Source organism: Callithrix jacchus, chromosome 15 (genome assembly GCF_049354715.1).
Source record: "Callithrix jacchus isolate 240 chromosome 15, calJac240_pri, whole genome shotgun sequence".
NCBI lineage: Eukaryota > Metazoa > Chordata > Mammalia > Primates > Cebidae > Callithrix > Callithrix jacchus.
The window spans coordinates 94,722,012-94,866,190 of NC_133516.1; the positions used below are offsets into that span (position 1 = coordinate 94,722,012).

General features: G+C 34.7%; 1 pseudogene; it reads left to right on the forward strand.

Annotated features, from left to right (window-relative positions):
- Nucleotides 1-18,734: 18,734 nt before the first annotated feature.
- LOC100410524 (enhancer of yellow 2 homolog (Drosophila) pseudogene) lies at nucleotides 18,735-90,295 on the forward strand (annotated as a pseudogene).
- Nucleotides 90,296-144,179: the final 53,884 nt, after the last annotated feature.

A 144,179-nucleotide genomic window follows, 5' to 3' on the forward strand; every position in this document is an offset into this window, starting at 1 on the left:
TATCCATGATTCTACAGAGAAATGGAAATGATAGAATATGTGTGTATATAGAAATGATTTATTATGAGGAATTGGGTCACAAGATATGGACATTAGGAAGCTCAAAACTTACAGGATAGGCCAGCAGGTTAGAGAGCCAGGAAAGCTGGTGTTCCAGCTTAAGTCTGAATGCCATCTGCTGTAGAACCTAGGAAAGTCAATGAAGTCCAAAGGCAATCTTATAGGTAATTTGTCCCTTGCTTGGGGGAGGACTTCTTTTTGTACCTATTCAGGCCTTCAACTGATTTCATCTACATTATTGATAGCAATCTGCTTTTTCCAAATTCCAATAATGTAAATATTAAACTTATCAAAAACATCCTCACGGAAATGCCCAGAATAATGTTTGACCAAAATCTGGGTACTCTATGGTGTAACCAAGTTAACATATAAAATTAACCCTCCCAGTAATTCATCGGAATGAATTTTCGCTTGACGTGAGCTCCAATAATTAAAACTTACTGGCTGTGCTCAACTATAAATCAATAAGATAACTATACATATGTATATATATGACTCATTTACATAGTGTTTAGCATGGGGATGATAACATACATAACTCACAGATTTACTGTGATGATTAAGAATGCTATTTATCATATTTATTTATTTATTTATTTTATTATTAGTTTCTTTCTTTTTTTTTTGAGACAGAACCTTACTCTGTTGCCTAGGCTAGAGTGCAGTGGTATGATCTTGGTTCACCGCAAACTCCATCTCCCGAAATCAAGGGATTCTTGTGTCTTAGCCTCCTAAGTAGCTGAGATTACAGGTGCATGCCACCATGCACAGCTAATTTTTGTGTTTTTAGTAGAGATGGGGTTTCACCATGTTGGCCAGGCTGATCTCAAACTCCTGACCTCAAGTGATCCACCCACCTCAACCTCCCAAAGTGTTGGGATTACAAGCATGAGCCACTGCTCCTGGCCAAGAGTGTTATTATATTTTTTAAAACTTAGGAACATATTCAGCACATATTAAATAACATAAGGGAATTAGCAAGGAACACAGAATATTCTATTAATGCCTCGTCTGAATATACCAATGGAATAGTTGAAAAATGAATGTGAAAAAAGCTAAATGATGATCCCTTTATTCCCAAAATATGAACTGCATTGACTATTTACAATTTTTTAAAAATTATGAATGAATGAGTAGAAAAATTAGTTTGTATATAGACATCAGTCCATTTATAAAATAAGTAGTTTTTGTGAAAATTTGCAGTTGAAGTCCACCCCTGTGGAGTTAAAATATATTTTAAGAAACTATAATTTACAAATAAACATTATAAAGTACATATTATCTTTAAAAATTAAACAATTAAATGTTTTAAAAATAAAATCATTTATGTTTTAACTACTTTTCAATTTTTTTAAGTTATTTTTTTAAAACCATGGAATAAATTTTTCTTTTACCTCAAAAAATTCCTGCTGCTAACTTCTGGACAATTTAGTCAATTTACAAATTAGTTTCTAAATGTAGGTTTTAAAATCAAAAGATACTGGCAAGAAACAGAGAAAATTATATAAATACATTGCTGATTATCATTTCTGTTTGTCATATTAATGATTAATTACTATACAATTGAGTGTATTCATTAGGCTGGAAGTCAAATTGGCAGCTAAGCCGTCAATAAAAGTGCTATTTTATGTTTAGACTTTTGTATCAGAAATATTTGGAGTAAGTCACCCAAAATTTCTATCTTTCACTTCTTCTAAGGTTCCTTTTCTTCAACTTTTCCACTGGGAAGTTCAGACAGAGGTGTTAATGCAACATTCTATGTTTCTTGCTAATTACTGTACATAGTTTACTATGTGCTGAACATACTGGGAATTTTTTTTCACTACAATACTCTTAGCTCTATCATATGATAACATATAATATATATTATTATATGAATTTTAAAGTCTAGGTTAATGAGGCACATATAGGTTAATTACTTTTCCAAGTTCATTGACATAGAAAGAATGGCAAACGTACTTCCTATCCAAGTAGTCTGTCTGCAGACTCTGTGGTCTTAAACACCTCTTTGCTACTTTTAAATTACAAGATAGCCATGCAGTTTTGCTGCTCACTGCTCATACAGTCTCTGAACAGATTGTTTTGTATGGCATACGATAAAAAGATACCTATATGTCTAAAAAGACAAAGTTTTGTGCATATATAACAGGGAAATACAAAATGGAGCCCAAGAGAGACACTATGTCAAACCTACCACAATTGGTAAAATTTACAATGTGTAATAACATCAATTGATAGCAAGAATGTGGTAAAATCTGAAAATTTATTTGCTGTTGACAGAGATTCAAATTAGTGCAAGCTTTATAATAAACAGGATAGAATTTTTACTAAAATTGAATTTACTAAACCCTCTGTGTATGCCTCTGATCTTTGATACAGCAATCCCTCTCCTAGCTATACAAACTAGAGAATACAATTGTTGAAATTATTATACAATTTTCTCCATCAAATTTAGGAGGACTGATTTTTGTCTTTTGGAAGACTTCCAGGAATATTCCTTTTCAAAGTTTCCAGGTGGTATTTTCTGGAAGACAGATTGTGATTTGCCTCCCTAGCATGTACAAGAAAACTGCTAACAGCTTTGTTATTTCCTGATGTTATGTTTGCATGTTTGACTTATTCTGTGGCAGAGAAGCTTCTAGATCCCAATATCAGGACATTTTCTCTAACACTGGCGTTCAACTTTACAGTGACAAAAATGCTGGCTTTCTAAACTCTGCTCTTGCTCTTTTAAAGCTGTCTTCTTTTAACTTTACATGTAAGATGGTCTGTATACAATATTCCAAAAAAAACCCAGCTTGCTCTGTGGGTAAAGGGTGATTTTTAAAAATGCTTAGCAGAAATATCTGATAAGTCCAAGAAACATGCTCATTAATGAAGCTACTTCACAGAATACTTAAAAAGTCACCCTTGTATGAGAAATTTCAAGCATTTTTTTTTAGTAAGCCCTATGAACCTATATAGTAGTAGTATGAACTGGGTGGCAAAATTAAGATGAAAAGTAAAAGCAATGAGGTTTTACACATAATAAATTAGAAAATAAACAGCACACTAGCTGAATTTTATTTTTAATTTACTTCAGAAAATATTGTGCAGAGAGTGCAGTATAGTACTCAGTTCTTATCCATGAGGAATAAATATGTTTTGAGATTTTTCAGTGGATGCCTGAAACCTCAAGTAGTTCCAAACCCTGTATGTACTATGCACAAATTACTTTTTCATTCGTCACAATTTCATGGACAGATTTGTTTTTACCATAGTAAATTTTGATAACATCAGCATAAAAATTTTTTTTCTTTTTTTATTGTATTGAGAACTTTCACTTTTTCACTTTTAGAGGATCCATGTTCTGTCTTCCCTTTGTTATATCCAAATTGCTGGCAACACTATTTTGGGGCATTCTTAAGTAAAGGAAAGGTGACTGAACACAAGCACTGCGATCTCATGACAGGTGATCTGATAACTGATAGTGCTGCTAAGTGACTAAGGGGCAGGCTGGCAGCATGAATGCTGAACGGAGCAATGACTGATGTTTGGCAGCTGGGGGGCAGAGACAGGGCATGAGATCTTATCATGCTACTCAAAACAGCACACAACTTAAAACTTAGAAGTTGCTTTCTTCTGAAAATTTTCCATTTAATATTTTCAGAAACCATAAAATGCAAAATCATGGATAAAAGGAAACTACTGTGTGACAAAAGAGCACAGAAATTCGAACCAGAAAGAAAAGGCCCTCAGTTTGTGTTTCTATAGCTTGGATATTCTGATCTGATGCCATAATAACATGGAGGTAAGAGAGCAATCACATAAATTGATTCAGAGATTGAGATAGTGCATACAACTTTTAAACTCATTGAGAATCCTTTAGTTTTCATGTCTAAGAATGAGCATACTTATAATATCTATTGCATAAGTTTATTTGAATTTATAAAAAGTAATAAATCAGATGATGCTTTGTAGACTGAATGAAAAGAAAAAAGAAAACACACATAACTTGCCGAGTCTGACCTGCAGACTCTGGCCAAGTGACAGATGAAAGAAGTTTGCAGACACAGGGACTTTGCCTGTGAGAGTGCATCTAGGGGACCCCACAGCTCACAGATGCCAAAGAGTGAGTCTGGCCATTTAGCCCTGATATGCTATAGAGGCTTATATTTATTTTAGAACAAATTTAATGACAAAGATCTTGAGCAAATACCATTTGTAGGTAATTAACATTGCCAACCCCCCAAGTAGAGAATAGTCTGCATGCAAATGATCTAAGGTCAGCTCCAGGACAACATGAGTAAACAAGCCATTTAGATAAACTCCTCTACATTCTCTTATTATCTTCTCTTTGCTATTAGCTCAAGGTAAGAGGATTAAGCTGCCTTCAGCCCTAATCCTTTACTGAAGCTTTTGCAAAACCTTTCAGTCTTCTAAGAAGGTTTGTGTCTTTTCTATAATTGTACCACCATTCTGATCAATCTCCTACAATAACTTAAAATGTACCTTGTCCTGTATTCTTTATTAAATAACACACCTTTATATTTTTTAGACAAAAGTGAAGTAATAGAGATGAGAGTGTGAGTGGGCTGAGAGTTAATACAAAAATAGGTAAGATAGAGTCTTTGTTCTTTGTCTACTTACAGTCAGTCATAGTGAAATAAGTACCCATACAAATAATTAAAGAAATAGTAAGACAATTATACAATGAGTTGTGGAAAGTGGTAGGGGAATTTCTTAGTACATTTGTGCTTCTATAACCAAAATGGAGCACAATAACAAAAATTCTATAACCAAATCATTTCCATAAAATGGGTAAAGTTATAAACAGCAGATGTTTATTTTCCTTTGTTCTGCCAACTGGAAAGTTTAAGTTCAAGGCACTAGAAAATTCAGTATCTGGTGAGGGAACACCTGTTAGTTCATAGAAGGCATAGTTTTCCTATGTCTTCAAGATGGAAAAAGAAACAACCTTCCCTAGGCCTCTTTGGTGAAGGCACTAATCATATTAGAGCCTTCATGACTTAATCACCTCTAAATGCCCCACCGCCTAATAGCAAAACCTTGGAGGTTAGGATTTCAACATATGAATTTTTGCAGGATACAAACACTCAAACTTTACAAGGGGATTGTATTAGTCCATTCTCATGTTGCTATAAAGGACGGACAATGAATACTTTATAAAGGAAAGAGGTTTATCTGACTCACAGTTCTGCAGAACTGTGGAGGCCTCAGGAAACTTACAATGACAGCAGAATAGGAAGCAAACACATCCTTCTCATGTGGTGTCAGAAGGAGCAGTGCTGAGAAAAAGGGAAAAAGCCTCTTAATAAACCATCAGCTCTAATAATAACTCACTACCATGAAAACAGCATGGAGGTAACCACCCCCATGATTCAATTACCTCCCACAGGGTCCCTCCAATGACATATGACATGGGGATTATGGATACCATAATTCAAGATGAGATTTGGGTGGGGTCACAGCCAAATCGTATCATTTTGCCCCTGGCTCCTCCCAAATCTTATATCCTCATACTTCAAATCATGCCTATCCAACAGTCCCCAAAAGTCTTATTCATTCCAGCATTAACCCAAAAGTCCAACTTCAAAGTCTCATCTGAGACAAGGAAAGTCTCTTTTGCCTAGGAGTCTGTAAAATAAAAAGCAAGTTAGTTACTTCCTAGATACAATGGAGGGTACAGGCATTGGGTAAATATAACCATTCCAAATGGGAGAAATTGACCAAAATGAAGGGGCTACAGGCCCCAAACAAGTCCAAAATCCAGCAGAGAAGTCAAATCTTAAAGCTCTAAATTAGTTCCTTTGATGCTATATCTTATATCTAGGTCACACAGATGCAAGTGGTGGGCTCCCACTACCTTGGGCAACTCCACCCCTGTGGCTTTGCAGGTTACAACTCTCCCTCCCAGCTGCTTTCACAGGCTGGCATTGAGTGTCTGTGTGGCTTTTCCAGGTGCACAGTGCAAGCTATAAGTGGATCTTCCATTCTGGGGTCCAGAGGATGGTGCCCACTTCCACAGCTCTACTAGGCAATGTCCCAGTAGGGAGATCTGTGTGGGTTCGCCAACTCCACATTTCACTTCTACACTACCCTATCAGAGATTCTCCATGAGGGCTCCATACCTGCAGCAAACTTCTGCCTGGATATCCAGGCATCTCCATACATCCTCTGAAATCTAAGTAGAGGTTCCCAAACCTCAATTCTTGACTTCCGTGCACCCACAGGCCTAATATGTGAAAGCTGCCATGGTCTGGGGCTTGCACCCTCTGAAGAAAGGGCCTGAGCTGCTCAGTGGCCCCTTTTAGCTGTGACTGGAACCAATGCAGCTGGGATGCAGGACACCATGTCTCAAGGTTGCACAGAATAGAAGGTGGGCCTTGGTCACAGCATATAAAACTACTTTTTCTTTCTAGGCCTCTGGGCCTTTGATGGGAGGGGCTGTTAGGAAGGTCTCTAACATGCCCTGGGGACAGTTTCCCAATTGTCTTTATGATTAACTTTCAGCTCCTAATTCTTTATGCAAATTTCTGCAACAGGCTTAAATTTCTTCTGAGAAAATGTTTTTTTGTTTTGTTTTGATTTGTTTTTTTGTTTTGTTTTGTTTTCTGTCACATCATCAGGTTGTAAACTTTTCAAACTTTTATGCTTGGCTTCTACTTGAATGCTTCATAATGCCATTTAGAAATTTCTTCTTCCAGATACCCTAGATCATCTCTCTCAAGTTCAAAAGTTCCACAGATCTCTAGGGCAGAGGCAATATGCCTCCAGTCTCTTTGCTAAAGCATACCAATAATCACCTCTATTCCAGCTTCTAACAAGTTCCTCAGCTTCATTTGAGACCACTTCAGCTTGGAATTCATTGTCCATAACGCTATCAGCATTTTGGTCAAAGCCATTCAACATGTCTCGAGGAATTTCCAAATATCACCCATTTTCCTTTTTCTAAGCCCTCCAAACTGTTGCAACTTCTGCCTGTTACCTAGTTTCAATGTTGATTTCACATATTCAGGTATCTGTAAGGTGCAGCAGCACCTTACCGTAAACATTTCTTTCTACATATGGTGGCAGTAAGAAGTGCTGAGCAAATGGGAAAAAGCTCCTTATACAAACATCATATCTCATGAGAACTCACTATCATGAGAACAGCATGGAGGTAACCACCCCCTTGATTCAATTACCTCCCACTGGGGTTCCTATCATGAGGGAACTACAAGTTGTGATGAGATTTGGATGGGGATACAGCCAAACCATAACAAGGATTAAACATAAAGAAGCATCACATTTCTGGGAATCAGAAAAAATCATCTGAGTGACATATTCTTTTAATGCAGTCTTTTACATGTAACAGATGTCCACAAACAAACAGTATATAGATGACATAAATGTAAGAAGGCACAGCACCTTTTAGAAACATACATTGAGTTCAAATTTAACATAAATATTTAATATAAACAGTGAATAGCAGAATGTAAAGTAGAAAGTTTGGATCATAGGCATATTATAACATAGTAAGAGTTTCATGTCAATTGGAAACTATATTTATACACATTATAAAGGTCAAAATTAATATTATGTTTTCTTGTAAGCTATAAAATTTATACTAAAGATATTCATAAAAATACAATATAATACTAAGAGAAGTACCGAGATTACATGTGAAGGAATGCACTAGAAAAATATTATGTAACTGACCTTTGTAGGAATGAAAGAAAACGATCTTAGTCTGTTTAGTGCTGCTGTAAAGGAACACCTGGGATTGGGCCAATTTACAGAGAAAAATGGTTTGGCTAGGCACAGTGGCTTATGTCTGTAAACCCAGCCCTCTGGGAGGCCAAGGTGGGCAGATCACCTGAGGTCAGGAGTTTGACACCAGCCTGACCAATATGATGAAATCCCATCTCTACTAAAAATACAAAAATTAGGCAGATGTGTTGTTATGTGCCTGTAATCCCAGCTACTTGGGAGACTGAGACAGGAGAATCACTTAAACCTGGGAGGCAGAAGTTGCAGTGAGCCAAGATTGCACAATTACACTCCAGCCTGGGTAACAGGACTTCACTTCAAAAAAAAAAAAAGAAAAAATAAAAAAAAAGTGGGGTGGGGTGTTATTTGGCTCACACTTCTGCTTGCTAGAAAATTGAGAAATGGTGAAAGCCTTAGTCTGCTTTCACTCATGGTGTAAGCCATAGGGGAGCCAATATATGCAGAGATCACATGGAAGGACAGGAAGCAAGAGAGAGGGAATGGAGGTGCCAAGATCTTTTTAACAACCGCCCTTCTGGGAACTCTCACAAGAACTAATGGAATGGAAACACACTCAGCTCCTCCCCTCTCAGGTAGGACATTAATCTATTCATGAGAGATCCACCCATATAATTCCAACATCTTCCATTAGGTTACATTCTCCAACATGGGGACCAAATTTCAACATGAGATTTGGAGCGGACAGATATCCAAACTGTAGCAGCAGCCTTCTTATCTCTCTAAGCTTTCTTTTTTCTGTTTTAATCTTCACATTGATGAAAATGCCCTGAATGCTATCTGATGGGGAGCAAAATGCTGACTGCTAAACTGGGTTAGATTTACTGTCTGGATCTACAGTTAAATTTTGTTAAATGTAATTTGCAAATTTCTAGGCTTATCCTATTCAGCAATAAGTATATTGGGACAAATACCTTAGCATTCATATATTGAGACAGATTAGACTCTGATTTCCTCTGAAACGCCTATAAAAATGGAAATAACATTTTAATTAACTCAGCATCTGAGGACTTTGAGGTCTACTCTCTCTTCTATGCTTTTCTCCCTCCTACTTTAATTTTTAACCTGCTCCCATCCCTCTTCGATCTCTCTTACCACCTTCCTCAAACATACAAATACCAACATGCATATGCATGCACATTTTGTCAGGAGATGATAAAACCATCATTTTCTATTTATTTGACAAATCTACAAATAAAATTTAGCATCACATGTGTAACATATTTTTTTAAATCAGGACTTTGCTTATTGAAAAGTAGCTACTGCCTTTCTCCAGGTTAGAACTCTCCTATAATGACTCATTGAAGATGTGCTACAGGCTTTCAACATTAGAAATAAAAATGGTGCTGCTGCAATTCAACTGTTTTTGAACAATTTCTGATGAGCATTTCTCAGCTTTATCTAAAAGCAATTACAGCAACTCATTTTATTCCTTACAGAAAGACTGACAAATATCACAGGAAACCTTGCAAAAGAGGGACTGAAAATGCTTTATTAACATGGAGGCAGAATAATACTATGGAAAAGTAGCATAAGTACTTGACAATGATGGCAACAATGTTTTTGTCAATTGTGCCTGTTGCTTTAATCTAAGCTGTAATGTTTCCATGGATAGATATAAGTTTTGTGAGCCTTGAAGCCTATAAAAGCTGTTGGGCTGTCTTTAAGAAGAGAACATTACAAATACTATAAAATTAGGCACCTTGGCACTAGAAAAAACAATGTAATGTATAAATCTTAAAGTTTAAATCTTGTTATCTTTAGGGCATATACTTTCAAACACTCCATCAAGAATGTGGATAATTAATTTCTGACTACACATAAAAGTGTGCTAAGTTTTTCTTAGATTTTCTCTGGTCAAAAACTTTCGAGGAAGTTCATAAGCTAAAAACACATTCCATTATTTAAAATAGAGATCTTCTGATAAATAAAAGAATTTGAATCCAATTTTTAAGCTACAATAGCACTTCTTCAAAGTGTATTTTTGCCTTACACACAGCAGTGCTTTTGCCCTTAATTTTTTTATTTAAAAAAACTCATTTTTTACATATTTTAATAAACACAGAAGCATATTTCTCTTCAGATGACTATTGATTTATTATTCTTAGCTGTATAAGAACATCATTTTCATTTTTATTGAAAAATATCTCACCTTTTGCTTCCTTAGAACATAACACATTCTATTCATTGTTCAATTTTCTGACATATGAACTCCTGACATTATATAACAATAAGATTCCTACAGTGATTATTTACCTTTACTACATGAGAGAGTTTGAGAAAAAAAATAACCACATCTAGTTGGTTTTGTTTGCTTTCTGGTCCATCTTTTTAATATTCAGAAATGTCTTCATTTTTGATCATATCAATCAATTCCAGGCAAAGGCTTTTTTCAAATTCGAACTGCTTTGAGTTTCTCTACTTGTCTATAATGAAATACTTCATTCAAAACTGTTCTAAAGAGAGAATTTAACTAGATTTCTTGGCCTTTTAGCTTTGTGTTGACAAGTAACACTTTTGTTTGTCTCTCAGTTTTCCCAACCATTATTCAGAAGATATTTACAAGGTCTCACAGTTTAAGTATACATAGTCCCTCACTTACGTGTCACCATGGAACTCTGTTCAGCTCATTATCATGAAAACCATTAAATTCCCACTGAAATAATGTTGATGATTGCAACAAGAGTAAAACAAAGTCCAAAAAATACATATCCTGAGATTCTGAATTGAAGGTCTTCACATGATTATATTTATTAAGCAGATGAATGAAAAACTTAGTGAAAAATAAGACCTTAGTATATTTGTCCTCTCTCCTGAGAATAAAACAAATTTTTTGCAATAGTTGAGTCTAGTTATCATACTTCTAATAAGAGAGAAGTGACATTAAAAAAAATGTTAAGGTGAATATGGTATTTTGTATTTCAAAAAATCTTGAACATCAATATTTAATAAAGTTTGAATATCTTGCTTTGGTAAATGGCAAATTATACTGTATTGGATGGTTGGCAAATCCTTATATGCAAGTTGTTTATCATTGAGGGAAATTACTGTATTTTGATGACATAACATAAAAATAAAACAAATTATAAACAACATTTTACTAAGGTCTGAAAAATGTTTTCAATCAAGTGCTGCTCAATGTTTAAGAATATCACATTTTGGCAAGACACAATGGCTCACGCCTGTAATCTCAGTACTTTGGGAGGCTGAGGCAGGCACATCCTTTGAGGTTGGGATATTGAGATCAGCATGCCCAGCATGGTGAAACAGCCACTCTACTAAAAATAGAAAAATTAGCCTCGGAATGGTGGTGCATGCCTGTAACCCCAGCTACTTGGGAGGCTGAGGCAGAAGAATTGCTTGAGCCTTGGAGTCAAAGTTTACAGTAAGCCGAGATTGTGCCACCCCACTTTAGCCTGGGTGACAGAGCGAGACTCTGTGTCAAGCAAAAAACAAAATCAAATTTTGAAAAAAAGTAATTATCCAAATATATCATTTTATGACAAAATTTCTACATTTATGAGCTAAAAGATTTAAGTCATATATTAAGAGAGATTTTGGATGAATGCATACAGCCTACTGATTTTAAAGTAAATGTTTACATTATTGTGTTTTTTCTATTCAGAAAAACCTCAGTTTTTAAGTAGATTTTTTTTTCCTCAGTTGCTAAAATAGTCTATTACATAAAATGCTGGGGGGAAAAAAACAATGTAGTAACAGCAAAGTAAACTGAGAGATGTGATATTTCAAAAATAAGCTGTAATTTTTGCAAATGGATTTATTATATTTTTTACTGAAATAGATGTACCTATTTCAGAATCCATGCAATTATTTGATACATTCATATAATCAAATCAGGGTAATTGAAATATCCTTCACCTAAAATATTTATCTTTTCTTTAAGCCAGAAACATTTTGCTTCCTCTTTTCTAGCTGCATTGAAATGCACAATTAATATTAACTGAGTCCCCCTACTATTCTATTAAATATCAGATCTTATTTCTTCTAAGTGTGTATTTTAACCCATTAATAAATCTCTCATTGTCTTCTTCCTCCTACCTTCCTTTTTCTTGTCTAATTTTTCTGGCCACAACCTCCCTTATTATGATGAATAAAAGTGGTGAAAGTGAGCATTCTTTTGTAGGATTCCAGATCTTAGAGGAAAGGCTTTCCATTTTTCTCCATTCAGTATGATGTTGGCTGTGGGTTTGTAATATATGGCCTGTACTATTTTGAGGTATAGTTCTGTATTCAGTTTGCTGAGGGACTTTATGATAAAGGAATGCTGAATTTTTTTTTAGCATCTATTGAAATGATCATATGGTTTTTATTCTTTGGTTCTGTTAATATGATCTATTGCATTTACTGGTTTGCATATGTTGAACCATCTTCATATTCCTGGGAAGAATACCACTTGATCATAGTGAATGATTTTATTAATATGCTATTGGATTTAATTTGCTAGAATTTTGTTGAAGATAGCTTTTTGCATTCATGTTCATCAGTGATACTGGCCTGTAGTTTAATTTCTTTGTTGTTTCTTTTTCTGGTTTGGTGCCTAGCTAATGCAGTAAAGCCATAAGGTCCTAGACTTTTTTTGATGAGATATTTTATTAGGGTTTCAATCCCCTTACTTGTTATTGCTTTGTTGAGGTTAACTATTTCTTCATGGGTCAATCTTCATAGGCTGTATGTGTTCAGGAATTTATCTATTTCTTCTAAGTTTTCCAATTTGTTGCTGTGTATTTGTTTGTAATAGTCTCTAATGATTATTTGTATTTTTGTAGTCTTAGTCATTATGTCCCTTTTTTGTGACTGTATTTATTTGGTCTTTCTCTCCTTTTTTATTATGTTAGCTAAAGTTTGTCAATTTTATCTTTAAAAAATATTTTTCATTTGGTTTGTCTTCTGTGTTCCTTTTTGGTCTCAAAATTACTTTTTCTGATCTTTTTATTATTATTTATTTTCTTGTACAAAATTTGAATTTTGTCTGTTCATGCTTTTCAAATTTCTTGACGTGCAGCATTAGGATGTTTATTTAAAGTCTTTCAACTTTTTTGATGTATGTATTTACTGATATAATCTTACCTCTTAATATTGCTTTTGCTGTGTCCAATAGATATTGTTACACATTGTATTTCCATTTTCATTTTCTCATAATTTTCTTCTTAATTTCTTCATTGATCAATCAGTTATTTCAGAGCATGTTGTCTGAACTCCTTGTGTTTGCATATTCTTTGAGATTTCTCTTGCAATTGTTTTCTAGTTTTATTCTATTGAGGTCAGAAATGATACTTGATATAATTTCTACTTCTTTAAATTTGCTAAGATTTGTTTTGTGCCCTAAAATATGGTATGTTCTGGAAAATGTTTTATGTGCTTATTAAAAGAGCATGTACTCTGTTGCAATTGGGTGAAATGTTCTGTATATATTAGGCCTATTTGGTTTTGTGTGTCATTTATCTCTGATGATCCTTTATCGATTTTCTGTCTACATGGTTCTGTCAATTACTGAGCATGGGGTGCTGCAGTCTTCTAGTACTATGGAAAGGCAATTGATTTCTCCCTTATATCCATTAATGTTTACTTTACATACTTGCTCCAGTGTTGGGGTCACAGATATTTATAATTATTTTATCCTAATCCTATAGGGACCCCTTTATCATTATACGGTGATGTTCTTTGTCTCTTTTTACCATCTTTAATTATAGTCTAATACTCCTGTTTTTTTTTTGTTTTCATTTACATGCAGTACATATTTCTGTCTCTTCCCTTTGAAAATATGTGTGTCTTTATAGGTGAGGTGGGTTTCTTATAGCATTGCTGGGTTTGTTTTCTTATTCATGCAGCCACTTTTACATTCAGTGCTCTTACTGATAAATAAGAACTTACTACTGCCAATTTGCTGCTTTCTTTATGCTTACATTGTAACTCTTCCTATCTTTTTTTATTACTGTAATTCTTTGTGATTCTATGAATTTCTCTAGTAGTATGTTTTAATTCTTTGCTTTTAATTTTCAGTGTATCTGTTATTGAGTTTTGCACTGTGGTTACTGTGAGCCTTTTAGAAATATCTTATTGCTCTAACCATTTATTTTAATAAGGTGACAATTTATCTTAGATCACAAAAAAAGGTTTTTTTAAAGAACTTTAAAAAAAAACCTCTACATTTTAACTCTGATTCCCTGTCTTTTCACTTTTGGTCATCTCAATTTACATACTTTTATATTGCCTGTCTCTTAACAAGTTGATGTACCTTTATTGTTCTGATATATTTGTATTTTACTTTTCATACTAAAAACTATTTTAAGCATGAAATGTACATTACGCTTATAGCGTTGGAGTATTCTGGGTTGTCTCTTTGCACATTATTTTACCAGTGGATTTTATAATTTCAACTGTTTTTGTACATTAGGTTTTTAGTCTCTTTTGCTTGTTTTGTTTTTTGTGTCTTTGTTCAGAGTGATGAACTCCCTTCAGCATTTCCTGTTAGATGGGTCTGGTGATGATGAATTATTTCAACTTTTGTTTGTATGGGAAAGACATCATTTCTCCTGCATTTTTGAAAAAATAGTTTGCTGAAAAATTATTCTTGGATTATTTTTTTTTTCTCTGTACTTGGGAAATATCACCCACTTTCTTCTAGGCTGTAGGTTTCTGTTGAGAAATCTGTTGTCATATTAATTCAAGTTCCTTCATATGTTATATGCTTTTTTAAACTTGCTGCTTTTTAATAATTATCTCTTTACCCTTGGGCTTTGATTATAACATGCCCCATACTAGACTTATTTGGGTCAAATTTGTTAGATGTTCTCTGACCTTCCTGTCTCTGGATATTTATGTTCTTCTCATGTTTTGGAAAGTATGCTGTTGTTAATTTTTTGAATCATCTTTCTGCCGCATATTCTTCCTCAACTTTCTCTTGAACACCAATAAGTTTTAAATTTAGTCTTTTTAATTATCTATTTCTTGTAAGTGATCTTTTTTCCTTTTTATACTTTTCCTATCTGTCTGTGTGATTTCAAATAGCCTGTTGGAGATTACTGAATTTTTCTAACTTTATTAATTACGCCGTGAAAATACTGCAATAAATTTTTAAGTTCAGCAAGTATACTTCTCAGTTCCAAGATTTATGTTGAATTTTTTTTTTTTTTTTTTTTTTGAGACAGAGTCTTGCTTTGTCACCAGGCTGGAGTGCTGTGGCACAGTCTTGGCTCACTGCAACCTTCACTCCTGGGTTCAAGCGATTCTTCCACCTCAGTCTCCCGAGTAGCTGGGACTACAGGCGCGCGCCACCACACCCTGCTAATTTTTTTGTGTTTTTAGCAGAGACAGGGTTTCACTGTGTTGGCCAGGATGGTCTCGATCTCTTGTCCTCATGATCCGCCCACCTTGGCCTCCCAAAGTGCTGGGATTACAGGCGTGAGCCACTGTGCCTGGCCAGTTGAATTTTTAAAAATTGTTTCAATTGCTTTGTTATATTTCTCAGATAAATTTTTAAATTGCCTTTCTGTAAAATTTTGGAGATTGCTCATATTTATTAGAACTGTGATTTTTGAATTCTTGGTTAGATAGCTCATGCATTGGCATCTATTCAGGGCCATTCGGTGGTTTCTTGCTTTGTTTGTTTGGGAAGTCATGGTTCCCTATTTGCTGTTGTGGCTGTGGATGCATGTTTATGACTTTACAATGAAGGATTAGTTATTTATTCCAGTCTGCTCTCTCTGACTTGATTTGGTTTTTATTGGTTATCTTTGCTTAGAGATTCTTTATAAATTATCTTTCAATTTTCTTTTATTTTATTCTTCTAGGTCACTTCCTCTATTCTGGGACTAGATGGTGCCTGAAGACCAGGTTTGTCTCAGGTCTAGCAATTGACTAGACTTTTGCCAAGATGGAATGGGCGAGGTACCAAAAGTGTGGTGGTGTTGGCAAGGGGCTTGTGCTCTGTGGCCCAAGGGGATTATATCTCCTAACGTGGCTTTGCTGAATAGCCACTCTAATTTGACATCTCCTTTGGCTGACTTACAGAGCAAACGTTTCAGTGGCTAGATAGGATAGCCCTGCCTCTCTCCTTTATCTCTAACTATTGCCAGATATATATTTCTGTTTAGGCCCTCTTGATGCTTCCTTTGGGTTGAGCCATCAACAGCTCTCTTGCCAAAGGGAACAAGCTCATCTTGGCCAAAGACACCAAGATGGTTGGGAAGCTAGTCATTCTCCTCAGTCTTGTGGGGATTCATTAGAGTGGTGGCAAAAATGTTAAAAGAAAAATATTATAGAAAGTAATAGAATATAGTCTCAAACCCTTTTGGAAGGGTGAAGGGTTTTCTCTATAGCTCTTGGATGAAGGCAGCCTTGTCCCCTTACTTAAATAAATTAGAATAGCAGTGGCTCACGCCTATAATCCCAGCACTTTGGGAGGCCGAGGAGGGTAGATCATGAGGTCAAGAGATTGAGACCAACCTGGTCAACAAGGTGAAGCCCCGTCTCTACTAAAAATAGAAAAATTAGCTGGGCGTGGTGGTGCGCGCCTGTAGTCCCAGCTACTTGGGAGGCTGAGGCAGGAGAATTGCTTGAACCCAGGAGGCGGAGGTTGTGGTGAGCCGAGATCGTGCCATTGCACTCCAGTCTGGGTAACAACAGCGAAACTCCATCTAAAAAAAAAAAGAAGAAGAAGAAATAAAGGAATGTGGGGGTTTACCTAACTAAATCATTTACTCATTAACTTTTGATCATTCTGGATGGCTCTCTGGGGGGGAGATCAACCAGGAACATTATTCATTAATGGTGCTTGCTTCAGGATGGAAAGCTGTTTTTTAATCTTTACTCTATTGGTTTTGACTCAGAGTTTTTGTCATTTAATATGTGCTGAATAAAGGCCAGAGAGACTAGCTTGTGGGGGCCAGCAATTGCAGCTGCTTACAGCAGTCCTCGGGGAGTCTGCAAGTGTCCATGAACACCCAGGCTGCTCCTTTCACTATTCTGTGTGTGAGTGAATTTATTCATCTGTTGCTGAGTCAGGGTCTACAGGACAGAGCCCTGCAAGTCGTACTATTTCCAGAGAAGAAACCATAAATTTGGGGAAATTTTCTTTCTGCTTGGTGCCAGGCAGGTTGGGGAAGGAGTGTCATTAATATAAAAATCCAATTCCCTTAACCTCTGCTTGAAGTATTTTTATTTCTCTGTTGTCCTGGGAACTGACTCAACCTCACATATGAGTTCTGGGATATTGCTGGTGTTAATAACGATGCTACATAATTTTCCTTTGTTTTTCTGTGGCAATGAGTGAAGCCAGCTACCATTTTAGAAATAAGTAGTTTTTGAAAATGTGTTTAAGCTATTTGCATTCACTGTCATTTAAACACTGAAGGGTTTTGCAAGATAAAGATATTTAAAATGTAAAATATTTTTACAAAACCTAAGACAATCTAAAAATTTAGACCAAACTTTTAACAAAATCTATTAGACAATCTGATAATCCACTTGTCAAAATCTTATACGTATGGCATTATAAGCACCTTCCAATCATCTCAAGAAAACATTAGAAAAGTTTTATAATTAAAAATAAATTATAAAATAGCCTAAAATAAAAATTTTACTTATATAAGCTCTATGTTCAAATTCTGAAAAAACCCATACTGATCACATAAATTAATCTTATTAACATGATATGAAAATTGTTCACTGGCAGGATTTTCAATAATTTTCAAAAAGGCATTTATATTACAATGGAATTTATTATTACATATGAAAATTTGTACTACATAATGTTTTATATTTAATATGAACTAAATTGGATTTGCTTCCTTCTTTCTTTTTGATTTGAATATCTTTATTTATTTATTTATTGTCTAATTGCCCTAGTTGGTATAGTACCATTTTATTAGTGATAAGAGTGGGCATACTTGCCATGTACCAGATATTAGAGAAAAAAAGCTTTCATTTTTTTTTCCTTTTAATTGTAGTATAAATTGTCAGCTTTACACTGTTAGTTTTTGCTACGTTGCAAAAGTCTGCCACATGTCCACCACCTTCATCAGCAGCAACACAGCCATCCATGAGCTCTTTAGGTGCATCTTGGGGCCATTCATGGCCATGTTCAGATGCAAGGACTTCTTTCACTGGAACTTGAGGGAGTTCACTGAGTTTGAGAGCAGCATGAACAACCTGGTGTCCAAGTATAAAGATTGCCAGGATGTGATGGCCAAGGAGGAGAAAAATTGGGGGAACTTGGGCTGAGGAGAAAGTAGTCTAGAGGCTTCTGTAACTGGGTAGAGAGTAGAAGCAATGTGAAATCTTTATTCATTAGCAATGTGTTGTATAATACCAATGTTTCACTATGTGTGCACTTGTTGCTTTTGGTTTGTGAAATTGCACTCAAATAAAAGCATTTTCATAGTGAATAAAATTATCTGATGTGGTTTGGCTGTGTCCCCACCCAAATCACATCTTGATTCATAGTTCCCATAATCCTCTCATGTCATGGGAGGGACCCCAGTGGGAGTGATTGAATCATGGGGTGGTTATCTCCATGTTGTTCATGTGATATTGAGTTCTCATGAGATCTGATGTTTATACAAGGGGCTTTTCCTGTTTTGCTCAGCACTTCTCCTTCCTCTCAGCATGGAAAGAAGGATATATTTGCTTCCCCTTCTGCCATAATTGTAAGTTTCCCGAGGCTCTGCAGAACTGAGTCAACTAAACCTCTTTCCTTCATTAATTATCCAGTCTTGGGCAGTTCTTTCTATAAAGAATGGATTAATGCAGTAAATTGGTACCACAAAGAATGGAATGCTGCTGTAACCATACCCAGAAATGTGGAAGCAACCTTGGAACTGCTTAACAGGCATTCCAAGAGGTTACCTTACAAGAGGTTACAGGGCTCAAAAGAAGACAGGAACATGTGGGAAAGTTTGGAACTTCGGGGAGACCTGGAGCGCTCAGAAGACAGAAAGACGTGGGAAGGTTTGGAACTTGCTAGAGACTCGTTGAATGGCTTTGATCAAAATGCTGATAGTGATATGGACTTAATTTCTGTGTGCTGCGGGAGGGAACTTGTGGGAGGTAATTAAATTATGGTGCAGTTACCTCCATGCTGCTGTTCTCATATTAGTGGGTGAGTTCTCATGAGATCTCATAGTTTTATAAGGTGATTTTCCCTCTTTGCTCAGCACTTCTTCTTCCTGCTGCCATATGAAGGAGGAAATATTTGCTTCCCCCTTCCACTATAATTGTAAGTTTCCTGAGGCTTCCCAGGCCATGTGGAACTGTGGGTCAGTTAAACATTTTTCCTTTATGAATTACCCAGTCTTAGGCAATTCTTTATAGCAATGTGGAAATGAACAAATGCAGTCTCCAAGGCCAAAATAAAAAATTCACAGTTTTTATCATTATTAATCAGAAAAATATAAAACATTTTTCTCTAAGATCTGGTACATGGCAAGGATATCCACTCTCATAACTACTATTTAACATGGTACTAGACCTATTAGGAACCCATTTCATTGAGCGCTTTTATTATGAACCAATGTTGAACTTTGTCAAACATGTTTTCTATGGGATTAATCATGTAGTATTTATCTTTCTTTATGTTACTATGGTATATCTCATTAATTGCTTTGCATATGTTAAACCAAGCTTGTACCCCAGGGATAAATTCTAGTTGTTCATGGTGTACAATCTTTCTGATGTGTTGTTGAATTTGATTTGCTAGTATTTAGGATTCTTGCCTTTAGATTTATTGCAGCTGTTTACCTGTAGCTTTCTTTTCTTCTCGTGTCTTTGGTTCTAGTATTAGTATGATGCCAGCCTCATAAGTGAGTTTAAAATTATTATTCCTACTTCTGTTGTTTGGAGGAGTTTGAGAAGGATTGGTATTATTGCTTATTTGAATATTTTTCAGATTTCATCTATAAAGATTTCTGGACCTGGGCTTTTCTTATTTGAGAGGTGTTTGATTGTTACATTTTCTCTTTATTTGTTAGTAATCTGTTCAGGATTTCTCTATCTACTTAATTCAGTCTGGTAAATTAGACTTTCCAAGTATGTATCAGTTTCTTCTAGATTATCCAATTTTTGGCATGGAATTATTAATAAGGGTTCTTTAGGGTTCATTTTATTCCTGTCTGCAAGTTCACATGATCCTATGTAAAAATACCTTAGAGATAACACTAAAGAACCATTAGAATTAAAAAACAAATTTAGTAAAGTTTCAGAATATAAAATCAACATACAAAAAATAGGTTTGATTTTTTACACCAATTAATGATCTGTTCAAAAGGAAGTCAAGATAACAGTTCCATTCACAATAGCATCTAGAAGAAGTAAATACTTAGGGATCTATTTAACCAAATAAGTGAAAGACCTGTAGACTGAAAACTATAAAACATTCATGAAAGCAATTGAAAAAGACACAGTAAATGAAAAAATATCTAGTCTTTGTGCAGCGGAAGAATTAATATAGTAAAATGTCCATATTACCTAAAGTGATACACAGATTCAATGCAATCTGTGTCAAAATTTTACTGGAAATTTTCACATGAATAGAAAAAACAATTTTTAAATTTGCATAGAACCACAAAAGACTCTAAGAGGCCAAAATAATGTTAATAAAGAAAATTAAAGTTGAAGCCATTGCACTTCCTGATTTCAAGTTATATTAAAATCAATGGTAATCAAAACAGTATAGTATTGACATGAAAATGGAAATACAGAGTAATACAACAGGACAGAAGCCCAGCAATAAAACCAAGTATACATGGTTAACTAATTTTTTACCACACCCTAACAAGGCACAGTAGATAAATGGTGGTCTCTTCAATAAATGGTGTTGAACAAACTTGATACTCACATGAAAAAAAAAAATGAAAGAAAGAATCTGGACCCTTTTATTACAGTATACACAAAAATATGCTCAAACTGAATATTAAAAAGCTAAACATTAGACCTGAACCTCCTGGAAAAAACCTTGGAGTAAAGTTCCTTAATATTGGCCTTAGTAATGATATTTGGGTTATCTTACCAAAAGCATGACAATAAAAGCAAAAGCAAACAAGTGGGACTACATCAAGCCAAAAAGTTTCTGCACAGCAAAGAATAAACAAAATGATAAGGCAGCCTGCTGATTGGAAGAAAGCATATGTGAGCCCTATATTAGATAAGGGGTTAATATTCAAGCTATATAAGGAACTCACATGACTCAATATCAAAAAACCAAACAATTTAACCAAATTGATCCAAGGACCTGAATAGGCATTTCTCTAAAGAAGGAAAAATGGCCAACGGGTACAGGAAAACCTGGTTAATATTAGGAATCATCAGGGAAATACAAATTAAAACCATAATGAAATATTACCTCACACCAGTTAGAATAGCTATTATCAAAAAGACAAGAAAGAACAGTGTTGGCAAGGGAGTACAGAATAGAGAACACTTCTTCTCTGTTGAGGGGAATGTAGATTGGTGTAGCCATTTTGGAAGACAATATAGAGATTTCAAAGAAATTAAAAATAGAACTAATGGATGGCCAAGTAATCACTTTGCTTGGTATATATGCAAAGGAAATGAAATCACCACCTCAAGAAATGTACACACTCCCACGTTCATCACAGTATTATTCACAATAGCCAAGATACAAAAAGAACTGAAGTGTCCACAAAGAGTGTCCATAAATAGTGTCCACTGAATTTGTGGACCCTTCACTTGAGCGTATAAAGAAAATGGATAAAGAAAAATATTTGCATTTGTGTGTGTGTGTGTGTGTACACATAATGGAATATTATTTATTCATTCTTTAAAAAGGAGATGCTGCTATTTTGACAACATAGATGAAGGACCTAGAGAACATTATGCTAAGTGAAATAAATCAAGCACAGAAAGAAAAATACTGCATGATCTCACTTATGCATGGAATGAAAACACACTTATACACATACTCAAATTTTTCCCCTAAATTCTCAAATATATAGAAACAGAGTAGAAAATTGGCTGGGAGCATGGGCAGATGGAGGTTGAAGGGTACCGTGTCAGGGAAGATAAATAATCCTTGAGATCTAATGTACACCATGAGAACTATAGTTAATAGTATTGTGTTATATTCTACTGGAAGTTTGCTAAGAGAGTAGATTATAGGTACTGTTGCCACACACTCAGCACTCACACAAAAGGTATAGGCAGATGTGACCACAGTAATGGATACCCATATGATCGATATGTTAATTCGCTTGGCAATAGCCATCATCTCACTATGTACATGTATAGCTATACATCACGTTATAAACCTTAAGTATATACAATAAAAATGAATTTTATCATTTTCTTATTACTTGCACACTTTTGATAATCTTACTTTCTTTTTTAAAGTGAGTATAATTTCTTAAAGCAAAAAAAGTATAAGATATTAAAGGTAGGGCAAATAGGCCATATTCTTATAGCAGACTAGGAGCTGAAAAGTACTCCAGTTTTAAGTCAGACTCCACGAATTCGTTCACTGAAGGTGAAGTTCCAGTGATTAGTTTTTGCATGAAATAAACTTAGACATAATTTTAGATTTGGGGTCCTAATAGTGTTAAGTTGTTCATCTTAAGCTTAAAGATGACAAAATTGTTTTGTGAACTAGTAAAAACCTATGCCAAAATCTGCCCAAATCAGAATTATACTCATATATGTTCTTTATAGAGTTTGAAAATATTAATTACTTAAAGCACTGTTCTAATATTTTAATCTCTAATTTCAACTTTAAATTTTATGTCAACACAACATTGGTCTTTAGTATCAGTAAAAGAGGCATCAAATTAAACCACACGTCTTGAAAATAAACTACTGAATTATTTAGGGTCTTTGACATCTCTGGAAACTGAGTTTGGGGACTAATTTAAAAATGTGAGCATAGAACATGAGTTTTGATCAATTTAAACCATTACTGATTTATTCCTGGTCCCAGTTGTGTGTGTGCAAAGCACTAACAGAAATGTGGTTCAATAAATGCCTTGTGCAACTAATACAAAGCAGCTGAGACAAATTTGCAAAGCACTTCCTGCCTCCAGTCCAGAGAAGCTAAGCCATTATTAGTTCTATTCTATCATACAGTATAGCGATTTCAATAATGCTAAAGCCTCACTGATGATTAGATAATGTGTGGAGGAAGCTTTATTATCCATTAACCCCACAAGGAATGGCATAGAAAACAGAGTAAAGCTCCTGGCAGCTTGTGGCATGTTTCTGAAAACAATCTGCTAGTTCAGAAGAAAACACATGCCTATGGGCTGAAATATGAGTGCCTTTTTGTTCTCTCTACATCCACCATGTCACAAATTTAGATCAAATTCTAATTCTAGGAACTTTCAAAGGACTTTTAGATTTTTTTTGTTTCTTTATTTTAAAAATCCTATAGAAAATGTCAAATTAATAATTATAGTTTGTTTTGTCTTTTTCTAGGAAAACTATATAATTTGTATTATATAAACAAAATATCCAAATACACAGAATAAAATATAGCTTTATCCCAATGAGGTAAACAGTGTATCAGCTTTATTTTAGAAAATCTTTTTAAAAATCATACATTATCATTGGGAAAGAGATGTGAACAGGAATGACACATGTTGAGGGTGTTTGGGGATCTGAATATTGGGTGCCTAGATAATAGAGACCAGAGTCCTCCTGTTTTGCTAGAAAGGCAGAAGAGTAAGTGCTGCCCAAGGAAAAAGGATTGCTTCGAGATAAATTGTCAACATAAAAATGTTGGTCTTCCTTCTCTTTTTTTAATTTTAGTGTTTTTTGTTTTGTTTTCCATAAAGTACCCAAATCTTACCTAATCTAACAGACGCAGAAGTATTCATAAATTTTTGTACTAATATGCTAGCGAAATAATATGTTATTTCTTTTTTTTTAATTGCATTTTAGGTTTTGGGGTACATGTGCAGAACATGCAAGATAGTTGCATAGGTACACACGTGGCAGTGTGTTTTGCTGCCTTCCAATAAGAGTACCTCCATTTAATTTTAGAAAAAAGTAAGGACAGGACTTAACAGAATGACAACATAAATTATTATGGAATTTCAGAATTTAGCAACAGAAGAATAGATTTGGATGGCAAACTTTCAGGCTAACATCAAGTCTCCCTGTGCAGACCCCTGTGTATCCTGTGCATGTTGCCTCAGTTTAAGAATATTTCATAACCTAGTCAAGAAATGTGGTACGAGATTATTGATGGATTGGCCAGCAGCATTTGATCCCATGTATTGGAGTACACAGAACCATTTTGGCACCTTGTGATTTTTGATTAGTTAGAGTAACTACATTAAGGTCAAGACTAAGTCATTTACTTCCAATAGTTAATTCCATTTTAGTATATTTCTGAAGAACTCTTTCAACCCGTAATCTGTCCTTCTTCCCTAGATATACTGCTCATTATTCTCATCTGGAAATTTCATTATAATGAAGTAGACTAAGCACTGGTATCACTGAATGTTAAGTGGAGCCTGGCCTCTTTCTCTAACATAAACCATTTCATACACAATTGTGAATATGCAAGAGATACCTGCAATGCCTCCTCTCTCTCTATTCATACTTGGTATGTATCTCCTTTTCACCCTACACTACATGTAACCCATTCTGCCACCCAAAAGGAACTGTTGGATAATAAACAATTTGATAAACTAATTCAAGATGAGATATTAAGGTCTCAAGATGGATAATTATAACATTTGAATACTGATTAATAACCAAAAGGAAGGTATCTTACATATCATTGCATTTTTTTCCCGAAAGTACATTTATGCAAGACAAATACGTTCACATCACTTACTCTGCGTTTTCCAATTCCACTATGCTTTATATCACTTAGAGAGCCTTATAAACTACAGATAATGAGACTCCTCAGATGACTTGGTACTTCTGAGAGGGAGCCTGAGAGTCTGCCTCTTGAAACACAAACAGGTTTGAAAACATCTGATTGTCACTTTTCTGAATTTTAGTTTATTCTGTATGAATTTAAGACTGGTGTGAGTGATTGGGTTTATAACTTATGAGAATATTTACTCTGAATTTGCTTTATTGAATATTTTGATAAATGCAGGAGATACTGAACATTGAATTAATAATGAATAAGATGAGGCAGAGAAGGATTAGCTCATGATCTATGATTACGATTTTACCTTGTACCAAAGTCAAACGATTCCATCTTTTAAAAAGTCATTATCACTCTGCTATAGCAAAAATGTAATCCCTCTAAATAGCTTAATATATACTTTAAAAAACCTTTTTTAAACATGAAAATATCCGATTCCCAGATGTGGGTTTAATGAGGAAAACATACCAGCAAAAATGGCTATAAATTTAACAGTGTTCAAAATAATGTTTTGATTGTATTCACTGGAAGGGCATTTGGATACATTTTCATATGTGACTACATATTTGAGAAATATTCAATCAATTTAAAGAAAAAGCTTGGGGTGCAGACACGTTCACTAGAGGTTAATAGGTATTTAAAAATCTGTCTCTTCCCCGACTTGCCACCTCAATTCAAGGTATTACAGAAATTTTAATTAATTAGATCACAGCAAGATTACCTAGATATAACATTTCCCATCAATATGCCTTAAAAAAAGGAAAAGTACATACTCCACGTAGCAGACGGCACCCTGTGCGGAAGGCAACGGCAGTAGTTCAGGAAGTGTTTCCTCTAACATTCAGTGTGCCTCTCCTACAAGATCCATGCGCTTTTTCTGTTTGTTTTAATTTTGCTTCACAGTTGAGTATCACTGTATTATTTTTTAAGCATTCAGTTTGTTCTTACTGCTCATCTGTATCATACTCAACTATTTTCTGTAACTAGAGAAATCTCAAAACAGGTGTTTAAAAATGCTGCTATTTTCCATTTGGCTCACAAAGAGAGAACAATACAAACAACCATTTCCCTTAGCTTTGGCTCTGCACCAGTAAGAAAGTGCTGTAACAGAAGCAATCACTCAGAGAGAAAGTAACACGCATTTCCTCTTTTGGGAAAGCTATGGGGCACTTGAGAGATGATTGGTTTGTGGGGCTGGCACTATGAAAATGGAATGCTCACATTCCAGCTGTGATGAGAATAGAAAATCAGGAACAGGTGGATGTACATATATGAGTGTATATGTAATATTAAAATATGTATGTTGAAATGACCCTATTTTCAGTGTTTTGTTATATCTTTTATCTTTTTTATATCAGTCAGCAAAAGAGGGCTCAGACATCTAGATTATGCATCATCTCATGCACCCAATCTCTGTATGATCTTCAAATATTCTGCTTCTCTGTATGAATCCCACCCTTACCAGCTCCTGTAACACTTTACCTTTCCTTCTATTTACACTTTTCAAACTCAACCTGATTTCTGATCATCCTCAAAATCTTTTTGCTCTAACAGAAACTTTGCCCTCTCTTGAAGTCATTTGTATTCCCTGCAGCTTTTACAAATTCTATCTGGTTTTGTTTTGTGTTTCCCATAACTCTTATAAAACTGAGACTAAAGGTAAGGTCTCCTTGCAATTTTTGTGTTTTTTTTGACGTTTAGTCTTCAACAATTTGCTAAAACCATTCTTGCAAGTGGCATTTAAAAAAATCTAACTATTTTTCTTCATCTTTATGAATCATTGTATTTATTGACCTTTAAGTGGTATTTGACCTCATTGATGATTCTCTCTTTTTGATGCACTTTCTTCCCATTGCATCTGAATGCCACTCTCATGATTTTCCTACTTAATCACTGGTTAATCGCTGTCATTATTTCGGGGATCTCTTCTCTTCTTTATGGCATCAGTTGACATTCTATGGGACATTAGAGTTATCCTTAAAGTGGTTCTTGGCATCGTTATTAAATCTGATGTTTAGGTCATCAATGAATCCTGTTGGGTCTATCCTCCAATATCTCCAGAATATGACTTTAGGTGCCACTTCCTATTACCAACCCCTTTTACCTGCATTAGTGCAACAGGCACAGAACCGGGCTATTTGCTTCCACTTCTATCCCTTAAATTAATTAGAGATTAAAGGGAGAAACAGTAAATTATGTGTTTATGAAACTCTTGAGGAAGAATAGTCTATGTTATTTTTTTTTAATTATACTTTAAGTTCTGGGGTACATGTGCAGATCGTGCAGGTTTGTTCCATAGGAATACACGTGTCATGGTGGTTTGCTGCATTCGTCACCCCATCATCTACATTAGGTATTTCTCCTAATACTACCCCTCCTCAATCCCCCAAAACCCTGCTATTCTTCCCCTAGCTCTCCCATCCCCCAGGCCCTGGCGTATGATTTCTCTCCCAGTGTCTGTGTGTTCTCATTGTTCAACACCCACTTATGAGTGTTTGGTTTTCTCTTCTTGTGTCAGTTTGCCGAGAATGATGGTTTCCAGTTTAATATGTCCCTGCAAAGGACATGAACTCATCCTTTTTTATGGCTGCATAGTATTCCAGGGTGTACATGTGTCACGTTTTCTTTATCCAGTCTATCATTGACAGGCATTTGGGTTGGTCCAAGTCTTTGCTATTATGAAGCAATATTAATATTAAAATAATAATAATAATAATTTTGAAAAAAGAATAATAATCTATGTGATTGGCTTAATTTTTAATTTTACTCTCACAAAAAGGCAGAACTGCTATCTTGGATTAAAAAACTGGAGAAAACAATAAATAACTTTAAAACATCTTTGCAACTCTAAGGTAGACAAAGTAGCAGGAAATCTCAGAATGTTAAATTTTACATCTGAGGAGCCCATGTATCTGCTCACAATTATCAACAAAGGAAGGAGAAAAAAAATTGCTCTGTCTCTCCTGCACTTGCTGACCATAGGTCTTAAAGTCACTTTACTTACACAGTAAATTTTTAGTTATTAGACACAATTTTCTTTACTGATTTTTATTCTACTGTTCCTGTAACTCATAGTAGACAGCATTACTTCCAAAATATTAGAAGTTGATATTCAAGTACAGAACATCTTGTATTTTAAAAGAATTAGATAATCATAGAACTTGACCTCAACAGAAGTATAATTTCACTGGAATTAATGCACTCAGAAAGGAAGTTATCTTTTATCTAATCAGTAATGACAGATATTTACTGTTTTGATACTGCAAAGATAACATGAATTGCTATCGTCACTTAAGATGGAGCAAGTAAATGTAATAATTTATAATTAAGCAGTGTACATTTGTATAGAAACTATAAACACTTGACTTGTCTGAAATACATTTTTCTTCTCCTTTTTCTTAATATTGTAAAAAGACAAATAAATGGGAATATTGTAAAAAGCAACAAATTAAACACTATGAGTTTTAAACAAGAAGTTGGTAATATGTCTTTCAAGTTCTAAATCCTTAAAAATTAAAACTGCTCATATTTAATATGCTTTTGATTACACAATTGCCCATCCTCAAGAATACTGAAATACATGAACATATACATACTATGCTTCCTTGCATGATAAAAATAGAATAGTATTAACACATTATTATAATGATTGATTTTTAAAATTGTGAAATAAGTCATGATTGTATCTGTGATAAATTCATAAAAATATAATTCACTCTTTAAAATCTACATTGTTTTCAATTCTGTATGCAGCATATATCATTTAATTACTTTTTATTGCAGAACATTCAGATTTTTGCACCTCTGAAAAATGTTGTTATAAACATCTAGAAATAGATATATAGATTTGAGATGACAGGTAGACATTGATACAGATATTTTCTTAGCTCCTTATCTATAACAGCTTCCATTTATTTGAACTCATTAAATATTTTATATATGTTAAAGTTTTTGTTTCCATTGCAATTTGAAAACAGGTAATAGTTTTAATTTCCTGTCATAATATAATTGATTTGTTTAATATGAAACCATCAACATTTATTCATAAACTTTATTTTGAATAAGTATAATACATTAATACAATATTTTTACATTTAAAAAACTAAGCAAAGAATGCTAACCTATTAACTCATCCCTAAAAATGCTGGACATTTTAATAAGTGAAATGCCTAGTTTTTATTATAGACATTGGTGTATGTAACCGACATGTTAAGTGGATACTCAGCTTGTCCAGTATCTAAATAATATAATTTCAAAGAAGCACAAATCAGCAAATAAATTGAGTTAAAACTCATTTTAATCATTAAATCATACTTTGAGGACATGGAAATCAAGATGAAAATATTCTTAATGCATGTAAAATATTCTTAATACTTTTCTCAAAGTCTCATCCACTCTCAATTTTCCCTACATGTTAGCAATTTTCCCTTAAATGTTAGCAGTCCTATAAAACTCTGTTATATCCAGTTAATTTTGCATTTCTTCTTAATGTCACAATTTCCTTAGAGCCCTGTTAAGTAATTTTGACTCTATTCTGAAAAAAAATTTCCCTCTTTGCTTTTTCTTATTATTATTCTTATTATTCAGTTTCATAAAATGCCAAAAAAATATGTTGGAGAGAAAGGCAGATGCCAAGAATATTTACACGTTATTAATTTTTGTCCCAGTCATATTGATCATTACAAGTTATACCTTTAGTAGTTTATTTCATTCTGCAAACCTTCCCATGGTGGCCAACTTATTAAAAATGTGATAACTTAGATATGATTCAGTTATTCTTCATTATTCAAATAATGCATCTGTTTACACTGCTCACCTTTATGGAAGCATTTAATCTTTTCATAAACTAAAGAAAGATAATATATATGTTTTTATAACATGGTAAAACAATATAGCATAAGGCATTATGGCAGAATGTTGCATCAAAAATATATACATATATATAAATGGGAAAACAACACATCAGTTAATTATATTTTTATTTTCTATTTCTATTGTAAAATATAAATCATCTTTTCAATCTTTTAAGTAAATCCTATTTAAAAAAATATATATACATATATATATATGTATATATATATAGTCCTAGATAGAAAGTCTTCTATTGAGGTAAAATAGTTTCACTCAGATATAAATGGACAAAACTCACTAGTCTATCTGGAAATTTTTGTTCCAATAAATAGATTAATTATTGTATAAATTCTGATAAAGTTTGGAGATAATAATCTTTAAATGAGGTAGTCTTTCTTACTATTATTAGATACAAATGCTCTCCTTGATATTCGATTTATGATAGATTATATTTCTTATATACCACTAATGCTCTCTAACTTAAAAAAAAATTTTAAATAGTGGCTGGATCAATTAAAATCTCAATATAAGGTTTTAAAATATATCCAACTTTTATACAATTCAGTTTAACAGAATCAATACTATTCTCTAGAATGTATACTTAAAAATAATTACTTAATATAATAAAAATACTTCATTCATTTTATTATTATTTAAGAAATTTAACTGGCAAATCAATTATTCAATTAATTAATATTGATTCTAGAACTTATTTGATAAATGAGACCATCATACAATAGTATCAATACTGGATGAAATAAAAGATAATTCAATTAGCCAGAATTGATGAGGGTTATCCTTTCTCAGAAATTCAATAGCTTTTTTCTCTTAGATAATTCACTTTATTCAAAAAGAAGTTCTAGTCCTTATAAGTAAATTGTTGAAGGTGAATACAGTCAATAAAACAAAAGCTTACAAAATATACTTTACAAAAACGTATTGAACACGTGTCACTAAGGCTCTCTCTGAGGCACATCACAGTCTTTTGACCAAATTCTGAGTGAGAAAATCCTAAACTGACAACTTCTAAAATTTGTACTAAAAGTCTAGAAAGCTCATGCGGTATTTTATCAACTGCATACACAATACACATAGGCACATATAGGCACACACAAACAATTTTCTAGTAATGACAAAGATAAAACCTGTATACACCAAAGATAGTGTTTCTCTCTTTGGATTCTATGTTCTTAATTTTTCTTGTTTCTGTTTTCCTAGGAAATAGATATGGTCCTTCCAATGTAATCTGATTTATCCTGTGACATTTGGTTGCTTTCCACAAGAGATTCTATGATAAGCCATTCACTCCATAATGTAATTTAGAAAACGATTGGAGGTGATGCGTGGTTGCTGCAGCCATTGTGGTCAAGCGGTATTAAGGAGAGTGAAAAAACTGTAACCACCAAACCCTCATTGTAGAGTATGGGAGGATAGTTTGTCTTTGGATTTTGTGCCACCTGTCATCACTGACTTTATTCATTGTAGCTTGTACTACCCATTAAAGCATCATTAAAATAAATTCTCTGAAAAAGCACACTCATCTTTGCCTCTCATTACAAAGACTGGAGATTGTATATTAACGCAGATTTTAAGCATTCGTATCGTAATTGGACACAAGCTGCTCTGAACATCTGCTTGTTATCAAGAATAAGAATGACATATCTCTTGTTATAGATTTGTTTAATTACCAAATTTGGAAATTATTCCCACAGTATACTAAGACTTTGAGCTGAGCTAGGAGCTGCAGGAAACTGATAAGTGAGAAAAACAATGCTGCCTTCAGCACATATACATAGTTTCGGTTCCAGAAAGGTATCATTTATGAAGGAATTTTGATTTGAAGTATGACAGTCTCAGTTTTACACAGTCATTAAAACTATGCTGACATCAATACCTAGGTACATAACCCCTCTGCCTATTTTCATTCTCAGAATTTATTAAACCTGCCATTAGTAATTACATGTTCTTGTTTTTAAAATCATTTTTAATCAGTTTTTCTAATGCCTGAAGTGTATGTATTTGTTTTCCATTACTTTAACAATTTATTGCTGGTTAGTTAAGATGCACACTAGTAGCAATCTTTCTTTAAAACTCTTACATGTAGATTATTTACAGATTTATCCCTGTTATCTACTCCTGTGATATTTGGGAATTTGTTATGTATAATCCTTTAAAGTATAAATTCATTCATTTATTTTACAAATACTTGCTGTGTGTGTGTATGTGTTTGACAGATATGTTCAGAATGATCGGGACAGTACTGAGCAAGACATGACCCTGATTTTAGAAGAGGAAGGGAAGAATTAATCAAGTAACCAGAAGTGATTTACGAATGCAAACTCCTACAGCTGTTGTAAAGGAAAGGGCCTCTGTCCTAAGAGGAGAGATATCAAACATTAGTGACTTAGACTCAGAGGTCAGGAAAGTCATTCCTGCATGATTAAAACTTAAGACGAGGTCTGAAGAATCTGGCCAAAAGGGACGGGAAAGGAACAGAGGCGATTTAACAATTGTTCAGTCTAGTACAACATGTGTACTACTCATGTGGCAGGAGGGAGCTCAACACATTACAGGAATAAGAAACAGGACTAGTGTGGCTGTGCTATGTGGAGCTAAGAGACATGGTGCGAGATAAGGATGGTTATGTAAAGATTTAGGTCTTTATCTCCAGATTAATAGGAGTTTAAGGATTTTTAAATAGGTATTTGTCTATACCGTATTTAAACTTTGAAAATATTACATGGGAAATGGCATGAGAAGTAAGGGTTGCAGTATAAACACAGCAAATACCTGAAGAGGAATTACAGTAATACTTCATGTGTGCCATAAAATATGATGGCAGATGAGAAAAATGTGCTCCATATTTAACTTTAAAAATAGCTGCTGGGCCCGTTTTTTGTCAAATTGCCTCATGTTCCCACTCATCATTTACATGAGAACCTCAGCTTTTTCAGTCACTCTATAATTATGGGAGGAAAGCAAGTGAAAATGTGAAGGAAAATAGCCTGATCCCTGCTTGTTAGACAATAGATGTCCTCTCTAGCCCACTGTTTTTTCATGCTTTATCTTTTCCATGCAAGTTATTTATTACATTAGCCTGGAATCATCATGATTTTGTCCTTGGAACTCTTTAAATAGATTAGAAAATTTCTATAATCCTTATTTTATTGATTGTTGAGTTTTTCAGAAACAGACTCACCATGGATGATTACATGTATTTGTTATACGATAGGTAATGATTTCTACCAAAGAGATAAAATGTTCCTTAAAAAATTCACTACCAAGACCCTGCCCCATGTACTTACTTTCTTTTCTATGATATTTTGCAATGAATTTGGACTGCAAAACACTTACAGAGTATGTACTCTGGTGCTTCGGTTGAACTTTGAGTGTTTAGTGGGCAACTATGTTGTATGATGAATTATATTCGGTAAATGGTATGGATAAAATAAAGTTTTTTTTTTTTTGAGACAGAGTTTCGCTCTTGTTACCCAGACTGGAGTGCAATGGGTAACAAGCACTCGCAATCTTGGCTCACTGCAACCTCTGCCTCCCGGGTTCAGGCAATTCTCCTGCCTCAGCCTCCTGAGTAGCTGGGATTACAGGCACACGCCACCATGCCCAGCTAATTTTTTTTTTTTTTTTTTTTTTGTATTTTTAGTAGAGACGGGGTTTCACCATGTTGACCAGGATGGTCTCGATCTCTTGACCTCGTGATCCACCAGCCTCGGCCTCCCAAAGTGCTGGGATTTCAGGAGTGAGCCACCATGCCCGGCCCAATAAAATAAAGTTTTAAGGAGACAAAAGTCTTAGGGAAATAAATATGACCAGAGTTAATCCATCCTGTCCCTGGCTATATTTGCAAAAGAGTGGACAAAGAAATACCAAGTGTCTTTGTTGAACAGTCACAAATAAAGAATAAATGAAAAGATTGAGGGCAGATTTAGCTTAAAATAACTTTATCTTTTGCTGATAATTTCTTATGTTTTTATACCAACCCAAGGGTTGAATTCACTAACTGTTAACTTTTTCCTATATTTAGAGTCAAGATCTAAGAATCAAAAGATTAAAGCTCTATGCATGTCTGGGCTGTAAGGATGCTGGAGTAAGCGTCTCTCCATCAACCAGTCCACAGATTAGAGGCCATATCCAACTTTAAAACGTTTTCAAGATGATAACTGTGGTGTGCTTTTATCTATACAGCATCTAGGCTTGGAACAACAACAAAAAAACCCTACAAATATCTGCTCTTGAGTCAACTGCTTAACACATCAAAGGGCTATGATATATGAAATTCTATCCAGAAACAGAAAACTATGCTTTAGTAAATGGGTTTGGTTTTGTGTTAGTTGAGATGAGCCAATCCAAACGAATGTCTGTTTAGCAATTTCGCTGTGTTCTATAGATGTAAGGTTGAATTGGGGTACTATGTCTGGCAAGTTTTGAAATCAAAATTTTCTGTCTGAACAGAATCCAGTAACAATCTGAGAAATCAGCATATCCAGAGATGGAGTATTTATTCATAAAGCTTCTTTACTGATAATAGCTATTGGAAAAACAATACAAGGAAATCTTTCTTGAGTGTCTCATGTGCCAATCTGGGATCACTCAACTGACAGATATTAACACCATAACTCGGGTTGACTTTTGTGCCTTCCTAACCCCAAATTCCTATATACTCTGTATTAGTGTCCTAAGACTACCATAACAGAATACCACAGACTGGCTCGTTAAAAAAATATAGGTTATTTCCTTACGGTTCTGGAGCCTGGAAGCCAAAGATCATAGTGCTGGCACGGCTAGCTTTGGGTGAGGCTTCTCCCCTTCATTTGCAGATGGTACCTTCCTGGTGTCCTCCCATGGCTTTTCCTCTGAGCACCCACACTCGTGGTATCTCTTCCTCCTTGTATAAGGATAAAACACTCCACTGTTAGAACATTCGTTTAACCTTACTTGCCTTTTTAAAAGCCTGTTTCCAAATACAGTGACACTGGGGATTAGAGCTACAATATATAAATTTGGAGGGGGGATACAATTAAGTTAATAAAATCCCGCAACCCTATACTAATTTTTAGATCCAAGTTGTAGTTAACCTTGAATATACTCTGTAGTGGCCTCAGAAGGGAAGTTTTTCCAGTGTCTCAGAATGATGTCTACATATTAAACCTATGTTGTGAGTTTCATTGTATCTTTCCTATTTCAGTCTTTAAAGCAATTTAAACAACAATTGAATGTCTGTGCCTTATGAAAAAGTGTAACTGATTTTCAACTTACATATATTCAACAAAATGATAAACCTAAGTAATATACTTCATCCCTATAAGTCTACCTTTAAGACCTGTACTTGTTCCATAGTTTTAGGAAGATTCAAAGTTGAGGATTCTATTGGATACATTTGTTTGTTTGTCTTTAAGGACACTACAAAGGTTGAAGCTAAGGTCTATTCCATCCATGGTCACAGGAATAGGATGTGCTATTTCTCCCAAGTGAGAACTTAATTATAAGCATATGATATTTTATTATCAATGATAGGTGACCACACTCAGTCACATTCTTCAGAAAACCAATGTATGATAAAGGAGTTTCAGTGACATAAAGATCAGTGTATATTTCATAGCCCATATGTGACAACTAAATTATTTGAATTGTTAATGCCCAGGATGAATGAATATAACAATACATTTATCCACAAAAATATTTGCAATCATCAAGTATATTTTTTATGATCCCTGTTGATACTTATTTTTATGACAGGAATGTTCTTATTTCACACACACACACACACACACACACACACACACTTATTTATTATCGGCTGATAGCTTGAATTTTTTTCTTTAATAGGATTGAACTATCTTGACTCTACCCAGAATCTGGGTTAAGGAATCTTCTTAAATTCTGGCCAGGGAGGGAATAGAGACAGATCTCTACTTTTTCACTGCATTGTTTTTCAAATATTAATATACTACTCACCATAAAGTAATATAGAAAGAGGAAATTGGCCATTTCTTCCACAATAGAATAAGTCACATTTGAATAGGGCCCAAAGCAAACGCCAGTTGTTACACAGTAAACTCACATTGAACACTTCAGACAGAACTTAGTCATATAGCCCTATTGGTAGCAAGGGCAAGCACATTACTTTGATGAACTTGTGCTTTTGGCATTTGTGACAACTACTGGGCTTGGCTGTGGACTCCCTGGAGCTCCACCAAGGAAGGAAACGGATCAAAGATTATAATCCTTGCTCCAGGCAAACTATGCTGCATAGACTTTATTCTAGGTCCTAGTTTTTCTTTCCTTCCTTTGAAGATAAATGCTCCAAGTCCTATTATTTGTCACTGTCACACACTTAAATATACCTTGACAAATAATGTTACTATTTTAGTAATTTTTGCTTCCCTCAATTTAAAGAGCAATTTTCAAGAATGATCAATCTAGGTTTTAAGAAAAGCTCTAATCTCAAAATTTTCATGCTTATTTCAATTATGGCTAGTCACATTATTGGGCTATCTACCAAAATATTAGTAATCTTAAGAAATTATATTTAAGTAATATTCTCATAGCTCTAAGATTTAACTAGGTTAAACTGATTTTTTTAATGGTCATAAAAGAAAGTATTGCCTGATTTATTTTTGAAGTATTTTAAAACACAAATAGGTCCTAAGTGATCATAATCAAATATTCTCTCACTTATAATTGAAGAAACTTATACTAGAGAATAACAGAGAAAATGGTTGGTCACACAACTAGTTGCCATGAAATCACTTCTATAGCCTACTTCACCAAATCACAAATTGAAAGCTATTTTCAAGTTTCAAGAATTTTTTTTTAAAGAAATTGCAATGGAATTGGGTTTTACAACAAAAAATAGTGTATTTTACATATTTTTTTCTGACAAGTTAGTTTTTCTTAGTAAGATGTGAGGATGAAAAAAGATCAGTAGATAATTAGAGTTTTATTTATAAATATTTACAGAATACTTTCAGAAAGCATCTATTTTAACTTAAAAGCAGTGAGATCACAAGAAAGTCAAGGAGATGACAGGATTAGAAGGAAAAACCTGTTGAATGCAGACTTCTAAGTGCTTTGCCTGCATACATCATTCCATCTGACATAATACTCTAAGATATATGCCATCATGTCTTATATACAGATAAACTAAATCATAGGGAATAGAGAGGTTAGTGAAATTGGTTAAGATTACAAAACAGTTGGCTGTGGATTTAATATTTGAATAAGGGCTTCTGATTTTTAAGTGAACTGTCTTAATTCCTGCTGTGTAGTAGAAATGAGGAAGGTTTTTTGATCTCTGTCCTTCAGTCCCCTTATAGAGACAGTTGGAGGAAGACAATACACTCATGTTCTGACATAATACTGTAATACATTCACTTAAAATTCATTAATATTCCCCATGGTACACATTATTTTTAAATGATGAAGAGAATGAAATGAGTATGTGAATGTATTAACTGGATATGTTTCTGTCCATGAGCTGTCAGTTACAAAGAAACACTTTGTATCTAGGTACAATTAGGCATTTGCCAGACTAATGTTTAAAAAAAAAAATTCTATCAGTGAGGTTCTTGTCATATTCTAGTTGTTTCTTAATAACACTATTTTTTCAGTAAAGATAAAAGAAAAACAATGAGAAATCAAAAACATAAACACAAAACAGAAATCACTTATACTACTGAAGCGTACAACTACCAAATATTAAAACATATTATATGGTTCTTTTTCTAGCAAGGATATAAATGAAAATGTAAGTTTTCTTGTCACCATATAAATTTTAAAAAATACACTCTTCTTTAAAATCATGAGAGGTCTGAAAATAAAGAAATATCAAAGTCCTGAATTCCATAAAGATGAGCTATCCCTAAATAACCAAGCAATGAAAGATGTTCCTGTATGTGACATCAGATGATGATGTGGGGGGGTAGACAGAGGAACAAGCCTACCGTAGAATGATAGTCTTTACTTAGACTGAAAACACCAGTCAATTGTTTGACAAATTGGTTTGCGTATTGGATTTGAATCTACGGTAACACCCAAAGCAACGACAATGCTCTCTACCAAATAATTATCCTAAATGGGAGTTTTGTTGAGAAAGTACAGACTAGAGACCGGAACCGAGGGTGGAAATAAATCATGTGGTCTAGAAATTTTGCAGTCTCCTGACATCAGTATCTGACAGTCCTGAACTATTAATGTCGAACGATCTCAAAGGCTCGTGCAGTACTGGAATCCCAGCGTGAAGTTACTCTTTCTCTGTGCATTCTCATAATCTCAAGCTGGGGTAATACAGTTCCTGATTTTTCTCAGCCTCAAAATCTCATGTTCTCATAGTCTAGAGGTCTATCAAATTCCCAGTGTGGCATCTTTGTGTTCTAAAAGTTTTGAAGTTCATCTTATTTCTATTCTGACTGTTTTGAGATCAATAAGTTTCACAGTATTTTAGTTAAATGGCTCTCCTGAAAAAAAAAAAAAAAAGGCCTAAACTTACCTTTAAAGTTTTGGAAAAGTGAAGTGATATCCAACCAAAATGGCATTGAAAAACAAATTTAACTCAATTTCTAATATAATCAAAGATATTAATCCAGTGGAGAAACAGGAAATTAGGTATTGGGCTGAAATTCAAGGAGAGACCCTCCTAGTTTCCTGGTGCTTGCTTAAAGTGATTAAACTGCAACTCTACGTCAGACAAGCTCAATTTATTATTGGGTCTCCCTAATCAGTTACTCATTCTTGAGGTTTACCAGGAAAATAAATGTTGATTCTTATTACAAAAAATAGAGAGAGAAAGAGAAAGAGGTAAAGGGCAAAAAAGGAAGGAAGGATATTCTGACCATATCTTAATCTGAGAATTCAAAACCCTAAAATTTTTATTTTTTAAAATGTTCAGTGCTGTTGTATTTTTCATTCCTGTGTTCATTAATTCCACTATAATAATCCCCTAATCATGAATCAATTCTACTAAATACTTGTCTACAATAGTTTCTTTTTTAAAATTTAAAATTTTTTAAAATTTGCGTGAACATACTTGCACATATTTATGCAGTATATGTGATATTACAATCATACAATGTGTAATAATTAGATTGGGATAGTTAAGGTATCCATGATGTCAAGCATTTATTTATTTGTGTTGGGAGCATTCCAAACCCCATAGTCACCCTATTGTGACCCTGAACACTAGGTCTTATTCTTTTTATTTAACTGTATGTTTTTACCCATTCCCAATCCCCCTTTATTCTTTCAACCCACCGCAATTCCCAGCCTTTGGTAACCATCATTTTACTTTCTATTTCAGTGAGATCAATAGTTTCTTTATTCCATATAACCCTAGGAGTCAATTTAAGTAAGTATATTGCCCCTATATACAATATATTAATACTATTGTGTTTTCAGGGATAAGGAAATGTTTCCTGCAGTCATATCTAATAAAACCAGAGTTAATTTCTTACAGGCTGACACTCACTTACCAATCACTGTTATCACTCAAAATACAGTGTAAGAAACAGGAGCCACATTAGGTATTTTAATAGAGACTAAATAGACCATTAGATGTTTACAAAATTATTTGAAGGACTAGAGGAGATGTAGACCTTTTTAAACTGCAGGAATGTCTACTAGAACTGACTACCCAGGGAAGCTACGCTGAACATCAGAATTTGAATTTAAGAATAAACTCTGTGCCCTTAACAATTATCTAGAATTTAGAAATACAAAAGCATTGCTAGTACTCTATCTTTTGACATCCAGAAAGCTGAAGAATAGATACCACAGGCACTGGAACGTAGTATAAAGATTCTTCACATTAATACACTTTTTTTTTTGCAAGAAGGAAAAACAAAATAGCACCAAAGAAGAAGTAGTTGGCTTCTCTTTCATTTACTTGTATTTTCAAATTTGAAGAGAATGCATTAAACAGATGGGGCCTAATTAACAGATTGAAAAGAATAAGGTGATGGCTGATCTAGTTTATTCCTGGTGTCCACTACACTATACAAGAAAATCAAAATAGTCACAGAATGTTTTTCAGTGTTACAGAATGATAACTGGAAAATACATATACACACACAGATATGCACATATATGTCGAATTTTCCAATTCACATTAAATGTAAATTGACAAAGTTATTTTGAATAGATAGAAATCGTTCAGGCAAAAATATGAGGATATTATCCTAATATCTCTTTAAATTATGTCAATAATTTAATTCCTATGTTCACTAAGACAGATGGTGAGTAGTGTGACTTCACTTTCCAGCATGGTGGGTAACTTGTAATTAAGGCTTAAAATTGTTTTTATGGGATATTCATCTTTCATCTTATTAGGAAAGGTAACTGGAAGTGCAGTTTTTAAAGTGAAATAACGGCAAAGCTGGGCAGAAGAAAGCCATAATGCATAAATACGTAAGACCCCTCACATGCCTCCATGCCTATTTGTTAGGAGTTTTATTTCTATGCTTATCGAGACATAATGCTGGATTGGCAATTTCTCCATTTTAGTGAGGGAAGAGCTGGCCTTTATACTGAGTGATACAAATTATTTCCTATACAGTGAAATTTGAGTGGTGTATTGACCTCTAGACAAAAAAAAAAAAAAAAAAATCCCTAACTACTACCTTATAATTTCTAAAGTTCTGGCCATCAGCACAATATGGTTGTCCAACTTATAGGGTTGTGTTTAGATTTTGTACATGTGGAATTGAACCACACAGAAACATTTTTATTGCTGTTTTTCTACTTACTCTGCCTTTTCACAATTAGAATAATTTTCTGTGTTACATAATTGTGAATATTTTAGAGAATTGCCAAATTCTCTTTCATTTTTCAAAATACTTCTTAATACTCTTCTTAGCTGAGTTGCTCCATTGAAAGGATTTGATTAACTTTTCAAAAAATAAAACCTGCTGCTCAAGAGATTTCAAGATCTCAAAGAACTGTGATAAATTACAGGTCAAATTTAGAACAACAAAACCTCAAGATTCTGGTCTTGTGTCTGGTATCAGACTAGTGCTTTTGTTTCCACCAAGTAACAGAACAGGGATTTATGAGCTGAGTTGTGCCCCTGCCCATTCATATGTTGAAGTCCTATCCTCTCAGCTCCTTAGAATGTAGACTGTATTTGAAGACAGGGTCTTTAAAGAGATAACTAAATGAAAATGAGGTCAATATAATGAGACCTAATCCAGTATGACTGGTGTGTATACAAGCAAAAAACAGATATACAGAGGGAAGACCATGTGAAGATGTAGGGAGAGGATGGCTATCTATAAGCCAATGAGAGAGACCCCAGAAGAAACCAACCCTGCCTTCTGACTTCTGGCCTTTGGAACTATGAGACAATTTCTGCTGTTTAAGCCACCCAGTCTATGCTATTCTGTTATGGTAGCCCTAGCGAACAAATACAAATATGGCTTTGAGAAATCTATGAGGGGATGTCAAATACCTTTGTTGGAGATAAGCGTGGCTAAAATGTTGAGCAAATTTTTTTCTTAAATTAATTGCTTAATGGGGCTATAATTCCTAATGATTTCTCATTCAGAAAAAATGAAGTCATGTTCACTTGCTCTATGACTTTGCTCAGGTGCCATATTTAATATTGTAATTTAAATTACATATGTAATTAAATTACATATTTAATATGTAACAGTATAGGCTATATTTTCTAAAAGTTCATTCAACATAGTATATTACAGCTAAAAATTTCAACACTGCCATTTTTGTTTCTCTTAAGAAAGCCTTAATATAGCAAAACTCTCTTTCCTGTCCTTCCCCTCTCTCTCTCTTGCACACACACACAGGTTCATACACGTGGAGGTGAATTTACCTACAACCAATGAGAATTAATCTTTGGGGCTGTCATATGTTCATGATCTGTACCTAATTTTTTGGTTGTAAATTTATGTTACTGTTCTTATGTTAGAAATAGCCCCCCATGACAAAGTAGGATATTCCTTTGTGTGTGTGTGTGTGTCTATGTATACATGTGTTTTGTCTCTACTTGAACTAGAAAGATGATCAATGTTTATAATTGTCACCTTCCTAAGCTCTGCAATAGTTGACTACTTGCTACAAAGCATGATATCTTAGCCATCTTAGTTTCATCAGAGCCTTATCACAATTCCTAACATATAGAAACAACTGTAAAAATATTGTTATCAATAAAGGAAAAAAAACAGACTAATACAAAGAGAAATTAGTAACTTCTCAGAAATGAAGGTGTTATAGATTCTTGAATTTAACAACATAGAAGAAAACTGAATTACCAGCATGCCATAGTACAAAGTAAACATTTAAATGGACTATGTAGACAAGATGATCTCATTATGAATGGAGATTATACTGTCTCATCTATGACACTGAAGTTTTAAATTGACTTCTAATAGGTAGAAGAAATATATTACATCTTTTTTGTTCAGTTACAAGTGTTTCATATTTATATATAGGCATATTTTATTGAAATCCCCTTTAAAGCCAATTTTATGTGTCTTTCTAATATGATAGAATATTTTAAAAATATATCTTTAGAGACATTTACTAGCTTCTCCACTGGCACCTGCTTCTGTGTGTTTGATTTGGCATCGCTTGAGTAAGCACCAAAGGAACACAGATCTAAATTCAGAAAATCATTAATGAAAACTCAAACATGGCTTACCACGTTAGAGTCATAAAACTTTTGTGGGAATTACAGCTATGTTACTTTTGATTCAGCTAAGAAATTCGCTGAGCAGACAACCATATACTTCTTCCTTGATAGAGTTCATATTTTCTAAAGCATAATAAAGAGCAAACACGCAAATAGCATATCAGCTGCCAAGAGTGGCCGAAAAAAAAAAATTGGCTGACTGAAATTGGCTGGCCAAGAGGCATGTAAAAACTTTAAATGTAAAAGCTTTACATGCCTCTTAAGAGTATAGTAAAGTAAGAGTATATCTTTTCATTGTCTGGTCTCACTTAATAAGAAAAAAATAAGTCCCCAAATCTGATTTCTGGGATCCTATAAATGATTATGTTTGGAAATTTTAGAAGCATGGAATCTTAATTTATGAGCATCTGGAAACAAGAATAGAAATCAAGAATGTTCATTTATCAATAAGATTATGTTGATTTTTTCTCTTTTTATTGCTGCTGATACATAGGGATGATAAGAAGAAAGATGCTTATTAATTCATTTGCTGGCATTGCTCATGCTTTGTCTAATCTAGAAGTCATGGTATAAAATGTTTGGGCCATACATGTCATTTCATCCTGTAGGTTTATGTTTAACCTTCAAAAAAGATTGAATATGATGATCTATGATTAATTATATTAATTATATTTATTTTTCAGACAGGATCTCTCACCAGAGACATATTCATAGAAAAATTTAGAGATGTCAGACAAGATGGTTGTCTAGCTTAAAGGGTTGTTTTTGGCTTTCGTACATATGGAATTGATCACACTCACATAAACATTCTTACCATTGTTTTTTCTATTTACTCTGCATTTTCACAGTTAGAATAATTTTCTGTGATATATAATTGTGAATATTTTAGACAATTGCCAAATTCTCTTTTAGTCTTCAAAGTTTAGCATGTTAGAAGTAGAAAGGCATGAACTTTCAGAGAGAGAGTAGCAGACCTTTACATCTGACTGCATATCACACTGAGCTACACTGAGAATCTGGTTGACTATCATAGAAGCAGGGAACAGTGATTATGAAAAATATGAGAATATTAAGTACATCCAAAGCATTAAGCTAAACTAAAGCAAGGACATAGAAGTGGGGAGAGGCAGGCATTTGAGAATGTTAGTCCATATGAGCATGCAAACCTCAAGAGACTGGGCAGGAAACCGCCAGAGAAAAATGTGTCAAAATATGTAAGTAGAAATGCATCAATTAATAAACAAATAAGGATTACTAGAGAAGGACATCATATTGTATTTAAGTTAAATTACAAGAAAGATAATATTCTGTCTAAATATAAGTATGTAGATTACAAATTCACTATCTTTGATAAATGAAATTGTCTCTTGATAGTAAATTTGATTTACAGGTATTAAGAGGTATAAAGCATTCCGGACTGAATTAAGCAGTTCCAGCTAAGCTGCCATAGTGCACAGAACAACTTATCAATTGTCCAAATCACAGCACTTAGGGGATCTCTTAGAAAATCTATCCTAAGAACAGACTATGTATTTGACAAAAGACAGCATATTTTGAAGAACATATTTCAAAACCTATTATTCATCACATAATATAACAATATTACAGAATAGTTGAAATGTCATGACAATTTAAGTAAAATGTTTGAAGAGAGTTAAACCATATCTTTTTATTTGAGAAAAATTAATTCATACTGTGAATAAAACTAATACTTATGGATACTAAATTTATTAATAGTACATTAAAAGATTTGAGAGTTAGTGATACTCCTTTATAGCACACATTTTTAATGAAGTGTGTCACTTCACCTAATTTGTCTGTCCAACCTATATTTGAATGCTATCATTGACAGAGTATTTTTTTCCATCTTATCATTTTTTTAAGCTAGAAGGACTATCAAACACAAAGCAAAGTGAAGATATAATTCTACCCCTTGTTCATGCATGCTATTTTAGTAAACTTTTACTCTTTATGATTCTCACATCTATAATTTTATTTCACCTTATTGCTAAATTTAATGTTTTATTCTTATAGCATTCTTGTAATAGAGATTGAGCAAGTAATACCTATTTCAGCTTATAGATTAAGCTGCCATAACTAATTTTTAAAAAGAAGCTTACAACTTTTATATTAATAATTTCCATGACATAAAATTTAAAAAGAACACTTAAAAGTATGGTGACTTGAATAGTGCCTTTCCCCACCCCCTCCCAAAATGTTCATTTTCTAACCCCTGAAACTAGTGAATGTTTCCTTATTTGAAAGTGTCTTGGCAGATATAGTTACATTCAGAATCTGTGGATAAGATTATCTTGGATTTAGGCTAGGTACTAAATCTGGTAAAAGGTGCCCTTATAAAGCCTTATAAGAGAAAGGCAGTGGGAGATTTGAAACACACAGAGGACAAATCATGGAATTATGCAGCCCCAAGCCAAGAAGCTAGAAGAAGCAAGGAAGGAAGGATTCTCCCCTAGAGCATTATAGGGTGTGTGTGGCTCTTGACACCTCCATTTTAGGCTTTGCCTGGGAAACCTGTTAGAAAACAAGTTTTTTTAGTTTTTAAGCTGTTGTAATGTGTTACAACAGCCCTAGAAAAACAACACAAAGAGAATTACATAAGATACGAATTTGTAAGAAAGCCACCATATGTCATTTTCTTCCTCCAGATATTTACATATTTGGAAAAATACTATATTTTACTACCCTAGGCTAAAATGTATAGAATTCAAAAGTTCTTATCAAAAATTTGACCATATTATGGGAGATATACTTATTTTTCTAGTACAAATCTTGTATGAGCTCTGCCCTTATCTTCTAAAATACCGCATTTAAAAATTGAACAAATGCTCGCAGGGCATATATGATATTTCACATATAAATTGGCTATTTTAAGCCTAATTGCATATGAACATTAGACAATTTGAATCCATGTGTGTAATTATCAGCTTTTGTGGTTCTGAGAAAGTGACTTAGACTTTGAGTATGTGAGCTTTAAGCCATTCTTTACCTACAATTTTTGCCCTAGCTAGAATAGATAGGGCATTCTGCTAAAATTTGTTGTAGCATGCAAGCAACAGAGCATCGCTCATCAATTGTCTTCAAGTGGTCAAATTCGATAAAGGCAATTATAGCCTGAGCAATGATAATCATTTTGTATCTAATAAAGCAGAGTAAGTGAACATTATAGCTCAACAACAATTTATAGTATTGGGCATAATGTGTGAGGTCAGATGCAGGGGACATTTCTAACTCAGGATGACTAAGTGTTCAGCTTCAGTCAAGGAATCTATAGAGCCAAATTCCGGCAGCAACTTGAATGTTCTGAAAATGGAAGCTTTCTTATATTGAGTGCAGTGTTTAATGGTTTCACAGGACTCTACTGGGCAGTACTTCAGTAACAAGCACATACTATATTATACTGTACTTTATATAGGTTAGGATACCTTGTTCATGATTTAAAAAGTGATGGTTTAAAACTTAATAGATTCTTCCACAGGCGACACTAGAGAGTCGAGGTTTAAGGTGTCCACTGAATCGATTTTCTCAGTCTGTAAATTGATATAAATTGTCTCCTAGAGGCATATAGTTGTGCACATAGCATTGTTTCTATTTTACTGGAATAACGTGGACCTGTGCATGCTATACCATTGTACAATTGAAATATGATGAAATCAGTTTACATCTATTGGCTATGCATGCATCGAATGCTTGTAAAGAAGCTCTAAGCTTTTGAAAGCTAACTTTAAATTGCTTTTCTTCATAGCTATCTATGGTAAGCTGGATTCTGTTTTTTAAAGGCGTTATCTTCCTTCAGAATGTGTTCTGCTTCTAGAATACAAATAATGCTTACATATTGTCTCTTTTGATACCTACAACCACACTGGGAAGAGAAATGGTAGAGAAATTATTACGATTCAATTTTCAAATTCATCAATTTAGACTATGAGAGGTTTATGAATTGCCCAAAGTTATATGAAGAAACGAATGTAAAAGAATCTCCTTTCTGACAGTCTACCTTGACTATCGCTTTTTTCATTAGAACATTCTGATAGAGTCACAGGCTTCCCAAGCATTTAAACCAGAAATTGATAAAATGCCTGAGGTTATCTTGAGGAGTTTTTGTGGGTCGCCTGTACCTGTAATAACCTAACACAAATTTTTATATATTAGAATTTTAGATTTTAGGGTTTTGATATTAGGATATGCCTTAGGATACATGAGCATTCCCAGTAAATCAGAATACAGGAACACAGAAATGCAAACAAGAAGTCAACTTCAAGATAGACTGTATTGGTTGGTATAAGCCAGATTTTGCTGTGGTTAAAAATAAGCTAAAATAACCTTCCAACTTAGTGGTTTAAAACAATGTTATTGTTACTTTAATTGTTTAAGTTACTCACAAACAAAAAAGTCTAATGTAATTGGATTGTGTGAGAAGAGGTTGGAAGAGGGTTACGTGAGCATTATTTGCTGTGATCACTTAGGAGCTCAGGCTGAGTAAACTCCACTTCAATACACTCTTCCATGCTTGCTATAACATAGAAAGGATATAGCTGCATGATCTCTCTTCTGCAATTAAATGCTTCAGCATGGAAGTGATTCGCATCACTTCCCCCCATAAGTCATTCACCAGAAGTAGTCATACTTAACTTCAAAAGATTGAGAAAAATGCAATATTCTTTGTATCTGGAAGGAGATGAAAACCAGGTATAAGTGAGCAGTTGAAATGTATGTCACAGACATAAGGTAGACTATTTTTTCAGAATAGTGCTCAAATTTTGTAGTGCAATGTAGATAGTGCAAAGCAAGATAATTTAAAATCCAAGAAATAAAAGAGGTCTTGGCATTTATTGAGACTAGTCTCTCATCAATGCAGAAATTTCTTCTTAAATATTCCCTGTGAATTATTCTTGAATATTTCAGTGATGGGGTGCTGACCTAGTAGCTATTATTCCATTGGATGACTCAACTATTTTTTTTGTTGAGATGGACTTTCACTCTTTCCCCCAGGCTGGAGCCTACTGCAACCTCCACTCCCCAGGATTCTAGCAATTGTCCTGCCTCCCAAGTAGTTGGGATTACAATTACAGGCACATGTCACCATGTCAGGCTAAGGTTTTGTTGTTGTTGTTGTTGTTTTTGTATTTTTAGTAGAGACATGCTTTCACTGTGTTGGCCAGGCTGGTCCAGAACTTGATCACAGGTGATCCACCTGCCTCAGACTCCCAAAATGCTGGGATTTCAGGTGTGAGCTACCGCACCTGGCCTGGATGACTCTACTATTAAAGATTATTCATATTGACCTGCTCTCAATCTATGAAACTGAAACTGTCACTTAACAACCCTTGTTTCACCTTCGGAGCACAATATAACATTACAAATGGATCTGATACAAAATCAGGACACTAGTTGAAGCAGTGTTTGAGAAGCTGCAGGCTACAAAGCTAATAATCACCAGATGAAACACCTGCAGCAAAGCTGCAACTGGTTCTTAGTATATGCTATCCTGTTTCTGTATCTCATCAGGTGACCTGAATCCCTCACCTTGTGAATTCCACAGGGAAGCTCTTAGGTTGGAAATACAATAGATTGTCTTTGTAATCCTAAAAAATGCAAACCTGAAACCAGGAGACACCACTTTATAACCAGTAAGATAGCTAGCTATTACCAAAAAAAAAAAAAAAAGCATAAAATAACAAATGTTGGTGTTGCGGAAAAATTGAAACCCTTGTGGATTGCTGGTCAAAATTTAAAATGGCGCAGTCTTGGTAAAAATCAGTACAGAGGTGTCTCAAACAATTAAACATAGAATTACCATATGATCCAGCATTTCTACTTATGGATCTATGACTAAAAGAATTGAAAGCAGGGACTTGAACAGATATTTACATACCCACATTCATAGCAACATTACTGACAACAGCTAGAAGGTGAAAACAACCCAAATGTCTATTGACAAATGAATGGATAAACCTAACGTGCTATATACATACAATGGAATGTTACTCAACCTTGAAAGGAATGAAATTCTGACATGCTAAAACGTGGTTGAATCTTGAAGAAATTTTGCTAAGTGAAACAAACCAGACACAAAAGGACAAGTATTAAAAATTCAGTGTATGTGAAATGCCTAGAGAACCTGAAATTCATAGAAAAAGTAAGTAGAATGGTGATTGCCAGGGGGTGAGGGTAGCAGGTATAAATAATCATTGTGTAGTAGATATAGAGTTTCAGTTTGGGAATATAAAAATGTTCTGAAGATTAATGTTAATATTGATTGCACAACAATGTGAATATATTTCATGCAACTAAACTGTACACCTAAGATTGTTAAAAAGGTAAATTGTATTTTATGTATATATTGCCACAGTAAAAAAACAGAAAAGAAAAAATGCAAATCTCATATTGAAGGATTTTTTTCAAGGTCTTAAAAAAAGTAAATAGTTCCTTAAGAGACTTTGAGTTACATGTGCAAAACATGATTTAATCAGAGGTCCAAAATATGTCAGTATAAACAGGAAGAGAAAATAAATGCAGTCTAATTCCAAGTATTGATCATGATTTAGAGCATGAAATGGATCAACTATTAAAGTACTATCTTCAATATTCAAATAACTATTCATATAGGATCTGCTCAAATTAGGCATGGTTTCCTAAATTACTAACTCATTCAGAAGTTGACAGCAAGAATAAGCTTTACCTATCAGATTCTTTATGTAGAGATAATCAGCTTCAACATATTTGTTAAATAATAAGACCTAAGTTAAACTTAATTCCAACTGAAAATATGTCCTCACAATTCTAATACTTGCCCAAATAACACAGCTACAATAATCAATGCACTCTGCATTCCTTCTCCACTGGAATGAGTCATTCTTATTTATCTTCCTTACCAGACAGTGCATTTTATTGGTGTTTTATTGCTTCAAGAGGTAAGAATCCAAGAAATGAAACAACCTGCAATTATCTTTCCATACAAAGGATTGATGTCTCATGTGACCCCGATTTGCCCTCATCTCTGGTTTTCACTTTCCAGCCCTTGCTGCCTGGTAATCTTGGATCCATGCCTGACACAAGTTGATTGCTGTCAGAAAAAAAGTCAAATATCTAAATTCCAAAAAAACATGTAAGAAAAAGTCACAAGGTGATGTGAGGCTACAAAAAATGAAAATGTAATTCCTCAAAAAAAAAAAAAAAAGACGCAAGTGGAAAGTACTAGTTTGTAGGGGAATGAGCAAAGAGAATTTGGAGTATAGATGCAAAACTTGAACCAGAATGAAGGGGTAAGAGTCAAGAGTAGCTGGCCTCTTACATTCTTGGTAAACAAGTCTAGAAAGAAGGGATCAGACTCTGTATATAAATATCAGATATCAGATATCTGGAATTAAGCATCGATTTTTCCTGGGGTCTTACAAAAGAGATTCTTCCTTATTAGGTATGCTTCTTCTACATTTCATCTTCTAACTTTTTACCTTCTTTCTACCTTTATCTTCATTTTTCCTTCCTTGTTTATTTCTCTATCCTTTCTCTATTCTTTGTTCTTAAATTTCTTTTAATTAAATTGCTTTCACTTACCAATTTGCTTTAATCTCAATCCTCTGCTTTCTGTCAGCCCGACTCCATGATTCATTGATTGCATTGTTTTTCTTTCCTTTTCCCACTATCTCGTGTTTCTGATGTTCTATATTTGCTCATCACAAATATGGCCATTTCAATAACACTTTGGTTTGAATGTAACCTGTCTATACTCATCCTCTTTTAAAGTGTTTTCCAAACTCTTTACAGAATAAACGGTAAATAAACCTGATGGCTCTTTTTTGTCTATATAAAATTTCTTAATGGGGGGGGTTCATGAATATTCAGTATAAGTGTAATAATTTTGGATTAGATTTCTATTGCCACTGTAACAAATTACCATAAAGTTAATGACTTAAAACTTTATCTACTTATTGTCTGATAGTGCTCTGGGTTAGAAGTCTAGCATATGTCTTACCAGTCTGCATTCCTCTGGAGGCACCAGGGAAGAATCCATTTTCTTGCTCATTTAGGTCATTGATAATTAGCTTTTTGTAGTTGTAGGACTGAAGTCCCCAATATTTTGCTGGTGTTCCCAGATCTTAGAGGTTGGTCACATTCCTTCACACATGACCTTCTTCCTGAATCTTAAGAGCCAGCAATGGTAGGTTGATTGCCTTTCACACTCCAAATCTGTCCTCCCTTTTGATTCCATTGTGTCTCTCTGATCCAATATTTCACCTTCCACTTTGACTTTTAAGAACTTATATGTTTAAACTGGGTCATGCCAATATGATCCACTATAGATTGTTAGCTTTCTTTCAAATATTTTGGATTGTTCTGCTCTATTTATTTTCTTTTTTTTGAGACAGAGTCTCACTCTGTCATCCAGGCTAGAGAGCAGTGGCTCCATCTCCACTCACTGCAACCTCCGCCTCCCACATTCAAGCGATTCTCCTACCTCAGCCTCCTGAGTAGCTGGGATTACAGGCATATGCCACTAGGCCCAGCTAATTTTTGTATTTTTATTAAAGATGGAGTCTCATCATGTTGGCCAAGCTGGTCAGGAACTCCTGACCTCAAGTGTCTGCCCGCCTTGGCCTCCCAAAGTGCTGGCATTACTGGTGTGAGTCATTGTACACAGACTACTTATTTTCATTATTTCTTATATTTGAGAAAATACATGTTATCACACACAAAGACTTAAAAGAATTTTCACATCCAGAAGAGACATGACTGCCAATCATGGTACCAGTGAAGGAAAAAAGGATTTTGGAGAGAAGCTATTGAGGAAAAACAAGTAAATGCACTAAACGTTTAGCAAAAATGGAAACAGAATACAATCCCATGCCTGATAAGAAAAGGGAAGATTATGGTATGACTGGAGCCTTTAAAGAGCTGGAAACACAGAATGGGTGCTGCCTAACCTGAGCTATTGTTGTAAGCAAATACAACTGCACTCAGAACCATGGAAACAACACATTCAGTTTGTGGAAAAAATAAATACTTACAGCTCCCTCTTCTCTAACACTCTGATCTTGTCAATCTATCACACTGGCCAGATCTTATAGGAAACTACATAACTATGACCACAGAGCTTATAATGGTCAGAATCTCCTATATCCAAAGCATAGGGCAGTGTCATAAAACCATAAAATGTGGAGAGTCAGTAGGTGTGCTAGTGAGAACCAAACAAGATTAGTTAGCCCAGAGCTTTAGGCAAACGTTTTCTGAAAATGGCCAGACAGTAAATACTGTAGGCTTTGTGGACCACAGTCTCTGTTGTAACTACTCAAGTATACTTCTGTATAGAGAAAGTAGTTACAGGTAATACAGAAATGAACAGGTGTTGCTGAGTTCTAATCTAACATTATTTACAATAATAAGCAGCTTATTATTATTTACAATAAGCAACATTATTTACAATAACAAATTTTGGCCCTTGATTTAGGGCATAGCCAATGGACTCAAATGGAAAGTTTTAAATGCTTACTCCACAAATACATAGTTCAGACTGCTTTTTAACATCGAACATAATTTCCTGCCAGCTAAAAGTGACATTTCCCAACATTCTTCATACACAGGTATAGCTCTGTGGCTAAGTCCTAGCCAAACGGAATGAGTAGGACTGATGTATGCACCTCCCAGTTGTTTTTTCCACGGGAAAGCATGTGCCCTTCACTTCTTTCCTCTATCTTGCTTTTTAAAATTTGGACACAGTGAATTTGGTGGTGAGTCATCTTTGGCCATGTGGAGAAAAAGAAGTTGCCTATGTTACCAGCAGTGCAAAGCCACCCTGCTTGCCCTTGGGTGTCTGTTCTGATTTTGAGAATGTTACATAATCCCATCTCTTATCTAAGCTACTATTCTTTTCAAGTCTTGATTTGGTAATTGAACTTATGTTATTTGAATGGTTTCTAAGACTCGTCGATTTTCCTAGAAAATGAGAATATTATAGTCATATAGAATTGTTGCAGAGGCTAAGTGACCTTATCGAATCAACTGAAACATAATAGACATTCAGCAAAATATTCAAAAAAAGTGATCTTCATAAAAGCCTATTATTATCTTAGGCATTGTGAGAAATACAAATTAAATAATGTAGACAATATAATCTAACTTAAAATATGATCTTAATATTTATCCATTGTTGTGTCTGCAAGAATAGTTCCTAAAAAATTGTCTAGAAATCAGACAAGAGGGTAAATAAATAGACATTAAAATTAAATTGTATATTTCACAAAATATTCTTACTTTTTTGTGACAGGGTCCTGGAAACCATGCTATAGAAGAGATTATCACAAAGCAAATCATACTTCAACAAATGAACAATTGTGAGTGTTTAATCACTGCCAAGAACTAAGAATAAAATAAGTCATAGTTGGAATCAACACATTTTTTTTTCTTCAAATATAGCTCGAGACAGGTAAAGGAATAAAACAAGCTCTGCAAATCAAGGACTAAGAATAAACTAAGTCAAATATAGCCCAGGACATGTAAAAAAATAAAAGAAGCTCTGAAAATCAGAAATTATAATCCAGACTCCCCCAGGTGAATGTCTCTCTCCACAGTTGAGAAAGCAGACCTGGAGAGTTTGAAATTTTTAGCTGAGTATCATATTCCTTTTAGAGCAAGAGAGAAAGTCTTTTAAAAACTTATTTTTGCCAGATGTGGTGGCCATGCCTGAAATCCCAGGACTTTGTGAGGACAAGGCAGGAGGACTGCTTCCCCAGGAACTTGAGGCTGCTCTGGGCAACATAGCAAGACCCCATCACTACCAACATTTTAAAACATTAGCCCAGTGTTGTGGCACACATCTGTAGTTCCCAACTACTCAGGAGGCAGACACAGGAGGAGCCCTGGATCTAAGGAGTTTGGGCGTGGCAGTGACAAACAAACAAATAACAACAACAACAAACAGAAGAGTGATGGAGTCACTTGCCCCATGGTTTGATAAGATTTGTCTTCCTAGTTTTGAAGAGGATTTTGTAGCCAGATATTACTTGAGTTATCTCTGAACTCCTTCCAATTGCCATCTTCCCTAAATATTCCCATTTATATCACTGATATTATAATAGCTTAAACAGACTTCAGAATATAATGTTTAAATAGATTTTAAACTCTGATTACTCCCTGTAGCTTATAAAATGAAATCAAATTTCTTTCTTATTTTACCCAAGTGTGTTAGCTTAACCTGGCTATGCAAATATACGCAGTTCTCTGAACCGGCCTTCCCTTTCATGCCACCAGGTCATTGATAACACACATCTTTAGCTAAAATGCTTTTGCCTTCCAGTATTCCCCTGGCTCATGTCTTCTGTTCTTCAGGACTTCAGGTATTTTCTTCCAGTTCACTTTTTAAAAATAGTCAATTAGGTGCCCCTTCCTTGTTCTGTGCAAATATACCACTGCATTTTATGATAGCTAATTTTATCTTGCTCTTACTACTGTCTTATATCTTGGTATTCTCAGATAAATAGTAAACACTCAAATAATGTTCAAAGTCACAAATACAACTAGATATTAGAACCTGAGTTTTTTTGCTTTTAGTCCAGTTTACTTTTTACTCGACATGCTTATTTGTATTTATTTATTGGTATTTTATTAATCAGAGAATAGAAGTTATTTGTATCTAAACTTATTCTAAATACAGATATAAATTAATATTTATTCTAAATATAGATATAAATGACTTCTATTCTCTGATTCTTAAGTTAATTCAAATTACTTGTCTCAAGAGTGTAATTACTTATAATTATAGGTTTATACTTTAAAAATTCTTACACTAGCTATAATCAACAAAAACTTATTAGCTGGACATGGTACTGCATGCCTCTAGTCCCAGCTTCTAGGGAAACTGAGGCAGGAGAATCACTTGAACCCGGGAGGTGGAGGTTTCAGTGAGCCAAGATAATGCCACTGCACTCCAGCCTGAAGACAGAGCAAGATTCTGTCTAAAAAAAACAAACAAAAAACTTAACCTCTAACCTGCCTTAGGCTTAAGCAAAAATTTGTGGCAATTGTTTCATAGGTTGTGAAGAAATTTTGTCATAGTCATATGAAAATGTTATTTAACAATCCAGGACCATAATAATGGGTGCTAAATATATGGAATAAGGCAATACGTTGTTTGATATGAGAAGAGATAGAAAAATCTTCAGCTGTGATGAATAGAAAAGGCTCAATTGAGAGAGCATACAATGTTTAATTATTAGATCCTATATGCATTTGAAAAGTTCACAAGGGGGTAGACAATTTAGAGAATTTCTCTGAAAAATGTTTAAGTCATCATGGTAAATTACATTAATTATATTTTCAATCAATTAATTTATACATATTTACTGAGGGCTTCACTCTGGAACTTAGGCCAGCTTCGGCATTGCAGTATGTTTGCCAATGTGGCTAATGGGGTCTAAGTAAAGAAATCAGAATGCAAATATCATCAGTTTAATATTCCTTTTATCTTCAGCTATTTCATAATTTTGTAAATTCATACAATCTCTTTGATGCAGATTTTTCATTCGTAATAAGAGATAAGCTTTTCGACCTTTAATTCCTGCAGTGGTGGGTTATATGTCTGTCCTGAACAAAAGAAAATCCAGAAGGTTTTAATTGTGAAATTTGACGTTATGACACATCCCAGATGATGAAACCTGTGCGTATCACAGAAAATAGCCAAACAGCAAAATAATTCATTTAAAATGACTGTGGTGATAATATAGATTCATTAAACTATACTCAACCCATATTCAGTGAGGACCTAATATATTCCAGTACTCTGTCTGGTATAGATATACAAGATAAAAGGCATGGTCTCTGCCTTAATGACTGTACACTCCAGGTGGCTAAACTATGATGCTAAAGCAGTGATCTGGATTAGAATCAAGCTCTAGTCTCCGTTTGGTTGCACTCCATGCTTCAGCGGACCCACTGGAACTCTTCCAGCAAAAACATCTGTTGGCAGCTCAGCTGGACTGCACTTAGTGCAGTTTAACTGAGGCCATTTTTAATAAAATGGTAGGAATTTGTGGGTCAGAGTCTATGGAAAGTAGAATCTAAGATTTTGAGACTTGCACATGGGAGGTATATTGGGAACACTTTCAGGAATATCTGTAAAGAACAGAAAAGCACGATTGAGCAGAAAAAAATTAATTTTGCTGAGACTTCAATGAAGAAAAAATTCATAAAAAATTAATAACATTTTTAATAAAATGGCCACTTTTAATAAAATATATTCATTAAGAGGCCATTTTTCTTATCAATTTTGGCACATGATAATCAAAAAATAAATAATATTTTTTCTAGGTCTGCTTAAAAATTCACTTCTACCATTCGGACACTTTATTTGAGGTAAAGTGAATATTGGGCTGGGTAATTGGGGATTTTATGTCTAGTCCTAGACTGCCGCTGACCCAGTAGGTGACTTGAAGCAACATATTTACTCTTTGAACTTACTTTCCTCACTTGTTTGTCATATGAAGTCCTACCTTTCCTTCTGCGTAAGAATTCCTTAGGCCTTGAGATTTCCACAATAATCTACATGTCAGTGTTCTTCATTTGGGAATTCTTAAGGTATTTGCAGCCAACCTTAACATAGCAGTTCTTTCATGCTTACTGAGGTTGATAGGTGTTGGATTTGGGAATAGAGCTGAGGCAGTCTGAAACTTTTCACATCACCCATTGAGTAAGATGAGAAAATGGAGGATATTTTAAGAGGGTGAAGGGGATGCAGAGAACGTTTTTGTAAAACTAAATAATTGCCTTGGCTCACAATAAGCAACTAGAGGTTAGGGACCCTGGCTTTTACTGTTTTATTCTCCATAGTGATGAGCACACTAATGGAAATAATCAAATCTTAGTAGAGTGTGCAGCTATTTTATAACATTAAGTACTATTAAAGATCATTATAATAAAGAAGCAGAGGTTGAACTCTTAACAAGAGAAAATTCATTTTTTTAAATAAACACCCATTGGCTACCTATAATGTGCAGAAGACTGCCACTACAAGAATTTTGTCTTCACTCAACAGTTGAAAATATTTTTACCAGCCCTTTTAGGATATTTCAAAACTAAGTTTTAAAAAATGGACCTATGCGAACAAATCTAAATTATTTCTTGCACTAGTTATTATCTTTTATGTGTGTGGAAACCTGGTTGGCAGGGCTTATCTAGAACAGATGCAATCTTAACTTTGAAATCTTTTCTTTTTTTAATATATATTTTATTGCATTTTAAGTTTTCGGTACATGTGAAGAACATGTAAGATTGCTGCATAGGCACATACATGGCAATGTGGTTTGCTGCCTTCCTCCCCATCACATATATCTGGCATTTCTTCCCATGTTATCCCTTCCCTACTCCCCACCCCCCACTGTCCCTCCCCTAGTTGCCCCCACAGATCCCAGTGTGTGATGCTCTCCTCCCTGTGTCCATGTGTTCTCATTGTTCAATGCCTGCCTATGAGTGAGAACATGCAGTGCTTGATTTTCTGTTCTTGTGTCAGTTTGCTGAGAATGATGGTTCCCAGGTTCATTCATTTTCAATCTCATATAACCCAAAAATGTATCTGTTGATTCAGCTCAGCAAGTTATGTTCGCAGTTATCAACTTGTATTTCTGATCATGATGTCTAGAGAGTAAAATTCTATGATGCAATTACTTTCCAAGGGCAAGAAGCTGAGTGTTGTAGTGGAAGCTGCACCCAGCTCCTTTAGGGCAGTGATTCAGTTCAGTTACAGCAGAAACTCAAACTGAGACTGCATGCCACTGTCTGCTTCTCGTGCATGTTTTATAGTCATTATAAGATGTGGGACTAAAATGGTACTTATTTCAAGAAAACTGTGGGAATCAAGGTCAATTTTCAGTACAGTATATGTCAATTTGGAGATTAAAGGAGAAATTCAGCATATACAAAAAAAGCATTGTGCAGCCTGTCAAAAGCAGATTTGTTTAAATTCCAAGTGACCCCTTTGCTCCTGAACTTGCCAATCTACATGATGCCAAGATTAAATTTTTTAAAGAGTTCAATTTAAATATTACATTAATGCAACATTAAGGTTGGCATTTTTAATCATTAATAGTTCTAAGCCAAATAATTCAGTTACCTTTCACAGCCACTGTGTCGGCAAGACAAATTTATACTTGTTACTTTTCTAATAAATCCAGAACAAAAATTGAGCACATGCAAGCAAATCAAAATAGTTTTTTCTTCAAGCAGCATATAATCACCAGGACTTCTGAAGTCAAAGCAAAAGGACAATTTCACTTTTATCAGGCTCATCTGATGAACACAGCTAAATCCCAGAAAGCGACTTTTGGGAGGTGATGTCCTTTCTTAAAATTTACCAAATAATTAATAACATTTTCTTTATTCTACCATGCTACATTTACTTATAGGGACAGAGGTTAAGTACCCCATGTTTCGGTTAATTTATATTTGAGCAGGTAGGATTTTAAGACCCTGGTTTTTACATGAAAATGGAGATGACATGTACTGTTATTATCTATTTATGAAGGCATTAACTACAGAATTTTGAAGCTAAAAGTTAATAACTTAGTGTTTTCCAGTGTATCATGATTAGCTCTCAAGTTGTTTGAAACAATCTATTTTTAGTCTAAGTATTATTTTCTATCTATCTATGATCTACTTTTCCTGTAGTTCCTCCTGAGTATTCTTTGGTTTTTATGACTGTCTTTTTCTTTTCCATGGAGACTTCAAACCTCCGCTGTGCAATATAATAGCTACTAGCCATGCCTGGCTATTTAAATTAAAATTAATTAAAGTTAAATAAAATAAAGAATAAAGGGAGAGAGTTTAATTAAATATATATATTAAAACAATATATATACTTTTATGTGTGGAAACCGGGCTGGCAGGTTTTATCTGGAACAGATGCAATCTTAAATTTGAAATACATATATACTCTCCTACCTATAATATTTGTCTATGGTGGGGATTCACACTAAGGTAAACATGAATTTGAGAAGTCTTTCTAGAAATGCTGGAATAGGAAAATCGTCAGGCCTTCCGGACCAACAAATCCTGAAGCCTGCCCAACTTTTGAACTTCTCAGTGAGATGACCCCATGAATTCCTACAGCATTAAATCCAAGTTTTAATTTTGTTTTGTTTTTAATTACTAACTATATTTAGAATTTTAGTAATAAAGCCCATAATTAGGTACTTATTTAGTCCCTAATTTTATTATCATTTGTGGGTAAGTAGTGAAAAAATTATAAATACAAAATACTCATGAACATACCTTTCTAAATGTAGAAAAAATATATATTATATATTTAGATATTAAATTGTGTAGAACAGGCTATAGTTGTATTTAAAATTCATAAAGAAAGGAGGCCAGTGGAGCTAGAGTGTTCTTTAATTCCTAAAGATCGTGGCTCAGCTAGACACACCCTTGAAGCATGATTCACACAAAAGCATGGATTGGCGGGAAGAAGAGCTCATTCTAGTGGCCTCTCAGTTGGCAGTTCTGGCTAATAATGAACTGGCCTGTGATGGGCTCCAGTAACAAAAAAAAATCTACTTCTCTACTCACTACTACTTCCAATTTCAGAAAATGTGTTATGTGTTAATTTTTCATCCTCATATTGAATGTCAATTTGTTCAGTTAAACATGAAAACAGAGACAGAACTTAAATTTGGAGAAATGTAAATGATTTAATATCTTTTGCTGTTATAAATCTTAATCTATGGTGACAAACATTTAAGGCAACAGCAAGAATATTAACACTTATAACAATAATTCTACTATTAAAATATAATTAAAATGTTTTTAATAGTACTCATTACTTAACTTTTTATTTTTACTTTTTTTGAGACAGAGTCTTGTTATGTTATCCAGGCTGGACAGTGCAGTGATGCGATCTTGGCTTACTGCAAACTCTGCCTCATAGTTCAAGCAATTCCCGTGCCTCAGCCTCCTGAGTAGCTGGGACTGCAGGCGCTCACCAGCATGCCCAAGTAATTTTTGTATATTTCGTAGAAACAGAGTTTCACTGTGCTGGCCAGGCTGGTCTTGAACTCCTGACCTCAAGTGATTTGCCAGCCTCGGCCTCCACCGTGCTGGGATTACAGGCATGAGCCACTGTGCCCAGCCACTTACCATTTTTATGTTAGTTGATAATCATCCACAGTGAAATATTACAGATGAGAAAACTAAAACTCTATGTTTAGTAATTTGCCAGGGAATATACATTTAGTAAGTGATAATAAATTTCTTGGTTATGAAGGTTAAGAAGGTACAGGTTAATAAAAAAGTAACTTCATTAGGGGAAATATCAGAAATTGGGCATTTAGAACTTTTCTTGCCATTAAACACATGCTTTGGTAGAGATATTTTTTACTTCTCAGATATACAACTTAAAATTTAACATTTTATTTTCTTAAAAGCTTACCAGATACTCTTCCCTAGATTCCTATGGCAGAAAGACAACCCCAGTGATCACAGCCTCCTATGTGGCTTGCCTAGCAAATTGCTTCTAATTAATGTGTTATAGCAAAGGTGATGGGATGTTACTTCTGTGATTAGGCTACAAGGAATTGTAATTTCTGTCTTGCTAACAGACTCTCTCCTTGCTGGCTTTGCTGAACTGCCATATGGAGAGGCCCATCTGCAAGAAACTGAGGGCAACCACCAGTCAACAAGTGGCCAGGAACTGAGATCCTATGTCCAACAACCCATGGGAAACTTCTCCCATCAACAACCACATCAGATTGGAAGCAGACCCTTTCCCACCTGAATCTTCAAATTAGACCCCAGTGCTAAGCTGGGCCTTGCTTGTAGTCTTTTGACAGTCCCTTAAACAGAAGATCCAGTGTAGCCATGCCTAGATTCCTGACCTAACAGTATCTACAAAATGTGTATTGTGTTAAGCCACTAAGTTTGTGGTAACTTGTTAGGTATCAATAGATAATGCAATTACCATATTTGATTATTAGAGAAACCTGAAAAGGAGATCAAGAGATACTTGCACTGCTATGTTACATAGCAGAAAACCAAATTTCAGAAAAGTTATATACATTATCCAAAATGTCAAAAATAAAGCTAAGATTAAATCCAGGATTGTTTTGAATATTATGTCCTGTGCCTGTCAGTTAGGCAATGCCTTGAACTAGACTTGAATGTTTTTAAAAAAATGAACCATATGTTTTACCTTGCCTGTGATAGAAAACATTTTTCTTATTTATGTGACCTAAAAAATGTAAATTGTTTGATCTGACATTGAAATAAGTGACTATCATGTACTGATTAAAGCCGAAATCTGATCTTGGCTTTAATATGTGACATGATAGTCACTTATTTCAATGTCCAATTTCAGTGATCAGATTTTCATATAAACACAGCTGCAAGGTTTAAATATGGATTTTACATACAGTCCTGACATATCAGATTTTATTGTTCCATCTCAATACCTGAAGCAGATATCTTCATTACAATGGGGTTAGGCCCATTATAATAAATACAGATGATGCACTAATACAAAAGTGGGTCTGTATGAGTACAAAAAGGTCAAGTGATGCAACCTGGATGCTACAGTCGTGCTGCTTAGAAATAAGAATATAAGACAATAATTATTTTGTACATATTTCCATTTAGGAGTCAGGCTCCGGCTAAGTGGAAGAGGAAAATAATACTTTGCTATTAGAGTAAAACTAGATAATTCATATTGAACAACATAGCCTTCAACCTACTTCACCAAGTTTAGCCATTATATTGATCAAGTGGCTAGATAATTACCTGGTGAGTTCACAGGTTGATGGTGTTGTAACATCGTGCTCCAGCTATGGTAGTCAGAACACCATATTAATACTAAATGCAATTACAGGAAACTTACTTTCCTTGTTGAAAATTTACTAACAAGGATGTTCCATATTGTATATGCTGTGACACAGTGTATAACTGGAAAAAGCCTTGGTAATCAGATAAATACTATGTGCTTTATATTTTCAATTTTCACACACCTAAATTTATGTGATTTGTGTGTGGTAAAAAGCTCATGATTCTATTTTGAGCTTTCAAATCATCCTTTTACTATCTTTCTACTGATACCTAGTTTAAATCTGCTTCTGCTTGTAAAGGTGAGATATGTCTCTTCTTTATCTTTACTTCTAAAAAAAAGGTCAATGACATAAGTATCCTTGAATTTGTACTATAAGCAGAAGCCATTCATAATTACTGTCACTTGCTTGTTTGTTTTATTAGAGTGCTTGCTCATTTTTGCACCTGACCCCATTTTTCAGTAAATTTCCTGTAGTAATGATGATACTTATGCCTGGATATGCATGTTTAGGAATCAATTAATGATATAAAGGCATTCAAGGTTTTCAAAATTTAAAATATACCAACTATGTTCTGGAAGTCACTCTATTACTATCCGTATGCCTTTAGATAATTCACTTTGCTCAATCTCGAATTCTTCAATTGTAAAATAAAACAATGTTCCATGAGATTCTTAAATATATTTTTTCAGGGATATATTAGCCCTTCAGAGTAAAGACTCTTTGCCCAAGTTACACAGCTTTGTACAGTTTGCAAAGATAAAGTCACTGATGCCAGTTAAAATGGATGCATTCCATAGTATATCTTAAGTGAAAAATGTAACTATTCAAATTGAAAGCCATGTATTTAGCACACATCATTTTTCCTCTAAGGGAATTACTAGTGAAAGCATACATAATAATATTTGTATGCTTTCACAAATGCCAACAGGAACTGATGCCTTCGGTCTTAACAACCACAACAATACAAATACGCAACTATATAACTACACACACGCACACACACACACACACACACACACACACTCTATATGTGTATCTAGATTGATGCTAGGCAGGCAGATAGATACATACATAGATAGATATAGTTTGATTGTTTAAGAAGAGCTAAAGTTCCTGTTTTCTGTCACTAACTTATGATAAGTGTCCTCAGATGGCTTTTGAAAAGTACTCACTAAATTTCTTTCTCCTAAGAACAACATTGCAAATAATATCTCAATATTCATATTTGAGCAAAAATGGCAGAAAAAGCAGCATAATAATAGGATTTTTTCATGAGAATTGAATAATATAAATGAGAAGAACGAAAATTGTCACAATTATATCTGGAAGCATTGGAAAGGAAAGCAATAAAACAATAAAATGGCAATTTTGGGAAAGACAAATAGCATTGCAGCTTTGAACAGATACTATAAAATAAAATAAAAATGTAGGGTTTATATCAGTATATCACTATGTAAAGTTGAATCTACAAAAAATTATGATTAAGAAAATTTGTAATTACCTGATTAATATAATCTACCTATACACTGACACTAACTTATGTAGCTCAAAATGGCAGTTTCATTAATGAAATTAACTGAACAATTTTCAAATTAGCATTTATATATGAGCCATGCTACAATGATATCCATATATAGATCATGTATAAATATACATACACATAAATTTTTAAGTTTATAACACTTTGCAAACAGTAGATGATTCCATTGGCTAAATCCCCACTTAAGTAAGTTCACTCAATTGAATTAAATATTTCTCACCTAAATCTCCTGTAGACATGGAACTATTGATTTTCTTTTCTCTTCTTTGTGAGTTATACCTGTGCTCTGGTGAGGACCTGCTATATAAGTACCCCAAAATAAAAACTTAGTTTGTAATATTATTTGGAATTAAGATTAAAAGATATTGTGATATGAATTAGCTTGTCAATTTTGTGATACAGATTTTGCTAAACAATTTTTGACTCAGTAATTTTGTATTTTCCAGCATCAGAATTATTGCAATTATACCCTTGTTCTAAGTACCTATGTATGTTTAGGAGTTTAGCATACAATGAAGCCACTAGCTTCATTACGCACAAGCAGAAGGAATGGGTCCAGTGAAACAGCCTAAATAAAATACATGAAAAGGTTTTTATCTATAATTTTGACAGTAGTGTCATGGACTGACAATTCAATTATAATGAAGTACTGACATTATTGAAAAATCATATATAATGCTTCTAATTTTACTTTTTATAACTATTCAAAAATTGTGCCCTTTTCTTCCTCTAAAACTTGTAAACAGCAAAAGAAATTCTTTTGGGGTGGGATAGCATAAAATAGTAAAGGCCTTTTTAAATACTAAAGCTTTGGAGATGTATTTCACTGATTTAGAGTGATGGATATGAGAGGTAGGTCCCAGTAGTCTATCAAAGAAAAAAAAAAAAGAGAGAAAATTTTTTGTTTTTAGAAAAGTAATTTTCTCACGCAGCTTTTGGCTAACTAAATTTAGTCAAGTGGAAAAAACCAAACTGGATATAGTACAATCCAATCATTTTGAAATTTGTGAGACTCTTTTATATTCTTCATATTTGAATTGCTTTCAAGTAGTTTGGCAAGAGCTTCCTTCTATATATACACACACACACACACACTATATATATATAGTGTGTATATATATAGTATATATATGAATATAAATATGGCTATATATAGATATAAATATAAATATGAGTACCTATATAGGGGGATATATATTAGGGGATTTTATATATATATATGAGGAGATATATATTTCAGGAAATATATATTGGGAAACATATATAGGAATATATATAGGGATATATATATATAAGAATACATATACAGACACACACAGTTATATACACACACACATATATAAGTGTGTTTAGGATATATATATATATCAATATAACATATATCTATTTAATTTCTAAGTATGTCCAGAGTGAAAGACACCCCACCATAAAAAATTTTTAGAAGTCAAGAAATAAGAAGGTTTCAGGTTTCTCATGAGATAATATCTTAAATACTATACCTTTTGGATTTCAAAAAGATGGAGACAATTAGAGAAGAGCTTGCTATTAAAGTAGCTTCAGTATGTGGCCAAAAGCTGTTTCCCTTCAAATGAAGTGAGGGGATGTTGATCAAACTTAAAACAGTGTTCTCATCCTTGTTTGATTTAATGTATGACTTGGAGGCTACCATAGATTGTTCAATTGACCTTGATGCATGTTTCCAATCCATCAAGGCCACTTTTTCCTGGCTATATCGAGGCCAAGTCCACCAGATGTCAGCACAATATAAATTATCCAAATTATTTAATTTAAAAGCCAAATATAGAAGAAAAAATGAAATTCCCATAAAACAAAGCCATTTCATTGAATTTATCTATACCAAATTTATCTATAACAAATTTATCTATACCAAATAGAAGGAGAGGTTGTAAAACTGGCCATGTTAAACTGTAATGTAATTTTTTAAATAATTTCAAATAGCCCTCTTTAACATTAATATAATCTGAATAAAGCTTGTCTAGTATTTATCCTTCTTCCTGTTGCATTATCATTCAAATGCAGTATTTGCCAGATGACTTTTTTATTCACTGATGGTTTCATGCATTAACATTTGCCCATTACATTTTTCTCTTGATTACTTTTTCTGCTCTAGAAAAAGACATAAATCATGAAAGCAGTATATTCCATGACATATTTCCTTACTTGATCACAATTAAACTCAAGGTTAATATGTGTAACACTGTCTGGCAATGAGTTGAATTCTTGATGTTAAGATATACCAATGACATTTTTTCCAAAATATAATTTTTGTGGTTGAGGAGAAAATTGTTAGTTTACATCATTAATGCATGCACATATGCAAACACACACACATAGACACTCAGTGAAGAAAAAGAGAGACTTCCCAGAAGTGAGGGTAAAATATTACTAAGCCTATGTTTGCCTCTATTTGTTTACGGTTCTTTACGGCAAAATGTCCAGGAGGGAGGATTTGCTCCTTCTGGTTAGCGTTAGAGGAACTCTTTTTCTTTCCCAAAGCTAGTTTCTTTTCTTCCCCAATATATGTCACTCAACAGAGTTTTCCACCTCACCTTCCCAACTCCAATACCTACATCTTATTATTCCTCGTGCAACTACTGGGTAGAGATATATAGCGACAGAATTTAAGAACAAAGTAATATGAGAAACAGATGAGGTAATTCCACCCTTCATGCTTGCAGCTCCTAATAATATGCTTTTACCAACTTGAGAATTATACCACAGGTTGAGTTTTTATGTACTATTATATCTTTGCACTTTCAACCCAAAAGTCACCACTCTCCTCCTTTAAGGAAATGGTCAAGTTAGGATTTTCCTCCTATAGCTAGATAATTCTCTCCTCAGGCCTTGTAGTTTCCCCACATTTATCTTCATATTTTTTCCACACATAAAATTAGTTTATTATTTTGCTTAAATATTAAAGGGCCTGCTTTTTGTGCACATATTCTGCATTCCCTGAGTTTATAATCTGAGCTAAAGTACCAATCATGTGACCAAAGCAATAAAAGAACATACTAGAGCTATTGTGTGGTTCTTTCTGAGAAAGGAAACTTACAGAGTATAAATGGCTCACATCTACTTGGAAGGACCAGTCAAGTTAGCTAAGCCTAACAAAGGCAAGAAAACGGAGGGCTCAGGTACTTGAAGGATGAAGATCTGGATTCTATCAGTAAAGCCAGTGAAACTAGTGCTTGCAAATTACGAAACAGAGAATGCATTTACACTGACAATTTCTAAAGGAAAGAGGTAAGCTAAAAGACACTGCTCTTTTAATATATCATATTTTAAAAGGAGAAAAACTGTAAGATTATCCAGATAGATTTTTAAAAACACATTTGATGTGATTTAGTATTCATTGGTAATTGCAAAAGCCATAACCAAAAAGAAGAGAGATAGGAATTTTCTTAAACTGAAGAAAGACAAAAACAAACATATAAACAAATACAAAATCTATAGCAAATATTCAAACCCTCCCCAAAGGTAAGAAAACATCCTAAAAAGATGTCTGGAATCACCATGATTCCTGTTTTGAAACTGTTCTAGGGATATGTTTTTAACACAATTTGTACAGAAATCACTCTGTCTCATCCTCCTCCCACACCCACCTCTTTGGTGTCAGTTTCCCACCTTCACTGCTTGGATCATGGTCATCTTCTTGTCTGTTAACTCCCTTGTCTGCCATTGCCTATTCCAGGATTAGACTTTTATTATTCCTGGACAGGAGCTGCAAGAGATCTCACACCTAGGATCAAACTGGTTGGACCCTTGGAAGTTCTGGCTCCCTCTGCTTTATTGAGATTTATATGAAATATCAGAGTGTAAGGCAGAGAATCCAGCTAACCCCAAGGCTTAAAAGTTTAGGACTGATGGTATGTTACTTTGCTTGATTCATTGTTCCTCAGTGTAAACACATATTGAAATATCACATTTGCATTCCATAAACATATCCAACTCTTATTTGTTAATTTCTAAAAATTTTAGGAGAGTTAATTACTATAGAACAACATGGCACACAAAGCAAGAGAGGGAACTGGCAGAAAAATGTTGTTCCCTTCCTCCTGTTGACAGAGTGCCCCAAGACCCAGAGGTTACCTGTCTGTCTCCAGAAATGTCTTGTATATCACAGCAATCTGTTTTTCTTTCTTTGTTTAATTATGGTAGCAGATAGGTAGCATACTATATTGTCATTATTTTTCTGCCTTATCTTTCTTATTTTTCCCTTCCCTTTTTTATATGCTAAGCTTAAATAAAAGATTAGCATATATTTAGTGCTTGAGAGTTTTCTAGAAAACTTGGATTAAACAAGTGCCTAGTCAGTGAGATAATAAAGGGAAATACATTAAATGGGAAATAACTGAAAAATAGAAATCAAACTGCCATTAACTGTTGGCAAGGTTGTCCATAAAATAATGTAAAAAATCTGCAGATTAATTACAACATTGGAAAGAAAGAGTTCAGAATCTAGCACTGACTTTTGGATACAAATGTTATGAACCCAAATAGCTGTTAGTAATAAAATAAATTAATACATTTTGATATATCAGGTAAAATATGGTATTGAACATGAGTAAATTGAATTTCATAAAGATCATTAATCTCAAAAATACAATGTTGTCTCAAAGAATAAAGTCATAGAAAAACACATGAAGTATGCTACCATTTTTATAATTTTCAAAATATATATCTATTTATTTATCTAAAAGAATATATGTATGCTTCAAAATACCATCAAGTAAATCAAGGGAAAAATTGTAACAAAATTCAAGCCTGTGTTACCGTATGAGATGAGAAGAAAATGAACAAGATGGAGACAATCATATATGAAGTTTTCAAAGAAAAGAATAATACTCTCTTAAGCTAAATGGTGAGTGCAAAGGAGTCATTTTAGTTTCCTTTTAACTCTATACATAATAATATACACACCTTAGTGTGTACAATAGCTTTCACATTAAAATATTAGATTACTATATAAGTTTTTTTTTTTAAGGTCAGGTTATACCAAAACATTTTCTAGGTATACTGTGTTGCTGTGGAGTAAGACACAGGTAACATCTATTTTTTGAGAAGGTACTAAAAGGTTAATTTTTGATGTGGATGTAGTTTTAAGATCATCAAGCTAAAATAGCAAGACAATTTCATCTTCAGCTGCATTTTCTTCTGATGAGCTGGCCTGGAGATATAACTATCTTACTCAACTTCTTTCCCTCCTCAGTGGGAAAATGTATTTTAAGTTCAACATAACCAACATACAAACTCTTAGTGCACAACTCATATATCCATCTGAGACTATATGCCTCTGGTACAGCAGGGAAAAGGTGCAAAGCATTATTTTCCTGAAGTTTCATTTGAATTTATCAGAGCCCCTGCAGTGTGAGGGCCTTTGAAAGAAACAAACATAGATAGTATGTGTTTACCAGAGAAAATTCAGGATTTGAAGCTGGCAGTACCTAAGGATAGATTTAATTTTTTTTTTAGAGGAAGAATTATTCTCTCTGATACTTAAATATAGAGTATCTTTTTAATTTCTTATAAGGTTGGATCATTCCTTTTTGTCTTCTGCATGGAAGATGACAATTTCAAGAGGCTGAATATGTCACAGAAAATAATTAAAAGCTTACCATAATCCAAGCACATAGAAGACTACCACAGAAAGAAATTAAGGAAGAAGGTAGGGGAGCAATGAGAAAACTGAAATGCATTTTGCAAAATGACAGTTTTTAAAACAAGCCCCAGGGTTTGCTAAGGTTGTCTTAAATGGAGAGCCTAAGCATTTCCATTTTGGGGGATTTTAATCACAAAAGAGCAGTCACTAAAATCTGGCTTTTCTTTGATGTTTGTTATATGATTTATCAGGCTAGCATAGGTTCTAGATTTGAAGAAAAACTTCTCCCATCCAGACCCCCAAATAGATTTTCCAATATAATTTTCTCTAAGAAATAAAGTAAACTCCTTTAGCTTTCCTATATTCTGAAAAAGTAATTCATAGAGCAGAAATATTCCACTGAGGAAACAGTTAAAACTTATTGCATATAGGATTTTGTATCTGAGTTAATGTGAGGAGAAGGAGAAGGGAACTGAAGGGAGAAAAATAACTGAGTTGCTGAAAGGCCTCACAAGGAAACACACACTCTCTAAATAAATAACTTTTAAAACACAAACAAAAAATACTACTTCAGTTAGAGGGCTGTACTAGTAGTGATGGGTACCTGACATGCTGAAAGTTCCACTCTGCCCTTTACTCAGCAGGAACACGTAATTACAACAGCTAAAATTACAGGAAAAATAAAGTGAAATGGTTCAGCACTTGGGAGCCAAACATAAACAGCAGCGCTGACCTTTAAATCTCTACTGACTGCATGAGCAGTAGTAGTTCATCCCAGCACAGTAGCTTAAAAAGATTAGTAATCAGGTTTTTAAAAAAAATCACAGCCATTTGAATTGAGTGATTATTTAAAATTAATAAATAAAACGTCAAAATGGACTTTTATTCACATTTGATAGGAGTCTTGCAAAGGGTTTGGTATGGCTGGAAATAGTACATAGAATGCATTAAGGTTTTTACAGGAAAAAAAGGGTTATTCATATTTCACTATTGCAATTTTTAGCTTTTAACAATTGTTGAAAAGGAGAACGGAGAAATGAAATACATGGCAGTGTGTGTATCAGGAGAAGTCCATCATAGTAACTGAAAAAACACTTTCAAGTTTGTATCTCCTCAATGTCAATATCTCTGCAGGCAGCAACCACCAGTAGCTACTTGATGTCAAAGCACTGCGCTACAGAGAAAGAGCAAGGGGCATCAGGCCAAGAATAATTGTTTTTGATGTAGTACGTGAACAAGCATTATTAGAACAGGAGAAAATAAAAACTCTCCTGCTGTGTAATGCATGCTAATTAAGTGTGAAGTTCATGACAACAACAGCACCAAGAAGAGTGTATGAACAGTGAGGACACGAGCCAACCACCAGGGCAAAGAGCATTTGGTGATGGGTACCTGACTCTTTCCATGATCAACAAGTTGTTGAAACCCAGAAAAGAAAATCAAATTACAGACAATGTCCTCTCTCTCTCACTCTCACTTTCTCCACTTTATTGAGGTATAATTGACACATAATAGTTGTATCTATTTAAGGAATACAACATAATGTTTTTTGTGTATTGTATATGTTGTGAAATAATTTCTACCATCAAGCTAATTGACATACCCATCACCTCAAATAGTTGCTTCATTTTGTGAGGGGTGTGTGGATGTGTGTGAGAGTGTGTGTGTGTGCATGTGTGTGCACTGAAAACACTTAAAATTTGCTCTCTTGGAGAATGTCAAGTATACAAGATGTTTTTATTAACTATAGTGTCCATGCTGTCAGGTTTCTGGAACTTACTCATTTTATAACTGCAAGTTTCTACCCTTCGACCAACATCTCCCAATTTACCTCACCCCACTAACCCCTGGTAACCACACTTTTATTCTTTGTTTCTATAAAACAGACATTTTTAGATTTAACATATAGGTGGCATAACATCTTCTAAGTTCATCTCTCTTGTTTCAAGTGGTTGAAGTGCCTTCTTTTTCAAGGTAGAATATTATCTCGTTGCATATATGTATACACATACAAACACACACATATCGTAATTTATTTATTCATCCATCAATAGGCAATTAAGTTATTTTCCATATTATGGCTATCACAAATAGCACTGCAATGAAAATGGGAGTGCAGATATCTCCTCAAGATAGTGATTTTATTTCCCTTGGATGTACATGCAGAAGTAGAATTGCTGAATGACAAATTACTCAGGTAAAAGTTTCATTTAAAAATGATATGAACACAATCTGTGAGCCATAATACATAATACATATTTTACATAGTAAATCTACAAAGACTAAGTGTCTCTATTAATATGTCTAGTTTTTTTTTCTCTTTAATCCTAAATTTAGTAAACAAAATACTTTTTAACAGTAGCTTTTAGTTAATTGGCATTTAGTGAATGCAAAAATAAACTTAAAAAATTTCTTCCTTTTTATATGATGAAGGAGCGAATATTTGGATTATGTGATTAATAAATTAAAATGCAATATTGTCATATTTACTATTCAGATAAATTTAATTCAGCTTAAAGCTAAATGTAAAAGTTCCATTTTATTTATTTATGTAGTCATACATTTGCATATGACTACCTAAATGTACAAGGTGTAGTTAGATTAGTTAAAATGCTTATGAGAAATTAATTTTCCCAAAGAAAATCTGAGACATAAAACATATTTTCTTAACATGATGAATCTGAATATGAGGATTGAGTTTTAGTAAAGAAAAAGAATTGAAAGAGAAGAAAATCCTTGAAAATAAATCATAATTTTTAAACATTAGTAAATAACTGTAGGCAATATTTGAAAAACAAACAACTAGTAAAAGTGATTATCATTTCTTTGAAAAATAGGGAAATATAAAAATGACTCAAGAGTCTATCAGAAATACAGAGAGTTAACATATTTTGAAAATTAAACTTTTGTTGTCTGTGTACAGAACAACTTGGTTGCCTCACAAAATACAAATACGAATTCAATTTCTTCCCACTTTATATAACACCCACATAAAATTAAAAAAAATAATTTCTTACCAAATATTTTTCTTATGAATAAACATATTGATATTGAGTTGATTTTCTTAAGAATTTTAAGATATTTTATTGGTTTTTTTGTTCAGTTTTATTTTCATTATCCATAAGCTTTTGCACTAATCTTACTACACCTTATATGTAGGTAGACATATACAAATGTATAATTACATAAATAAATAATAAGTCTTTACATTTAGCTTATCTGCATAGTAAATAAGACAATGCACATATTATATTTAAATTTATACTTTTATTTGTAGTGAATCTCTAAACAAACTGACCTATTATATTTGTTACCTTGTATAAAAACTCATATTTTTTCTGTAATTATTATACCTAGTCTATTGTTATTCATTATATAATCACCTTTAACCAAAGTGACCAACTCTTGTTATCTCTTGACCCAAAGAAAAGTAGAACACAGAAAACCAATAAATATCTAGCTGTTTTTTGTGCATACCATTTCATATTATCTTTCCAAATTTTAAAATGGCAAAAATGCCACATAATTAACAATATCTAAAGTCATTTGCATATCTCCTGATCTCTGACCATTTAAAAATATAGAACTAACTTGGTTACCAAGTTATATATCAAAACTTTAAATATTTATAAATTTGTTTAAAGTTAAAACTTGTAATGATATTAAAGTGAACTAAAGATCTGCAAATTTCAAATTCATTCAGCTAAACACAATTTTATGTTTTTATCATTTTAATTTGTAAGAACAAAAATAACTTGATAACATAAAGCTGACATAGACATTTAAAATTTTTTAATAAAACAGGAGTTTAATCCTCCTTCTCCACAATCTAGAATATTATGATGACGTTAGATACATACAACTAAATGAAAGAGAAGACAGATAATAATTTTTTGGTCAAATTAGTTACCTCATTATAAATTATCATGGATATTAAATAAAACATTTCTAACACAATTTATGAGTTTTAACTCTGATATTTAATTTTTAACTCTTTAAATATTGTCTAAAATATCTTCTTATCTAATCTTAGAACTAGTGGTCTTATTATAATGAGCAAATATATTACTTAATTATATTTCTTAGTGAAATTTTAGAATGAACAATTTCTTGTAAAGCAAACATTTTTAAAGCTCAAAACAAAAAGTATTTATTTTTTACTTACCCCTTTTATACATTCTTAACACTCTGTCTTGACTATTTTTAGCACGTACAAATATTGGCAGCACTTCATTTGATTAATCTTCAGTTTTCTAAGAAATAGGAATAGGAGATAGGAAGAACATAGGTGAGACAGATAGATAGATAGATAGATGATAGATAGATAGATAGATAGATAGATAGATAGATAGATGATAGATAGATGATAGATAGATATGGAAGAAATGGGGAAAAAGAGTGAGGGAAAGAGAGAGAGGCAGGAAAAGGGAAAGAAAGTGGAAGAGGGAGAAGGAGGAGAAAGGAGCAATCAATTACAGCTAAATTAACCAATGTCCCAGGGACTTGACAATTTTATCAGATTGCAAAATTAAAAAGTCATTGTTTATTGATCTATGAAGTATAGAATCTGAGGTAGGAGAAATTCCCATATCAAACAGTCTTTTAGATACATCAAATCTCCTCATGAAAAAATTTTTTTCTTTCGTTCTTTTCTCTCTCTCTTTTTTTTTTTTTTTTTTTTTTTTGCTTTTTGGCCTGAGGCATAATAATTATTAATGTCAAAAGTGTCCACAAAGTGGTCACACCATAATGGCTCTTGATTTTTCTCGGTAATATTATATCCAAGTTAAAATATTTGATAACATTAGTTCCATAACAAGTGGAGATATGTAAAACTAGCTATGTTCCAGAAAACCTTAGAATGTTGTATGGGCTTTATTATTTCTTTTCTTTTCTTTTTCTTCTTCTTCTTCTTTTTTTTAATGATACAGAGTTCTGCTCTTGTCACCCAGGCTGGAGTGTAATGGCACAATCTCCACTCACTGCAACCTCTGCCTCCTAGGTTCAAGAGATCCTCCAGCCTCAGACTCCTAAGTAGCTAGGAATACAGACGTCCACCACCACACTGGGCCAATTTTTGTATTTTTAGTAGAGACAGGTTGTACCATGTTGGCCAGCCTGCTCTCAAACTCTTGACCTAAGTTTATTCACCCACATCGGCTTCCCAAAGAGCTGGCATTACAGGCATGAACCATGGTGCCTGGTCCATTATTTCTAAAGAATCTGCAAAACAAATAAACTGATCTCACAAATGCTGTATCTCATCCTACACTTTGTTAAAGAGCTCATAGAGATTAAAGAAAGGAAAAAAGAAACCATTAAGGGTATCAGCAGGGAAAAACATAATTAATTCATCTTTTTCAGTGCTCAACCAAAACAAGTCAAAGCTCAGATACAAAGCAGGATTTACTTCAGAGGCTGAATAAAAGAATCTTGGGAAGAGGATGTGACAGAGAACCTCTGGAATCCACAACTTTATCAAAGTTCCCTGGTTCAAGTGGGAGGGTATAGTCTATTGGTGGGGGAAATGGAGATGCAGTCATTGTACTTATTAGACATCCGGGTTAAGAGCACCAGAATGTAGGTGAGAAAACAGTTTTATATTTATTCTAATTGGAAAGTGTATTAGTCTGTTTTCACACTGCTCATAAAGACAAACCCAAGACTGGGAAGAAGAATAGGTTTAATGGATTTACAGTTCGACATGGCTGGAAACACCTCACAATCATGGCAGAAGGTGAAAGGTATGTTTCACATAGTAGCAGATAAGAGAAGAGAGTGTGTGCAGGGAAACTACCCCTTACATAATCATCGGATCTCATAAGACTTATTCACTATCATGAGAACAGCACAGGAAAGATTCAATTACCTCCCACTGGGTCCCTCCCACAACACTTGGAATTCAAGATGAGATTTGGGAAGGGACACAGCCAAATCATTCATTCTGTCCCTGGCCCCTTCAAAATCTCATGTCCTTACATTTAAAAAACAATCATACCTTCCCAAGGGTACTCCAAAATCTTAACTCATTTCAGCATTAACTTGAAAGTTCACAGTCCAAAGTCTCCTCTGTCTGTGAGCCTATAAAATGAAAAGCAAGTTAGTTATTTCCTAGACACAATGGGAGGACAGGCATTGTGTAAATACAGCCATTCCAAATGAGAGAAACTGGGCTAAACAAAGGGCATAAGGGCCCCACTGAAGGCCATAGTCCAGTGGGGTAGTCAAATCTTAATCTGCAAAATGATCTCCTTTGACTCCATTTCTCACATTCAAGTCACTTTGATGCAAGAGATGGGCTCCCATGGCCTGGGGAAGCACCATTTCTTTGGATTTGCAGGGCATAGTCCCCTCCTGGCTGTTTTCAGGGGCTTGCATTGAGTTTTTGTGCCTTTTTCAGGTACACAGTTAAAGCTGTCAGTGAATCTACAATTATGGGGTTTGGAGGCCAGTGGCATTTCTCTCACAGTTCCACTAGACAGTGCCCCAGCAGGGAGTCTGTGTGGTGGCTCTGACCCCACATTTCCCTTCTACACTGCCCTGGCAGAGGTTCCCATGAGGGCCCTGTCTCTGCAGCAAACTTCTGCCTGGACACCCAGGCATCTGAAATCTACATACAAATTTTAATCCAGATACCCTAAATCATCTCTCTTAAGTTCAAAGTTCCACAAATCTCTAGGGCAGGGGCAAAATGCTGCCAGTCTTTTTGCTAAAACATAGTAAGAGTCACCTTTGTTCCATTTCCTAACAAATACCTTATCTCCATTTGAGAACACCTCAGCCTAGATTTAATTGTCCATATTATTATCAGCATTTTGGTCAAAGCCATTCAACAAGTCTATAGGGAGTTCCAAAATTTCCCAAAATTTCCTGCCTTCTTCTGAGCCCTCTACCCTGTTCCAACCTCTGCTTGTTACCCAGTTCCAAAGTCACTTCCACATTTCTGGGTATTTTCTCAGCAGCACCCCACTGTGTCATAAATATTTCCTTCTTATTTTTTTAAATATGTTTGTGCATGTATACATTTGGATTAATGAACTATATTCATTTTATTTCCTTTCTCCATTATTATATGACATAACATTTATTGACTTCATATCAAAATGTAAGTATTATGAACTTTATGTAATAGCATTTGGCTTGAGGATTTGTGTGTTTTCAGTTGTATGAAGGATAGTTTTATTATGTTAGGCATAATTGTGACCCTAGTATTGTCTTTATTTGAAGATTATGTATGATCTCAAGAGATGGTATAGGCTCAACTTGACAAGGGATAAACTTGTGATGGTTAATAAAGAGTGTCAATTCATTGAATTGAAGGATGCAAAGTATTAATCCTGCTTGAGTCTGTGAGTGTGCTGCCATAGGAGATCAACATTTGAGTAAGTGGACTAGGAAGATGGACCCACCCTTAATCTAAGTGGGCGCCCCCTAATAAGCTGCCAGCACATATAAAACAGTCAGAAAATATGTGTAAAGGCTAGACTGGCCTAGCCTCCCAGCCTACATCTTTCTCCTGTGCTGGATACTTCTTGCCTTCAAATATTGGACTCCAAGTTCTTCAGCTTTGGAACTCGCACTGGCATCCGCTGAGACTCAAACTGGCTTCCTTGCTCCTCAGCTTGCAGATGGTCTATTGTGAGATCTTGTTTGTGTGACTTAATAAACTTCCAAACGTGTGTATGTGTGTGTGTGTGTGTGTCAGGGTTCTCCAGGATACACACACACACACACACACACACACATATATATATCTCCTATTAGCTCTAGCTCTGTCCCTCTAGAGAACCCTGACTAATACAAAAAGACATTAGGAAAATCAGACTGCTCTAGATTTTTGACATTTGGCAAATATTTAAAATAATTACAACAGCAATTAGGTAGGCAACCAAATGATGAGAAAAACAACCTGGAAATGTTGTCTGCGGGGAAACAAAGAGTTACATTAATGTTAGTTAATTGCCACTGGATTTTTGCAAAGATGGTTTATGTGAGGGAAGTATATGGATGAGATTTGTTAAGCATTCTCCATTCTAGAAGAAGACAGTCTAAGTCTAAGAAAAGTATCTTCTGTTTTTCAAATACCATGACTTTGCTATTTAAGAAAAGTGGCTGTAAAAGTTCAAACACCATCTCACGCCAGTTAGTATGGCGATCATTAAAAAGTCAGGAAACAATGGATGCTGGAGAAGATGTGGAGAAATAGGAATGCTTTAATATTGTTGGTGGGAGTGTAAATTAGCTCAACCATTGTGGAAGACAGTGTGGCGATTCCTCAAGGATGTAGAACCAGAAATACCATTTGACCCAGCAATCCCATTATTGCATATATATCAAAAGGATGATAAATCATTCTACTATAAAGACACATGTATACACATGTTTATTGCAGCACTGTTCACAATAGGAAAGACTTGGAATCAATCCAAATGCCCATCAATGATAGACTAGATAAAGCAAATGTGGCACATATACACCATGGAATACTATGCAGCCATGAAAAAGGATGAATTCATGTCTTCTGTAGGGACATGGATGAAGCTGGAGACCATCATTCTCAGCATACTAACACAGGAACAGAAAATCAAACTTTGCATGCTCTCACCCATACATGGGAGTTGAACAATGAGAACACATAGACACAGGGAGGGGAACATTATACACCTCGGCCTGTCGGGTGGTGAGGGTCTACAGGAGGAAGAGTATTAGGACAAATATCGAATGTGGATGATGGGTTGATGGGTGCAGCAAACCACCATAGCACATGTATACCTATGTAACAAACCTGCACATTCTGCACATGTACCCAGAACTTAAAGTTCAAAAGCAAAGGACAGTTGAAGACAGAAGTGTATCATGGGATATTAGACTGTGAGAAGTTGGGTCATCTAAGCAAAAGGAAATATAGGTCAATACAAGCTGCACTGCAATACTATTTTAGTGCAGTTAGAGTAGTGATGTTAATTGGAGCAAAACTAGACCAGACATTCTCTTTTAACTTATTTGCCAACTCAGTCCCACTAGGCAGAAATTGTTCTCAGTTTCTGAATTCACTGTTATTACTCTAATGCAAGAACATAGGCACAATAATTCTGAGAATAGATATCTTCAACCCCGGGAGAGTTTCATAAAAATTTCTAGGACCAACAAGCTAAATTCAAAACCAAAAAAGAGATAACTCTGAAAGAAAGTATACCAGCAAAGTAGGAGAGGGTCAAGTTTTTCTAATCTGACAAAGACATGTGGCAGTTTTAGATGCCTGGGTACTTTGGGCTGAATTGTATCCTTCTAAAATTTGTACCCCGAAGCCCTAACCTAGTTTATCAGAATTTGACTATTTTTGAGGATAGCCTTTCAAGGGAAAGATTAAGTAAAAATGAAGCCCTTTAGAGTAGGCCCTAATCTAATCTGATTGGTTTCTTTATAAAAGAGGAAATTTCCCTATGCAAGCCAGGGGATGAGAGGGCGGGGAGCGGGGGGAGGGAGGGAGGGAGAGAGAAAGAGAGAGACTAGGGATGTTTGTGCACAGAGGAAACATCTTGTGAGGAACCAAACTTACTGACATCTATATCTTGAACTTCCAGTCTCTAGAGCTATAAGAAAATAATTTTTTGTTGCTTAAACCAGCCAGTCTATGGTATTTCCTTAAGACAGTCCTAGCAAACTAATACACTGGGTGACTCATGTTGCACCAGCACTAGCATGCCATTAGTTTTTGTTTTCCTTCTTGTTATTTTCTTGTTTTTCCAGATCAGTGGTTTCTTCGTATAGATAAATATTATCAGATAACCTCGTACAAAGTTTAGTTTCCTAGACCCAGTCCCAGAAATATTATAGGTCTGGAGTAGCGCCGAGAAATTTGAAAATTTGCAGGCATCCAAGAGTGATTCTGATGTCGGAGTACTGAGAACAAACTTTGAGACAAACTTCTGCAGATGTATGTGAGGAAGACTCACATCTCGGGAAAGCTGTGTGCGTAGGTGTTCTCTAATCAGTTTGAGATACTGAGCAGGAGAATTAGGAATGTAGGGATGTCTGTACTCATCCTTTAAAATATTACATGTAGAGTGTTCAAGATGATTTTTCATAATTCTATGATGTCTCAGTGTGAATCATTTAATAAACTGATACATCACACTTTTTTATTACATAACAGTAGGTTAAGATCAAGCGCTGTGTCATGACTTTCATTCTGGGATTTCTGTGCAGTTTATTTCTTGGTTGCTAATCACTATGGTACAAATGTGGATAGCTTTATGGGTGTAGGTCCTGCACAGTAACCCTGAACATAGAATTGTTGCCCCCTTTGTTTAAAGTTTGGTTGTTGCCATAGTAAAAATCTCAATAATTTTTAACAAGAAGCTTGCATATTCATTCTGAATGGGACCCTGTGAATTATGTTCCTGGTGCTGAGTACCAAATCATATTTAAGTTTTATGACTTATGACAAAGAGGTCTATATTTCCCTTGGGTTTCATTTATGTTTTTAGCCTCAGAAATTATCAGAGTTGAATTAAAAACTCATATGATAGGAGTCACTTTCCATGTTTCATTGTCACTAATGATAGGGGAAATGTAGCTGAAGAGTTATACTCATGTCTTCTAGTGATTTTCAAATATATTAGCACTCACTATCCCACACAAAGACAGGTAAAGATCATGGGGAAGATGGAGTTTTAACAATCATCAGGTGAATATGGTATGCTTCTCATTCTTTATCTTTGTCCATAATTGAAATATTGTCTAACCACAGGTTTATGGCACAGCTCATTCCTTGTGCTTTAAAAATACCAAGGAAAACCACATTAGGAATGTCTCTCCTCCATTTCAAGCTACATAATTTTATCTTTTGTTTTCCTTTCTGTATTAAGCATAATTATGGAAAATAAGACATTTATTGTGTCAAAATGATATGTTTAGAGAAGAATTAGAATATCTCTTAAAACAGTCTTCAATCCTTTCTTTGTTCCTCTCACTTCACACTTGTTATACTCAAAGAAACATAATGATGTATTATAATTTAGAGAAAATTACCTCCTGAAAAATCTATATTCTATAAATTTAATTCCAGAAAACGGATTAAGGCTTAAATATAGAGTAAAATGTGTATGAAGCAATACGAATAATTACAATTATATCTAACAAATATTTGTATTCATTGTATTCCAGGCACTTTACTAACAACTTTATATATGTCAATGTCTTTGATCTTAACAAAAACTATATGAGTTAGGTGTTCCCAGACATTATGGATTATGAAATTCAGGCACAGAGAAGTGTGGGCGATTGTCCCAGAATCCTGAGTTACCCATTGTATGGAGGAGACCCCTAAACTATAATATTAGGTAGAACACAAGCAGAAATTTTCAAATTCCCTTCTTTTTGTTTATATCAATAAAATTAATTTCTCATTAAGATATGCTTGGGCTTATTTATAAATTCTTAAATAGCAACATATATTCTACCACTCAAAACAAAGTATAGCAAAATTCCAGTAATTAGCAATGCAAGACCTGAGCAGCACATCCAGAAATTCTAATATTTTTAATATCATGTTGAATAAATATGTGCAAAGGACTATTATTCTTCAATATATATTACACGCACTCAGTGGCTTTTTGAAATAAGAAACCATTTGGGAAACAAAGAGTGACATGTCTTTATTGTGACCTTTTAAGTACACTTATATCCCCTAAAACGGGGCAATTCTCAAAACATCAGATTAGATGTACCTGGCAGCAGAACTATGAACTTAACATTTATGTTGGTGTCATTGAGTTTTAGGTGGTTACAACTGTGAAGAGCAAAGTGTGTGTTTGCGTTCTATGCAAATGATTTTATTCACTCTATATCTAGATCAAGTGTTAGAATATGAGAGCTGAGACACTGTGCAGGTAGAATATCCAGGAAGTATTGCCCATATACCAGGTCACCTGTCTGAGCAATGGTTCCCAAAGCAGAGAGAGCAGAGCTAGAAAGGGGAAGAAAAGAAAGTCCTAGATTAAGGTCATGTTGACGATCCAGGGTGATTTCTCAGATCTTTAGGAAGGAGGAAATAAAGGGGAAGTAAAGGTGTGAATCAGACTAAGACACCAGAAGAGGCTGAATAAGTATAAGGGTGAATGTCAGAATGAGACCATAGGCCATGTAAAAATCCCTGGGCTGAGGTGGAGACCCGGGAAGATTTTAAAATTTATTTCCACCACCATAAACTCAGCCATAGATACAGCCAGTGAAGCAGAGGAGTAAACAATTTCGCACAACAGGTGGATCAACAGAAGTCCTATAACTAACATTCTTTATCTCAGTTATAAAACCTTAGGTGCAACATAAGAAACGTGAGGTATTACCTTCTCAGTGTCTCTTACGTGTATGGAGACATCACACCTTGCCTTAACAACATGATTTTATTATCTGAAATTAAAAAAAAAAAAACAGCTAAATCACAAGTGGAAAATGATTGTGGTCACTTATTCAACAAGTATTTACTAAGCACCTACTCTGTGCCGGGACTGTTCTGGAGCTCCGGTGAGAAACCAAAGCTGGTGAGAAACCATGTTCATGGAGAAAGTATATCAGTTCTGATTGGTGGAGTGGGTGCTTGGAGTGCTGTATGAGGAAGGATCCCAAAGGCATCTTAGCTCTTCTGAAGGAATGAACCATGATTGATAAGCAATATCAGTCACTGAATGTATGCCTGTGTATCTGCACTTCTGTGTATGCATCATGTTTTGCTGAGAGGTAGGTCTGACCTAGAGATATTGATTGGCATTCGCTTATTGATGTGGAGGGGTACAAAGACAGGAGGTGAATAACCACCTCCTTTCTCCTATTACCAAGTATGCTGCATTTTCCTAGCTTCCAAAAATGAAATATGGATAAACATTTTCCCTAAACGAAGCAACATAAATGGCTAATTTGTGCAGGTGAACTAAAAACTGTTAAATTCATGTTAACAGATTATGTCATAAAGAGATTTTTTAAATTATTCATTCCAACAGGAGGAGGCATTTGAAAATTTGGAATAAATTTCATTGTCTTTGTTAGTTCACTGGATAGCAAAAACAGACAGCCGATTATATATTCTAAACAAATTCTTACAGTCAATATCATTCAACAACACCTCAGCCCCCAGTAGGTTACAAATGTTATAAAAACTTTTCTCTCTAGCGTATACAAAAGCAGTCTTTTCCCTTGTCCAGATATTTTAACCCAGAGACTAACAATAGTAGCCAATGAAATAAGTATTTGCATAACAGACACTTGTCCAAAGGCCTTACCTAAATTAATCCACTTAATCTCTAAAATAATTTAATTTAATGAAATAAATAGGAGGTCCTACGACTAACTTCATTTTATAGAAGAAAAAAGTGAGGTACAGAGAGGTTGCATAATTTGCTCAAGTTTGCACAATTAGCAAGCTCAACAGCCAGGATTTGAACCTGGTGTGGCTCTTTTACACTGTCAGGGTCTGTTGTCTAAATAATACATACACATACTCCTTTTCTGCTTTAAATAATCTTGGCTTACCTTATTTTAGTTGCAATGTTTCTATGTCCCTGCTGCTGATGCGAATGAAGCAAAAAGATAAAAAGAATAATCTGGCAATGAAATTGTTTAATTTATTCATTTACTCAACAAATATTTATCATGTACCTACAATGCACTATGTACATTTTTTGGTGCGTAAAATACAATGAAAAATCGGCAAGCAAAAAAACCCATGTCAACTTTTGTAAGAGATTACCTTCTAGTGGGCAATAAGTAAATAGATAATTGATATTTTCGGGTAGTTGAAAGTTCTATGAATAAAAATAAAGCACTGTAAGGGTACTGAGTTTAATGTGTGGTCTGAGGTCTTTCTAAGAGATGTTTAATGAAGTGAGGATGCAAGCCATGAAAATATCTGCAAAGAATTTCTTGACAAAGGGAGATAAAGTACAAAGTCAATAATGAATAATAAGGAGGATACTTTATAGACGGAAGGTAGATGGATTGATAAATGTATCTCAAAGAAGTAGATAGAAGCTACATAAACGTGGAGACTTATAGGGTGGAGTAAGAACTGAATTTTATTTAGATATCAAACAATGTTCTAAGGCAAGAAACAAAAAGACCTCTGATATGAAGTGGCCACTTAAAAAAAAATTGCTGGTGAAAAGACTAGGGTAGTGAATTGAGGTAAAAAGTCTTTTATTAAGTCTCTTTATGATTTTGTAACCAAGCTTCGTTATGAGGGATCATGCAGTCTTAATTGGCTGAAAGCTTCAGCAAAGGCAACTAATTGGGCTCAGTATAGCCACTGGGCATGTGTTTGAAAGACAGAAAAGTAGATATGTTAAGTCTGTACATTGCTGTCCCAAGGAAATGCAAATAATAGCAATCCTTGCTAAAACATTCATAGATTTTCATAGTTACTGAGGCTCCCATTCTCCATAAGTACCCTCTTTTTATAATTGACTCTTATCCTAATTACCTGAACATATTGATAAGATTTTGGTCACAATTATGAATTGTGAAGACTGCATATCTGCCCTCAAAAGGCAGGTAACAGAAGGCTCTATTTCAATGTGTTCTGTGAATGTCAAAGATAACTATTGAGCAAAATATTTAATTTTTAAATTGTTATAGAGTTACAATAAAAATTTTGAAAACTATCAGCATTTCTATTGTATATATTGGCATTTTAGAGAAGAAATCATAAAAGAAAAATGCTATTGGACTCTCACCTCAGTTCTACCCTGACCTGGTAAGTGTTTTATAATGATAAGTCAAAACTTTAAAATATAGAATCCTAACCCCCAGTCATTAGAAATGACCTTAAAGTTTTATAATATAGCTCAATGTACTATTGAACTTCACACTACAAATAATTATTAACATATTAAATTATTATCTAGAGACAACTGAGAAAACAGTGTTTATTATCAAAGATGCCTTTGCTAGTCCAAAGACCTTACTCACTTTCTGTTTCATCAGAATATTTTTTGTGATGGTCACAAGAGTGGTTTACTAGCTACACAGGAGTTATGATAGTGCTACTGTTCATGCTGATTAAATTGAGGCCATATCAGCATTTTTTTTCTATGAACATGTTTTTCAGAGAATTTTGTAGTGCTACAGTAAGAAAAAAAAAAAAAAGGATATTGGGTAAGTAAACAGCTTCCAAAATCTTAGAGAAAAAATCATGACTCCAGCTCCTTATTTCCTCTCTTCAGACATGTAATGCAAGAGAGCAAAGGTAGCACTAAATTACAAACAAATCTTTGGATACCAATAAAGGAAGCATAAAATCTGACTGCATATGTAGCTCTACAAATACAAGTCTGCCTTCAGAATAAATCATTTGTAGCAACAGCAAAAGATTTCTCTTTGATGGTTGGATGAATTCAATCACCAAAGCAAAGCTAATGAAGAGTTTCTAGGGTCTGTATTTCATAAGCTCTTTAATGCTGAATCTCATCTGAGATGTATGATTTTTGATAGTGTCTTTCTTTCCTTTCCCGTGGATAAAAGGTAACCATAAGGGAGGCTTTTGCTATATAGGTAATGTATGTAGGGAAATAAAAGAATCAGAAAACGTAATCTTGGTGTTGACTGTGAGGGTGAGTTTTTTAGTCTTATCACGACTATGAGCCCATAAAAAATCCTCAAATAAAGCAGAAAACCCCCATGCACATATAACTGTTCAAAGTACATCATGACCTGGAACCAAAGAAACTCTTTTCTCACTCTAGGTGGTGATTAATTTATACCCTAAGGTATAAAACCGTTTCTCACATATAAAACTACAGATAATTTTTATAGGATTGAGGCCATTCTCCCACTTCATGTCTACAACCTGACCTGTGATCAAACATTTAAAGTCAACAGGAGATCAATGCAGAGCAGTGAAGAAAATATGAAAAATGAACTAAAACCTTTTTAATTTTTTAATTTTAATTTTTTAATTTTTTTTTCTGTTTTTTGAGACGGAGTTTCACTCTTGTTACCCACACTGGAGTGCAATGGCACGATCTTGGCTAACTGCAACCTCCGCCTTCTGGGTTCAAGCAATTCTTCTGCCTCAGCCTCCTGAGTAGCTGGAATTACAGGCATGCACCACCACGCCCAGCTAATTTTTGTATTTTTACTAGAGACGGGGTTTCACCTTGTTGACCAGGATGGTCTCGATCTCTTGACCTCGTGATCCACCCGCCTCGGCTTCCCAAAGTGCTGGGATTATAGGCGTGAGCCACTGCGAAACTAAAACCTTTTATTTACCCTCTCTCAAAAAACGGAAAAGCCACTTGCCTCAGTCATATCAGATATACTTCCACAAACAGCCTTTTACAGGGAAACGGATAAAGCAAACTAATTTTAACAAAGTCACCGGTGCTTAGATGTTTAAACCATACACAGATGATGTTTATCATTTAGCTAATGGTCTAGTTGCCTGAAACACTGAATTTGTGAATACTGAATTTTTACCCCTATGGAAGATATAGGGTTAAATAATTGAAAGCCTCTAATTACATTTTCACAAACTGATTGATAGATTATTTTATGCATGTTTCTGTTTAAAGATACTTTGTTGAACAAATAACACTGATCTCACAGCCAGCAGCACCAGAGTTCATGCCTAAGGGAAGCTTCTCTAACATACATAATTTTACCATAAGATATCGTATATAGCCTTCTTGAGTTTAGGAAACCGAGCCAAAACTTCAGCACTACATTTGGAGGACATTGCAAAGAGTGAAATGATAAACGAAATAAACAGAAATACAGAAAATGCGGCCCTAAATAGATGGCAAAAAGGACATGGTTTATAGTACGAGGGCTGAAATGAATGTGAAGCTTTGCCTTGTTTGACCTCAGATTTTCCTGACATATTTTCTGCCACTCTGCATATGTGCCTGTCCTTGAAAGACCTTGAAGGCACTGCAAGTATTAATTTGAGGGTTAAGAATAAATTTAGCAAGTAGGCAAATTTGAAAATACAGAAATCACCAATTATAGTATCAACGCAACTGTATATGTTATCTGGTTAGTTTATTAAGAAGTCCTCAATAGTAAAGAGAAATTTGTAAAATGTATTCAAAAGTCCAGCACCATCTTACTGTTATTCTAAAATCAATACTAATTTCAAATTTAATGCCATTTAAATTAAATTACACATATTATTTAAAGTAACCCAAGATTGACTTAATTGACTTTCATTTAAAGTCTTCATCTTAAATATGTAGATTATGTAAAATATCTCCCCAGGCTATTTAACTAATTAAAAACTATTAATAGTGCAAATGACTAAAGGAGTAGTTGCACCATGTTCATATGTCCCCTTATAATGGACTATTAAATAAAAGCTAGGAACGTAATACTCACACACATGCAAATATCTATTTAAAATATTACCTTATCTTTTCTTAAAAAAAAGCTTTCTCCAAATACCTTCTGATTCAAGTCTTCTAATTGCTAGGGGAGGTGGAGGAGCACAGGGACGTGAACTACAACCTGCGTAAATCCGTAAGCTATGTAAAGCACGGATGCAAGTGAAATCATATTCAGGAGTAGTTAGGACAGGTGAGTTGAAGAGAATTCTAGATATGGATCTTGATCAGTTTTGTCAAAGCTACCTGAAATAATATGTTATATGAATAGTGAGGTTTCCTACATCTTTCATAAAGTGCCAAAAACACCTTTAGAAAATATTGTTTTTAACTGATCTATGTGTATGTATGTATTTGTCTATTCTCTGTCTACCTATCTATATATCCTCTAAATAAAAATAATGTATTCTCCTGTGTAAACATAGTTTCAAAATAACACCCTTACTCCCTTGCTTCCAACCCAATTTTCAACACCCCTACTCCCTTGCTTCCAACCCAATTTACACCCCTAAAATGGCATGAAAATTCTGGATAGTTCATGAATCAAGTCAGAGGTTACAAGATAAACTGCATCCATTTCAAAAGAACTGAGCACCCAAAGATTCTATTTAGCCAGAAGCATGTGATAAATTAGAATCCATGATGTGATTTTAAAATAAGCTTTTAAAAAATATATGACATTGTGTATCGCAGCCCCAGGACATGCTATTTGATGGAACACCCTAAATACATATTTAAGTCATGAAAGAGGATCAGCTTTTCTCAAGCAAAGAGAGCAGTCTCTACCACCTCATACATTCAATTACCACAAAAAGTAAAAAGAAAATGAGAAAATTAAATAGAAATGATTATGCTCTCAACTGAGAATTCAAGATCACAGATAGAATCCTACTCTACTTTGGGAGCAGCAAGCTGTCTGTCTACGTGAGGGGTTCCACAATGATAGTCAGGACATCTTTCAGATGGCTAAGACCCGCAGGAGTTTGTTGAATGCAAATCATTACAAAAATCCAGTCAGGAAAAATAATTTCTGTATAAAAGCTGCACATTCTTTAGCACTGAAAGAGATAATATTATATAAATAAACAACTAGACAAGAACAAATGCTAAGTGGTATACATAATACAAAGTCCCAACCAAAGTGCATTTCTGATTCACGATATCAGTCTGGCATCAAATTCAATATGCATTACATAATAATAGTTCTTTAGCACCAATATTCCTTTATTGCTTATCTCAATCTCAGCAGTAAATAAGTATCTAGTCCTATATAACGAAGCCATACCAATAGTATTCATTTCCTTGATGGAAAACCTTGGTGTTTATAGCAAGTGACAAGTTAGCAGTCAGGGTGAGTTAGCACATGGAAGGCTTAGGATGCATAGTGATATAGTTTGGAGATTTATAAAAGAGAAGAACTCCTGTTCCCAATATTTATTTGTACAATTATAACTGAACTTTAAATTTCACCTTTGGGAATTAATCGGAATCTCAATAGATCATCGATCTCCAGAAATTATTTATTAAGCAGTGATGAATCTTAGAGTAATACCTGAAACCACAAAGAAGATAAGAAACTAAGAATATAGTTATGTGGAAGTGATACAGAGCATAGCTGGCTGGAAGGAATAGGGTAACAGGAGAACTAACCTAAAATAATGTGTGGACTTCTAACCTTTGCCTAGAGCTGCCTCTTCAAGCTGTGAGGCTGTTTTCAAATGCAACTTATATAAAGAGTGCAAAGTTGACTTAGCCGCATGGATGCTGTTAGATAAGGTTATTCTAGGGAAAGAGAAGAAAAAATAGTCTACGTGAATGTTCAAAAATTAAGAAAAGACAAAATTATAAAACATGCTATGAAATTGCATCTGTATCTTGTCTTCTTATTTATATATTCATGTTTTAGAGAATTTTCCTTCTCTACTAATTACTTAGGCTGAAAACAAAAGAAAATAGACAATAAAGCAGAAATGATTAAGATACTTTTCTTAGATTTTTTAATAAATAAAGTAAATGGTTATTACTTTCTTAAAAATGGTCAGATATATCTCTCCAAATTCATTTTATTCCTACCTGCTTCTCTTTACAATTGCAGCCTACCTGTAATGGAAATAGGTATACCTGTAGGCAAAGAAGATACTTCTATCCAGCACACATTATCTTATTTGAGTGTCAAAAGTCATCACTGAAAATGAGCACCCAATAGCATCCAAGAAAAAAAAAAAGTCTCTGAAAGGTTAAATGTTATTTAATTTCTAAGTAAAAAATTATATATATATTATATATATATCAGGACTAGAACACATTTTTTTGTCTTTAATATCTGTTCCTTTTCTTTTAGTCTGAGCCATCACATAATATTATCTTCTTCTTACCAGCAGATACTCTTCTTGCCACCACCCAATGGAGATTTCTCCATCTCCTCTTATAATGACATTTATTGGCTCTTTCTGCAGCTCCAAGTTGTTAGTATCCCAAATTCATTTTCCTATTCAAGTGGTGAACCAATCATTATGAAGCAAGAGTAAATAGATAAATAGGTAAAAATCCCACTTATTTTCACTGCCCTCAAACACTGCTTGACATTTACCCAACTGAGTCATAGAAAAGGCTATAATAAATAAAGAATAATTTCCTCATACCTGAGATAGCAACTAAAGGAAAGAAAAAATTTTGGTTTAGGAATCACAGTGGAAATTGACTTTTAAAAAAAATGTGTATAAACTTTTAAGCTATTAAAAATCCTCATTCTATTTAATTGGTTATTTAAAATCTATTCCTCCATTGGAATACCAGGATATTGCAGAGGTACCAAAGGTGAAATCAGGATATTCATTAAGGGCCGTGTCCCTAAACATATTTGCCATAGACTTGGATTTAGGCTCATTTGACTGATGGCCCTAGTTATTTGCACTGAATTCTGCGAAACTCCTCTTTCCCTAACTTCAGCACTGCACTTATTCATATAAATGCCCTTTTAAATGCCTGAGAAGATCGTGATACAGCCTTTCCCACAGCATTTGAGCAATGTCTACATGTTTAGTTAACTGCTTCTTTCTTTTTTTAAAGGAATAAAGCACGTTAGTTGGCTCTTACATCAGAAATGAAAGAAAGAAGTGGTGGAGGTCGCTAATATTTGGACATCAGTAAGCTTGAACTGCAGGTTGATCTTCTTCACTGAGGAAGAATATCTGGGGCATACTAAGAGATGAAGTTCTGGATTAATTTTGAGTTTCTGGATTACATCCAAGACAAGCTGATCAAAAAAAATAAACAAAAAGAGAACAAAATCTCCATTTAGTCACTGGGTATTACTTAGTGCTGTGATATTTCTTATTGTCAAAGGAAAATGTATGTGCACACATGCATGTGAGCATGCACACACACACACACACGCGCGCGCACACACACACACACACACACACACACACACACACACCCTGGATAATGTATTACTATAAATAGCTTACAAATAATAGTATCTCAGACTTTGAAAAGTAGGTTACTAAAACGCTGATTTTAAAACAGAAGCACTTGCCTCCACAGTTTCTTAGACTGCCTCTGTTGTTTCTAAAAATATTTTGTTATTTGTTTTATTTTTACCCTCCTCCCTGTGAATGAAAATTTTAAAAGCCTTATTTTTTTTAACTTATCTAAAAGTAAAATTAAACAAAGATGAGAAAAAAAATCAGAATGCATTAGTATTAGGTTGGTCTCAAATTGTTTTCTTTATAAGGAGAGTTATTCAACTCAATGGCAAACTGTTTCTAGGCCAAACTGTGCTTGGTTTCTCTCTCTCCTCAATCTACCACAACACTGAGTCCTGCATGAGGCACAGATTAAATATGGAAACAAGATTTCACAAAAAGACAAAACAACAATAATAGCAATCAAATGATTTTCACATCTTATAATGACTCCTCTTTTATTGTTTTTCGTCTGAAAATTAAAGCTATATTACTTTCTAAAAGGTTGAACTGGACATGATACTACAGTAGAAAACAAAATAGTTCAAACTCTGATTCTTTTGTCGTCTACATCAGAACATTGTTACACTATTTAGAGTAGAACTGCTTCATATAAACCACTGAGGAAAAATACCTCTCAGACCAAATAGCAATAATTAATTAAGAATTGGATAGCTCCATGGAAGAACGGAATCATGCACTTTGACGTTATAAAGGAAGTTCCTGGAACAAACTCTTTGGGTATGCATTGAGGTAGAAGCAAGAAACAGTGGGAGGGTCTAAGTCCGGGCAGCCGAAGAGTGTGGTTAGCAAGATAACAAAGATGCACAGATGAGAGCAGCAATTAACGAAAAGTTGATAGAAACTGAAGAAAGAGAACGTCTCAAAGAGTTGCTGAGAGCTAACTTAATTGAATGTGGCTGGAAAGATCAGTTGAAGGCACACTGTAAAGAGGTAATTAACAAAAAAGGACTAGAACACGTTACTGTTGATGACTTGGTGGCTGAAATCACTCCAAAAGGGAGAGCCCTGGTACCTGACAGTGTAAAGAAGGAGCTCCTACAAAGAATAAGAACATTCCTTGCTCAGCATGCCAGCCTTTAAGATTGAATTAGATTGTGTTGTTCTGTGGTTTTATTTCTGAAAGTAAAACTTGCCATAAATTAGAAAACAGTTTCCCCAAATAAAATCTTTTTTTGTATGATGGTATACACTTTTCGGTAATGATGTATACATGGTATTGATTTTTTTCCCTAAATGTGTTATTTTAATAAATATCTCATGAATCAAAAAGAAAAAAAAAGAAACAGTGAAAGAGCAAAGGTTTCTTACTATATGTGGAGGCCTGCGTGTCTTTCTGCTGTGCAGATCTGAGAGTCTGAAGTTCTGTACAATGTCATGAGAGAGCAAGAGTCGATCAAGTGAGAGAGCATTATCTAAGAGGTATTTTGCTGTTGGATACCATACTAAACCCTGCCAATGTTTGTAGTCCCAGTCTATTTTTTTAAGGTAATGGGTCCTGAATATATATATATATATATTCTGTATGACTAGAACCTGCCACTACTCTCCGGCCTGGGAGACAGAATATATGTATGTATGTTTGTAGATAGATAGATAGATAGAGATGAAGAATATGTGGGCTGATGTTTTAAAATACAGCAGAAGACTTGTGCTATCGTCTTAAATGATACCCAGCTTCTACAGGGCTTCTTCTAAAATGCGAATTATACTTCTCAAATTATACTTCTCAACATTCTCAGTGATAGTCAAGAGAAAGCACCACCAAAATATTCACACCGAAGTAGCTTGTGTTAGAAGATCCTTTTAAAGCCACAACTCAATCTGTGAAAATGGGAAAGAAAATCATATTTAATCCCCTTTTCCTGTAATTTCATTTGGAGCCCCTCATACCTTTTATATTGCCATATCTGTTCAAGCTGACCCTCTTTTGCCAAGTGTATCAGACCTCACTGTCAGAGACATGATAAAAATTCATAGAACAATTTCAATATTACCTGATAATTATTTAGTATTTAAAAAAATATTTTCATACACATTTTAAACTGGCATTAATTTTGACAACCCAACATATTTTTTATTATCATCTCTTTACAGAAAAGGACATTAAGATTTTGATAAATTAGATAATTTAACCAAGATAATCCAGTGGCCGATAACTGCCATCTCACTCCCTGACTCAGGTAGAGAATCTCCCTGGTATTTTTTTGCTAATTTGTTTACTGGCAAAGGAGATCCCTAAATAAAGAACACTGTATCCACCAGAATGATAGACCTAAGTATGTGCAAGTTGCTTTTACTTTTCTTGGGAATTCTTAAGAACTACTCATTTAAAGCAATTCAAACTGTGTTACAAGGTCACCAAAAAGGTACACATTAAAGAGGAGTACACAAGTATAGAATAAAGAAGACATACAGAACTGCTCACATTTTATAAGGATAGCAGGAAGCTGCTGATGGCACCTCCAATTCAATAGCAAGCCTGGGCTTCCTAACATTTTTACAGGATAAACAAAGGGAATATAATTTGCAACAATATTAAGCTTTTATTTAGTTCCTCCTGAAAATAAATACTTTGTAAGAGAAAAAAAAAACAGTTTTATGAAGATTCTCTTTTTAGATTATGGTAAGGTTTGTAAGGAATTGCAGAAGAGATTTAAATAGAACTAATTTCTCATCTCATCACCTCTTTATCTGAGCTTTAACTTAGGGCCATATACTTATCTCAGGCAAATCAAATATTTCCCACAGACCTGGTGAAGGACTACTTACTCAGACATCTTAAATGGAAAACAGAGGCAATATGATAACATGTTTCAATGTCTGAGCATCACAGTCGCAGCAGTTCCATGCAGTGAATTACCTTAATCCTCTCACATAATTTTTTTTTAAAAGTATCAGTCTTCTAAGCAAATATTTTACAATGCAAATACTATTCAAGTAATAAGATTTAGTTTTCCAGAATTCATAAAGATTGCATAATAGCTATGGGAAGATCAAATTGGATGTATTTGGGTTCAGATCTTTTTGAGTAGAACTTTATTGGGAATTGAGTGTAAAGGCTTATACTTCAGTTATTTTTCAGCTACTTAAATTTGCATACATAAAAATAATAATCGGCCAGGCATAGTGGCTTGCACCTGTATTCCCAGCACTTTAGAAGGCCAAGGCGGGAGGCTAACTTAAGCCCAGAAGTTTGACACCACCTGGGAAACATGGTGAGATCCGATCTCTATTAAAAAATTAAATATTAGCTGTGGGTTGGTAGAGAGTGCTTATAGTCCCAGTTACATGGAAAGCTGAGGTAGGAGGACGGCTTGAGTGTGGGAGTTGGAGGATGAAGTGAGCTGTGAACCAGCCACTAATCTCTAGCCTGGGAGACAGAGTAAAACCTGTCTTAAAATCATCATCACCATCATCAACACATTTCCAAGAATAATACTGAACCATGAACTATCTAGTGAATAATAATTGATAATATTATTTAGTAGAGAGAGAGTGATGGAACATTATAGTCTCTTTCCCCAGTACTTATCATGTTTTAATTACTGCCTGCTTTAATAAAAACATCCAGCTATGTTCCTTCTTGCTGCTTCACAGTTATATTTCAATCCTAAGCAATGAGTGGGACACATGATCATTCCATAATGCCTGGCTGATAGATGATTATGAAATTGAAATATAAAAGAATAAAACAAAAGAGAAACACAAGTAGTCTTCCCTTCTCCAAGTCCTGTGGCAGACAAAGGCTTACACCCTGCCTTATAACATGACTAATAACTCACACTATTAAAAAGTTGGAAAGAAGGAATATTTTATATGGCTTTTCTGTGTGCTCTCACAACTTTCTTCCTCATTTCTTTAAAAAATCCAACCCTTAAAACCAAGAGATGAGATAAATTATTAAGAAAATATAGGGAGGACTCAAGATGGTGCTGTGAGAACAACCCAGAATTGAAGCTCTCACTGGATGCACGAAGAGGGTGAGTTGGGGACGCATTTCCAAATGGATCTTAGTTGCCCACAGAACGGGGAAATTCCCAAGTATAAAAGAGATGCGGGACGCCAGGCAGAGGTCTTGGCTGGTGTAGCCGGCAGCTGGTGTGGCTCCAGCCCGCACCGGAGTGCAGAGGCGCTCCACAGTGCTCCATACAAAAGTGCACTGTTACAGGTGCCCTGTTGAACTGGCAAACTGAGACCTGAGAGGGCTGAACTTGAGACTGAATGGGACTTGGACAGTGAGCCAGCCCAGGAAATCCCAGGGACACAGCATTTGGGGTAGCGCAGTGCGACAAACAAAACGGTGATTCCAAATGCTCCCGGTGAGGAGGTTTTCTTAAAGTGCAGCTCCATGGGGAAGGGGCGTCCGCCATTATTGAGGCAATCAGCCCCTACTGAGGTATACGCCCATTGCTGATGCAGCCTGCCATTGCTGAGGCAACCCGGAACAACAGAGAGACTCTGCCACAGGGTGTAGCCCATGGCAGCAGGGCGGAGACTGCAGCAGAAGGGCAGAGCCTGCAGCAACAGAGCGAACCTCACAGCAGCAGGGCGGAGCCTCGGCAGGCAAATAGTGACTAGACTGCCTCCTAGCTGGGCAGGACAGCGAGGCGGACACTCACAAGAAAAGCCACAACCCCCCGCCCCCCCCCCACAGACAGAGCATCTGAAAAAATAAGCGTTTTTATTATGAGTTAAGTTGCAGCAGAATTCAACATAGCAGCCTAACAGCCCTGAATGAACAACAGAGCTCACAGCTCAGCACTTGAGCTCCTATAAAGTACAGACTGTCTCCTCAAGAAGCTCCCTGACCCCTCTATATCTAAAAGGCTGATATTTGGCAGGCATCATTCTGGGACAAAGACAGCAGAAAAAGAAACTGGTAACATCCCTCACTGTTCTGCAGCTGCTATAGGTGCACCCCAGACAAGCAGGGCCTGGAGTGGACCTCAGCAGTTGTACAGCAAAGGGGCTAGACTGGTAGAAGGAAAACCAAGTAACAAAAATACTTCATCATCAACAATCTGGACGTCCACTCAGAGACCCAATCGAAAAGTCAGCAATTACAAAGACGACAGGTGGATAAATTCACAAAGATGAAAAGAAACCAGTGCAAAAAAGAGGAAAACACCCGAAACCAGAACACCTCGCCTCCTAGAAAGGACCAAAACTCTTCACCAGCAAGGGAACAAAGCTGGACGGAGAATGACTGTGACGAAATGACGGAATCAGACTTCAGAAGGTGGATAGTGAGAAACTTTTGTGAGCTAAAGGAACATGTATTAAATCAATGCAAAGAAACTAAGGAATTTAAAAAAAAAGATATGAGGAAATGATAACAAGAATGGATAACTTAGAGAGGAATATGAATGAATTAAAGGAGCTGAAAAACACAATATGAGAACTTCGTGAAGCATGCACAAGTTTCAATAGCCGAATTGACCAAGCAGAAGAAAGAATATCAGAAGTCGAAGATCAATGTAATGAAATAAAACGAGAAACTAAGATCAGAGAAAAAAAGTGCAAAAAGGAATGAACAAAGTCTCCAAGAAATGTGAGACTATGTGAAGAGACCTAACCTACGTTTGATAGGTGTACCAGAAGGGGATGAAGAGAATGAATCCAAGCTGGAAAATACTCTTCAGGACATTATCCAGGAAAATTTCCCCCACCTAGCAAGACAGGCCAACACTCAATTGCAGGAAATACAGAGAACACCACAAAGATATTCCGCAAGAAGAGCAACCCCAAGGCACATAATCGTCAGATTCAACAATGTTGAAATGAAGGAGAAAATTCTAAGGGCAGCCAGAGAGAAAGGTCGGGTTACCCACAAAGGGAAGCCTGTCAGACTCACAGCAGATCTCTCGGCAGAAACACTACAAGCCAGAAGAGAGTGGGGCACAATATTCAACATCGTTAAAGAAAAGAACTTTCCACCCAAAATTTCATATCCAGCCAAAATGAGCTTCAGAAGTGAAGGAAAAATAAAATCCTTTGCAAACAAGCAAGTACTCAGAGATTTTGTCACCACTAGGCCTGCTTTACAAAAGCTCCTGAAAGAGGCACTACACATAGAAAGGAACAACCAGTACCAGCCATTCCAAAATCACACTAAATGCTAAAGAGCATCAACATAATGAAGAATCTACAAAAACTAACAGGCAATACAGCCAGCTAGCATCAAAATGTCAGTATCAAATTCACACATAACAATATTAACCCTAAATGTAAATGGAATAAATGCACCAATCAAAAGACACAGACTGGCAAATTGGATAAAAAGCCAAAACCCATCAGTGTGCTGTATCCAGGAAACCCATCTCACATGCAAGAATACACAAAGGCTCAAAATAAAGGGATGGAGAAAGATTTACCAAGCAAATGGAGAGCAAAAGAAAGCAGGAGTTGCAATTCTCATCTCTGGTAAAATAGACTTTAAAGCAACAAAGATCAAAAGAGACAAAGAAGGCCATTACATAATGGTAAAAGGATCGATACAACAAGAAGAGCTAATGATCTTAAACATATATGGACCCAATACAGGAGCACCCAGATACATAAGGCAAGTTCTTAATGACTTACAAAGAGACTTAGACCCCCACACAATAATAGTAGGAGACTTTGACACTCCACTGTCAATATTAGACAGATCAACCAGATAGAAAATCAACAAGGATATCCAGGGCTTGAACTCAGACCTGGAGCAAGCAAACCTGATAGACATTTACAGAACTCTCCACCCCAAATCCACAGAATATACATTCTTCTCAGCACCACATCACACCTACTCTAAAATGGACCACATAATTGGAAGTAAAGCACTGCTCAACAAATGCAAAACAACTGAAATCATAACAAACAGCCTCTCAGACCATAGTGCAATCAAGTTAGAACTCAGAATTCAGAAACCAACCCAGAACCACACAGCTTCATGCAAACTGAACAACTGGCTCTTGAATGTTGACTGGATAAACAACGAAATGAAGGCAGAAATAAAGAAGTTCTTCGAAACCAATGAGAATGAAGACACAACGTGCCAGAATCTCTGGGACACATTTAAAGCAGTCTCTAGAGGAAAGTATATAGCAATAAGTGCCCATATGAGAAGAATGGAGAGATCCAAAATTGACATCTGATCATCAAAATTGAAAGAGCTAGAGGAGCAAGATAAAAAAAACTCAAAACTCAACAGAAGGCAAGAAATAACTAAGAACAGAGCTGAACTGAAGGAGATTGAAACACGAAAAACCCTCCAAAAAAATCAATAAATCCAAGAGCTGGCTTTTTGAAAAGATCAACAAAATAGACCACTAGCCAGATTGATTAAAAATAAAAGAGAGAACAACCAAATAGATGCAATAAAAAATGATAAAGGGGAAATCACCACAGATTCCACAGAAATTCAAACCATCATCAGAGAATATTACAAACAACTCTATGCACATAAAATAGTAAACCTGGAAGAAATGGATAAATTCCTGGACTCCTGTGTCCTCCCAAGCCTAAACCAGGAGGAAGCTGAAACTATGAATAGACCAATAACAAGGGCAGAAGTCAAGGCAGCAATTAAGAGCCTACCACACAAAAAAAGGCAAGGTCCAGACGGGTTCGCAGCCGAATTCTACCAGACACACAAAGAGGAGCTGGTACCATTTCTTTTGATATTATTCCAAATAATCCAAAAAGAAGAAATCCTTCCCAAATCATTCTATGAGATCAATATTATCCTGATACCAAAACCCTGCAGAGACCCAACAAGAAAAGAAAACTTCAGGCCAATATCCATGATGAACATAGATGCAAAAATCTTCAATAAAATATTGGCAAGCTGATTGCAACAGCAAATCAAAAAACTTATTCACCATGATCAAGTAGGATTCATCACGGGGATGCAAGTCTGGTTCAACATACGCAAGTCTATAAACGTAATTCACCACATAAACAGAACCAAAAACTAAAACCACATGATTATCTCAATTGATGCAGAGAAGGCATTTGACAAAATTCAACAGCCCTTTATGCTAAAAATTCTCAATAAACTCGGTATCGATGGAACATATCTCAAAGTAATAAAGGCTATTTATGACAAACCAACAGCCAATATCATACTGAATGGGCAAAAACTGGAAGCATTCCCTTTGAAATCTGGCACTAGACAAGGATGCCCTCTGTCACCACTCCTATTCAATATAGTTCTGGAAGTTCTAGCCACAGCAATCAGGCAAGAAAAAGAAATAAAGGGTATTCAAATAGGAAAGGTGGAAGCCAAATTGTCTCTATTTGCAGACGATATGATAGTATACCTAGAAGACCCCATCGCCTCAGCCCCAAAACTCCTGAAACTGATAAGCAGCTTCAGCAAAGTCTCAGGATACAAAATCAATGTGCAAAAATCACAAGCCTTCCTCTACTCCAATAACAGACTTAGAGAGAGCCAAATCAAGAATGAACTGCCATTCACAATTGCTACAAAAAGAATAAAATACCTTGGAATACAACTCACAAGGAATGTAAGGGACCTCTTCAGGGAAAACTACAAACCACTGCTCAATGAAAACAGAGAGAACACAAACAGATGGAGAAACATTCCATGTTCATGGTTAGGAAGAATTAATATTGTGAAAATGGCTATACTGCCCAAAGTAATTTACAGAATCAATGCTATACCCATCAAGCTACCATTGACTTTCTTCACAGAATTGGAAAAAACCACCATGAACTTCATATGGAACCAAAAGAGAGCCCACATAGCCAAGTCAATTCTAAGCAAAAAGAGCACAGTGGGAGGCATCACACTACCAGATTTCAAACTATACTACAAGGCTACAGTAATCAAAACAGCATGGTACTGGTACCAAAACAGATATAGACCAATGGAACAGAACAGAGGCATCAGAGGCAACACAACATAGCTACAACCATACAATCTTTGATAAACCTGACAAAAGCAAGCAAGAGGGAAAGGATTCCCTGTTCAACAAATGGTGCTGGGAAAACTGGCTAGCCATGTGCAGAAAGCAGAAACTGGACCCCTTCCTGACACCTTACACCAAAATTAACTCCAGATGGATTAAAGACTTAAACATAAGACCTGGCACCATAAAAACCCTAGAAGGAAATCTAGGCAAAACCATCCAGGACATAGGAGTAGGCAAGGACTTCATGAACAAAACACCAAAAGCATTGGCAACAAAAGCCAAAATAGTCAAATGGGACCTAATGAAACTCCACAGCTTCTGCACAGCAAAAGAAACCATCTCTAGTGTGAATCGGCAACCAACAGAATGGGAAAATATTTTTGCAGTTTACCCATCTGACAAAGGGCTGATATCCAGAATTTACAAAGAACTCAAACAGATTTACAGGAAAAGAACAAACAAGCCCATACAAAATTGGGAAAAGGATATGAACAGACACTTTACGAAAGAAGACATATATGAGGCCAACAATCATATGAAAAAATGCTTATCGTCACTGGTCATCAGAGAGATGCAAATCAAAACCACATTGAGATACCATCTCACGCCAGTTAGAATGGCGATCATTAAAAAATCTGGAGACAGCAGATGCTGGAGAGGATGTGGAGAAAAAGGAACACTTTTACACTGTTGGTGGGAGTGTAAATTAGTCCAACCATTGTGGAAGACAGTGTGGCGATTCCTCAAGGCCTTAGAAATAGAAATTCCATTTGACCCAGCAATCCCATTACTGGGTATATATCCAAAGGACTATAAATCGTTCTACTATAAAGGACACATGCACATGAATGTTCATTGCAGCACTGTTTACAATAGCAAAGACCTGGAATCAACCCAAATGCCCATTGATGATAGACTGGATTGGGAAAATGTGGCACATATACACCATGAAATATTATGCAGCAATCTGAAATGATGAGTTCGTGTCGTGTGTAGGGACATGGATGAATCTGGAGAACATCATTCTCAGCAAACTGACACAAGAACAGAAAATGAAACACCACAGATTCTCACTCATAGGCGGGTGATGAAAAATGAGAACACATGGACACAGAGAGGGGAGTACTAAACACTGGGGTCTATTGGGGGGAAAAGGGGAGGGCCAGTGGGTGGGGGAGGTGGGGAGGGATAGGCTGGGGAGAAATGCCAAATGTGGGTGAAGGGGAGAAAGCAAACAAAACACACTGCCATGTGTGTACCTGTGCAACTGTATTGCATGCTCTGCACATGTACCCCAAAACCTAAAATGCAATAAAAAATTTAAAAAAAGAATATATAATGTAAAGCTCGATCATTATTTAGACATTCCATTATGAAATCTTTCAAATAATAGTTAAGTGACCATACTTTAATAATAATATTTGTCTATTTTGAAACCCAATGTTTGCCTTTATTATTTAATTATGCATCAATTTTATACACAGCAATTTTATTAATTCACTGGATATTCTAGGGAAACTGGCAGCCCATATCAGAAGAGACTAGCCAATCACAAACAGCAAGTTTTATGTAACTCACCTCACTCTACCAAAAAACAAACAAACAGAAACAAAAACAAAAACCCACAAACTTAAGATTTCACTTTTCATTTTTAAATATATGCATGTATAGAATAGTTTTAAAAATTAAAAACATTTTATCTAGTAATACTAGTTTTGAATTATAATGTGGTGACAATCATTTGGGCATGAGTTTCAAGCTCTCTGTTATTGTGTCTACGCTGTAATACCTCTACAGTTACCTTATTTCCTTCATCTTATTTACTGCCTTCCTCTTGAGGCCATATGACTTTATTATCTCAACACATAAATAACACTAATAGGAGTTCAAGAGTTGATTGTCAGGTTTAATTGGGTAGGAAAAGTTTTCTAATAAAAATTAACTAATGGTAAATCTTTTTGATTTACTTTGGAGTAGACATAAAGCAGATATTTTTAATGCAAAGAAACAAAAAAGCTTGGTAAACATGTTCTAGAAAACAATAAGTATAAATAGTCATTATAAGCTTTCTGAAAAATTCAATTGTATATCCAAAGAAGTATTCCAAATATCTGGCCTTTTTTGATTGGATGTTTTTATTTAATATTTAATGTTATTGAGATATGATGTTTTAAAATTTATTTAAACCAAATGTATGTTTCACACAGCCTTATCTTTAGAAAATTTAATTCAGGAGAACATTTTAAAATTTCCACATAATGCTTTACTTCACAATATATTTATATACTTATATTGTGATTATTAAGAAATACAAAAGCAATTATCTCTCTTATTTTAATACATATATATAAAAATAACATTTTATACTTTATGTAAATAATACGGGGAGCTTATAAAATATAGTTGTTGCGTAAAGAAGCCAAAGCCTCAAAAACTTTCTAGTTATTTCTCATACAATTATTTAACTCAGTATTGCTATGATCTGAATGTATGTTCCCCCCCCAGAGAATTATATGTTGAAACCTAATCCTCAAGGTGATGATATGAGGAGTAGGGGTTTTAAAGAAAACTGGATCATGAGAGCAGCGCCACAGTGAATGGAATTTGTACTTTTATTAGAAAGGTTCAGGGAGCTAAGTCCTCATCAAACACTTGAGTCTGTTGGTGTCTTTACCTTGAACTTTACAACCTTCAAATTGTAGAAAATAAATTTCTGTTGTTTATAAATTATCCTGTCTATAGTATTTTGCTGTAACAGTTTGAATAAACTAAAACTAGTATTACTGAAGTAGGTTAGAAGTTCAGGAGATACTGATATAATTTTTAATGATACTTTTTACCCATGAATAAATCTTAAACAATTCAACTACTCTCTTGTAGGCTTCAGGAGAAGCCACCAGCTGTGCCGTCATATCCCAAGAGGCAGCCTGGCGTGCTTGGGGTTCTGGGTTGCTTCAGCACTAGTGGGTGGACAGCACTCATGCACTGAGGTCCTCCGGAGAATGAAAGGAGGGAAGGAAGGGCAGGATGAAACATTTCTAAAACAAATTTCTCTTGAGATGAAATATTTCTAAAACAAATTTCCTAAAATAGTGAAAGAAATAAAAATATAAAATGCAAAAGACATGTAAATGATGTCTATACATCAATGACTCCCCTCTTTCACTCCAAACCCTCTTGTCTATATCGATCATTGTAAGTTCAGAAAGAGGATAAAAAAGCTGAACGAGGATGGAGGACACATCTTATGCAGGACAGGCATTCACATTTTAATAGCTTTGTAAATATATGAGTACCTCAGAAATACTCATGGAAATGTCATTGTTTCAGGTTCCTAGCCTGTTGTATCACCTTTGTATCTACTAGCGGATATACATAAAAACTAGAGGACGGATGGTAAAAACATCATTTTCCCTTAATCACATTGGCGGCAACATATATTCTTATGACAATTTTTAATGGGTAGTGCTATTTGATAATATTCTTCCTGTGTCTGAGTAATGCACTCTATTGCTTTGCTTAACTGAGCTTGACATTTGCTTTATTTGTCTGAGTTATATTTTCATGATAACCGCTTAGCATGTTTGAGTCAAAGTATTATCTTTTGTGGAAGCTTTATGAAGCTAACCAGAGACATTTTGAATAAGCACACTAGAAAAGAAAAGCAAATTTACTATACTGATAAATATGATGAAATATGTAATGCAAAACGAATTAAGAAGTAACACACATTCACATGAAACTTCTGGATAAATTCAGGCTCCCATAACCACACTATAAGGAGATTTAAAATAAGCTTGCATTTTATCACTATAATTGCAAACTGTGCTGTTTGGTTTGTGGTATATACTTAGATTATTGTAAAATACTGTTATTCAATTTATGCTTTACAACTGCTAAATTATAAAAAAAATGCAAGATAATTTCTACATAATAAAATGAAAAAAGAAACAGTGATAGGAAGTTAGAATATTATTAACTTCAAATTTGCCTTCACATACTAATGTGTGAAAAAAAAAGGCTGAGCTGACATGCATTTTTCAGGATAAATAGAAATGGAACGGGAATATGAGACATTGTCTGATAATTTATCTTACCTTGGCCCACCTCCCTGTTCCTATACTGCTAACAGAATCAATCCATTATTACTTATTACCTGAGATACTTTAATAGCTTTTTAAATGATCATGTCTTTTCCAGTCACTTCCCATCTCAGTTTGCTTCACAGACTGCGGTTAGGCTCAACTTGCTAAACTGCATTTGTGTTCATGACTCATTTCAGCTTCCAAACTCCGGGAGCTTTACTTTCCAGCACTCTAAAGTTTAAATCTTTAGGATGAATCAAGTATTTGAATACTCTAATTTAAATCTATTTGTTCAACAATATTACCAAATATTTCAAGGTCTCTTCAAGCAAATCAAACTAACCATTATAAAGTAATTACTCTTCCATTCATTACTGGAATGGCTTTCTCTCCACCCTGACACATGCCAGTGCTAACTATTTCTTACAGACTAATGAAAGTGCCACTCACCTCTTAAGTGTTCCCAGAATTTACATCTCTTCTGGAAGCAAACTTTCCCTCCTGTAAAACTCTGTCTGCCATTATTGAATAAAAGTGATTTTTTTCCTTAAAATACTTATGAAGTAACTAACTACACAAGGGTTTGTTTAAACATATTTTTGAATGTACATAAACACAAAAATATTTATTCCTTCATCTAGCAGAATATCTTTCTAATAAGGTACACAGTCAAGTATATTTTTCTTCTTTCCTCTTTCACTGCTGTATGGGCCATGACTGGTATATCACTGCAATTTTCTTAGCATCTAATCCAGTATCTTCTACATACTGAATGCTCAATAAATATTCGTTTAGGTAGCATATGGTCTATTTTCAGCCCCTTGTATATTTTTTAAATTGTCACATTAATCATACCAGATATTGTTTTGTTATGGTTCATACTATAAACATGTCCAGTGTCCTGGCTACAGTGTAATGCACAAATAAAAATACTTTTACTCTCCAGGATCAAAGTACTATTTCAAGTATTCAATATAAATAAATATTTTCAAAGAAGAAATTAAGTGTACTCTCTTTCTTTCAAAAGAGAATATATGTATCAATGCTGAAAGTGTCATAAAAATATAACGTTGAAAGTTATTGTTTTTTTTATCATAATTAGCAAGGGAGCATATCTTTCATGTTTATATTCAAAAGCTTTGCATTGTACAAACCAGTTAGCCTTACATACAATTTAAATGGATTTCAATCATTAACCCAACAACTAAAATTATTATTCTCAAAGACACATGTAATTAAATAAAGAACAGATATGGTGGTTCACTAATTATGCATGATTTATTCCAGAATACAAAAGACAAAAACACTTCTCAGGTAATTTTACCAAAACCAGGAGGGAACAATCCAAGATGGCCAATCGATAGCAGCTCAGAATTGCAGCTCTCAGTCAAAGTGCAGAGAACTAGAGGACGCCACACTTTCAGACAAATTCTGGTTGCTCACAGAGCAGAAGATCCCCAGTGGAGGAACCACACGGGTCGCCAGCGCGATTCTTGTGGCCGGCGCAGTGGTTTTGCCGGCACAGTGGTTTTGCCGGCACCTTGGTGCGGCATCTCTTGGAGCAGAGTAAACGGGGCTGGCGCCCCTTCTGACCGAGGTTTGGAGGACCCACACAGGTCTCCAGCATAACTCCTGACACCGGCGCAGCTGCTGTGATGGCACCTCAGCGCGGCAGCTCTCGGTGCAGAGTAAACGAGACTGGTTCCCCTTCTGACCGAGGTTTGGAGCCCGGGGAAGGCAGAGTCGCCCATTACGGACACAAGAAGGAAGCCAGACAGAAAAATCCTGGGCAGAAAAGCACCATCAGTCTTAATGCCACCGTTCTGGCCCTGGGAACTAACAACTTGGATGTCCAATCAAGAGACCTAATCTGAAAGTTGATAATTTAAAAGACAACAGGAGGATAAATTTACAATGATGGGAAGAAACCAGTGTAAAAAGGCTGAGAATACTCAAAATCAGAATGCCTCTCCCAATAAAGATGATTGCAGTTCCACATCAAGAATGGAACAAGGCTTGATGGAGAATGAGTGCATCCCAATGACAAAATCACTCTTCAGGGAATGGATAATAAGAAACTTCTGTGAGTTAAAAGAACATGTTGTATCTCCATGTAAAGAAACTAGGAACTTTGAAAAAAGGTTTGACGAAATCCTATTGAGAATAGACAACTTAGAGAGGAATATAAGTGAATTAATAGAACTGAAGAATACAATACAGGAACTCCGAGAAGTATGCACAGGTTTAAATACTCGAATTGTTCAAGCAGAAGAAAGGATAACAGAGGTCAAAGTCCAACTTAATTAAAGAAAACAAGAAGACAAGATTAGAGATAAAAGGATAAAAAGGAATGAGCAAAGTCTCCAAGAAATGTGGGACTATATGAAAAGACCAAATTTATGTTTGATAGGTGTACCTGAATGTGACAAAGAGAATGAATCCAAGCTGGAAAATACCCTTCAGGATATTATTCAGGAAAATTTTCCTGAACTAGCAAAGCAGGTCAATATTCAACCCCAGGTAATACAGAGAACACCACGAAGATATTCCTCAAGAAGAGCAACCCCAAGGCACATAATCGTTAGATTCACCAGGGTTGAAACGAAGGAAAAAATACTAAGGGCAGCTGGAGAAAAAGGTCAGGTTACCCACAAAAGCAAGCCTATCAGACTTACAGCAGATCTCTCAGCAGAAACTCTACAAGCCAGAAGAGAGTGGGACCAATATTCTACATCCTCAAAGAACAGAACCTTCAGCCTAGAATTTCATATCCAGCCAAACCAAGCTTCACAACTGAAGGAAAAATAAAATCTTTTATGAACAAGCAAGTACTCAGAGATTTTATTACCACCAGGCCTGCTTTACAAGAGCTTCTGAAAGAGGCATTACACACAGAAAGAAACAACCAGCATTAGCCTTACTAAAAATATACCAAAAAGTAAAGAGCACCAACATAAAGAAGAATTTTCATCAATGAATGGATAAAACAGCCAGTTAACATCAAATGGCAGTAACCCTAAATTTAAATCGAATAAATCCCCCAATCAAAAGACACAGCCAAAACCCAATGGCATGTTACATCCAGACCTGTTTCACAAAGACTCAAAACAAAGGAATGAAGAAAGATTTACCAACCAAATGGAGAGCAAAAATAAATAAATAAATGAATAAAAAGCAGGAGTTGCAATTCTCGTAGCAGATAAAATAGATTTTAAAGCAACAAAGATATAGTGGTAAAAGGATCAATACAACAACAAGAGCTAACGATCCTAACACCCAGATACATAGAGACTTAGATTCAATGAGACAGAAAATTAATAAGGATATCAAGGACTCAAACTCAGATCCGGAACAAGTAAACTTAATAAATATTTATAGAGCTCTCCACTTCAATACATAAAATATACATTGTTGTCAATACCACATCACACCTACTCATAGGTTTAAATGAAACATTGATTGGCCATTATTAATACCCATTTTTTTTTCAGAATAAAGCAATATTTCCATTCACCCTTCCTCTCTCTCTTTCTCTTTCTTTCTCTCCTTTACTCATTTTTTTTCTTTCCTTCTCTCAAAAAAAAAGAAATTAACTTGTAAACCTCTAGATCCAGGTCAGCAATGTCTCTCTCATTGCTTGAATTCCTTCCTTCCCTTCCCTCCCTCCCTCCTTCACCCCCTTCCTTTCTTCCTCCCTTCCTTCATTCCTTCTTTCCTCCCTCCCTTCCTCCTTCCCTCCTTTCCTGCCTTCCTCCCTTCCTCCTTCCCTCCCTAAAAAAAAAAAAATTTTTTCCAAAACCAGACAGAAGTTAGAAGAAAGTAAGCAAGCAAGAAAAGAGAAAGAAGAAAGGAAGAAAAGAAAAAGGAAAGAAAGAAAGAGCACAATTGCAGTTACTCCCATTAACTCAAAAATACTTAGGTATACACTTAGCAAAACATGTACAGGTACAGGATCTGTATATGAAAATTATAAAATGCTGATGAAAGAAATAAAACCTAAGTAATCTTAGAATAAATTGTATCTTTGTATCAGAAAATTCAACATAACAAAGATGTCAGTTATTTCCAACTTGACTAGAGATTTGATGCAATTCCTACCAAAATTCACAGATATATATATATATATATATCAGGTTATTTTATTTTACAACTTATTTGAAAAGATGAAACATCTGGAATAGCAAAACAAACAACGAATAAGAAAAATATAGTTGTGGGAGACACTCTATCAGATAATTTTTTTAAAAGGAGTAAGAGCAATTCAAATAAAAAAGGATAGCCTTTTCAACAAATGCTGGTGGAGTAATTGGACATTCATAGGCAAAAATATAAATATCCATTTAAATCTCAGACTTTATAAAAAAATGAACTCAAAATGCTTTATGAGCTTATATGGAAAATGTACCTTTTAGAAAAAAAAAACATAGATAAAAACCATGGTAAGCTATGGTAAATCCAAAAGTTCTAGAGACTTATCATTTAAAGCACAATCCATAAAATAAATAATTGGTGACTTTGACCTCATGAATATCATAGACTCTAGCTCTGTGGACAGCCATGTGAAGAGAATGAAAAGACAAGCTACAGACTGAAGAAATTATATTTAAATTGCATATCTAACCTAAGAACTAATATCTAAAAGGCTCTTAAACCTCAACAGATAAAAATAATCCTGGCAGAGACACAAATTGAAAAGAAAATTTCAGGCCAATATCCATAATGAATATGGATGCAAAAATCTTCAATAAAATACTGGCAAACCAAATGCAACAGTATATCAAAAGCTTATCCATCATGATCAAGTAGGCCTCATCCTGGAGATGCAAAACTGGTTCAACATACACAAGTCTATAAATATAATCCATCACATAAACAGAACCAAAGACAAAAATCACATAATTATTTCAATAGATGCAAAGAAGGCCTTGGACAAAATTCAACAGCACTTTATGCTAAAAACTGTCAATAAACTAGGTATCAGTGGAATGTGTCTCAAAATAATAAAAGCTATTTACAACAAACCCACAGCCAATATCATACTGAATGGGCAAAAACTGAAAGCATTCTCTTTGAAATCTGGCACTAGACAAGTATGCCCTCTCTCACAATGCCTATTCAACATAGCATTGGAAGTTCTAGCCAATGCAATCAGACAAGAAAAAGAAATAAAGGGTATTTAATTAGGAAAGGAGGAAGTCAAATTGTCTCCATTTGCAGACAACATCATTTTATATTTAGAAGACCCCATTGTCTCAGCCCAAAATCTCCTTAAGACAATAAGCAACTTCAGCAAAGTCTCAAGATAAAAAATCAGTGTGCAAAAATCACAAGCATTTCTAGACACCAATAACAGACAAACAGAAAGCCAAATCATGAAGGAACTCCCATTCACAGTTGCTACAAAGAGAATAAAATACCTAGGTATACAACTAACAAAGAATATGAAGGACCTCTTCAAGGAGAACTGCAAACCATGGCTCAATGAAATAAGAGAGAACACAAACAGATGGACAATCATTCTATGCTCATGGAACTGAAGAATCAATATCATAAAAATGGCCATCCTGCCCAGAGTAATTTATAGACTCAATGCTATTTCTATCAAGCTACCATTGATAGAACTGGAAAAAACACCTTAACATTCATATAAAATGAACAAAGAGCCCACACAACCAAGACAATCCTAAGCAAAAAGAACAAAGCTTGAGGCATCATCACACTACCTGACTTCAAATTATACTACAAGTCTACAGTACTCAAAACAGCATGGTACTGGTACCAAAACAGAGATATAGAGCAATAAAACAGAACAGATGCCTCTGAAATAACACCACACATCTACAACCATCTGATCATTGGCAAACCTGACAAAAACAACCAATGGGGAAAGGATTTCCTGTTTAATAAATGGTGTTAGGAAAACTAGCTAGCTATGTGGAAAAAGCTGAAACTGGATCCCTTCCTTAAACCTTATAAAAAATTAACCGCCGATGGATTAAAGATTTAAACATAAGAGCTAACTTCATAAAAACCCTAGAAGAAAACCTAGGCAATACCATTCAGGACAACCACCATGGCATGTGTATAACTAGGTAACAATCCTGCATGATCTGCACATGTACCCCAGAATTTAAAGTATAAAAATAAATAAATAAATAAATAAATAAACCTAATCTAATAAGAAAAAGAGCAGAATATGAGACTGGACATTCCATTTACAAGTGTATATTGGTGATCGATAAGCACACAAAAAATATTCATTAGCCATTTGAAAATGAAAATCAAAAACATAAAGAATGTTACTATACACTTATACACTCTACAAATAAAAATAAAAATAATTATAATACCAAATGTGGCAATGGATTTGGACAAAATGAATCCCTCATGCATTGCTGGTGGTAATATAAAATATTATACCCTCCAAATGTTTGACCTTGGAAAAAAGAAATTTTAGATAAAACTAAACACACAATTTTCATTCAACCCAGTAATTACACTCTTGGGTATTTATTCAAGAAAAATTAAAATTTAAGTTCAACCAAAAATGTACATGAATGTCTTTGACAGCTTTATTCATAAGAGGCAAAAACCTACAAACACTATCAGCTCATATATACTTCAGTGACTTTTTTCTTGGGGGTGAGGGAAGACAGGGTCTCACTCCATCACCTAGGAAAGAGTGCAGTGGCAGGATTATAGCTCACTGAAATCTCAAATTTCTAGGCTCAAGTGATCCTCCTGATGGGAGTCCCAGTATGTGACACCATACCTTGTTTTTCATAGTTGACTATTTTAAAAACTGTGTAAATATATACCATGAAATACTACTTAAAATATAAAAAGGGGCTATTGAAATACACTACAACTTATATAAATCTGCAGGAAATAATACTAAGTGAACATGTAATTCATCAAGACATCTGATTTACTAAGGAGTTCAGTCTTGGCTCTCATCTTCAGGGCAAGGTTTAAATATGAAAAACTTATAATACATGAACTTAGAGCTGAACAATAATACATGGCTTAAAATCATGGTTGAGTGTATCATCTTCATTCATATTAATTAAAATTGTGAATTAAATTTAATATATGTATATATTTAATCATTGCTATTCACAGTACAATGCTAAGTCCAGCTGCAGTAACATCATCTGAAAGCTTACTAGAAATGCAGAAAATTGTGCTGCAACCAAAGCCTACCTAATCAGAATCTTCATTTTACAAGACCTATACAGTAACTTTTGAGCATCTCTTCTCTAGAGTAATAGATAGCTATATAGTAAATATCATGCAAAATCACTGTGAATCTGTAGTATTCTTTCATTTATGTATGGGAACTTATTACCATATAATTTCCAAAATCTTGTGCATGAAAAAACATGAACAGAGTGAAAGGCAATATATGGAATGAAGGAAAACATGACAAATAATTTATCTGATAAAGGGTTAATATGTAGGAAACATTAAAAAAAATCTTCTATAATTAAATAACAAAAACCTAAGTAACATAAAGTGAAAAATGAGTAAAAGAAACATTTCTCCAAATATAACATGCAAATTGCCAAAAAGTACATGAAAAGATGCTTAAAATCACTAAGGAAGACACAATTTAAAACCGTAATGAAATATCACCTCATAATTAGTAGAACAGCTACTGTAGGAAACAAACAAACACGCAAATAGCAACAAAACATAAAATAAATGTTGGTGTGGATGTTCAGAAATTGGAAATTTTGTGCACTTTAGAAAGGATTATAAACTTGTGCAACCACAGTGAAATATGGTATGACAATTTCTCAAAAAATGAAAAATAGCATTTCTGCAAGATCAAGCAATATTACTTCTGAGTATATATTCAGCATAATTAAAAACAGTATATTGAAGCTTAATGGCAGTGCTATTCACAATAGCTAATAGATAAAAGCACCTAAAATGTCTGTTGATAAACGAATGTATAAACAAAATGAGATAGGTTCATACATGTGTGTATGTGTTATGTGTGTAAGATATATATATGCATTTATATGTATATGTACATTTTCTGATTCTACTTACATAAGGTTTCTAATATAGTTAAACTCATAAAAATAGAAAGCAGAGTGGTGATAAGCAAGGGCTAGTGTGGGAGAAATAGGTATACCTATAAATGTGTATATATAAATATATATGTATACTTAATAAAATATTATTTGGCCTTAAAAAGAAAGAAAAGTCAATCACATGCTACAACATAAATTAATCTTGAAGATATTATGCTAACTGAACTCAGTCACAAAGCAACAAATATTATCTGATTTCATTTACATGAGGTTATCAACAGGCAAAATCATAGAAATAGAAAGTAGAATGGTGATAACCAAGGGCTAGTGTGGGAGAGGAGTTGTTAACAGGGCAAAGAGCTTCAGCTTTGCAAAATAAAAAAGTTCTGGAGATTGATTGCATGATAATGTAAATGTACTGAACACTTCTGAACTGTACATGTAAAAATGTTTAAGATGCCAAATTTCATGCTGTGAATTTTTAACACAATAAAAAATGTGAAATCTTCATATACAAGCCTTGGAAAAAATTGGCATCATCTGTATTGTTCAAAAGGAAAAATACAAACAAGAAATAAAACAAGAGAAAACAGACTAAAATAATTTCTAGAATCTGGTAGCAACCAATCGTGACTACTTCATCTCCCACATTTATATATTAATATTCTATTTTAATCAATCCTTTATATATTAATATGAACCACCTCAATGCCCATTCATCTTCATTCTTAGTGGAGATGACGACTGTCAACTCAATTATATTTTGTTTTTGATACATTATAAATAACTGTGCTTGAATTAGTCTTGCCCCTTTTTACAGTAGGAATCAGATATTATTAATCATTATACATTTAGCTTAATGTATAGCATATACTTGGTTTTCAATCCTAATTAAATAGAAACATTACTACTTCAGAACCTTTGACCATGCATTTCTCTGTGTGAAACACACACATATATGTCATGTGTATGCATAAACATATACAAACACACATATGTACATGCACATACCTCCTTTGTATGTCCCCTCCAAAATACAAGTTTAAACTTAATCACCATTGTGCTGGGGCCATTTAGAAGTGAATGTCATGAAGGTCCCACCCTCATGAATAAATCAATACCTTATATTATAAAAGAGGTTCAGAGAGAGTTTGTGTCTCTTGTTTTTCCACTTTCTGCCTTGTGGGGACACAGACATCTTCCCTCAAGAGGATGCATCAACAAGGTGTCATCTTGGAAACAGAGAGTGTCCTCATCAGACACCAAATACTGGTGCCTTGCCTTGGACATTTCAGCTTTGAGAACTGTGAAAAATAATCTTCTATTATTTAGAAATTACATAGTCTATGGTATTTTGTTATAGTAAAATCAACTGACTAAGGCAACACCCACACTGTATTCTTCATCCAGCAAAATCTTATCCATTTTTTTAATAGCTCAACTGAATCTGATTTTCTTCCCTAATGGTTTGGCCCAAGAATGTGTCTCATTTCTTCAAATTCTTACTTTCATTGTGATATTACTGCAAGCTGATGACATTGCCATTTAAATGTTATTTCTGTATAGCTTTTCTTTCAAAGGAAATGGTGGGAAACTATTCCTTGTCAGTTTTCTCCTAGATTCTAGGTGAATTCTATGACCCAATCACTTTTTCATATATAAAAATAAATAGGGATTTTCATTTAGAATTCAATTAAGATGTTTAGTTTAATTTTAATTAATTAGTTGATTCTTTGGTAGATTATATGAAATATTTTTCTTTGTAATACAGCAAATACAAATCATTTTGTTTTGGAATAAACTCACTGAATGGTGAACTTAGGGATTCACTGAAATTTTTCTCTCATTCAGGATCCAAAGAATCACAGCCATTTTATTTCTAGTTAGGTTTTTAAAAAAAGAAAGAAGCATTGTTCAGAGATGCCATTTTCCAAAGAAACCCTGCCATGATGGTTTTTGCTATTGGACTGATTTTACAAAAGACACCTCAATTGAGTTTTTTTGGTAAAACAAACTACACAATATCACAACTTTGTGCTTCTCAATGCCACCAGCAAAATAATTTACTCAAGAAAGTGGGCAAATTAGGATTGAAAAGCCCATGCCATTGCAATAAAATATCAAGACTAAAAAGGCTCAACTATGTAACAACATTTACAGGAGGACAAGACTTGCATTGGTAAGTTAATTTATAGCTTTTCCCTTTTTTTGTTTTTGCATTGTTAACTCTTGTCAATATTAAATGGTGCAGGTTATTGTGCTTAATTAATATAAGCTCATCATTGTTTCCATGGAATAAACCTGGTTACAATGGTGATTTTCTGATGTGAATTTGATATATGCTAATATTACTAACATTTCTAGAGATTGTTTTTAAATACCATTGACAATAAGTTTAAAATACTTTATTCCATTTTGAACCATAAAAAATTCTTTGAACCATAAAAAATGTTTTTTTGAATCATGAGAAAATATGTTAATAAAGCATAAACATCTTAATTCATTGTAGAAAGTTAGATTCCTATGTTTTCCTGACTAAATTTATTATCAGCAGCAGCAGTAACAGCAGCTGTATCCTTATTTTATCATCATCATCCCTGCTATTCAAAGTATCGTCTTCGGACTAGTGACTCAGTGCCACTTGGAAGCTTTTTAAAAGTGATTAACCTCAGGTTGTACCCTCGCCTTCTGAAGCCTAGTAAACTCCCTAGATGATTTGCATTTACATTACATTTTAAGAAGACCTAATTATCATAATCATCATCATAAACATCCCTCAGTTAGGTACAACAGAGCTTCTGTGAGCTTTTAAGTGTTTCTCCTTTGTTTGATTTTGTTTGTTGTTTTACATCTACTATATCATTCGGTGTGCTCCAGGAGGGCAGATAATTGATATGTATCATTTATAAAATAAAATGGCAGTGTAATAATAAATATCAACGATTTTATTTTTCTAAAAGTAGTGAATACCCATCCTCTGAACTGTTCTCCAACTTAAAGTACAAGCAACAACATGAGGAGTTTGTCAGAATGCTGATATTACATTGGTGGGGCTTTGATGGGCTTGAAATTCTCTTGCCTTCTGTGTTTTTAACGGATCTAATATAAACCCCCTGATATAATTTATGAGACTTGACTCCCTACTGCAGAATATAATTATTTCAGGATTGTTAACCTCCATTATCCATAGGATGTGCACTTAGCAATACATTGAACCAGATTTGGTAAGCGGCAATCCATGCTGTCGAGCTTCTTTGGAAGCTGCCCCTCTGCCCTCATGGCCCCATCAGTGGACATAAGTCCACTGAGAAGGACCTACATTTCTGAGAAAAACAAAGAGGCTGATTTACTGCATAATCACTGGTGTTATCTTCTGCATAGGAGACAACATTATAATTTATCTTAGATACAAGATTCTTAGTCTGTATAAAATTTTAACATTACATACATTTATCTTTTTCCTCTCCCAACTTATTACCAATTAATTCTCCAATCTTGTTATTTTTGAATCCGTGACATGGAGAAAAATTATTTGTCAGTGTCCACAATCTATAAATAACTATATATGTCTCCCTTTATCAGCCCTACAATAATGACAATCAAATACACTCTTTGAAGTTTTGCCTAACTGAGAAGATTATCTTGCCTTTATCTTTAAAGACTATACCTGATACTTTGGCAGTCTACTTCTAAATCACAGAAAATAGTTGGGCAAAGCCATGTGTGTTAGGCAAAAGAACAACCTCCAATTATGTTCACATTCTAATTGAGAGAATCCATCAATGTTACATGGTATATATGTCAGTTTATACTGCTATAACAAAGTACCATATACTGGGTGGCTTAAGCAACAAACATTTCTCACAGTTCTGGAGGCTAGGGAGTTTAAGATCAAGACACCAGACAATTTGGTGTCTGGGGAGGGCTCATTTCCTGGTTCATAGAATGCCTTCTTTCTGATGTGTCCTCATGTGGCAGAAAAGAGGCCAGAAAAGTGTTTTAGGTTGCTTTTCTAAGGGTAGTAATTTCATTCATAAAGGTTTACCTTTATAGAATTTTACATCCCAAACCCTACCTCCTATTACCACCAAACTGGGACTTAGCATTTTAACACGATTTTTGGATGACACAAACATTCAGTCCATTGCACTTGGCAAGGGAAAATTACAACCACATACATAATTAAACGTGTCACACAGTTTATCTTGAGATGAGAAAAGTATATTAGATTGTGTGAGTAGGTCTAGTGAAATTGCAATGGTCATAAGAGAAAGGGTGAAACAAGATGGTCACAGTCAGAGAGATTTTAAAATACTATGTTGCTCTGCTGACTTTGAATATGGATCAAAAACCAAGACATATATGAGGCCAACAAACATATGAAAAAAATGCTCATCACCACTGGTCATTAGAGAAATGTAAATCAAAACTACATTGAGATAGCTTCTCACACCAGTTAGAATGAGGATCATTAAAAAATCTGGAGACAACAGATGTTGGAGAGGATGTGGAGAAATAGGAACACTTTTACACAGTTGGTGGGAGTGTAAATTAGTTCAACCATTGTGGAAGACAGTGTGGCAATTCCTCAAGGATCTAGAAATAGAAATTCTATTTGACCCAGAAATCCCATTACTGGGTATATACCCAAAGGACTATAAATCGTTTTTACTGGGTATATACCCAAAGGACTATAAATCGTTCTATTAATAAGGACACATGCATACGAATGTTCACTGCAGCACTGTTTACAATAGCAAATACCTGGAACCAACCCAAATGCCCATCGATGATAGACTGGACAGGGAAAATGTGGCACATATACACCATGAAATATTATGCAGCCATAAAAACACAATGAATTCGTGTCCTTTGTAGGGACATGGATGAACCTGGAAACCATTCTCAGCAAACTGACACAAGAACAAAAAAATCAAACAGTGCATGATCACACTCATAGGCAGGTGTTGAGCAATGAGAACACATGGACACAGGGAGGGGAGCATCACACACTGGGGTCTGTGGGGGGAAACTAAGGGAGGGACAGTGGGGGGTGGGAAGTTGGGGAGGGATAACATGGAGAGAAATGCCAGATACAGGTGTTGGGGAGGAAGGCAGCAAATCACATTGCCATGTGTGTACCTATGCAACAATCTCACATGTTCTTCACATGTACCCCAAAACCTAAAATGCAATAAAATATACATTAAAAAAAAACATAAGCCAAGAAAAGCAGAAGGCCTCTAGCACCCGAAAGATATGAAGAAATACGTTCTCACCTGAAGGTTCCAAAAGAAATGAGACACAACTCTGCAGACACTTTAATTTTAGCTCAGGGAGAACAATTTTGAATGTCTTGAGCACTGTAAAATGATAAATTCGTGTTGTTTTAGGCCACCATGAAATAGGACACTATCTTACTTTTTTTTTTCTCTGCTAACTGGTCATAGAGAACTTTCTCTTAGGATGTATGAATCAATTGTGGAAGGAGTCGTAAGGAGCTAGAAGTGGTCACAGTGGAACTATAAGAAGCTTGGTTATGCAATTTACTTGAGCTTTCCATTCTACTCAGGTCCAACGTCAAATATACTACTCCCAGAGAGAGATTCAAGATGGCTGACCACTAGCAGCTCAGGCTTGTAGCTCCCAGTGAAAGCGCAGAGAACAAGAGGAAGCCACACTTTCAGACGAATCTTTCTTGCACAAGGACCAGGAGAATCCCAGCGGAGGAACCTCATGGGTCGCCAGCGAGACTCTTGAAGCCGGCTTTGTGGTTTTGCCAGTGCTCCAGCGTGGCGGTTCTTGGTGCAGAGTAAACGGGACTGATTCTCCTTTTGGCCGACATTTGGAGCTGATTGAAGAAGAGATTCAGGAGGGAAGCCAGACGGGAGACTCCCGGACAGAAAAGCACCAAGAAGCTTGATGCCGCTCTTTTAGCCAGCACAGTGGGTTGCTCACATTTCAGCCCTGGGAATTAACAAGTTTGACGTCCACTATGAGACCTAATTTGAAAGTTGATAATTACAAAGATGACAGGTGGATAAATTTACAATGATGGGAAGAAACCAGCATAAAAAGGCTGAGAATACTCAAAATCAGAATGCCTCTCCCTCTACAGAGGATCACAGTTCCTCATCAACAGGGGAACAAGGCCTGATGGAAAATGAGTACATTCCAATAACAGAATTAGGCTTCAGAAGATGGATAATAAAAAACTTCTGTGAGTTTAAAGAACATGTTGTAGCCCAATGTAAAGAAACTAAGAACTTTGAAAAATCCTAACGAGAGTAGACAATTTAGAAAGGAATATAAGTGAATTAATGGAACTGAAGAATACTATATGAGAATGCTGAGAAGTATGCACAGGTTTTAACACTCGAATTGATCAAGCAGAAGAAAGGATATCAGAGGTCAAAGACCAACTTAATGAAATGAAATGAGAAGACAACATTAGAGAAGAAACAGTAAAAAGGAATGAGCAAAGTCTCCAAGAAATATGGGACTATGTGAATAGACCTAATTTACGGTTAATACATGTACCTGAATGTCATGAAGAGAATGAATCTAAACTGAAAAGTATTCTTCAGGACATTATTCAGGAAAACTTCCCTAACCTAGTAAGGTGGGACAATACTCATCTCCAGGTAATACAGAGCACACCACAAAGATATTCCTCAAGTAGAGCAACCCACATAATTGTTAGATTTACCAGGCTTGAAATAATAGAGAAAATTCTAAGAGCAGCTAGAGAGAAAGGTCAGGTTACCCATAAAGGGAAACCTATCAGACTTACAGCAGATCTCTCAGCAGAAACCCTACAAGCTAGAAAAGAGTGAGGGTTAATATTCAATATCTTCACAGAAAAGAATTTTCAACCCAGAATCTCATATCCATCCAAACTAAGCTTTATAAATGAAGGAAAAATAAAATTTTTCATTAACAAGCAAGCACTCAGATTTCATCACCACCAGGCCTGCTTTACAAGAGCTTCTGAAAGAAGCACTACACACAGAAAGGAACAACCAGTATCAGTCATCCCAAAAACTTACCAAAAGATAAAGAGCATCTCCATAATTAAGTATTTATATCAACTAATGGGCAAAATAGCCAGCCAGCATTAAATGACAATATTAAACTCACAAATATCAGTATCAATCCTGAATTTAAATGGATTAAATGCCCCAATCAAAGACACAGACATACAAACTGAATTAAAAAGTCAAAACACATTGGCACTCTGTATCCAGATCCATCTCATAAACAAGGACAACAAAGACTCAAAACAAAAGGTTGGAGGAAGACTCACCAATCAAATGGAGAGGAAAGAAAAACAAAACAAACAAACAAAAAAAAAACAGAAGTTGTAACTTTCATCTCTGACAAAATAGACTACAATAGTAACCAAGACTAAAAGAAACAAAGAAGGACATTACATAATGATAAAAAGATCAATGCAACAATAGGAGTCAATGATTATAAATATATATGTACCCAATATAGGGGCACCCAGATATATAAGACAAGTTTTCAATGACTTATAAAGAGACTTGGACTCCCAGACTAATAGCAGGAGACTTTGACACCACATTGTTAATATTCAACGAATCAATGAGATACAAAATTAACAGACATTTATGATTTGAACTCAGATCTGGAACAAGTAAACTCAGTGAATATTTATAGAATTCTACACCCCAGGTCCACAGAACATACATTGTTTTTTAGTATCACATTACACCTATTTTGAAAGTGACCACATAAATGGAAGCAAATCACTCTTCAGCACTTGCACAGCATTTCACAGATTTAAACGAAATGTTGTTTGGCTGTTTGTTATTTTCTGTCCTTATTCCTTCCTGTCTCCACTGTTAAGCACAATCATCAGCATAAAAGAGGTTTTTTAATACCTATTTCTAGATTGCATTCCAGCCTGGGCAATAGAGCAAGACTCCTGTTCTCTCTCCTCCTTTTCTCTTTCTCTTTCTTAATTTATAAAAAAAAAAAAAAATTGAGTAGCAAATGAAAAAATAAAACGAAGTTGATCATTAATATCAGTTATTAAAATGTTTTATTTAGTTTCTATGAATTTATAAATACTTCAAAGCCAAAGCCAACTTCAAATACCATGACCAAATTTACATGATTCATATTCATTATGCATTACTAGGTATACAGACTTATTTTCATAATGCAAATTAATATAAAATGATATCTTTACTGCACTATAGAAATATTTCTGTATATTAAACTTTCTGATTGAGGCCAATTGGAAAAAGCTGGGGCTTCAAGCACTAAAGAAGGCTGCTTCTACTGTGGAGAACCCAGGGCTCTGAAACAGCTCGAGCCACCTACTGAACTCCACAGACAATTCCCCAGGGTCAAATTAGATTCTTCTTGGTTTGAAAAGAAAAATTTTTTCTAAAATTTTAAAATTCAATTTAAAATATATATATATATATATATATATATATATATATATATATATATATATATTACTTCCTTCTTAAAGTTGGGCACTGCTATTTTCACCAAAACGTATGGCTTTGTGGATTAAAAAGATCCCATTATAAAAACAAATCAGGCATCAATGGCTTCTTGATATTTTATGATTAATATTCAGTTTCTACCAATGCTCAGTATCAAGATAGAATCTATACCTAAGGGATTATATTTAATTACCAAAGAAGACATGTACTTTAATATCCTATGGTGTTCTATCTAGATTCTCTTATTGGTATTTTTCAGACCTTCATACAACAAACTATCTGCTATTTCAGCAGAGCATAAGGGAGAAGCGTGAAAAACATTACAGTCCGTTAACTACTTAAAGCTCAGCATTTCTACTAAGCATCCTTCAATCTAAACAAAAATTTAGTTTTCCACATTTCTGAGAAAGGGCTAGAAATTAGTGAGTAGAGTAGGTTGATGAAGAGAGCTTGTAAGAGCTTCTTTCCCTGAAATCCTACATTCAACATTAGATATTGAAAGAAAGATTGCACAGATCAATTACAAAGCTCATTATGTACTTTTCGCTTCTATTAAATTTTTCATCATACCACTTTTACCTGATAACTAACACAATAAAATTATTAAGAGGAAGTGATACGACAGAAACAAAATTGTAGAGACGTTCAGACATAATACTATTTATTTGTTCATCTTAAAAAATTCCCATAAACAAATTTCAAATTCTGTTTTTGAACAACCACCTGTGCAGTTAAGAGAGATCGATATCTAAAAAGCTGTTGCCAAAACAAGTATCAACAAGGTTTTCCAGTATGTTTTCTTCAGGAGTTTTAAGGTTTTGTGTCTTACATTTAAGTCTTTTATTTTAAGTTAATTTTAGGATATGGTAAAAGAAAATAATCTAATTATATTCTTTTGCTTATGGACATCCAGATTTTCTGGCACCATGTATTGACAAAATTATACTTTGTGCATTGTATATTCTTGGGGCCCTTGTCAAAGATCAGTTGACCTTCTGTGCAAGTGTTTTTTCTGGGCTCTCTATTGTGTTCCACTCATTTTTGTATCTGTTTTTATGCACATACCACATTCTTTTCATTACTATAAATAAATTTTGAAATTAGAAAAAAAAGAGAGAGATGAATATATTTCTTGGGTTTTAAAATATCTCTCCAGTATGAATAATATTTTACAAAACAAGTTACCTAGGCATTTTAGAGCAGGCAACAAGTTTATTCCAGAAAACTCATCAAAATTCTTCTTAGAGGAAACAACTTAGTAAAAAATAAATAAATAAACAAATAAACAAACAGCAAAGAAAACTACCTAATTTAGATAATATCTCAAGATATAGTTCAGAGTTCAAAAAAGAATAATGAATGCTTTGACATAACATCATATATGTTTAAACAGCAGGAAAATAATGACAAATTCTATGTCATGAATGCATAGACATAATTTTTAAAATATCTGTACTGCTTTGAAATTAGACTCCCATTACTTTACCCAGGGCACTTTGTGTATAGATCGTGCTGTCTAATTTTGAATGGATGGATGTACTCAAGAGCAAGGCCGCATTTAATTATTTTGCATGGCACAAAATAAAACAGATACTCTCTATAAATTATAAACACTATTAATTATAAACTAGTGAGTACCCTATGAGTAAAAGACCTTTGCACCTTATTAGTTAACTTATAATATCTGCCTCAAACGCTTAAAAGATAATTTTCTTGTTTTCAAGAAATTAAACCAACTCCTCTCCAGGAAAAACATTTGCTTCACACCACAGCCATCTCTAATCTTGAAGCTATCAGTTGACTTAGTTCAAATCATAACCTCATTAGGTTCTTTAAAAGTCTAAATGAAACAAGATAAAAAAGGATCATGTAAATATTCTCTAACTGGAAAGGAATAAGTGACTATCATTCAAATAAAATGTCAGTAACCTGCACACTAGAGAGTAACACATTTAACACAAAATATAGCAAATAGTTTAATGTGAGTGAAATACAGGAGCATAATTTAAAGAATGGAATAATTCACCATAAGCACATAAAGGATCAATAGTAACTCTCTGATTTGTGGATAAAATATGATAGAGTGAAGGGATAATTTCAAATGTTATTGAATATAACCACAAGTACTTATCTGAGAGATGTACCTGGGACTTTTTTGCTTTTCCCACATGGAAACTATGCAAAAGCTAGGCTGTAGAGCTGATAGCAAGGCTTGATATAAAGATTTTAAGCTCACCCTAGCTAAGAACATAGATACAATGTCCCTTAAATTTCAGGCTTGCAGATGAGTATTCAGTAATAAAAAGAGGCTTAGTATTAAAAAAGATATCTAAATGGTAGATAAGCATAAGACACTATGCTCAACTTCAGTAATCATTAATAGGAATGCAAAATGCCACTATGAGATACTACTTCACACTCACCTGGAAAGATTAATAAAAAGTACACACAGGAGAGAAGTTTTAGAACACCTGGGATGCTCATATATGGCCAGAAGTATAAACTTCTGCAATCACTTGAGAAAACTTTGTTAACTGAAGTAGACCCTATGTACACAACTTGCTTGGTGGTTTCTTTCTTAGTAATATACTTGTATTAATTTTCTAGGTAGGGCTGTTATTAAAAAATACCACAGAAAGAAATACTTCATCATCAACAATCTGGACGTCCACTCAGAGACCCAACTGGAAAATCAGCAACTACTCAGACGACAGGTGGATAAATCCACAAAGATGGGAAGAATCCAGCACGAAAAGGAGGAAAACACCCAAAACCAGAACACCTCGCCTCCTACAAGGGACCACAACCCCTCACCAGCAAGGGGAACAAAGCTGGTTGGAGAATGAGTGTGATGAAATGACAGAATCAGACTTCAGAAGGCGGGTAATGAGAAACTTCCATGAGCTAAAAGAACATGTTCTAACTCAATGCAAAGAAACTAAGAACCTTAAAAGAAGATTTGGGGAAATGATAACAAGAATGGACAACTTAGAGAGGAATATGAGTGAATTGATGGAGCTGAAAAACACGAGAACTTTGTGAAGCATGCACAAGTTTCAACAGCTGAATTGAGCAAGCAGAAGAAAGGATATCAGAAGTCGAAGATCAACTCAATAAAATAAAACGAGAAGGCAAGATTAGAGAAAAAAGGATAAAAAGGAATGAGCAAAATCTCCAAGAACTGTGGAACTATGTGAAGAGACCTAATCTACATTTGACAGGTGTACCTGAATGACAAAGAGAATGAAGCCAAGCTGGAAAATACTCTTCAGGACATTATCCAGGAAAATTTCCCCACCCTAGCAAGGCAGGCCTATATTCAAGTCCAGGGAATACAGAGAACACCACAAAGATATTCCGCAAGAGCAACCCCAAGGCACATAATCAACAGATTCAACTGGGTTGAAATGAAGGAGCAAATACTAAGGGCAGCCAGAGGAAAGGTCGGGTAACCCACAAAGGGAAGCTCATCAGACTCAAAGTAGATCTCTCAGCAGAAACCCTACAAGCCAGAAGGGAGTGGGTGCCAATATTCAACATCCTTAAAGAAAAGAACTTTCAACACAGAATTTCATATCCAGGCAAACTGAGCTTCATAAGTGAAGGAAAAATAAAATCCTTTGTGAACAAGCAAGTACTCAGAGATTTTGTCACTACCAGGCCTGCTTTACAAGAGCTCCTGAAAGAGGCACTACACATAGAAAGGAAAAACCAGTACCAGCCATTCCAAAAACATACCAAATGCTAAAGAGCATCAACAAAAGGAAGAATCTGCATCAACTAACAGGTAAAACAGTCAGCTAGCATCAAAATGGCAGTATCAAATTCACACATAACAATATTAACCCTAAAGGTAAATGAGCTAAATGCACCAATCAAAAGACACAGACTGGCAAATTGGATAAAAATCCAAAACCCATCAGTGTGCTGTATCCAGGAAACCCATCTCACATGCAAGGATACACAAAGGCTAAAAATAAAGGGATAGAGGAAGATTTACCAAGCAAATGGAGAGCAAAAAAAAGCAGGAGTTGCAATTCTCATCTCTGATAAAACAGACTTTAAAGCAACAAAGATCAAAAGAGACAAAGAAGGACATTATATAATGGTAAAAGGATCGATACAACAAGAAATGCTAACGATCCTAAATATATATGGACCCAATACAGGAGCACCCAGATACATAAGGCAAGTTCTTAGTGACTTAAAAAGAAACTTAGACTCCCACACAATAATAGTGGGAGACTTTAACACTCCACTGTCAATATTAGACAGATCAACCAGATAGAAAATCAACAAGGATATCCAGGGCTTGAACTCAGACCTGAAGCAAGCAAACCTGATAGAGATTTACGGAACTCTCCACTCCAAATCCACAGAATATACATTCTTCTCAGCACCACCTCACACCTACTCTAAAATTGACCACATAATTGGAAGTAAAGCACTGCTCAACAAATGCAAAACAACTGAAATCATAACAAACAGCCTCTCAGACCATAGTGCAATTAAGTTAGGACTCAGAATACAGAAACCAACCCAGAACCGCACAGCTTCATGGAAACTGAACAACTGGCTCTTGAATGTTGACTGGGTAAACAATGAAATGAAGACAGAAATAAAGCAGTTCTTCGAAACCAATGAGAACGAAGACACAACATGCCAGAACCTCTGGGACACATTTAAAGCAGTCTCTAGAGGAAAGTATATAGCAATAAGTGCCCATATGAGGAGAATGGAGAGATCCAAAATTGACACCCTATCGTCAAAATTGAAAGAGCTAGAGGAGCAAGATCAAAAAAACTCAAAACCCAGCAGAAGACAAGAAATAACTAAGATCAGAGCTGAACTGAAGGAGATTGAGACACGAAAACCCCTTCAAAAAATCAATAATTCCAAGAGCTGGTTTTTTGAAAAGATCAACAAAATAGACAGACCACTAGCCAGATTGATTAAAAAGAAAAGAGAGAACAACCAAATAGATGCAATAAAAAATGATAAAGGGGAAATCACCACAGATTCCACAGAAATTCAAACCATCATCAGAGAATATTACAAACAACTCTATGCACATAAACTAGTAAACCTGGAAGAAATGGATAAATTCCTGGACTCCTGTGTCCTCCCAAGCCTAAACCAGGAGGAAGCTGAAACTATGAATAGACCAATAACAAGGGCAGAAGTCAAGGCAGCAATTAAGAGCCTACCACACAAAAGAAGCCCAGGTCCAGATGGGTTCACAGCCGAATTCTACCAGACACACAAAGAGGAGCTGGTACCATTCCTTCTAAAACTATTTCAAACAATCCAAAAAGAGGGAAGCCTTCTCAAATCATTTTACGAGACCAACATCATTCTGATACCAAAACCCGCAGAGACCCAACAAGGAAAGAAAACTTCAGGCCAATATCCATGATGAACATAGATGCAAAAATCTTCAATAAAATATTGGCAAGCCAATTGCAAGAGCAAATCAAAAAACTTATTCATCATGATCAAGTAGGATTCATCCCGGGGATGCAAGTCTGGTTCAACATACGCAAGTCTATAAACGTAATTCACCACATAAACAGAACCAAAAACTAAAACCACATGATTATCTCAATTGATGCAGAGAAGGCATTTGACAAAATTCAGCAGCCCTTTATGCTAAAAACCCACAATAAACTCGGTATCGATGGAACGTATCTCAAAGTAATAAAAGCTATTTATGACAAACCAACAGCCAATATCATACTGAATGGGCAAAAACTGGAAGCATTCCCTTTGAAATCTGGCACTAGACAAGGATGCCCTCTGTCACCACTCCTATTCAATATAGTACTGGAAGTTCTAGCCACAGCAATCAGGCAAGAAAAAGAAATAAAGGGTATTCAAATAGGAAAGGTGGAAGCCAAATTGTCTCTATTTGCAGACGACATGATAGTATACCTAGGAGACCACATCACCTCAGCCCAAAAACTCCTGAAACTGATAAGCAGCTTCAGCAAAGTCTCAGGATATAAAATCAATGTGCAAAAATCACAAGCATTCGTCTACACCAATAACAGACTTAAAGAAAGCCAAATCAAGAACGAACTGCCATTCACAATTGCTACAAAAAGGATAAAATACCTTGGAATACAACTCACAAGGAATGTAAGGGACCTCTTCAAGGAGAACTACAAACTACTCCTCAATGAAATCAAAGAGGACACAAACAGATGGAGAAACATTCCATGTTCATGGTTAGGAAGAATTAATATTGTGAAAATGGCTATACTGCCCAAAGTAATTTACAGAATCAACGCTATCCCCATCAAGCTACCATTGACTTTCTTCACAGAACTGGAAAAAACCACCATGAACTTCATATGCAACCAAAAGAGAGCCCACATAGCCAAGTCAATTCTAAGCAAAAAGAACACAGCGGGGGGCATCATACTACCGGATTTCAAACTATACTACAAGGCCACAGTAATCAAAACAGCATGGTACTGGTACCAAATCAGAGATATAGACCAATGGAACAAAACAGAGGCACCGGAGGCAACACAACATACATACAACTATACAATCTTTGATAAACCTGACAAAAACAAGCAAGGGGGAAAGGATTCCCTGTTTAACCAATGGTGTTGGGAAGACTGGCTAGCCATGTGCAGAAAGCAGAAGCTGGACCCCTTCCTGACCCCTTATACTAAAATTAACTCGAGATGGATTAAAGACTTAAACATAAGACCTGGCACCATAAAAACCCTAGAAGGAAATCTAGGCAAAACTATCCAGGACATAGGAGCAGGCAAGGACTTCATGAACAAAACACCAAAAGCATTGGCAACAAAAGCCAAAATAAACAAATGGGACCTAATCAAACTCCACAACTTTTGCACAGCAAAAGAAACAGTCACTAGAGTGAATCGGCAACCAACAGAATGGGAAAAAATTTTTGCAGTTTACCCATCTGACAAAGGGCTGATATCCAGAATTTACAAAGAACTCAAACAGATTTACAGGGAAAAAACAAACAAGCCCATTCAAAATTGGGAAAAGGATATGAACAGACACTTTACGAAAGAAGACATATATGAGGCCAACAATCATATGAAAAAATGCTCATCATCACTGGTCATCAGAAAGATGCAAATCAAAACCACACTGAGATACCATCTCACGCCAGTTAGAATGGCGATCATTAAAAAATCTGGAGACAACAGATACTGGAGAGGATGTGGAGAAAAAGGAACACTTTTACACTGTTGGTGGGAGTGTAAATTAGTTCAACCATTGTGGAAGACAGTGTGGCGATTCCTCAAGGCCTTAGAAATAGAAATTCCATTTGACCCAGCAATCCCATTCCTGGGTATATATCCAAAAGACCATAAATCATTCTGCTATAAGGACACATGCACACGAATGTTCATTGCAGCACTGTTTACAATAGCAAAACCTGGAATCAACCCAAATGCCCATTGATGATAGACTGAATTGGGAAAATGTGGCACATATACACCATGGAATATTATGCAGCAATCAAAAATGATGAGTTCGTGTCATGTGTAGGGACATGGATGAATCTGGAGAACATCATTCTCAGCAAACTGACACAAGAACAGAAAATGAAATACTGCATATTCTCACTCATAGGTGGGTGATGAACAATGAGCACACATGGACACAGGGAAGGGAGCACTACACACTGGGGTCTATTGGGGGGAATAGGGGATGGACAGCAGTGGGGGGAGCTGGGGAGGGATAGCATGGGGAGAAATGCCAGATGTGGGTGAAGGGGAGGAAGACAGCAAATCACACTGCCATGTGTGTACCTATGTACCTATCTTGCATGTTCTGCACATGTACCCCAAAACCTAAAATGCAGTTAAAAAAAAGAAAAAAGAAAAAAAAATACCACAGACTGGGTGGCTTAAACAACAGAAATACATTTTGTCATAGTTCTGGAGGCTGGCAGTCTGAGATCAAGATTGTGGGAGAGTTCATTTCTTGTAAGGACCCTGAGGAAGAATGTTTCAGGCCTTTACCCTGGCTTGTACATGGCTATCTTCTCCCTGTGTTTTCACATTGTTCCTTCTCTCTCTGTGTCTGTCTGAATATCCTCTTCTTATAAGGACAACACTCATACTGGATTAATGCCCATCTTTGGAACCTTATTTTAACTTAATTACCTCTTCATGGACTCTATATTCAAAGAGTCATATTTTGAACTACTGGAGACTAAGATTTTGACACATGAATCTGGAGAGAGAAACACAATTCAGCCCCTGGAATAGTAAGAAAAAAATTTATTTATGTTTATGAAAATTTTGTATAATAATATTTATTGTAGTGCCATTAATAATATCTCCAAGGTGTAAATTATCTAAATAAATATAACAAATAAAATGAGTCAATAAATTTTGATACAGTTATACTTTAGATTTCTATACAGCAAGGAACATGGATGAATGAATTTCAGAAAGAGAACAGAAAGGGCAAACACAAAAAGGTAAACATTATGATTTCATATACATAAAGTAGAAGAATAGAAAAAATCAATCTATAACATTAGAAGAATAGAAATTACTCTTGAGAAAATGGAGTAGGATTATGAGAGAAAGAAGCATAAAAGGAATCTTAATGCAATATTCCAGAATTTTGACGTTGTTGTTTTATTCTGAGTGTGTCTGGTTTGTGAAAACATGTTAAGTCATTCCCTTAAGAAACCTGCACATTACTGAATATTTTTATTCTGTAATACAATTTGTAAAAAAGGATAATTTAATCCACCAGTTGACCAAAACAGCTGATGTTGGTATTTATAACAGACTATTACACTCTGTTATTTTTGTACTACCTTAGAGGAGAGTGGGATGATGACTAATTAAAATTTAAAATTAAAAACTTGATGAACTATTTTGGTATTACAGCTCTGGCCATTCACTAGATTTGTAATCTTGAAAACTTTTTTTCTTCACTGACTTTCATATTTCAACTTCCTTCAATTAATGACTTCTATAGTCTCTTCTTTTGAAGATCTTGTTCAATTTTAGAATTTTATAGTCTTATTCATTTAGGAGTCAAATTATTCAAATTTGAGTAAAATTTGTTTTAAACATTTGATTAAGGGAAATATAAGTTTCCAATCATTGATGATAACCATTTCTTATTTTACTATAATTGAACTATTAAGATAGTTTTGTTCCTGGAATTAAGGTTAATTTTTAATTTTTTAAAATTAATTTTTATTAATTTATTAATTGTGACAAAGGGATTGCATACCTTTTCCAAAGAAAATTTATTTATTTAAAAATAATTAAGATGGTAACATTTAAAGAATGCTCATTTATTGATAATTGATAATTTTGGAACTTGGATAATTTTTCCCAACAACATGTATTCTCAAGTAATAGAAAATATTGGAAATTTTACTAAGGCACAAGAAAGAAACCATGCCAAAGGTCAGATAAACAGAAAAGGGTGCAGTGAGTGGCAGAATATTATCAGTGGCACTGAAAGAGGATTAGGGATAATTTGAAATCAGAAACTGATACAGTTAAATTAACTGAAAATAATAATGTGTGTGTGTGGTAGTAGTAGGAATGTGAAGGAAATTAACATTTTCATCCATATATAAATTATTTCATCTTCTCATTTGTACAGTTAAATATTCACTAGGCACCTCTTATTTTGTGCTTAGAATACATCAGCAAACACACTAAACAAAGTCATTCCCTTTCTAATTTACCTCCTAGTGAAAGATGACATCAAATAAATAACAAGAAAGTCATACCACATGTATAGACAAATTTCAATTTTCAGTGTGCACATGTTGAATGACTTCTGTAAGCTAACAAGAACCAGGAAGTTTTGACTCAGGGATTGCCTCGTGTACTGCACAGCAAAACTGAAAATGAAATGGCTATATTGAACTTTTTGTTTTCAGTACCCATTTGGTGATATTTTACCTTGAGGACTTCTAATGCTACAAAAATAATGCATACATCCAAAAGTCTGAAAATATTAATAGGAAGAGAGACAAACTAAGTCACTCTTCAGCAGTCGTTGCCTGATACTGCTATACTCGCTTTCAAGAAATAGTCATAGAATACAATTGGTCTTGGTTTCAAGATTATTGTGTTTGATGAAAAGTGCAGAGAGAAAATGTTAAGTGTAATGAATAACTTTCTGTTTCTGAATTCAAGCAGAGGTTTAAGTGTTTTAGACTTTCTTTGAGTGGTCATGAGGTAACCTTTTTGAATCTGATAACAAACAACCTCACAGTTAGGCAATAATATTGCCATGCAGAAAATGCCAAACCACTTAGAAGCAAAACCTACTTCTCGTATTTCAACACTGAATTGTGTTTTTTTCAACTCTGCAAACTTTAGTTTACCTTTCTTTGTTGAAGCAGCTTTTTGAATAGAAAGAATAGTAGTATAAATGCCTTAGAGGAGAGTGGGATGATGGTTTAAAAAACTACGTACAATATTAAAAGATTTGAGATGACAAGAATGTCTTATAATCTCACAGATGTAAATACTTACATTTTTTTTTCTATCTTTGAATCGCACCATTCATCCTTGGATAGTTCACTTAATCTTTCTCATATTATTTTTATCACTATGCAATTACCTCAATAGTAATAATTACCTTCTTATGAATGATATAAAGAATAAATATTGAATTGTAGAGAATTCAGTAGAAAAATATGTGATTAGTATAGCAGTCATAGTACAAGGGATTTGTTGTACTGAGTTTAATCAGACCTATTCAAAATTAACATTCACTCTTAACATATTAAGACAGTAAATTTATGCTATCTTTCTTTGAAGATTAGTAAAGAATAAATACCTATGCATAGTGATTCATTTTTCTTATAATCTGTAGCCAAGGTTTATAAAATAACAGCTTGCAATATACAATGGAGAAAAATTACTTCTATACTCTAAATTCATTATTCCCACTACTCAGACTTATTAATCAAATACCAGTGTATCATGTGCAGATTTCACTGTCCTGGGGAAACCTTACAGTATTGAAATGTCTCCTGATGCATACTCCCAGTCTGTTATAATGCTGAAGAGAATGGTGCCTTATAGCACCAATTAACTATTAACTGTTAATTCAAAAGCTATTGTTTGATTAGAATGCAGAAAGGCATGAAAAAGGTTTCAAGAGACTGAGAATGAATCTTTTCACCCATATAAAAATACATTCATCTCCTTATTGATTCAGTTAAATATTCACTAAGCACTTACAATGTGCCAGCACCTTCTGTTTTTGGTGCTTAGAATACATCAGCAAACATATTAAACAAATGTCTTTCTCCTTCAATTTTACCTTCTGCTGAAAGAAGACACCAAATAAATAACATAAGGAAATCATATAGTATGTGAGTTGTTAATAAATATGATGTGGAAAAGAAAAGGTAGAGAAGAGTAAGGAGTACTGGAAATGTGAATGGTACAGGAGGAGGGGAAGGTTGCAATTTTAAACAGAGTGGTCAAAGCAGCCTTGGTGACTCTGAGCAGTCTTGACATAAGCAAAAAGTAAGAAATGCAGAGATGAGTGACAGGTGTTCTAATGAAAGGAAATGGCCGATACAAAAGCCCTAAAGTCGTAGCATGCCTGCCATATTCAAGGTAGAGCAAACAAACCAGCATACCTGGATCAGGGAGAAAGGCTCACACAGGTAATGAGAGCCAGTCCACAAAGGACCTGGTAAGGCACTGACTTTTATTCTCAGGGAAATGAAAGCCATTTCAGATTATGAGTAATCAGAGCCTTTGACTGCTTGTTTTGGAGAAACTAGATATAAGGAAGCAATGGAACAATCTATGCTAGAGATGATGTTAGCTTTGCACAATGTGGTACTCACAGACAAATAATTAGAGGTATGCTTTTTCATCTGTCACAATAGAAGAACTTTCTGATGCAATGCACATGAGGTGTGAGGAAAGGAGACTGGTCAAGAATGACACAAAGGTTTTGTTCTGAGTAATTAGAAGGATGAAATTGCCATTAGGTGAGTTAGGGAAGAATGTGATTGGAGCAACCCATGCTAGAATCTCTCAAATTCCTATGAGTTTTTCACATTCACATGATTCGGGAGAAAATCAACCACCTTAAAGCCTCATAAGACTTCAGACTAATGTCATGACACAAATGTATTTATTGTTATTTCCATACAAATGGCTTTATTCCAAAAATAATAAAAGAGAAAATATGAAAGGAATATAAAGAGAGGGCAATATAGAAATATAAACTTTTTAGGAAATTCTTCAAATGTATTTTTAGGGAAGCCATAGGTAAAAACTGTCCTTGCCAATTATGACACTACTGCATGAATTTTCAGACCATTTTAGCTTTAAAGAATAAGCAAAAACCAACTTAATTACAATTCCACTATAACAAGCAAAAATAAAATATATTTAAGGAACAGTGATTTTCAAAATGCTTTGTAAAACTTCAGGTTTCTCAGTGATGAGGCTATGTAGGGGGAGAATCAGGCAAGACATAAATTCATGTTTATTATCTTTTTATTTATTAGCATTCTATAAATGAAATTATATACACAAAAAGTATTGCTGATTTGGTTGAACTCTAAAACCACTGTTGTCGAGGAAGGCTTCTCATTTTATTCTTCCACTTAAAATGTGAATTTATTTTTCTTTCATGCTATTATAGATTTTGAATTTGAAGTGAAGCCTAAATAGCAGGGTTGGTAAGAGGAAATGCATACATATTCATGATGCCATATTTGACTACTTTTATTATACAAAATGGCCAAAATCCAGCAATAATTATTTCTCTGCTTTTGTAGAGGATAAAGCAATTGTGTATCAATATTATAAAATACAATTATCATTGTACGGCTTTATGTTATTTATTTACTATTTGAATTTAAAATTTCTCCACTAAGAGCTTTGGAGTGGTTATTGTAAGTATATTTGATTTTACTTCCTAGGAACTTTGACCATTATAGGAAATTTGAACAGCATATATATGTTCAGTTACCTCACATGCATGTAATTGTTCATTTCAAAATTCATGGGGTAACGAGTGATTTGAGAAAGAGAAGCTAATTCATGTTTGGAAAAGCTATTTTCTATTGAAAATAGAGTATAAATCAAAATATAGCTAGTTATTAAATTTTCAAATTACATAAAACTCATATGATTCACAAGATTTCATTTAAAACAGAAAAGCAAATAAGCAACTTTAATAAAATGGCTCCATAAAATTATACTTGCCTTTGAAGATTCAACTCTAGAAATTTTAGGTCATTTCATTCAGATTTAATATTATGAAATCATTGAGTTTTTTTTTAAATGACCCATTGACTTGTATCTTAAGCAAGAAAAATTGTTTCAAGCCAAGATTTAATTCCTCTACAATACACACTTCCTTTGGTAAATAGTTTACCATCTCATTTCTGTCAACTGTTTGTATGTTATATATTAACTACTTTGGCAGCAACTGGAGCACTTCTCTGCATAATTCTTTATACCATAATAGAAGTGCACCTGCTAAACATTCTTATGTCTAAAATGTTTAATGGTGCAAAATCTGTACTCATTAAATTTTTATTCATATTATACATTGCAATTTATTATATGTTATAAGTAATTAAGAATAAAAGTTTTACAATTATTTTCCATATAAATATTGCTTTAGAAAAAACAACTGTTTTACAGGAGGGAGTGGGACATTCCTTGGTGAAATTTCTCCTCTGCAGTTTCATATCAAGAATTGTGGCCACACTGTTTATGCCAGGATATATTCATGCCACAATGTACTAAGATATCGTGAATGTTTTATCAACAATTGTGCCTTGATAATGTTTGTATTTGACACACTGTAACATTTCAAACTTTATAAAATTCATTTCAACAGTATAATTGGATATAAAATACTCTAAGTGAAAAAATATATTAAATGATTTATAATTCATTTTTACTCAGTAATCTTTTTACATATTTTGGAGATAGCATAAATAATTAGAGTTTGAAGATGAAAGAGTTAATTAACCAGTAAATATTTGTGTTAGTCTATTCTCTCATTGCTATAAAGAACTACCTCGAACTGAAAGAAAAGTGGTTTAATTGGGTCACAGTTCCACAGAATGTACAGGAAGCATGGCCAGGGACGCCTAAGCAAACTTAGAATCATGGCAGAAGGTGAGGGAAAAGCAGGCACGTCCTATACGGCTGGAGCAGGAGGAAGAGACTGAGGCAGGAGGCACTATGAACTTTTAAACAAGATCCCGTGAGAACTCATTCCCATCATGTGAATAGCAAGGGGAAATTGCACTCATGACCCAGTTGTCTTCCACTAGGCCCTTCCTCCAGCGTTAGGGATTATAATTCTAAATGAGATTTGGGTGGGGACACAAATCCAAATCTTATTAGTATCATATGCTACTATTAATCAAGGAACAATGACAAGTTAAGAGGCCTCTGCATTGGAGGTGCTAGTGAGCGGAGATCTGAATATTGTGGGAAATCAGATGGACTAACTGATAAGTTCATCTAGGGCCAGGTGTATTCAGGGGACCTTTGCTTTGATTACATGGATATATTAATACACATGTGGTCAGAGGAGCCTCCGTCATAGTGTTATATTTAAAAGTATGGCCTTTATTTGGATGTAAAGATCCAGGAGATTATTTTTTAAAGATTATGATATCATTGTATTTTATTTTTAAAATGATTATTCTGGAATTGTAAAGATAATAAAGATTATTTCTTTACTCCTCTGATTCCACAGTGGTGGGATTGATCACAGGTGTGAGCCACCACACCCAGCCTTACAATTTTATAAAAAGGAGTGGTAGAACGAAACTCCTTTCCCACCACCACAGATGTGATAGCTGGGAAACTGCAGGAGAGAAGAGTGAGACGGACTGAGAATTTCCTCAGCAGTTTGGGAATCAGTGTGGATGCAGCAAATGTAAAAGAGGCAGCTACAGCTTTGGATTTCTGGATGACAGAATCAAGATAGAACCAGAGAGCAATATGGTATGCAAGGAGAATGACTGGACCTCCAGGATGTCTTATAAAATGAAAGATGAAATTTGCAGGATTTAAAAACTCAGAATTTTGTGTGAAATGTGACCTCAAACTTACTGAAGATTTCCATTTCCATTTCTGTGATTCATTGTTTGTTTCAAAGACATGTCTAAGGAAGCAAGATAATGAATTCCCAGTAGTGCCTAGAGATGAGCTGTTAAATATAAAGTGTGAATACCTATCAGGCTAAATGAAAGTGTGAATACCCATCAAGCTAAAAATGCTAAATATCCTTTCCTTTTATTCTGAATGTAATAAAAATTCGTAGACAAATTGGCTGGATTTGAAACTTAGTTGTGCCAATTACTTTTACTTAACATTTTTGGTCCTCAGTTACTAGTTCCATAAAACAAAGGCAGTATGATAGTAACATAAATTAAATGAGTTATCTATGGCATGTTTTAGCTTTCAATAAACTTAGCTATCATTATATACTTCATTAGAGTTGTTGCTATTTATTATAACTATTGTTCAAGTATGAAGAGTATCTTATTTCAAATGGTTAAGTTCCAAGATGGTTAAGTCCCTATATGCTGTTTGTACTCATTTGATTCTACCTGGTCATTTCACACAATTCTTTTTCATATGAAGAACTGAAACATATAGTGCAGTATTGCCCACTTTAAATAAAGATGTCTTATCCATGAAATGCATATATTATAGTATTTAAACTACCTGAAATAGTGATAAAAATTAATATAATTAAAGGCAATGAACTACAGATTATTTATAATAAACACAACTGAATACATATTATACTAATTTATCATTCTGAAATGTAAGTAATTTTGGCCTTATTAATGAGAATCATTTGGGTCATTTATGTGCAAATGATGCATCACTTATGCATAAAAAACTACAGCTATTTAACTCTCAAGACATTAAGTCTTTCTCCCAGATGAAAACAAACATACACACATGTGCATCCACAGATGCTTAGACAAAAATTTATATACATAAAATGTACACGCAAAATTTGACCTGGATTTCTTTTGTTACATAATTTATTTTATACCATGTTCTTTGCACAGGAAAAATAAAGTATTTCACAAGCAATACTCTTTTTCCAGAGTAACACAGTGAAAAATCCAGGAAATCTAAGACCAGATGCAAATAACAATACTATCAAAGTTTTTTATTGTGGGCCATTCAATTGAGAAATATTTTTAGGACTATAAAATAATTGTAATTATATTAACATTTAAGTATTTAAAGTTTATAAGTATTTTATTTTAAATTTGGAAAAATTTTTAGTTTTTCCCCAAAATTTGTACATTTATTTTGACTTCTATAGTCAGTTATTTTAAAATGTAAGTGAAGTTTAAAATTAAATCACTCAGTCTTCATTTTGTAATAAAATGTTGTAGAAATAATGGCATAATTTGTGCATTCTCTAGTATGATTCATCCAGATTACATCAGGTTCTTGTTATGTTTATTAATCACTGTTTATGTAGGTTCATTAGTAGATAGTACCAATCTTACAGACTGAAAATAAAAAGTAGATTTTAGAACTCTGTCTCTAGTTGTATATAGCAAGTCTCCCTACAGAAAGAATCTTTATATGTTACACATGACAGAAATATGCTAAAAATTTTCAATAATGAATAAATATAGTGAAGAGTATCAATAACTTTTCTTCTGATGTGCTTTTAGTTCTGCAAATGAATCCAAATCATACTACATGAGGTGTTTCTACCTATTGTGTCCAAGTGCCCTATCATTTTCTTTGTTTATTATGTCCTTCTCACCCCTATGCTTCCTTCTTAGAGAACACGGTTGCACTCTCTTCAGAGTCTGCTTTGAAACTGTTTCCCAAGAAAGCACTTGATACCTCTTCCTGGACATCATTGTTTGGACTACAGGTATTGACTTGTCCCAAGTTAGACTACTAAGATTCTCTTTTTTAGGAAGGAACTACACACATGACTGCATTCAGGCTTTGTTGAGCATTAAGTACAATATAGTGCCAAGTAGTCATTTTTTACCGCGTGACTAAAGGAGAGAGGGAACGCCAAGAGAATAAGTTCCAGAAGACTGGAGTGCTGATATTTTAAAATAATTGCCTTTCAGATGTCCAAGTAGAAATACCAAGGAATCAACAGAATAAAGTCATCTCAAGCTTAAAATATGGATTTATGTGGGATGTTATTTTTGGAAATCATAATACACACACACACACACACACACACACATATGTATATCTTTTAGGAAACTGTGAAAAGACATAAGAGAAGAAATTTAAGAAAACACCTTGAATATCTCCAATATTTAAATATGAAAGAGATAATGATGTGCTGAGAGAACAGGGAAAGCTGGTGTTCAACCCAAATACAAAGACCCAAGACCCAGAGAAGCTATGGTTTAGCTTCTAGTCCGAGGCTAAAGGCTGATGTAAGTCCCAGAGTCCAAAGTTTTTAAAACCAGGAACTTCAATCTGAGGGCAGGAAAAGATAAAGGTTCTAGTCATGATAAGAGAGAGAATTTGCCCTTTCTCTTTTTTGTATTCTATCTGGGACCTCAATGGATTAAATGATGCTGACTCATATTGTGAGGCCAGATCTTCTTTACTGTTTACTGATTTAGGTGTTAATTTCTCCTAGAAAAAGCATCACAATCCCAAACAGAAATAAGGGTTTACCAGCTCTCTGAGCAGCCCTCACCCCAGTCAAGTTGACACATAAAATAAACCATCACAAGTTGAACCTTGTCAACTTGGCTCCTGTTAACATCTCCTTAAGCCAAACTTAATCTCCATATAAACACAATAATAAGGTCATAATTTCACTTAATAGTATACAAATGTCATGCAACTGAAAACAAGATGCACTAATCCCTTCCCCAGAAGAGTTAATGGCCTTGAGTAATGGTTACTTTTCTCTGGATATCTCATACCTTAAATACTACGATGTAAAATTAACAATATTTAAATACTAATATAAAGTTAATACAGCTTATAATACATGATAAGAAAATAAAAGTGTAAAGAAAACAAAGACATTCCTTAATTCCTGTATATGTACACACAGATTTTAAAAAATAAAAGGAGGACATACTTATGACAATTATAGTCCTCATTTATTTAACTGCTTACATGGTCATAGCTGGTACTTAACAATAATCACCTTCCATTACCCATTCTGTGTTTCCTTTGCCTTTCACAAGAACCTTAGCTTGCTGTGATTCTTTACCTCATGGCAAAACTGAAACATTCAGCCCTGAAGATTCTGGGCCATTCATAGTTTTGCCTAGATTGGGTTGTTGTGGTTTTTCATTGACCTTAATTACAAGACATGATAATACTTATAGACCACCTAAGAGATCTCCTGAACTGCTACACACTCTTTCTTACCTCCATTATGAAGTAGTAGTTCAATTTATTCTTCAGACTCAGGATCGATCAATCACCCTAGCCAATGCCATAACTCCCTGCATGGACTGTAGACTCAGAGGCTTGAGGAACCCAATGTGGCTGGAAGTCTTAACTTCAAGTTCAATGGAATTATAACTGTGTCTTCTACCAGAAGTATTTTTTCCTCTGGAGTTAAAACTTCTGGGAAAGCAAAGTATAAAGCTGCAGGAAGAAAAAACAAAAATTTTGCTAGTGAGTCACTAGGGATAATAGTGATGCCACTCTCATTTTTCACCCTTTGATTTCTGAACTTGTGAATCCTGGCTGTGGCTGAAACAGGTACTGTGTATTGAACACTGATTCAGAGAATATACAGTCTTCTGGAAAACCCTGAACCAGCCCTGCAAAGTATTGTACCCAGCTGGCACTGTAACTGAGTCTTCAAAAGTCTATTCTACCCTTCTATCAAGCCAGATGTTTCAGGAACATAGGGAACATTGTAGAACCAGGAAATTCCATGGGACTCCACTGACACAATTCTTTGGCTGTAAATTAAGTACCCTGGTTAAAAGCAATGCTGTGTGGAATAAAATGGCAGCTTAAAAAACATTCTGCAAATCCATGGATGGTAGTTTTGTCAGAAACACTGAATGCATGGAAGACAAATCCAGATCCAGAGAGCCTATTCCAGTAAGGACAAAATGATGCCCCTCCCATAATGGAAGCAATATAGTGTAATTTCCTTGCCATCAGACTGTTGGCTGATCACACCAGGGGATGGTTCCATATTGAAGTTTTACTGTTTTTCTCTGCTGCTGACACATTGGCTACTCCAAGTTTGGCATAGCCAGGCTAGCCATGGTAAGCAAATATCCATGTTGCTAAACCCATACCTCATCTCCATCCTTGCCTTCCTGGCCACTTTGCTCATGAGTTTATAAAGTAATGGCAAGGCTGGGAAAAGAGGCTGACCAATATCCAAAGAATGGATCACCCAATCCACTTGATTATTAAAATTTTCTCTTGAGGTCTTTCTTTGGTGAACATTAACATGAAACACAATTACTTTCACTTTTGGTGTCAACTCAGGAAGGTCCTTCTACATACCTCCTCTCCAAATTCTTTGTCACCAATTTTCCAATCATGTTCCTTCCAAGTCCCTAATGATCCAGCCATTTCTCTATAGCCCATTAACCATTAAACAATTAAAGGTCTGGCTGGCTTTCTTTAAGCAACAAGGGACGACACTCCAAAGTTCTACCCACTGAGACGATTACTCTTCACCACTATCTTTCAGAAGTGTCCCAGAAAGCAGCTATAGTGCTATAGCCATCCACTTTTAAATCAGAGGGAACTCTCCATGAGCTGATTTGAATCTCAGGTTAAAATGTTGCATATGATCTAAGGAAAAACAATTTTTTATTCTTTTCTCACTTATTAAAATATTACATTAATATGTATATTAAAGTATTCTTATGAAATACCATTGGCATACTTACCTAGTACTCAATTGGTCCCAAAATGTGGTTCTCTTTTGCTTTCTAAATTATATACGTATTCTAACTGAATGACCTTGTTCGCTTTACTTGTGAGCTACTTACACGCTAATGCCTTTCAAATGGCAAAAGTCTCCTTCCAAAGTTTTAGACCTGTATTTCAATCACCTATGAATTATACCTCCACCACATGTTCCATGGTTACCTCAAATCTAAAATTGGCTTAGGATTTATTTCTCCCAAATCACTGATAATTCCACTGGCTAAGCTTAAATCTTATAAAAATCTTGTACTGCCACAAACATGCTGCAGCATCATGCCTCCAAGTCTTAGCATGTTCTTTCTTCTCCTGTTTTAATGGTAAGCCTTAAACAATTCGAATACTAGTTTCTCTGATGCTCACCCTGAATATTCCAACGACATCCTGGGTGGTATAGATTTTTATATTTTAATAATTTATTGACATTCACTTGTTTTTATCTCTGCAAGGCAAAATGTCCCTGTCTACATGAAACCCCTAGTAAACCAAACCAAATCAAAACAAAACAAAAACTTAAATCTGTTTTTTGACTCAAGAATCAATCCAGGCTATTCTCTCTAGGCTATACTTTAATCTCTTCCAATATCTCCACATGCCAACATATTTTCTTATATTTGGATTCTACTTCTCTCCATAGTCTCACAAGTAGAAAAGTTTACTTAATCCAGTTTCACAGTTGAATGGAATTCGGAGCTGGCCACCTCCAAAATGTACAGTTTAACAGTGAAACCCATGTGTACACTCCCAGCTGAGGTTCTTAGAGCTCTGGATAGAGCTTGCACTGCATTTTTTCACTTCTCTGAAAAGAATATTTATGAAGCCATGCATTACAAACGACTTGTGAACATGTCACTCTTCCCATTGAACTTAACTTCTTCAGTTGTAGTATGCATATCTTAAACATTTCCTTTCAGTACTTATGATAATGCAAGTTCTATTGTGATGCATTAATAATTTCTTTTTTAAAAAAGTTAATAAAAAGGGAGTAAAACTCATGCACTAAGCTTTATTGAAAACTGTACTGGCAACAGATGTGTTCCTGGCTATATATATGAAGCCCTATTGTATTAGTCCGTTCTCACACTGCTATGAAGAAATACCTGTGATAGGGTATTTTATAAAGGAGAGAGATTTAATCGACTCACAATTCTGAATTGCGGGGGAAACCAAGGAAACTTATAATCAAGTCATAAGGCAAATGAGAAGCAGGTACCTTCTTCACAGGGCAGCAGAATGAAGTGTGTGCAAGCAGGGGAAATGCCAGACACTTATAAAATCATCAAGTCTCATGAGACGGACTCATTATCATGAGAACAGCATGGGGGAAACCTCCCCCATGATCCAACTACCTCCACTTGGTCCCACCCTTGACACGTGGGGATTACAGTTCAAGCTGAGGTTTGGGTAGGGAGACAGAACTAAACCATATCACCTGTTACATACCCACATGCCTTTCCCAGTACCAGTAAACTCAATTCCTTCAAATGCAGGCGTTCCATCTCAGGACATAAGACATGTATTAGCTACTGGTCACTCTCTGAGCAGCACATCTTCAACTTCTCACTGTTGAGCGCCCTTTTGATATTTCAAACGTATAGAGTGACAAGTGAGATGCCACATCTTTTTTCTTAACCAGTGTGATGACATTTTTGACCTTTTCTCCTCAATTATAGTTGGGCTCGGCAGAAAACTGCAGACTCAAAGCTATTGTTTTCCTCACAGCACAGTTACTATGTTCTTTAACTAAATTCATGTATCCTGATTAAAAATCCAATGTTAATTTTACAATCACTTTTTCCAGGAATCTTACCATCACTTTTGTTTTAGGCTACTTTACTTCTCTATTCATTGTTTTCTAAAACACTATGATAGATCCATGTGTAGACATATTTTCTATTTTATTTCACTCTGACTTGGTATTTATTAAGCTATTAAACCTGATGATTAATGCCTTTCCCCAGTTTTAGGACATTCTCAGTCATTATCTCTTCAAAAATACCTTACTATTTTTTTATTTCTTAACTGATTTAAAACATTCTTAGTCCTACTTTGAGTTTTATTGATCTATTCTGTTCTTTTTAACGTGATAGTTACCAATTTGTCATTTTGTGTAGTATTATTGTAATTTTCAATAGGGTCATCTTTTCACCAATTTGTTCATCACTTAGTATTGTATGCTATTCAACCCCTGCATCAAACATTAATTCCAGGGCCAGAATGTCTGGCTACAAATCCTTGAGCAAGTTACTTAAATTCTATGTGCCTCAGTTTCTCTTTTTTAATGAAGGCAATTAAATACTTTGTCTCATTATTCTGAGCTATTGTTTGTATTTACATATATTTCTTTCCTTTTATTTACTCATATAGCTTGTCCAGACTCTCAACTCCATTTATCTAGATTGTTCTAACAGTTTTTTATTGCATCCTTTAAAAAAATGTAATTTTGTGTACAGTTTATATTCATCTATCACTGCTCTATGCATGTTATTATTTTGCACACAATCAATCCTAGATTATTTTCTCAGGCTAAAGTCTACATATCTGTCAGACATGTGGTACCCATCATTATATAGACTTATTTTTATTGATTTATTTTTTCCTATTTCTCTACCCACACACTTAACCTAGATGCAGGTTTTTATTCACAGTCCAAAAAATACATCCTATACATTCTGCTCTGCATTTGTCTTACTTATTAATTCAATTACTTTCAGATTATTGCAATCATTATTTGTGATTTTATATTTTATTAAAAGTGTTGGTTGGACACGGTGGCTCATGCTTGTCATCACAGCCCTCTGGGAGGCCAAAGTGGGTGGATCACTTGAGGTCAAGAGTTTGAGACCAGCCTGCCCAAAATGGCAAAACCCCATCTCTACTAAAAATACCAAAAACAAATTAGACAGGCATGGTGGTGGGTGGCTGTAATCCCAGCTACCCGGAAGGCTGAGGCAGAAGAATAGCTTGAACCCAGGAAGCAGAAGTTGCAGTGAGCTGAGATCGTGCCACTGCACTTCAGACTGGGCAGAAAGAGCAAAAGTCTGTCTCAAAAAAAAAGTGTTGAGTACACAAAGATGAATAAGTCATGATTTCCTCTATATGCTGAAGTCACAGACATAAAACTATGTAAATAATTTTAGTATAAAGTGATATGCACAGTAATGAAGGTTTTCTATTCAGCCTGTATTGTAAAATGTTTATGCTTCTTTTAAATTATGAAATTTTTCATATGCACTAAGCAGATACAGAGAATGATATAACAAATACTCTTTTTACTACTTCGAATTAGAAAATGTCTACATTTTGTCACATTTATTTCAGATCTTAATATTCTGTAATCAAATGAGTTTGGTCCATTTGTCTAGTCACTAGAGATAGTCATCCTTGTAATTCCCAGAGACATTTTTGTAATATTCATTTGCTACTGTAAAATATGAAAGAGGCTGTGCATACTTTAGCTAATTTTTGACAATACAAATGAGCCTAAGTGTAAGTAGCAATGACATTTTATTCTGAAAGTTTGGTAATAGATAAGCCCATATTAATAGTCTCCTTTAGGCTGGTGCTGACTCATCTTCACAATCAGAAATGCTTCAAGATTAACTGGCTCCTTGTATACAGTTCATTTTCTAAGACTTGCCACATTTCTTGGCAAAAATTAAACCCTTCCCAGGATGACTGATACAATGAAACTCTATTTCCTTCAGTAGATACTTCTATTTCCCACCACCAGTAATATTGTCTGTCTCCAACTAGTCTGATATGTGGCCTAAATATTCAATGATAAAACTATATGTACCTGAGATTTTGAATGATTCAATTTTAAATAATACTGTATTTGGTACATTTTCATCTTTCCTCTAATAAAATTGATATGAAGATTTTCTCACCTATTTTTAGTTGTTTTTCTTTAATATCTTTCTTGCAGCTATTGATCCAAACATACAAACCCAAGAAAGTCATAAACATGTGTTCACATATACCAAGACAGTAGAAAAAACTGAATAAAGTAATATATTTTAGGCAAAGTATTCTCTAAACACAAATGTTAGAGGAGTTTATTTTCCAAATAGAATGTTGAACTACTCAGCTTGAAGTATAAAAGTTTATTAGGAGTGTGATGGCTCATGCCTATAACCCCAGCACTATGGAGGCTCAGGTAAAAAAAATCACTTGAGGTCAAGAGTTCTAGACTGGCCTGGACAACATAGCAAGAATCTGTCTCGATGAAAAACAAACAAACAAAAATATTTACTGGGTCGAACCTTATGAAATTAATATTGTCCTGTTTTCTTTATGTTTTATTTTGTTTTTTTTTCTTCCTTTTACATAAACAATAGATTATCATGAACATTTTCAAGTGTTTGCAAATAAAAATTGGGTTGCTTCAATGTCTCTAAGGCTATCTTGAGAACAACGATTTGGAACACTGTTTGTAAAAGAATAGAAAAAATGTGAGATGTGTATATAACTCATTTTATGAGTTATAGTGTGTTGAATACTGTCCCTCCAAAATTCGTATCTATCGATACCTCAGAATGTGACCTTATGGTCACAGGGTCATTGCAGATATAATTAGTTAAAATTAGGTCATATTGGCTTAGGATGTATCCTAAAGTCAATGACTAATGTCTTTGTAAGAGAAGGAAGAAGACTTAATCAGAGGATCGACACCGACACACAGAAAGAAGGCGCCATGAAGACAGAGGCAGAGATTACAGTGATGAAGCCACAAACCTAACAGCGTTAAGAATTGCCAACAACTATCAGAAGCTAGGGAGGGGAAAGGCAAAATGTTTTCACAGATTCTTCAGAAGAAGAATCCTGCTGACATCTTGATTTCATATTTCTTAACCTCCAGAAGTGTGATGGAATACATTTCTGCTATTTTATTTCATTTACTTATAATTATTATTATTATTGAGACAGCGTCTCACTCTGTTACCCATGCTGGAGTGCAGTGGCTTGATCTTAGCTTACTGCAATCTCTGTCTCCAGGGTTCAAGCTATTTTCCTGGCTTAGTCTCAGGAGTTTCTGGGATTACAGGCATTTGCCACCATGCTCAGCTGATTTTTGTATTTTTATTAGAGACAGGGTTTTGCCATTTTGGCTAGGCTGGTCTCGAACTCCTGACCTCAGGTGATCCTTAGCCCTCAGTCTCCTAAAGTGCTGGAATTACAGCCATAAGCCATCACACCCGGCCCATTTCTGTTATTTTCAGTTCTCCACCACCTAGTTTGTAGTACTTTTCTTTCTTTCTTTTTTTTTTTTTTTTTTTTTTGGAAGCCGCAGGAAGCTAAGTGGAGAGGGTAGCATGGCTATTCTCCTAAACCAAAACAAGAATAAAAATGACAAAAGTATAAGCTTATTTTACTTACAATATTAGATGAAAAAAATCATTTTTCAAGGTTTTAGCAAATTAAGTTCATTATGTATTTTAGAATGTCATGACCAAATGGAAATGAGGCATAAAGATATAAATAAAATTGTCTATTACATAGATAAACTGAGAGGAAACGTTGCAATGGTTATCTCAGTAAATTTACAAGAAGTATTCTACAAAATTCAACATTTATTCATGATTTGCAAAATAAATCCATTTAGCAAAATAAGACTACAGAAATACCTTAACTTCATAAATTATATCTACCAAAAATTTTTGTAAACAATACTTTAAGTGAAATTTT